The 144,179-nt window shown below is 34.2% G+C and overlaps 1 protein-coding gene and 1 pseudogene across 1 annotated transcript; both read left to right on the top strand.

Annotated features, from left to right (window-relative positions):
• The first annotated feature begins 19,153 nt into the window (after positions 1–19,153).
• LOC149563022 (coatomer subunit gamma-2 pseudogene) lies at positions 19,154–21,562 on the top strand (annotated as a pseudogene).
• Positions 21,563–49,901: 28,339 nt separating this feature from the next.
• On the top strand, positions 49,902–121,126 carry PP7 (serine/threonine phosphatase 7). The gene is made up of 5 exons (XM_089826458.1): positions 49,902–50,533; positions 75,707–76,204; positions 77,447–77,593; positions 119,395–119,502; positions 120,687–121,126. The coding sequence occupies exons 1-5, from the start codon at positions 49,982–49,984 to the stop codon at positions 120,759–120,761; spliced, it is 1,380 nt and encodes a 459-aa protein (XP_089682584.1). The 5' UTR covers positions 49,902–49,981; the 3' UTR covers positions 120,762–121,126.
• Positions 121,127–144,179: the final 23,053 nt, after the last annotated feature.

Below are 144,179 nucleotides of genomic sequence, written 5' to 3'. Positions count from 1 at the left end.
GGCTAATCCTTGTGCATATTGGTTTGAAGGTTACAACTTTAGGTTTTGAAAGATTTGAGCATATCTTCCAAACCACTTTGAGTTTGGATCCAAAAAAAATTGTACAGGTTTGGGATGCATCTAATATGTCTTAGTCAAATTATCAGATTGTTTTGAATTGATTTGTGTCAGTTATGATTTTTTCTTTATTTTCATAAAAAGTCATTTATGGTCATAATTCAGAAAAAAAATTAGAACAAATTATATTTTTGGAAATTTCTTTAAATTCTAAAGATGGTCTATTCTTTGTGTTTTGAATTTGGAAACCATATTAGGGCTTTATAACTTGATTTCTAAAAATTGGTTTTTTTCAACCAAATGAGTCCCTAGGACATAAATGAAGAGCTATGGCTGAATTTATTAGATTTTTGGAAATATATCTAGATTTTAAAATGGGTATCTTATTTACATTTTTGGTTTTGGGGCCGAAATCATAGCATACAAACTCAATCTTGTCAACTAGATCAAAAACACTAAGTAAAAAAGAGATCGTTTTGTGATTAGCTTGCACTTTGTTTGCATATGCTTGGTTGGAAAATAACTTAGATTTTTGAAGCAACTAACCACTTTGTGTTGGAGGTCTTAGTTGTTTATTATGCCCTAACCTTGGTTGTTTTTAGAGATTTTCTCATTTCATTGCTAAAAAGAATGCTTGTTAAAGATAAAAATTGCAAAAAGGGTTCCTTACACTCATTTGTAAAGCTGACCAAAGAAAATAAACAAACAAACCAAAAAGTGGTTTTTTTCTTTAGTTCTTTTTATGTGCGGAATCAGATTAGGTGTTTTTCATTTCTAGGCACATAATTACTTACTTTACTAAAGATTGTCACTTGGTAGGAGAGTATTCCCTTCACCATTGGGTGAATTAGAAATCTTGACCCATTTGATATGCCAAGGTGGATTAAGGGGTACATGAAGATTTCTTGGTGTGTTTGGGGGAATCAATTGGAATAGGAGACCATTCTCTTCACCCTTGAGGTGAATCAAAAATCTTGAACTCCAAACGTGGATCCATTTTGTTTGGTCTAGAATCCTTTAGCGGATTTTCTCTTGAGAGATCAAGAGGAATGACCCAAGTGGGGACAAGTGAACTTGGATATCCCTACCCACTATAAACTCAAGGCTACCAAGGACACAAAACCTTAATAGACATAGTTCTTTTCTTCATCTAATGAGATTACTTGTGGGATTGGGACCATGAGGAAATCGCTATATAAGAATGCTTAAGGTACTCTTGTGGTCGTGAGATCCATTACTTTTTGCAAGGTAAGGAGTCTCATATTGGGAGCAAGAGGAGTACTATGAATGGAAGCCCTTTCTAAACACCATAGGATTAGAATCTACCCTCTTTTACCACTCAACATCTTGGTGCAAGGATTGACACTAGTGGATTACCTGGATCACCCCAAGATTTTACACTCACCATTTGTGTCCCTTTGGTTGTGTCATTAGCATTTCCATGACAAAGCCAACATCTATCATGGGAGACCACTTTGTGTGAGGTGAGGGGGCATCAAGTGTGGGCTAAGTTTTTGAGTAATGACCGTGACCTTAGGTAGTTGTGCTTGATGTATCTTTGAATGTGCTAGACCTATGAAAATATTTTGAACATACACATGATGATAGTTCTAGGGATTTCTTTTGAGACTTCAAATATGCTTGTATCATGCACTGTTTCTTTTTCCCTTTCTTGATTTCTTGAAGACTACTCCATGTGTCACTATCTTGAAAAAAAATTTCTTTTGAACACTGAACTTGTTATGCTATCAATTATTGTCAAACTTTGTCAAACAAGTCAAAACATCAAGTGAAAACTTTTTTTTTTCTTGCTAAAGGGAGTCTCATCATTTGACTTTTCTTTTCTATGTCTCTAGTGTTTGAACATGCTTAAAGTAGCTCTTTGGTCTTAACACTCTTGGTATTTTCCATCTTCATGGTCTACGCTAGTATACTAAGAATTTCTTTTGCTAAAATGGCTACTGTGATCTCTTGACTACACTCTTGGATTAGAAAAAAAATTTCACTTGTCATCTCGCTTGCTCTATCTACTTGGCTATTTGGCTTCTTTCATAGTTCTTTACTTGAGTCACTAGTGTCGTAAGTTTCTTAGACACTCTACTTGACAAGTCATTCTCTCTAGCTCAACAAGTGAGCACTCTACCTCTCTAGTTTAGACATCAAGTTATCTTGTGTCTCCTTATTAGCTTTCTCTAGTCTCATTCATGCTTGATTTTAAATAGCTACCACTATGGTATTCAGATATTGTGCTACCAAACCTCAATAAAATCTAGATGATCATGATATCCTCCATGCTACTAAAGAGTTTCAAGATCTATACACTCAATACAAAGAACTAGAAGAGACAAATGGTCTTTCTTACCTTCATCTCTCTAAGCACATGATAGAAATGAAGTCTAAACTTGAGAGAAGGTTAGAGGAGAAGATTTCATTCTTAAATGAATCTCCCTTAATACCTTTACATACACATGGGCCATCTTCTTCAAGGTCTACATATTCTACTCCAAAACATTAATTATCTTCATCTACTGGATCTAAGGACCTCTTTAGAGAGCTATCAAGTAAAACCTCCTTGGATCATATGCCAAACTTTCATGACAAGCCTATCTTCGACCAATATGATGAAGAAATGGATGCATGCTATGCACTTGAGAAACAACAAAATGATCATGGAGATACTTTTGAGAGAGCTTTTACTCTATTGGAAGATTCTTATGATAATATCTTGCAAACACTTCTTGATAATGAATCCATCACATTACTAGATAACTCTAGACCTTATGAACCTAAAATCAAACCTCCATGGTGGAGAAATTATCATTATTATCACTGGCATAGAAATAAAGGTCATAAAACTAAAGATTTCATATAGTTAAAACATAAAATCTAAGATCTCGTTGACGATGGGATTGTTGATACCTCTAATGACTCATGTGGTGAGAATAATTCTCTTGAGAAAGATCATGTTGATGAACTTATGTCAAATGATGTTTTCCTTAACACCTTCACTTCTTGTGACACTCATGAACATACTAAAGTGGTAAAGCTTTCCAAAATGCCTCTAGCAAACAAAGAGCCTAATTCTTTCCACACCAACAATAGATATCCTCAAGGGATACCTCTAAAATAAATTCAAGCTAATCTTCACTTGGCTACAAATATTTTCTATGCTACTAAGACTAAAGACCCCTAATTTCATACGCTACTATGCCTACTTTTACAACTACTCCATTCTCTCTTCATACTCCCTTGTCCTTAGAAGTGGCTCCATGTCAAGAGGACTCTAAAAATATAAAGCTATAAATGTCAAGAAAGATCAAGATCAAGCATCATTTAAACTCCTTCAAGATGTCACTCCTCCATATCCTATGTCTTATCCACCTCCTAAATATGATGAAGATACCACTTCCTATATGTCAATTGAGCTTAGTGAAAATTGTGAGAAACCCACTATGCCTATGTTATCAAAAGAAACTTGTTAAGATCAAAGAATCTCCTCATGTTTTACTTCTCCATATCCACTTCAAAACTATGCTCAAGCTTCAAATGATACTATCAAAGGTGTTGCTCCTATCAAATCTACTCTTCAGTCTATTGATGGCCATGGTCACATTGCTCAGTCTAAATATGTTGATATCCCTACTCATTATTCATTTGAATCTATCCTTGGCCCTTATTCGTACAAGATAAAGTCTTCAAAATTTCCATCCATATTGGGACCTCATGTTCCTTCATCTTTTGTACTTTGCACTTCTAACTCTCCTATTGTACCTCAAGATCAACAAAGACATTCATCCTTGAAAAATATTCATCCACTCAACCATCTAAACCAGTCATATCAGCCTTATCCATCCATAAGTCCCAATTATTTTGGAAGCAATTTGGATGTTCAACGTGATAAATACAAGAATCGATTGAAAAATGAGGATCATTAAGTCCCATCTAACTAACATGTGAATGCTAATAAAAAGAAAAATTCAAGAGACCACAAGGATCCACTCTCCAAAGAGATAAATCAAAGGAAATATGGGTTCCTAAATCCATTATTGAAGAAATACGCTCTAAAACTTCCAAAGAAAAAGAAAATTTAAAAGCTATATGGATTCCCAAGTCTCTCTTGAAAGACTTGAATATTGAACATAAATAAAAGTTGACATTAAAGCTTCCAAAGGCCTCCACTCTATATTCTTCCAAACATCTTCATAAAAAGCTTCCAAAGCCTTCCATTCCATCTTCTTCCAGAATTGCTCTGCTATGTCATACATCTAAACCTCAAGCTATTTTATCCATCATTCCTCCATCATTCCAACATCCTTCAAGGTGTGTGTCAATGTTGATCTTGCCCAATATTTCAGCTACCCTCATGAAATCTTCTAAAGCTTACACTTACTTGCTATCCATGCTCAATTGGTTATTTCAAGACATGAACTCTTATCCTCCATATACTCTTCTTGCTATTATATCCCTTCCATCACCCTATCAACATATTTGAGAATACTTTTCTATGGTCTTGGCTTATCATGACTTATCCTTCCTATAGGAGCACTATCCAAATCGAAAAATCTTAAGCTCTTTCTAAAAAATAGAAGAAAAAAAAAGAAAAAAGGATAAAAAGAAAAAAGAAAATGTGCCTTGGTGAAAACCACTTCTTGTGACACCTTGGTAGAAAAAGTAAAGAGATTTTTTTTTTTTTTTATAGTGAAAACCACTTCTTGTGGTGCCTTGGATAAGTACCATGATGAAAACCTAGCAAACAAGTGTCATGTGTAATTCTTTCATCATCCATCTATTCCCTTTTTTCTCCCTCTTTGATCTTGACAATGTTGAGCTATCCTTGTGTATTGGCTATCTTATCCATGAGCTTCCCTATTGTTCTTACTCATTTACTCATAGCCTTCATATCTACCTTCATTCTTATTGCTTTATCTCATCACTATTCTATCTATTTGACCCCTTGGTCTTGATCACAATAAAGAAAAACATGGCTCTTAAGCCTCTTGACATGTCTACTCTCTTGGATTACATACTTTCATACTATCTCGCTTATTGTCTTCTACTACTTATGCCATATGCTATCTTTGTTCTTGGCTTCACTACTTATTCTACATGTTATCTTTCTCATTACTTCCATTTCTTATCCAAAACCTACTTCATATGCCTATTTTTATCTTTCCATGGCTTGGGTAATCTTGAGGAGTCGGTCCTTGAGGATCACTTTCACTTGCTTCATACTCCTTTATTATCCATCTCTGCTTATCCACCAGCTTGCTGCTCCATCATGTCCTACACCTTGCTTGACAATGGGATAAAATGATGTGATCTTTCTTGAAAACTAGTAATCTCTAAATCATTCTAAAAAATCCCAAAAAAACATATATTATGCTGAAAAAATGTTTTAAAAAATCAAAATACAAAAAATCCAAAAAAGAAATCCTTAAATTTTTTTATAGAAGTCCTAAAAAAAAATCTGCCAAGTGGTGAAAACATGGAAATGAGTGCTACTTGAGACCTTTGCACCTATATCTATCATTTCTACTTTGTACTCACTCGCTTCATTTTTCCTAGCTTGGAATTGACTCTTGTCTAGGTCTAGAGGGCACAACTATTTAGCTTATAAGGGTCTCTTTGTGCATTGGTACTTTCTTTGAAAACTAATGCAACACATTTTTCTCAACACCCCTTGGCATCGAGTGTTTCTCAAAAAATTTCAAATACCTACCTACAATCTAGGATGTTGTGATATTTCTCACTATTAGATATGAGTCTTGAAGAAATGGCCATGTGACTTACAAGCACACACTTAAACAATTAAAGTTGTTGAGACTTGCTGACTTATTTTCTTTCTATGTTGTCTATGAAAATTTATTTTTTGAGTGTTCCCTACCTAATTGTATCTCAAGGATGTCATGGACTAGAGGACTAGGGGCATGGGGTATGTTTTGTTTGTTTTATGCTTGTGGGTATACCTTGTCAATCTTAGGTGTCTTGAGCATCTTGCTTGTCTCACTTGACACTTAGGATCCACAATGTATCATCCTTGTCTATTTTTTTTGCAAGTGCATTCTTATGTCCATCTCGACATTTTATGTCTTGATACAAGCACAATATTGCAACATTAAAACTAGGAAATCTAACTATATAGTCATCTTGACCTATATGTCTTTCATGCATAGGTTGGATTCCCACATTTTTATCTGATACAAATCATATTCATATTCTCATAATTTATGCTAGTGATGATTGTATGATCTTTTGATGTCCCTAATAAGGCTCAATGATAAAAACTAGGACCTACTTATGTAACCCTTGAAATTACACCTTTACATACTAGTTTGCATTCTAGGGTTCAATCTAGCTTAGCTTTGCATTTTGCATGTTGAGATAGCTCTCTTCCTTATCTTTCATGGACGTGTCAACTAACTATTCTCATCCTTCTCTTGCCTCTTTTGGATCTTATCTTATCTCTTCTCTCCTATTTCTATCTTACCATCTTGACGTAGGTACGCTCTGATACCACTGACGAAGGGCCACACCACCCTTACCAACTCTCAACCAATAATGCAACAATATAAAGACAATTTTATTATACCTGAAAATCCAATAGCAATTACAATAACATGTTTGCAAGATCTCTCAGGATCCAATCCAAACCCAAGCTAGTTCAAATCCGCGCTCTGGTAGAAACCTCTGAGATCTCAACTTGTGCTCGCAAGCCACCAAGCAACCTCCTTGTTTCTAAACCGCAGCCACTAGCTCTTCTCCAACTTTATCCAAGATCCAAGTGTAAACTGCCTCACATTCGGCGCTCTGTCTACACACTCACAAATCCATCACAATCCTGCTGTAAACTTCCTCACATTCGGTGCTCTGTCCACAGACTCAGGAAAACTCACTCTTCACTTCCTCCTTCTCTCTCACACCTTGAAACTTTCCAAGCTTTCCAAGCTTCCACTACTCAACTTTCTCCTTCTTGAGCTTCTCCTTAAGCTTCTACTCCTCAAGCTCCCCCCTTGAGCTTCTACTCCTCAAGCTTCCCCTTGAGCTTGATTTAGAAATGCTCATATGCCTTGCTTAAATAGGCACTTACCACCCCATGCATGACTTATCCACAACCTTCTAGAATTCCTCCACAACCTTCTACAACTTCCACAACCTTTTAGAATTACAACTAAGCACCACCATGTGGCCCAATTAGAAAATTACATTTCTTTTATGGATCACAACAAATATTAAATGCAAGATTTAAGAAACTTTCCACAAGCTTCTAAGATGACACCTACACACCTCGATTAATGTAATGACAACTATTTTTTTTATTTTTCTATTTATGCCACTTATGCATAAATAAACACCTACACACCTCGAAAATAGAAATCCTCTTTTTCTTTCTTTTCTCCTTTTTCCCCTTTTTATTTTTTTTATTATTTTCCTCTAATTTTCGTCACTTTCTCTCTCCTCCACAATTTTTTTTTTATTTTTATTTTTTTTCCAATTTTTTTTTCAAATTTTTTTTTTTTTCCCCAATAATTTTCCCATGCAAGATGCCCCTGCATCACATCTCATTTATGCTTTTGACCTATCTTTTTTAATCTCGACATCCTAGATCCATTTTCAGGATTGAAAGCCAAATTTGGGTTCATCTTGCTAGTCAAAAATTATTCCTTCTTCTATGTAGTTGGTTGAACTATTAAGGCTTAATCTTTGAATATTGTTGGGGAAATCTTCATTTCTTCATCATTTCTAGTCTCTTCCACTCTTCGCTTTCATTTCTATTTCATCTTTCTTCTTTTTTTGACCTAATTCTTATGCTTTATCTTTATTGGTCAAACTTAGTCAAAATGGGGCATATCTTCATTGCTTGGTGGTCACTCTTTGGTCTTAATATCTTATTTTTCATCATGAGCTTTTATGTTTTTTGATTTGATCAAATCTAGCTTATTTCTGAATATCCTCTATCTCATTTCGATTTCAATCCCGAGGGGGCATGAATATTCTATCATTGTTGCAAATTTTGTTATGATACAACTATCTATTTTCTCTTGATTTATCTACTTTCTTTTCTTGGCATATCAATCTTAGGTACTGATATTATCTCTGCTCTCTCCAAATGTTCATTTATGGTACTAAATAGACTATGCATTCAAGATATGTTATCTCTCTGTGCTTCATTCTTCAGAGTCAGATCTCTCTATCATCTTGGCTTCTTCATTCGTTGACATAATGTGTTCCCAAACCGATCACACATTAGTTAAAGAGGGGAAAATGTAATCACCCAAAAATGGTCATCCAGACTATGAGCTCCCTTTCTAGAATTTTTTCATAATTTATCTAATGCTTATCCTTGATCAAATCTCCAAAAATCCATTTATTTGATTTTATCCTAAAGTTTGACCATTTTATCCTAAGTTCATATTTAATTAAAAGAACATGTCCCCCTTTTAATTAAATAAAATTCCCCACTCATCTCCTATCCTAAGTTGCACACACAAAAGTATTTCCCTTATTTAAAAATAAATCAAAAGACTTTTTGTCTCACATGGGGGACAAAAGTCAACTCTTCATCACGATTGGTGGAAATGCTTGTGCACATGGATCACTCTCACTTTTAGACTCTACCCTTGATCACATTCATCTTACCTCATGATATCTACTGTCCATTTCTCTTTAAAAGGGATATCTTTCTCTTCACTTCACAACTCCACTCTTTTACTAACATTATGGTGCAGGATTGAAGATCTCATACTTGTGGAGCTCCTCTTCTTCTATCTTCATTCTTCATGCTTCTCATTCATTCTAGTTTCTCTCCATGCTTATAGCTTAAATGATCTAGTCTAAATAGGGGTTATAATACTTATTTTATAGTTTATCTTGCATTCTACTTTCTCTCATTTATCTTTCATTTGCATTACATTCATTCTAGATTCTTGGATATTGGCACTCTTGCCTCTACTCTTTGAATATTTCATTCTATGGTGCACCTTGCAAGGGTTTTCATAGCTAGGTCCTCTTGAGAGCCACCATCTCATAGCTCTTGAATGCCATAGATAGGAAGCTATAAGTTGCCTCTTGAGATTCTCTCATTCATGGGTATTCTCAAGAGTAATGGTTTATAGAAGTGTGTTCGCATTTTTCACACACAAATATCACAACTCATGCTAACAACAATTTCCTAACATATTGAGAAATAGACTTTAAAATCATATTTATACCATATTGCATTTGACCAAGTAGGCTTACCTTCTCAATATTGTCCATCATAACATCCTTCACTTTATAAATCCAAGCCTTCACTTTTGCAAGCTTGTTGATCTCTTCTAGTTGATCCAAACAATATTGCATACATTCTTTAAATTTTGAACTACATAATTTGATACAATGTTATCCATAATTGATGACATAGTTAAAAGGGAAAATGTGCCTTTACTTCTATTATATATGCATTAATATCTATAAAATGTGGACTTGAAAAACACAATAAGAGGTTAAAATTTTAGTAAGAAACATGAAAAGGGAAATATACTTTAGTATATGCATAAATTCTTGTTTCCCTAGAACTTGCAAATTGTCACATAAATTTTTTATCTCCAAAATTAAGTAAAGAAAATGAAAATTCTCCATCAAAATATTTGTGTTTGTTAATCAAAGAACACAACAAATTTCCTCCAATTCGAAGAAAGCAATCAAAATAGGTTTGTCTGAATAAATGAACTACCTCATTATTTGTCAATGAATGTTCCTTGATGGATGGGCATGCTAGATACTCAAATAAAATAGAAGTAACTAAACCAAGAACTTCCAAAGGTTTGTATAACCACACAAAATCTGAAGCAAGGTTAGTCTTTTGTGTTATTGAAATTCTTTCATATCTACAATCAAAACGAAGGCAAGGATAACCACAATAATCTGAGAATTTGTGAACTTTGATGACACTATTCAAAACTTATGATGTGGTTGTAGGTGGTTGTGTTGATTCTAAATATCTCACCAAAAAATATAAAATCCAGTAATATAGAAAAATATCAAGTCCTACAAATAAAATCTAGTATATCACATTTTAACCTACCGAAGACAAGAAACTTACAATGCAAATTTAGAAGAAATGTAATATTTACCCTTCACGCTTTAGTTTTTGTTTAATTTCCTTGAGAACATCCACCACCTAACTAGATAAATAAATCGTTATAAGACATTATTGGAAAAATGAACAATGTTATTATGGGATATCCTCAAACCAAGGTGACAAAATTTTAATTGTCATTCTCATAATGGTGTCTAGAGAAAGAACACTTGTTGAAGAAAGGAGAGCATTTAAAAATTAATAAATTTACATTAAAGAGATAAAAAAAGTTTACCTTTGGAAGCTCCATAACTTGTTGGAAAAGGTGTTTAACATCAAGGAGATGTGGATCAATCTTAGTTGGGGCTTTATATCTTAAACTAACAATATATATTTCAGCAGATGTTGATCGACTAGAAACTGGTTTTTGTCACTTCTATTTTTTCAAACAACTACATTTAACATTTCAACTATTTAATAAATGAAATTATGACTTTCATTCAAAGCTGGAAATTAACTAGACATAATAGAAAAGTGAAATAAAACTAACATGATCATTAACCAATATTACATGCTTGAAATAATAAAGTATAAGATCTAAACACCTATCACATTTCATAACAAGTGACATCTTTTAAAAGAGCATAGATTTTGAACGAAAAATGCTTTTACTCTATTTTCAATGCCAAGTAACCTAGCACAAATTGAATAAGGTAACTTCTTTCACCCATCTTGTAGCTTATTAAAGTTCCTAGAAAGGACAAAACAATAAATACTAAAAACATAAAAGGAACTTAAGAAACAAGAATGTTTCTTTTCACTATTCTTGTATCAATGGTCATAAAAATCACAATCAACCTATAAAGTAATTATATAACTCAGTCTTGTTTCCTAGAAGAGATGAGGATGGGTCTTTTGCACATGCTAAAATGTTATTAATATATCAAAGACGTTTAAAAATATATTTTTTTAAAAGGCAAAGGAGGGTTTTTGGAAAAAATAACAAAGAATTGAATAAACACATTTCCAAAAAATAGTGGAAAAAAATAAACACATTTCTTAAAGAAGGTACAAAGTATCGATGGCAATTACCACATACAAAATTCAAAAATAAAAAATCTACTGAAACCACTTACCTTAAGATTCTACATAAATTGTGTCATGCTGCAATAATACCAACTATGACTTATGGGAGTATTTTATAGGCAAAGTATTGAAGAATAACCACAACAGGAAAATGATGAACCAGGATCAATCTCTCTACAGATGTTGCTTCAATCTTGTTTCCCCACTTTTAATAAGGACTCAAGTTTTTAATTTTTATTTTCAAACAAGGAAATCATGAAGGTTTTAAAATTTTGTTCTTGCACATGTTTTCTTGATCTCGTCGGTCAAACTGTTAAAAATTCCATTGTTTTGATAGAATATGCATTTTAAAACTGTCAAGTTTCCAATTTAAAAATGGTCAGTTTTTCATTCATTTTTTTATGCTCTTGGGATTTCAAAGGCTCTAGTTTGTTCCTAGATCCATCCAGCACTTTGAATTTCCAAAATCAGAGCTTTCATCCAAAAGTTGTGAGTTTCAAGGTTTTAATTATTTAAAATTTAAAAAGTTAAAAACTTTTAAAAATCTAAATTTTTAGAGTTAATAGTTCATGGTGAAGCTTTCTTTTAACCAAAAAGGTTAAGGGAAAAGGTTAAATCTTTAACTAAAACGTTAAGGCTCTAACCAAACAAGGTTAAGAAATTCAAAGATATTGAAATTCTAATTTTTCTATAAGTTTAAAAGTTAAGGATTTCAAAAATTCTAACCCAGATTTCAACTTCAAACAACTACCCTATGATAACTCATGACAAAATACCATTGAAAAATACATATGAAATGCACGGGATAAGTTTCATAAGAACTTTTCAAATCAAATAAAACATGAAGTGATAAGTAGGAGATAATTTCCACAGTAAGTCAAATTGTGATATTGCTATTAGGATTTAACTGTGTGATTTTGAGTCAAACTCATTGACCCATGTTTCATAAGTAGTAATTCAACATGAATCCATTCCTAATTAGAATAAATGGAACACTTAACACTCATTGGATCTAGGCGATGCTCACAAGGGTGAAGCACCGGGACTTCCCAAGAGGTCACCCATCCCAGTACTACTCCAGCCTAAGTGTGCTTAACTACATAGTTTCCTCCATGGTTAAACCCAAAGCTTGCAACCCCATTTTCAAAACCTTCATCAAGTGTTGTGCCTTATGAACCATTCATTAGAAATCCCCTTAAGCTCATCAATTGATAAGTAGGAGATAATTTCCACAGTAAGTTAAATTGTGGTATTGCTATCAAGATTTAATTGTGTGATTTTGAGTCAAACTCATTTGATCCATGTTTCATAAGTAGTGATTCAACATAAATTCATCTCTCATGAGAATAAATCTAGGTGATGCTCATAGGGGTGAAGCACTGGGACTTCCCAGGAGGTCACCCATCCCAGTACTACTCCATCCTGAGCACACTTAACTATAGAGTTTTCTCCATGGTTAAACCCAAAGCTCGCAACCCCATTTGCAAAACCTTCACGAAGTGTTGTGCCTTATGAACCATTCATTAGAAAGCCCCTTGAGTTCATCAATTGATAAGTAGGAGATAATTTCCATAGTAAGTCAAATTGTGATATTACTATCAGGATTTAACTGTGTGATTTTGAGTCAAACTCATTGACCCATGTTTCATAAGTAGTGACTCAACATGAATCCATCTTCCATGAGAATAAATGGAACACTTAGAACTCATTGATGAGCTTAAGGGGCTTTCTTATGAATGGTTCATAAGGCACAACACTTGGTGAAGGTTTTGAAAATGGGGTTGCAAGCTTTGGGTTTAGTCATGGAGGAAACTTTTTAGTTAAACACGCTCAGGCTGGAGTAGTACTGGGATGGGTAACCTCTCGATAAATCTTGGTGCTTCACCCCTGTGAGCATCACCTAGATCTAATGAGTGCTAAGTGTTCCATTTATTCTTATGAGAGATGGATTCATTTTGAATCACTTCTTATGAAACATGGGTCAATGAGTTTGACTCAAAAACACATAGTTAAATCCGGATAGCAATATCACAATTTGACTTCCTGTGGAAATTATCTCCTACTTATCAATTGATGGGCTTAAGGGGCTTTCTAATGAATGGTTCATAAGGCACAACACTTGGTGAAGGTTTTGAAAATGGGATTTCAAGCTTTGGGTTTAACCATGGAGGAACCTTTGTAGTTAAGCACACTCAGGCTAGAGTAGTACTAGAAGGGTGACCTCCTAGGAAGTCTCGACACTTCACCCCTGTGAGCATCACCTATAGCTAATGAGTGCTAAGTGTTCCATTTATTTTCATGAGAGATGGATTCATGTTGAATCACTACTTATGAAACATGGGTCAATGAGTTTGACTCAAAATTACACAGTTAAATCTTGATAGCAATATCACAAAACATGAAGTGTTGTTAAGTTCTCTCTCACAGCTCTAATTGAGTTTTAAAATTTTTAACTTCAAATGAACAATTCAAATACTCAAAAAACAGATAATGGAAGAAGCCATGAGAGTTAAAAGAATGGATAATTATTAAAATATGAGAGATTTCTTGATAATATAATGTGATAATTCAAAGCTACTACAATCTATGAGTTGTGATAGGTTAAACAAGCAGTATGAAGAGCTTCTCAAGCATCGATATCTATCACCAAAATCAAAGGTGCTCTACCAAATGTTTCAAAGTGTAAGTGCAAGTAGAGAACATGTTTTTTATGTTTTCTAGTTGAATTTAATGGTGTTCATACCATTCAAACATGTTAATTCAAATGAAGGGTTGGTAAAGATCTAGTATGGGCTGGAGTTTAACATAACGAAGATAAGCACTCACCCATATTTTACCATATGTATCAAACAATGAGGATGTAAATTTGGTTAATGCATTTGATATGGTTAAACTTCTTGGTTAAAAATATCATCAGTTATAACATATATGGGGACACACATGAGGAATGAGTTGTGAATGTTCAACATGAACATGAAGACATAGTGTAGATCACTTCAAGAACTCTACCTTGTAGAAGCAATAGTATGTTTTTGGTTAGATAAATAGGTTTTACAGGGATCCTAAAACCCAAGTTAAAATAATACAAAAGGCTGAAAATAAGCAATTAAAGCCTAGCCAAAGGACAACAACCAAACAAAAGGCCAGTGCTACAGATCACCAAGCAAAAGGTGACCATTGTGGCAACACAACAACACCAACACAAGTTTTGATTGGGCTCCTAAAACCCTAGAACCAATATTATGCTCATTGTATGTACCATAATCATTTAACAAATAATTTAAAAAAAAAAAAATCATTGATATGAAGTGTCAGAAAACAAGGCATGTGAACTATTTGACTAAATGCAGATATAATTTCTCCCATCCACAACATACTACCGATAGTCTAAGTGGGTTTAGTAGGCATAGTTATTCCACCTTATTTTGATCCGTGTTGCCCCAACTTCATCAATACATACAATGCGCTTGCATCAACATCTGCTATGTAATATGAGTTATTGAATGCTAAATAAAATAAGCACCAAATAAGTTACTAAAGATTTTATTAGTTACAATTATTTTTATTTCCATACATGTGTTGCTACAAAGATATGATTGAGTTTAACACATCTTGCATATGATCTTATAAAGGTTGTAAGAATATTGGGGGCACCAACTTAATCATGTCATTACCTCCATGATAAATATATGAACTCTATGTTGTTGAATCCTCCAAACTAGCATGTTATTAACAAATAAAGTGTGAATGATCACTACAGGCTTGGCATGACAATTGTTTAACTAAATGTCAAACACTAATACATATCTAAATCACATTGGAAGCTTGCAACATTCTAATTAGGTGGAAATAAAGAAAACCACTCTATGTTTGATGAAAACATCAAGTTATAATCGGTAATGGAACTATTAAAAATTATGCGGAGCCCGTGCATGTCATCCAATGATTAGCACACTCATAAGAGCATTTGACCAAACACTCACTCAAAGAGTTTAACAAAAGATGAAAACATGGTAGTGAGGAATTGGGTATAGGTGTCTCTTGAAATCCAGATGACAAGACCAAAAAGGTCTTATCATAAGTTTAACATGCATGTTGTAACAACTAGTTTTCCTAGGTCTTAATTAACAACTATCATACTCAAAGAAATACAGTTATTGCTTCATTTTCATAGGAAGATAGTTATATCAGTCATGTTCATGTGAATAAGATTTATGGTTAAAATCAGTTAGACAAAATTTCTTAACTAAGAACTTAATACACCCTCAAATGAATTTACTATAGAAATTGAAATCCACATACCATGGAATTTGAAATCGAAATCAAACTAGGGATGCTTTTGCAACCACTCAGGTTAGTCCACAAATACCACTATAACAATATCATATAACAACGACCATCCAAAACCGCTATATCAAAATAAAATGTCCATTACTATTAAATACCACTATATTAAATTAGGGCATCACATACCACTGTATCAATTATGACCTCAATTACCATTGGATCATTTACGGCTTCAGATACCACTGTATCACTTAGGGCTTCAATTACCACTAGATCATTTAGGGCATCAGATACCACTATATCAATTAGGGCTTCAGATACCACTGAATCAATTAGGTCTCACTCATGTCTTCTAGTTGGAACTCTTGCACGACTTAGTTGAAAACAAATTTGATCAAAGCTGGATACGACAATTGCAAGGTAGTGATATAAACTTAGAATATGCTTGAATCCCCTGCAAATTTGAATTGGAAAATATTCCTCTTTTGTTGTAGATGTTTCAATGCAGACTTCTCTAAGGTTTGAATCCTCACAACATAATTTCTATGACAGTTGGGAGCACAAACTAAAAGTCAATATAGTGAACTTTGACTCATGGGACTTTGTGGGCTAAAAAGTAAAAGATATTAGTGGGACAAGGAACACAGTAGATATTATAAAGCTAATGATAGAATGATAACAAAGGAATGAAGTAGTCTGAAGATGGTTGAGATGTGCAGAATACATTCAAGGTAAGAGACTCAACGTTAAGGCCATCGAGCATAAATAATAAAAATGCCAAACTTCATACATGAATTAAGTTAAGGGAAGGTCATGCCTTCTTGGCTTCCGTTGGTTATAAAAGATTATAGCCGATTCAAATTACAAATGTTTTAATTCAAATACCAAGTATTTAATCAATTTATAATGCCAAGTGCTAATCACTTAAAAAAAAAGAATATTAAAAAGAAAAGAATAGAGTCGGAAGATTATAATTTGAATATTATAATAATTCCAATATTATTATAATCTTATATTTATATATGTACATGTAAATATTAATGGGGTGACATCACTTTATTAAATTATTATAGTATAATGGTGCCATCTCATTTTTATATCTATATGTACATATATAGATATATCTATTATAATAATAAGGTGAAAAATCATATTAAATCCTTTGAGGTACATTTTATATTTTAACCCAATTATTTATGTTTCTCAAATTATTTATTTAAATAGCTCATACGGGTCCCATGGATGTATCTTGTTTCAAGTCGCTAGGTCCTCAACCCATCTACCTAGTGATGGTGATGCTCCTGTGCCTAATTCTTTTCTGACAATGCTTCCACCCCTTCAACGTGTTTCCTACAAGGAAATTCTCTGAAATTAAATCATGACAAGTTATAAATAATCATAATGGCTAACTACCTTTTCAATTCCATGAATTCATGATATCAACTAACGTGTTATCTTCACATGAAATTATAATGACTAACCATCTTATCATTTCACAAGATTATAACCAATTTAACTGTCAACTGACTTCATGTGAACCTCAACGACTATATTTCAAATTAGGTCAAAATTTGGGATGTAATACATGTAAACTATAAAGACACATTTGAAGAAAATGATACATGAGGATCATAAACATTACACATGAATGAATTGTTTGAGCATCATAGAGAAATATTAAGCACATATGTGAAGTAAATTTATTGTTAGTTAGATCAATCTATAGAAAGAGAGGAACATGGGGCTGGAATAATTAAATTCTCATGCAATTAACTAAATCCAATGAAGTTCATAAGGAAAAGATAATGAATGTGAAGTGTTTAGCAATTTGCTCCATTGAACATTTTCAAGCGGATTCAGAATACATGATATAATGGGAGTGTATGTGTGATGAGTAAAAAGGTGAAGACCTAGAAATGTCTTATGAACATTCATCAAAGAATAGTGAAGGAGGATTATAATTTACTTGGCATAATAGTGTATAAAGAATGATGAATCACAAATGAATGCTTTATGCTAACACCAATTTGAGGCAATGATACATCAAAATAAACAAATTCAAATTTTCATGTTGTGGTAATTTTTAGCTCCTATTATTTCCTAAATTTATCCCCCAAATAGGTGATAAAAAGTCAAATTCATGAAGTTAAATCCTCGAGGACATTTCAATTCTTAAATGCACAATTCCAAAAATAGCAGATGCAAAGTTGGGACACCTGGATATTGCATATTTTTTGAAAGTGATGAGTAAGAAAGATAGAACACCATTGGCTCAACGAACACTAGAAAGTGGATTAACAAACATGATATGTCATCCATTGGTAGTTTAATACCTAAAATTGGTTTTGGAATTCATGAAAGCATATAATCTGGGTACTGGAGAAGTCAACATGCCAAGAGGCAATGTTGTGGTGAGGATTAATCCTATTTCCATTTCTATCTCATTCAAGTAGCCAATCAATGATGAATTTACAAGCATCTTTAATGAAAATGCAGAAACCTATTTCGATCAAAACAAAAAGAAGTGCCTAAACACCATAGCCAAGAGTTGGTTAGATACACCAAATAATGACCAACTGTAATTGACAAAGATACTTTGCAGGAAACAACTCATTAAGGATATGTCAGATGTTGTAGTTCTCCTTAATAGGTTGATTGATAATGAAAGTGCCAAGTATTTTTTAGAGTTAAATGTTCTTGTACATCAACACAATTACCACTAGCAAACAAGTCATTGATTGGAGAGAAGTTATCAGCAAGAGCCTTCATAACCACTTGACTCAATTTGAGCTTAATCAAAGATTTCACATGTCCTCATACATCATGCATGCGATCGCAAACATGAAGGAATGACTCAGACTTAATCCTCAAGGGGGATATAATGAAACAACTTAAATAACAAGCTATTGTACCCAGTTGCAATTAAAACATATTTATGTAAATGATGTTTTCATGATACTTATAGTAGGGAATTACAAGGGGACATTGGGCTACAAATATCTTGAAGCAACTAATCTCATCCATAAATATGGAAGTTATTTTATCTAGTTTCCTCACTTCACTTATGTTTGAATTGGAACTTTTCAAGAATGTTCATCCACTCATCTTTCCTTGCTTGATTGAAGATAAGTTGGTACTCATAGAGGTTTGTAGGTAGATTGATCAAGCAAATAAAAAGTGCAAAAATAAGAGGGTGGATCTAATTCCTTTTCCTATTGGCTTAGTCTATTATAGCTGCAATTCTTCAACAAATGCACGGAATATTTGAAGGTCTATTGTGAAGCTGACTCTTTACTTTTATGAGGGATGGTTCCCATTTGAAATCTAGAGAGAAGATAATAAAGAAAAGCAAGGAGTAGATTTGATCTGCTATTATTAACAGGTGGAAAAAAAACATGGCACTCACTCAACCCCTTATTAATAAAAATAATGATAGAGGTTGCAGAAGTTGATTACTCTCCCTTTCTTGGCATTGAAAAGGGAGATATCCTATAGGAATCTAATATTTTCAATAATCCTCAATTAGATGCCATACATTGTTCACGTATCACTACCAAGATTTTGTATTTGATCAAATAGTGAGAGTCCTTTACAAAGGTTGAAGCTACTAATGTATTCTTTGATGTCACCAAGCTTTTCCAATCAAAGGATACTAGTTTGAGTAGAATGGTTTATTTGATCATCACGAAGCTTTCTACTTCTACTAACAAGGTTATTATTGTTACAAGTTCATTAATGAAAGACATCAATAGCAAAAAAAAATAGTACTGGGTAAATGCAAAATGAGTTTTGTACAAAATCGTTGATGATACTTTGTTGGGTCAAATTAAGAGATATCTAAAACAAGTCATTGTTGATAAAAATCATGTTGTTGCCAATACTGGTCTTGTTAGTGCAATTCATTTACATCACACCAATCCATATATTGTCAAGCATTGGAGTAACAAGGTACAAGAAGTAATTCAGTCCAACATTGCTCTTGTAAAATTTCATGCACTAGCCTTGCTTCATTCAACAAAATGGCTACTCAGCTATAAGAAAGCTTGTGACTAGTCTAACAAGAGGAACAATTCACTCACCTTTAGTTCAATGCCTCTTGATCTATTACACCTACTAGGTTATATAAGAACCAAATGTATATTCAAAAACAAGTAAACATTCATTCTATGATTTTTTTTAAGGATGCTTGCACCACAAAGTAGAAATGCACATATTTGAAGTTGCAAGGTATATAATAGAATTGAATGGGGTGATAAGTCGAGAGTTGATGCCAGCTATTACTATTTTACAACTACTTTTAAGCTCATCAAAGATAATTCTCTAGTTTTCAACTATTTGTACTTTAAATAAGGTGGTAATGACACATCCGTTGGCAAATACAGAGTACAAAATATATATGGAGAGTCTAATATTAGACCAAAACTGGTGCAAAGCCACTCTATATATTACTACACTATTAAAAATAGGAAATGAATAAAGTGTGGATCAGTTGATGAAAAAAATTACAAATTTCATATGTGATATAGCAGATGAGTTCAAGATTGTTGTTGTGGAAGCTATTGCATCTTTGTGCTTGAAATTCCCACAAAAATACCACACGTTAATAAATTTTTTTGAGTAATATACTCCAAGAAAAAGGGTTGAGTATAAGAAATATTTCATAGATTATATTCTATTCTTATAAGGGATATTCTAGAAGTAAAGGAAAGTGGCTTGTCTCATCTTTGTGAATTTATTGAAGATAGTAAATTCACCTTATCTTTCAAAACATATTCTTTATTTTCTTGGTCACAAAGGACCAAAGACTATAGACCCTAGCAAGTATATTTGTTATATATACAATAGAATTATTCTTGAAAACCCAACAATTAGTGCAAGTGTTGTGAGTGCATTAGCAAACTTTAGTGCATTGGTTGATTCTTTAAAGCCTCACATATTTGTACTATTGTGTTGATACCTCTTCGACAATGACAATGAGGTTTGGATTTGAGAAACCCTCTGCCTAAATGCTCTTGGTGGAGATGTTTCTTTCATGATCATCAGATAAGAGTGGAAAGGATGTTAAAGATTTCATTTTTGGTATCGTAGACTTCCCACTAGTTAATCTTGAAGCAAGTTTACATGCATATGAAGCTAGTCAAGAACCTTTTACCTTGGCTTCTATTCCAAAGGAGGTCAAATCATAGCCATTGGAAGAGAAGAAGGATTCTAGTACAAAAAAAAGTAGTAAAAAATGATGGATCTATTGCTGTTATATATGTTACACAAACATATGAAAGCCTACTGGCTTCCATTCCAAAGTTTGTAGCCTTTGGTAGAATTTTCAAGTCTTCAGCACTTATAGAACTCACTAAAACATAGATAGAGTATTAAGTGAATTTGTTAAGCATATTTATTCTAATCATTTGGTATTTCAATACAACTAGACAAACACTATACTGGGACAAATATTGGAAAATGTATGTGTAGAAGTGGATCCATCTGATCTTGGTGACTTTATAGAGGTAGTATCCAAACCCCTAAGGTCATTACCATATGATTCACCCAAGCATGTCTTTGTGGCTTTTAGAATAAAAGAAGGATCTCATCCTGCTAGAATGTTTTGCAGACTTGTTGAAAATTATAATGAAAGAGGTTGATTCATCCATTAGAGATGTAGAAGAAGAGGGAGTTGAAGATGAATACTAACTAGAAGACTTGGAGGTGAATCCAGTAGATTACAGGTTGAAGTTCAGGGGTTCCAATTTCAAAAATGTATGGGAATCATTAGGGGCAAACAATGAACATGTGGATGACTATTATCTTGGTGTGAGGAAAAGTTTAGTAGAAGTTGTAAAAGTTGTATTTGTGCTTCTTGGAATGCAACCATGTGAGGGAACTGATGTGGTGCAAAGCAATTCAAGGTCACATACTTATCTATTGGCTAGTAGATTCATTGGTGATGTCCAAATTCTTGTTAGATTATCTGTTGGTAATAATGGGCCTAATCAAGTTTCCATGAGGGTTGTAGTAAGGTCTGAGGAAAAATTTGTAGTAAGTTTCCATAGAGAAGAGAAGAGTTACAACAATCATTAGAGGCATTTCAATCATTCCATGAACAAAAAATGAGTATAATTTCTTCCACTCTTTATTTGAAGTTCTTAAATGTCAATAGTTTGATTTTTGTTAGGGGAGATCACCATGGAGGCTAGTTATTGTAGAACTTGTTAGAAATAATAGAGGATAGGTTGTCAAAGGCCATTTGTGTGATGATTATATTTTTCTATCTCAAGTTTCTATTTTAAATTTTCAATAGTGTGAAAGTTATAGTTCTTTTCACCTATATGTAGTTTAAGTAGAAAATTACAATCTTGTACCTTGCTCCTAAACATTTCTTTTGGCAATCTATAGTAGTTTGTAGTCAGTATTTACAGTTTCTTATATCAATTTTCAATTCAAATAGAATATTTTTTAAAATGGTATTTTTCATTCATATTCATATACTTTCCATCCTACACTCTAATGGAATCAACAATAACACTCTTCTCTTCATCAAGTATCTCACTTTCCTTCTTTAATTTTACTAGATTAACTTCTTTACTTTCAAGGCATTTGTGGAGCATATATGTTTCTTGTTCTTTAACCAATAATTCCTCTAAAATGGACTCCTATCTCCTATCTTTTTGTCTCTAGTCAATATGACATCAAGAAAATACTCTTTATTAGTCTTCTTTTTATCTTTTGAGAGATTCAAAATCTATCTAGCTGCCAATATCCCTTCTTTTAATGCTTCCAATTGATGCTTGTATTCTACAACCTTAATTATTTAGGCTAGAAGACTAGCTTGAATTATCTTGATTGTTCAATGTTGGTTCCTCAAATGTGCCTACAGATTGAACATTTTTTCTTGTTTTGTTGGCAAAGTTGTAGAGTAGATTAAAAATCTAGGTAGATTCTAGTTGGTTTTTTTGTTGAGGGTTTGGTAGTTGCCAAGTCTTTAAGGTGGTATTTTTTATGGATTTTCCTTGCATGAGAGTCTAATGAGAAATAGGATTAATATAATACATTTTTTGGGTGGGTGGATTTAGAAGCAACCACCTGAAGGAAATCAATATTACTAAAATTAGCAATAGTTGATTGACTTTAGTTGCATTATATGGATTTTCTTAAGAAATTCTATATCTCGGTTTGTTAATATTTTGGAATGATGCTTAGTTTGAGACTTCCAGTATAAATAATGGTTGAGGGCTTTTATCATGTTTATTTTTGTATGTATTTGTCAAATTTGAATACTATGGTTAGTTTTTGGATTTTTTCATCTATATATTAATAGATTATTAGGTCAAAATTATCTCCCTCCGACATATAAGAAATCAAAAAAAGTGTGATAATAGAATCAAGGTTGAATCAACAATAAGATCATTAAAGGAAAATGTTGGCCATATGGTAAATAACAGATCAAACTCGGAAAATATGAGGGTTCTAACAATGGAGTAAAGATAGTAGGCTTTTTCCATATGTGGATGGTAAGGAGGTATTCATTGAGAGGCATTGAGCATTCCATGAGTCTTATAAATATTGAGAGTATTTTAAATAATTGGTAATTGGAGGAAGTAATCCATTTCATATTTTTTATCGTGTTCACTGGCTAAGGCTATTCTTATGCCTAGATAGAGCTTTCACCAAATTAATCACAAATATGTATTCATCTTCCCAAAATAACATCAAAATTTCTTTACTTTCTTCTTACAAAATGAGGAGAGGCATGGGCCTTCTATAGTTTTCACATTTTAGATTAGTGGTCATGCTTGAATTTCTTCAAGTGTCAATATTTGTCTTATAGAAACCTCCTAGGAATAAAAATATTATGCTCCACCTACTCATGCTAAAACACATATGGTTGTAGGTATTCTCACTACAGAATAAAGGTGACATGAGTTACAAGGTGCCATGTCAAGATGAGGAGATAACTACTTCTTGACACTGGGATATGACCTTAATCCCCTAAACTTCCCATTTTCGTACATATTCATATGGGCTATGGTAGGCTAAAACAATCTCCACCACACCCAAAACTATCCCACTAACTATTTATAGCTTCCATTTGTTTTGATTTTGCATTTGAACATCAATATCAGCTAGACATTCAAAATGTTTTATTCTTTTAAATAGACCAGACTCCTTTGTTCATTAAAAAAAAGCCAAAACCTCCAAAGTAAACTATTGTCACCCATGAACCCACAACCTTCATCCTCACCTTTTAACCCTAAGGTGGATAACTCTGAAGGAATGGCATCTTTGGGTTAATTTTTAGGTATATGAATTATCATCAATTTAATCTATCAATTTTTGTTGATATTTTGATTGAGACAACGTTCAGAAGAGCCTAGAGTGAGCCTCAATACAATGGTTCTCTTATGGCGCCAAAATTGACTGCCTTATATTCATTCATTCAGTTTTCCAAGAGGAATCCAAGATGCCACCAATTTTAATATTTCATTATGATATCATCTACCCTTCTAGGCAATATCATATTTTTGAAGACAACATTGAATTGTGGAAGATATATCTTAGAAGGCCACCACCACTTTATCTACAAACCAAATCAAGCTCTATGGAAATCATGTTTTAAGTTATGTTCCTAGTTTCTTCACATAGCACACTAAAAAATTATATTTAGGTCTCTTCGGAGCTAACACATCAGATTAAAAAAATGTGTGCTTCACTTTTAAATAACCCAAGGTGGAGCCTCATTTAAGACCCTAGGTACTCTAGATAACATGTGTGCAATTTTAACATGTTAAAGTAGACAATATTATATCATGAAGATACATTGACAATCTCACAAGTTATTCATATTAAGTAATCATTCCAAATTAGAGATGACCTTCTTGAATTCGATAAAAAAGTAAAAGGTTCTTCTTGAACTTAGTTAAAAAAACCAATGAGGGAAGTACACAAGGAGATGAGTGCAGCTTGGAAAAGAGATGGCTATAAAGTCCAAAATTCAATACAAGTGAAGTATATGTTAAATTTCAAGTTTAAAAATAAAGCATAGATAATTGGTGTATTAGTAATTTGAAGTATCAAAAACTATTTATGTTTATGCATTTGTTTCAAGTGTTTTATGTATTGAGTTTTCTGGGCAGCCTCTTAGTTCTAAGGTGGGTGACTATGTTGATAATTTCCAAGTAAATATTAATGGAACCACTGACTGTTTGATTATTTTTCATGTTATTCCAAATAACTTTCCACAAATTGCAGCCTACATATATTAAGATATTTAACAAACCTCAATCAAATGGCTAAAGAGTCAAAAAAAATACGTGGCAAATTTAATGGAAAGGTCTTAAGATCGTGACATTTTTTTTAATTCTTTGGATTGATCATATCATGCACGAATGTGATTGATAGGTTAAGATCAAACAAATAAAAAAGAATGTACAAATTATTGAGCCAAAACATTTGAAATGTCTTATGTTAAATTTACTTGTCTATGATATTTTGTCTACAATAAATTGCCATAAACCTAAGTTCTCTATTGGTGTGGTGAAAAAAATTGAGATGAGGTGTTGTTGTACAATAACAACATATAAAAATCATTAATAGACACATATTTTATCTTTCACCCCAAAAAAAGAATTAAATTTAGGTACATATATACATGATCTGAATGACAAAAACATTTGAGACAAAAATCATTAACATATACATATTTTGTTAAGTTTAGTTATTCACATATATACATGTTTAATGTAGTTTTAAGGCCTAATTTAGGATTTTTAAAAAAATCAAAGGGAAGATTCATACATATTCTACACATTTGAAGAGAATTCTAATTTACCTTCACAACACATCAAAAAAAGAACACTATCCCCTCTTAGTAACATGTTTCCATCTAGCCAAGGTGGGATTCTCGGTGGATATATTGGAAATGAATGAAAAGCTTTGTTGGGTACTTATGAAGGTTATGGTAATGAAAAAAGTTGGGAACAATACAAAATTACTATTACTACTCATGAAACATAGGTTAACGAGTTTGAATTAAAAACTACCTAGTCAACTTTTGATAGCAATATCTCTAATTATCAAGTTTAAGAATTTCAAATAGTCCAAGGATCAAATCCCCAAGGAATTTTCCCAGATAAGTTATGTGAAGAGAGATATAAAGATTCCAATGAGCTTAGTTCTTCAAAGCTATTTGGAATGGGACCATTGAGATTGGTCATAAAAAGATTCAAGAAATTAACACCTTTCAAAATCCCAAATTGAAATGAATTTCCTATTTCAGTTGATTACTTGATTGATCAATGGATGTCATGGGATCAAATATATATATGGGCAGTATTTATGTATCCCTTTGGAATTCATGTCTAGTCCATCATGATACACAATGACCACTAGTTTATTTGTGATAAGATTATGATCTAGAATAGTTGGTCATATGTGACCCATGACGGATCCATCAAATGTTAAACTACCACAATTGACCCAATCATATTTCCTACTACACAATCATCTGTAGTATTTGATAGGAGGGATGTATCACTATAATAGAATGTCTAAATCCAAAAAAAAATATTTTCTACGTCTGAATAGATGGTCCGTTGTTTGATGGTGTAAAGATCTCTACTCAAAATTGTCAATTTTTGGGATGATTTCTAGTAGTAATCACATAATTTTTTATAGAAGAAAACTCTAGACAAAGTAGTAGGTAGTCTCCTTGTATTTATTTAGGTGAGTAAGCACCTTGAGTGAGCACCTCTTTGTAATTTCACTAGCACTGTATCATTACAAAAACAAAGTTTTGATCAAGAATCATTTAGGGAATTAAAAATTCAGGTCCAATCACTTTGAAAACAAAAACCCCCAATTTTCCTTCAAGAATAGAGGAACTAAACATATAATTTATATGGTTAAAAACACAATATGAATTCCCTCATAGGACATATCTATAACAAGAATGAAAAATGAAATTTAGAGCATAAAATACCTTTGTTACTAAGAAATGGTCAAACACCTTATGCGGTACGAAGTAAGCAAAATCCCTACAAATATAGAGCATAAGGCAGTCTGTAGATCATGGTGAACACCAATCTTCCATGATATAAAGGACCATAATAGGTCACATATCAACTCTATTGATAGTCGGGCATGAGAGCCAAGGCCATAGAAGGTCTGAGGCAAGCAATGCACAGAGGAAGCAACAAGGTGTGAAAAATATGTTGTAGCATCCATATCCCCAAGCGAGCATTGTTCCAAAGATGAGCATGTTTGACCGACACATTAGAAAGGGATTCCAACTTGGACTCTCAATTGACAATCCCATAGTAAATAGACTAATCAACTTATTATGATTTTATACACTAGTGATTGCACCAGGGTGGGGTGCAAGTGTATAGTCGATAGATTTGGGGGGTTGATTTGCGAAGATCAAGAAAAAACCCTTTGAAAATTTGGAGCTTACTCTATGGCCTCTAGTAAATCTATGAGGTAGTTGTGGTGGAAGTCCACTTTGATTGTATCATTCAACTCTTTTTTCATTGTTTCACAATTCTAAGTTGTCACTCCTATAATTTCCTTTCCATGGGTTAAATTAAAATCCACAAATTTCACATTCAATGGGATAAATCTACAAAGCTTAGTTTCAATGAAGAAGATCTAACCAATGTTTAATCAACTTTTACCATTTTCTAGGACAAAATTTTTAGGTTTATTATATCGATTCTTTACATACCCCACCAAGAGCTTGATGCTATTGGAACAATTTAAAGGATCATGGTTGAAAGAGAACCCAACATTTGTCAAAGGTGTCCAAACATATTTATGAAGCTTAAGCTGAAATCCTCCAGCGTTTTAGTATATTTGGTTAAATGTGAGATTCAAATTTCTAAAGAGGTTAAATTTAGGCCTTCGTTTGGTCCCATAAGGGATCCATCTTTCACTCTTGTGTGAAAACATGATCAATACCAAATCAAACTAGCAAAAAGCATATTTTTAGGATTGAATACAAGAGAAATATAAGTTGGGTATTCGAGAAGAGCTAATTATAATTCAACAAACATGTCAACATAGTAATCTTTGATTATGGAAGAAGAATTTTTCACAACAACATAGATGAGGGATAGTCCCCCAAAAAATGCTTATTTCTTTGTGAATTTGGGTAAATGCTTGCCCACTATCTTCATCATAGAAGAGGGATAGTACCCCCAAAAAATATAGCAAAAATTTTGCAAAACTCCATATCCATACACAATAGAAATTTTAATCAAATTAATGAATTTTTTACAGTCTATGACTTCATGATGATATCAAGATTTTATTTCTAGATTTGATTATAACATTTTGGATCGAACTCTGATTCCTATTTTCTAGCTATATGTCATCTTGATGGATCATAGAGTTTGATGTGAAACATTGATGATAAATATATATACATAATCAAACCCAAAAACTACTTTTACTTAATCAAAACATCTGTATTGTTGCCTACAAATGAAATCTTCGACAACTACCCATAGTGCACTCAACACTAGTCCCATTTTAGGCAAAAGCCTACAACACAATGGTAACTTGTGAGCCTCTCATGTGCGAGGTCTTGGGTTCAAATTTTCTTAACACATAAAAATAATTAATTACAATAAATTACAATAATTAATCTAGGCTTCGGTTGTTTACTAATAAAAAAAAAACACTAGCCCATTTTCAAAAAAAAATAATTTCTACCATAAAAATCCCCTGCAGCTGCCATTGTACAGTAAATTTAAGAGCACTTAAAATTGCCTTGAGATCTTCACTGCTATTTATAAATGGTTCATACCAGAACTGGTTGATTGGAAATCCAATAGAACTATTTTTAATGAAAATCAAAATAAGAGAAGATTATAAAACTTCCCTCATTTTTCCTAAGCTTACACTACAACAAAAGAATGTGCAAGTGGCTCATAAGGGGTAGCAACATAAGGCTATGTGGTGGATTTCCCCTAGGTACAATTTCCAAAGGGAACAAGGCATCTACTTGGAGGAAAAACTCCATGATAATAACCTAGTCTTGTGTGTAGATTAAGTTCATTTATTGTTAAACAATGCTTCACTTTGTCTCTGAATAAATTGAAGTAGACATCTGCATAGTTTGCAAAATCATCTATGCTCAAAGATCCAACTAGTTATATAAACATGTAACTTGCTCATTCATGGAGCTTGATCTCAAATATTGAAAAAAATCTTACATCGCCTAATCAACATACATTGAATCTAAAACATCTTATTATCTAAATTATATTTTATTATTACATTGTATGATGTTTGAATAGAGTTGAGCTATAATTCCCATAAAATTCCTCTTAATTATATTAAAGGGGTGAATTTTAATCATAGGTTAGGGTTTAGAAGGCCTCACACAATCTGATGCACTAACCAAACCCCATATTTAGTCTATAAAGTTATTGGAATGTCAAAGTGGTTGAGAGTCACTCATGGTTTAATACCTAAAATGTCTAGTACATTGCAACCAGGAAACTAAAACCATTATTAATGTTCATGAGTAATTGTAAGAGATAATGGAACTAAAGACTAATAATCCTGAATTTGTTTCTAAATTTAACTATTTAGATTGGTGCTAATATTCTGGATAAATTCCATGATCCATAATCGAGACAAGAAAGCAAGGGAAGAGAAGAAACATTTGTGCAGTCAAATCTAGAAAAATATCCAATGAACATTACAGACTAGAAAGCTTGTTATAGATGGGAAGAACACTCCAAGGGCTATCTTTGCACTTAGCTGGACACATAATATCACTATATTTGACATGTAACATATGAAAGAGGTTTGACAATGCATAATTAGTAAATATATAAATTCCAACTTTAACGACAATAGATTATTACAATTTATAGATTAGATTATGTATGAATTTTTTTATCATCAATGCTATAGATCATATTTTATGATTTATTATTTCACTGGTCCTTGAATTCTCTTCCTGTTAGTGAATCATAAAATCTGATATGATGGTAAAAATTCCTATATACAACTAATCTAAAAACATACTAGCAATGATTATAAACTTGTTGAAATGCTTCTCAAATGATTACAAAAAATAAATATACTCATAGAGTCCCGGTGTTAAGATAAGATGGTTATGTTTGCATGAAATGTTGATTGTACATCTGGCTTATTTTGATATAAGTACAAGTACTTATCGTTGTATGGATCATATCCATTCCTCACTTAATTTCTTTCCTATCACACAGAAACAAGCATATTATAAATTTTGTACATAAAGTTTGGACATACACATAAAGGTTTGTATTAAGCCCAACTAAAAACAACCCCAACATTGTTTGTTGTTTTCGGTCTTGTCAATTTCACAAAACAACTTCCTATTTAGTTTGACATGAATTAATATTTCAATTGATGTTTTGATTTTTATCAATATTTTTTAATATATTTTTGGAATTATTAAGATGGATTTGTTGGAAACAATTGATTAATTATGTATTGTCTTCCATGTTACAAAAAATGTCATATCATTACCAGTCAGTGTATGTCGAGCTCACTTAGGCATTGAAGACAGTTCCCTATGTTTACTAAGCATTCCAGAGTTTTCCTAGTTCAAAAGACGATGTCTACCGAGTTCACTCGGGTGACAAAGGAAAGTTTACATAAGTTGAGTGTTAACTAAGCTCATTCGGCTAATGAAGGAAATGTTGGATGGAACCAGCGTTAATCAAGCTCACTCAATTACCAAAGGAACTTTGTAAATATACAGTGTTAACCGAGTTCACTTGGTTAACATAGGAAAATTGCTTTGTGTTAGTATCTATCGAGTAGGGTTAGTGAATGAAGGATTTTCTTGTTTTGGCATATTGAGTTCAGTTGAATTGTTTGTTGATTCTAGCCGACTAAGGAGATGAATATTAATTATTCTAAGTTATATTCAAGCTAACTTGATAATGTGTGAGATATAAATATAAGGTCAAGTTGAAGATTGAATGTGTGGAACAAAATTGAAGATTTGATGATGCTTAGAGAAAGTGAATTAGAAGGATAAGTAATATATCCTTGTTGAATGCAAAGATACATTTGATCAAGATGGATTAAGTATACAAACTAGAATTAAGATTTGTAATCAAAAATTTAGTTGCATCAAGAAATCGGGTCATCTCATTGTTACTCTCTAACCATTGTAGTAGTGATCTAAATCTCTTAATAGAGTTGGCTTAACAACTATTTGTAAATCCTCTAACAAGGTGGCATTTATATTGAAGTATCTAAAGACCTCTAACAAGACCACTCCTAATAGGGTGATTAAATCCTCTAAAAGTGTGTTTTGTAACCTTTAACAGGGTTGGCTCCTAATAGGGCTCACTTTAGAAGAGTGAAAATTACTAACTAGTTGCAATTGGTGATTTTTCCCAAATTGGGTTTCCACGTTAAATCTTGGTATCACTTATGTTCATGTTTTTTCTTTAATGTGTATGCAAATAAGTTCAAGTAAGATCAATCACAAATAATATCTTAAGATTTTCATGATAAGCATTTACCGAGTTATTTCAGTGTTTACCAAGTTACAACATTTGTTAGCGTAAATCGAGTGCCTACATATTTGCTGAGTTACAACATGGTTCACTTTAATCAAAATTTTGATTTGTGTTGACATCTAAGGGATTTAGGATTTATTTTATGGTAACTAATTCACCCCTCCCCTCTCAGTTACTCCTCTTATATTTCCAACAATTGGTATCAAAGCTTTTGGTGCTTGCAGAGAAGGTTTCAAGGACCTAAGCTAAAGTTAAGGATGTCTTACAGAAGAGAGATTCCCAAGTTGAACTGAGACAATTTTACAACATGATAAGGACTTATGAGGTTAAATTTGGAAACTATCAGTGATTCAGGTTGTAAATATCTTGATAATGAATACATGACTCCTACTAGAACATAATCAGTTGAAGATATTGTTGAAAAGAAAAATCATAACATCATGATGATTTCTGCTCTTAATTATGTTGAATTTGATGAAATCAAAAGTTGCACTAAAACTTTTGATATGTGGATCAAACTGAAAGCCATCAATGGAGGAGATTATAATGTAAGAAGAGTTAAAGCCGAAAGTCTCAGAGGACAATTTGATCAAATGAAGATGAGAGAAGACAAAAACATTGCAAAATATGTTGAACAAATTAAAGCAAGTGTGAGAAAAATCAAAGCATCTAGAGGAGACATCGATGACAAAACAATTGTAAGCAAGGTACTTAGAACCCTTCTTCCTAACTATGCAATTAGAGTGTCTTTTATTCAAGAAAAATGAGATGTGATCCAAATAGCAATATAAATTTGGATGCTCTAATTGGAAGATTGACAACCTTTGAGTTGGATAACTATGATAACTATGTCCCTAGTTCCAAAGGTATCGAGTTTGCATTTGAAGCCAAGCTTTCACTCAAGAAAAAAGGGTAAGAAATCAAAAGCCAATCAATCAAAAAGTGAAGAAGAGGACAAAAGTTCAGATAGCGATCTTGAAGTTGTTGATGCCCTAATTGCAAGGAAATATTCCAAAGGAAAAGGAAAGTACAAAGGTAAGATTCCTCTAATCTACTTTTCTTGTGAAGAAGTTGGTCACATTGCTACAAGGTCCCAAATAGAGAAGACAAAGATGAAAAGAAAAGCAATAAGTTCAAAGGCAAGAAGGAATTCAAGAACTACAAGAACTAGAAGGACAAAGGTAAGAAATATTGTTTTATGGCTTAAGATTCTGATAACAGTGAAGATGAAATGGTATAGATTACTGTAAAAGATGAATCCGATGACAAATGAGATAAAATGACACTTATCTCTCATGTTAGAAAAAATGATACATGGATTATTGATAGTGATTGCTCACATCATATTACTAGAGACAAAACAAAGTTTGAACACATGGAACATTATGATGGTGGTGGTGTGAGACTTGGAAACAATGAACCTTGTTGCATAAATTGAAAAGGGTGTATCTCATTAACTAATGAACTTAGATGTGACAATGCTTCTTAGGTTGAAGGACTAAAGCATAATCTACTAAGTATGGCATAGTTGAATAACATGGGATTCAAGGTAGAATTCACGAATGGGAAGGCCAAACTGCTAGATGGAAAAGGTAATCTAGTTGGGTCTAGCAAACAAACGAAAGGTAATCTATTCTATCTAGATCTTAGTGAAAGTTCATGTTTTATTGCTTAAATAGAAGAAATTTGGTTATGGCACAAAAGATTATGTCATGTAAACTTTGATAATATGGCCAAGATAAGAAAAAAAAAAAAAAAGAGTAAGAGGTATTCCTAGCTTGAGGAACCCTAATATGGGTCTATGCAAAAAATGTCAAATCGGTAAGATGGGAAAAAATAGTTTCAAAAGAAAGAACTATCATTCTGAAGAAGTCTTAGATCTTGTACACATAGACTTATGTGGACCTATTAGAATAGAAAGTTATAGTGGAGATAAATTCTTCATTATTTTTGTTCATGATTATTCTAGAATGATGATTATAATGTATCTAAAATAAAAATTTGAAGCTTTTCGAAAATTCAAGTGGTATCTAGCAAGAGTAGGAAAAGAAACTAGAAAGAAGCTAAAATGTTTGAGATCAGACAGAGATGGTGAATTCATTTACAATGAGTTCAATGAATTTTGCATTGAAAAAGAAATTAAGAGATAGGTATCAGCCCTTGGTACACCTCAATAGAATGGTATAGCTGAAAGAGGGAACATACCCATCATGGATTGTGCAAGAATATTGATGATAGAACAATCAAATATTGGAAGGAAGCAATTAGTACTACAGTACATACCTTAAACTGAGTACAATTGAAGAAAGACTCAAATCAAACTCCTTATGAACTATGGTATGGCTACAAATCTAATGTAAGTTACTTGAAAGTATTTGGTAGAAAATGTTATATCTTGAAAGAATCCAAGAAAAGTAAATTTGATATTAAAGGTGATGAAGGCATATTCCTAAGATACTCCTCCAGAAGTAAAGTATACAAATGTTTGAATTTTTCTACTCATAAAATCATAGAAAATGCACATGTGAGAATTGATGAGTTTGCAGAAAAGAGTGAAGAGGAAAGTAGCAAAGAACCTAAGGATTATAGAAGGTTTCTGTATTATGAACCTGATACATTGCCAAATCTATCTATAAGTTAGAAAGCTTCACCTCTCAAGTCCCCAGAATCTCCAAAAGCTACCAAGTTGCATCCAGTGCAACCCGAGTCATAGTCTGAAAGACCTGAGTCACAATAAGAAGCTATCGAGATATTTCTAGAGCAATCTGAGTCTGATGGACCTGAGTCATAGATAGTAGGACCTGAGATTAATATAGAAGATCATGAAGAGGTCAATGGAATAGAATCCAAATCTAAAGAACTTGTGTTAGCAAGATATATCAAGACGTGTCATGCACCTGATCAAATCATTGTAAACAAGTCAGATGGAACAATGACAAGAAACAAATTGAAAGGTACATGTTTGCTTGTTGAATTTGAACCTAGAAATGTTAAAGATGCTTTGGAAAATGAAAGTTGGATTGAAGCCATGGATGAAGAGATAGAACCAAATATAGAAGAAAAAGACTTGGACTCTTGTTCCTAGACCCAAGGATAAAAATTTAATTGGCACAAAGTGGGTATTTAGAAATAATCTAAATGAAGATGGAGAAGTTTCAAGAAACAAAGCAAGGTTAGTATGTAAAGGTTATTCTCAAGAAATAGGTATTGATTATGGTGAAACTTTTGCTCATGTTGCAAGATTGGAAGGTGTTAGAACTTTACTAGCATATGTAGCATAAAAAGGGTTTAAAGTTTATCAAATGGATGTAAAATCTACATTTTTGAATGGAATTTTTGATGAAGAAGTCTACATAGAGCAACCTAAAAGTTTTGTAGATCCTAGCAAAAGAGATATGGTCAACAAATTACAAAAAGCATTATATGGTCTCAAGAAAGCTCCCAGAGCTTGGTATGAAAGACTTCATAACTACTTGATAAAGATTGGTTTTCAAAGAACAAAAGATAACAACATCATGTATATCAAAGAGGGTCTAGACAAGAAGATTGTGTTGGTAGAAATATTTGTGAATGACACTTTATTTACAGGAAATGATGACTTGTACAAGACATTTTCAGAAGAAATGAGTAAAGAATTTGAGATGCCTATGTTTGGAGAGATAAAATTTTTTTTTTTGGATTGTAGATTCAATAGAAGAAAGATGGTATCTACATTACTTAATCTAAATATATCAAGAAGATACTAAAGAAGTTTGGAATGGAAGATTCAAGACCAGTTGGAAGATCCTATGTCTACTAGTCATAAGCTTTCCAAAAATGATTCCAAGGAGGTAGATTAGACCACATACAGATCAATGATTGGAAAATTGTAGTATGTAGTGCACACAAGGCCTTCTATTGCATTAATAGTTGGTATAGTGGCAAGATTCTCAGCAAGTCCCAAAGAAAATCACATGATGACAATCAAGAGAATCATGAGATCTATGAAAGGTACTGAAGACTATGGATTATGGTACAGAAAAGGAGGCAATTTGGATTTGAAAGTATTCACCAATGGTGGAGCATTCTATCTTGGTAAAAGACTAGTGTCTTGGACAAGCAAGAAACAAAATTGTATTTCTCAGTCCATAGCAGAGGCAAAATATGTGGTAGCAACAGTTAATTGGTCAAATATTGTTTTGTTCAAGCAACGGTTGGTAGGTATGAAGATAGAAATCAAAGATTTAGTGGTTATCTTCTATGATAACACTAGTGCAATTAATTTATCAAAGAATATTGTGATGCATACCAAAACAAAATGCATTGCGATAAAATATCATTTTTTGAGAGAATTGGTACAAGATAAAGAGGTAAGATTAGAATATGTAAATACTAAAGAGCAAATTGTAGATATATTAACTAAGCCATTACCTAAGGATGCATTTATGTATCTAAGAGGTAAGTTAAGGCCATTCCACTATTTGAAGCTCACTAAATGAAGTTTAGTGATGCATCAACCAAAGCATGTTGAAGATCAGTCAGTTGATGCAATATTGACAAAGGCACATTGCAAATGAATCAATACATGAGGTAAATTGATATTCACTAAATATTGTCTTTGGCATGATATGTCAAAGAGGGAGAATTTTACTGTCATATCTCATAGAATTTTTTTTCTACAGATAAAGAGAATGAAATGTCAAAGAGGGAGAATGAACTTGGTCTGATATCAAAAATTGAGTTTTGCTATCAGAAGAAGATGTTGAAGACATAGTTTTGCTGATAGAGGGAGAAACTAAAGGTAGAGGGAGTCCACACTGATAGAGGGAGTTCTCATGGATGAGAATTAAAATGAAACTAAGGATATGTTCCTTACTTTATTCTTGCTCTAAAATTTTATTGCATTATGACATGTTGTGTTACCATCAATGCCAAAGAGGGAGATTGTTGGAAAAAATTGATTAATTATGTATTGTTTTTGATGTTATACAAAATTTCATATCCTTGCCAGTCAGTGTATGCTGAGCTCACTTAGGCATTGAAGATAGTTTCATGTGTCTGCCGAGCATTTCAAAGTTTTCCTAGTTCAAAAGACAATGTCTACCAAGTTCACTTGGGCGACAAAGGAAAGTTTACAAAAGTTGAGTGTTAACCAAGCACACTCGGTTACCAAATGAACTTTGTGAATATGCAGTGTTAAGCAAGCTCACTTGGTTAACATAGGAAAATCACTTTGTGTTAGTATCTACCAAGCAAGGTTAGATAACGAAGGATTTTCTTGTTTTGGCATATTGAGTTTAGTTGAATTGTTTGTTGGTTCTAGCTAACTAAGGAGATGAATATTAATTATTCTAAGTTATATTCAAGCCAACTTGACAATGTGTAAGATATAAATATAAAGTCAAGTTGAGGATTGAATGTGTGGAACAAAGTTGAAGATTTGATGATGCTTAGATAAAGCGAATTAGAAGGATAAGTAGTATATCCTTGTTGAGATGCAAAGATACATTCGATAAGGAAGGATCAAGTATACAAGCTAGAATTGAGATCTATAATAAAAGATGCAGTTACATCAAGAAATTAGGTCATCTCATTGTTATCTCTAACCATTGTAGCAGTGATCTAAATCTCTTAATAGAGTTGGCTTAACAACTATTTGTAAATCCTCTAACAAGGTGACATTTCTATTAAAGTGTCTAAAGACCTCTAACGAGGCCACTCCTAACAGGGTGATTAAATCCTCTAATAGAGTCACACCTAACAGTATTTTTTGTAACCTTTAACAAGGTTGGCTCCTAACAAGGCTCACTTCATAAGAGTAAAAATCAATAACTAGTTGCAATTGGTGGTTTTTCCCGAATTGGGTTTCCATGTTAAATCTTGGTGTCACTTATGTTCGTGTTATTTCTTTTATGTGTATGCAACTAAGTTCAAGTAAGATCAATCACATATAATATCTTAAAATTTCATGATAAGTATTTTCCAAGTTATTTCAGTGTCTACCGAGTTACAACATTTGTCAGTGTAAATCGAGTGCCTGTATATTTGCCAAGTTACAATAGAGTTCAATTTAATTAGAGTTTTGATTTGTATTGACATCTAAGAGATCTGGGATTTATTTTGTGGTAACTAATTCACCCCTCCCCTCTCTGTTACTCCTCTTATATTTCCAACAGGATCCTGATAACAAACATCAATGAAAAATATATATACCAAAAGAAATTATTAGATTCCCATAAACTATATGGTTGATTGTTCCTAAGCTACAAGGTAATTTACAATATAATAAGAGAGGGGCTTTCTAGAGTTGTATGGGAGAAGATATTACAAGTGGATTCCATTGTAACAGATTTATCTGAACAAGAATGAGAATGTGGTTAAATCTTGTGTGGAAACGATGAGGGTTACTAGCACACATGAGAATATATATGTCTATATTTTGGATGATTCCAATTTATTCAACAATATTATTTTCATACCTATTGCACAAAAGGAAAACTGGAGCTTTTGTTGAATAATTGCAATATCTATCCAGTGCTTCATAAGTTTGATAAGAGATTAATGCATGCATCCACACATGGTCATCCATTCCTTGGTTGCCTGTCTCAACATTTTTTATACCATTCCCAATTTGAATATAGCCACAAAAAAACACATGTTAGTGGAAGCAAATTAAGAACTCCTGATATTACAGGGGATTAAATAGAACTGGAGGAAAATCTCCCTTTGCTTGGGTGAAGAGGAATAAAAATGGGAAAAGCATCAATTGTAAAAAAAGTGGTAATTATTTTCACATTACCATGATTCCTTTGAGGTTTATAAACTAATTAGTGGATTTTCTTGTGGTTAATGATTGTGTCTGCCAGTTCAGGTATAAGTTACCATCAAGGAAGAACAATGTTGCTCCTAAGAAAATAGAAGTGACATAGCTAGAGGTTATTCGAGTAGCAGGAACATCAAAAGTTCCTTTTTGTTTGGTAGGAGGGACTCATAATTATTGACCACTCCAAGACACCCAGTCTAGTTTGATGGAACTAAGAATGATGGGCTTAATCTCACCCCATAGCGAGCTACTCTCCATCATGTTGCAATCTATAAATAGTAAATAAAAGTAGTAATCTGTGAGAGTCTTCATGGAAATGTATAAATATTTTGAAGGCCAAGAAGAAATACATGTAGATATATACATCCTTAATTGATAGAAAAAATTAATCTCATGGGTAGTTATGGTTTTGATAACAACTTGTGTGTAAAATTAGTTATAGTTGTTCAATAAATTCAAGTTTTAAGTGGTAAAGTCAAATACATTTGACATTAATATCAAGATGATGGTAACACTATGGAAGCTTGTAACATAATATTTTCAAAGAACTTTGGAACAACATTATTTGGCCCATTTACTACAAAGATATTCTTCAGGCTAATGGATTCTTAAAAAAACAAATTGCCTTGAAGTCAATGCGACTCCATTATATCAAAAATATATATATATATAGTTTTCAGCAAGAAAGAATGCAGTAAATGATCTAAATTTGAAAAGAGTAGTTGCATTTTCATGCTTCCTTCCATAAAAGTTATGCCATAAATCAAGAATGAATTTCAACCATTCAGAAGTAACCAATTCTCTTGAACTATTATTTACCTAATGAGATCTATAGAATACAACTCAAATTTTCTTTGACAATAGACTCTCATTTTTCTTGTCAATGAAAGAATGAGACTAGTAGGTTTATGATTGAAACAAAGTCAAAATTTAATAATTGCCCTTAGATCTAGATCAAAAGTGATCCAATTTCCATCCAAGTTTTCAACTTCCTAAAAGGAGGAATATTTCTGTTGATGAAAGGAGATACCAATGCATATATCTATATTTTTCAGCCTCAACAATTTAGATTATAGGATATGTAGTCAGTAACAAAGTGAAACTAAAAGAGAATTCTCCCATCATATAAGGGTGGAAGGTAGAGTATGAAACACATGAAAATAGTATCTTCTTTATTAATGTGATTGTTGCTTTTGGTTTCATTTGTTATTTTTACTATCCCTTTGTTTATAACTTTTTCCTTGGTCAACTTGTAATGCTTGGCCTTCCCTTGATCCCTATGTTGCTGACCCCCATTCTCCCCTTACCTAGTTAGATATGCAACTAGACCATCTTTCTTTCTCCTTGCAGTCTTTCATCCCGATGATGAATCATAGAGTTTGATCCAAAACATTGATGTAAATATTATATACATAATCAATTCCAAAAGAATTAGCATGAAAATAATATCTCATAAGAAGGTCCAGGGAAAAAAGAAAAAGAAAAAAAGAAAAGTATTTCAAGATTTGTATTTCATTAGATTCAAAATCAATTTGTAAATAAGCCTCTAAATATACTTCAAGAAAACATAACACTTCTTGAAAGACCAACAAAAAAAAGTCAAATATAGTTGAGAGTCCTAGGAAAGAGAGAAAAACATAAACTCTTATCATTTTACACTCAATCGGTAGAGTTTCTCGGGCCATCTTTTTTTGTGCATTTCTATTGACTTCTTTCAAAGAATTGACTGTCCTCTAACAAAAAATGGTTTTGTGCAATCAGACTCTCAATCCACCAAACATGTATTTGGCTTTATAATTTTGTCCAATCATATTTAGGTTGCTTGGTTGTGATTACTTCCCTGACCATCACCTATAATTGATTGAGATTTGGTCTATAGGCTCCTGCAAGACACTTAGGCCTAGAAACAATTATCTAGTTGTGAAAAATCAGACCATGTGTCAATATTATTGTTACTTGAGTTTAATATACAAGTATCTAATTCTATCTAGTTGTATTTAGAGCTCTTAATAAGATAGAAAAGTTGAAATAAGAAACCTATTACTAAAGACTCTGAATATCCAAGTTATGTCTTGCTCAATTTTCTAGTTTCATGTTGAATTTTGTAATTGAGATTTATTATCACTAGGGTGAGAATTAATTAGATCCACAATATGATTTTGAACAAATTTATAAGAAACTGTTGAAAAATATGCTTCATATTCTTAGTTGCACAATGTTAGATAAATGCTATGGGAAAAGGTTGCAAAGCAACTACCAGAAACACATAATGATGTTGAAATTTGGTTCTTCTCACTCAAAATAGAAAGATGACTCTTAGATTGATGCACCAAACTATTGCATGCAAAGAAGCCAACCAAAAATCCATATCAACTTTTCTCAATTGTTAGCCAACATGTTTTCAAACTTACTATACCTTTGAAGACCATTTATTTTCTATAAAAGATCATATAAAAATGAGGTGTGGAAAAACTTTGACAAAAGTTTAGTACCAGATTAATGAACCACAAACAAGATAACTAAAATGAGAGATTTGTACAGTGATCAAATCATTTTTTTTACATTATAGTAGAAGTTTATGAAACATACTAATGCATGTTTTCAAACAATGCTCCTAGTAACATACCTCAAAAACTATGAGAATGGTGACAAAGCCATCGAAAAGAGGCAAAATGTTATCAATGTAGTCGTCAAAAGTAGCATCTAGCTTGGAAAGAATCCACTCATAATAGTAGTTGTCCCAAAAGTTGTAACACCAAGAAGTGTTGCACTAATATAGCCCCACAAAGTTTTGAGTATTGAGTTTTGTGTACTCAAATTGGAGATCTAATTTTGATTTTGGTTGCACCAAGCACACCTAAACATAAGAATAATTATCATTGTGGTTTTAAATGTTAGGATTAAGGAATTACTTATCAACTTCAACACAATATTCAAACTACATCCTCTTTTATAAATCTAAAAATTAAAAGAACTAAAACTAAGTTCTTAAGCTCAATACAAATTCTTTACAGCTAAATGCATCTCTACAATAGAGTGTGTTCAAGCAACCAGTGCCATATGACCACTTTACCAAGAAAGAAGAGGACTCCTCAGTTGTAACTAGATAACAAGACAATTAACCCAAAAAGCAAGGGTAATAGCATCGTAACTTGATTGTGTTTAGGTCGGATCTAGGGCAATGGGGGCACTAAAAATGAGCATCCCTGTAAACAATCTTCTACAATGGAAACACAGGGTCATTGAGCTTCATAATGGCCACATTGGAACAAATTTCCATACTTGGAATACCTTTTAACACAATCTAAATGCCCAAAATAGGATTCATCATGCTAATACAAGCCATTTTCAATATTTTTTTAAACCCTCTTTGCACATAACACAACTCTAAGGCCTAAATAAATGAATTGGGAGGAAGGTCAAATGAACTTTTTGTTTAATGGCATCATGTAAATATGATGTAGCTTCGAGCACTTCTTGTTGAGTTACCATCATCGTGAAGATGAGATGACCACAAACATGGCGATGGTCATCCAGGCAGCGTGTGGGTGGGCTTGAAATACATACTCTTATCTGAAGATAAAATACTCATTATCTGTGTAGCATACTCAACAACCACCCCAACTCTTGCATGCCCACACCAATTATTCTATCGTTTCTATGAAGAACGTCCCCTTCACCCATGGCTTCCGACTGCACTACCATCAATTTCACAGGCAAAGGAAAAAGATGGGGAATGAAGGAGGCAAAAAGACATTGAATGTCAAAGATTGGCTAATAATTTGTAATATCTAATTAATTTTAAAGTATACTTAAATAAGAAATATATATTATAAATTTAATAAATGGGTAATATACAAAATTTAATCTAAGAAGATATTTTGTAATATTTTATATTGTTTTATAAATTTTATTTTAAGTTTTTAAATTAATTTTTTAAATAATTTTAAAAAAAATTTAATGAATATGAAAATTGGATCTCTATTTTGGAAACAAAATGTTCTTGTACAATTATTTAGACTTGAGAATTTCATTTGGCTATAGCATAATTCACATAAATTTATAATTGTGTGCATGCAATCTTGCTAAATAATATAAACTATAACACATTAAAAAAAGTCATAGTTTATTTATTCTAGAAACACTTTATTATATTTTATGAAACCTTAAAAAAGAGAACATTTATCAAATTTTCAAAACAATTGTTTTTAAGATGTTGCCAATAGGAAGAAGAGTAATTATAATAAAATTTGATGGACATAAGGGATGCTTGAATGTGATTAGTCATTTTCTTACATAGAATAATGAGATTGGGCCAATTTAATTTATTAGATCTAAGGGAAAAGATACCAATAATAAATAAAGTTCACTTTATCCCTAAAGGAACAATATTGAATGGAAAATGTTATTATTCTTTGGACCATGATAGTAAATCTATGTTGAGATATTGATTGGATATAGATCTTAAATATTATAGGTCCTTAAATGAATTAATGACTTGTGAAGATAGGGCACTTAATGAACATACATTAGGAACCTTATTGATGGAAGTTTGAGTTATTTGTGATTATCCTTGAAAGGTTTATTGAGATAAGGATTCATATAGTGAGTGTAAAGTGTGAGTGTTGTTAAAAAATTAGGTCATAATGATTTTGTTTAAAGATTGTAAAACCACGATTAGTATGAGATATAGATGGTACAAGTGTCATGAATGAGTTATGAAAAATAAAATTAACCTAATCCATTAAAAAATAAACCTTAGAGAAAGTAAAAATGACTAATTATCCTCTCACTTATGTAGTCATTTATTTGGTAGTTTATGAAGTTGTTTGTGTTTAAGTGATTAATTATCCAATCACTTATTTAGTCATTTATTTGGTAGTTTATTTACTCATTTCTATTTGTTTGATCTTGTGATTTTACCCAGTGACCAAATTAATCACGTATTTAGTCACATATACCTATAAATTGTAAAAAAATAGTGAAATGTGATCAGTTTTAGTCACATGACTAAAATTTTTAGTGGTGTGACTAAATTTTTTAGTCACATAGTCACGTATTTGCCAAAATGTACTAGTGCACTATGATGGAAAGTGAAATTGTGAGAATTGACGAGTTTTCAAATAAGAATGATGAAGAGAGAAAGAAGGAACCTGAGGATTATAACAAGTTTGTTATGTCTACAAAGAAGGTCCTCGCACTATACCCATGCATGGAACCAAGTCATTACAATGATACACTAAGAAACAATAGAGAGCTATCGAGTGTCATCCCGCATTACCCAAGTTACAGACAAAACAACCTGAGTATAATGATGAACCCCAATTGAGAAATGATAATATTGGAAATCAAAAGTTAAACCTATCCTAGCAAAGTATGTGAGAAAAAAATCATTGGAAATAATAGTGTTGGAGTTATGACTAGAAGTAAGTTGAAGGATATATACCTATTTGATTACTGAGTTTGAGCCAAGAATTGTAAAAGTTACACTTGATAATGAAGATTAGATCAATTTTATGAATGCATAAATAGATCAGATTGAGAAGAACAATACATGGACCTTGGTGTCAAGACCTGTTGAGAAGAATGTAATTGGAACAAAGTGGATTTTTAGAAACAAACTAAATGAGAATGGAGAAGTTGTAAGGAACAATGACATATTAGCTTTTAAAGGTTATGCCCAAGAAAAAGGAATTCATTATGGTGAGACCTTTGCACTTGTAGCTAGACTAGAAGGGGTCATAATTCTATTGGCATATGCAACTTACAAGAAAATTCGAGGTATATCAAATGGATGTTAAGTTTGTATTTTTTTTAATGGAATACTAGAAGAAGAGGTATACATTAAAAAACAAGAAGGGTTTGTAGAGACAAATCAAAAGTATCTAGTATACAAGTTGAACAAAGCACTACATGGACTGAAGAAAATACCAAGAGCATGGTATGAAAGGTTGCATTCATATTTGATAAATATTGGATTTGTTAGAACTAGTGAGAACAATAATTTGCACTTGAAGAGTGAAGTTGAAGACAATGTACTTATCGCTAAAATATTTATGGATGATATTATTTTCTATGGTTATGATTTGCTGTGCAAATCATTTGTTGATCAAATAGGTAAAGAGTTTGAGATGTATATGTTTGGTGAGATCAAGTTTCTCACTGGTTTGCAAGTTCATCAAACAAAAGGAGGCATATATATAACAAAATCTAAGTACATTAAAGCGATCTTGAAAACATTTTCCATGGATGCACCAGTCGGTACACATGTGGTGACTGGATATAAATTATCTAAAGTTGATACTACTGCTGAAGTGAATGAGATACAATACATATCAATGATTGGGAAATTACAGTATGTTGTGCATAGTAGAACTGATATTGCACATGTAGTTGGTATTGTTGCAAGGTTTTCCTCTAATCCAAGGGAAACACATATGATTTTTGTCAAAATGATATTGAGATACTTGAAAGAAACAAAAAAATATGGATTATAGTACAAACAAGAAGGTGATTTTGAACTTAGAGTATACATTGATGTTGATTGGGCTGGAAATGTTGATGACAGAAAAAGTACTAGCGATGGAGTTTTCTTTAGGAGAAAGATTGATCACATGCTTAACCAAGAAACAAAGCTGCATATCACAATCTATAGCTAAAACTACACATATTTTTGCTGCAATTAATTATTTAAATATTGTCTAGATTAAGCAATTATTGGAAGGAATGCAAGAAGAAATTACTAAGCTTGTCACTATTTGTTGTGATAATACACGTGCAATAAATATATCTAAGAATCCCATGATGCATGCAAAAAAGAAGCATATATCTATCAATTATCATTATTTGAGGGAGCAAGTACAACATAAGAAAGTAAGGGTAGAATATGTGTAGTCTAAGGAGAAAATTGCAGACACATTCACAAAGATACTACCTAAGGATGCTTTTGAGTATCTATGAGGTAAGTTAGGGGTCCTTCCCCTATCCAAGATTCACTAAGAAAGGATGCATGTTGCATCAATTCATGGATGAACAAATATATCTTTCTGGAGTTGATGCAAGAGTCCACTCTTTAGGGACTATTTCCTGAAGTTATGAAAAGTGAATGTGATAAAACTAATGTAATATGTACATACAAGGTATAAGGTATTATTATAAGGTTTTATAAGTTTCACATTGGAACTTATAGTTACCTTTGGCATTGTTGTCAAAGGGGGAGAGAATCAATGAGGGAAAGAATCAATAAGTGAAAAAATGTAATGAGCCAGTTAGGGAGAGAATCTGTATGGAGGAAAGAAGTTGATATGAAGTGATGTTGTTGAATAGAAAGTTAAGTACACACAAAGGGGGATAATTTGTCAAAAAGGACACTGAGCTGGAAGTGTTGAATTTATTGCAGAGAACCTGAATAAAGTCAAAGAGTTGAAGAGTTGTGTTGTTGTCAATGCATACATTTGATTATCTTACGATGTAATGTTTGTAATGTAGAATCTCATGTTTACATGTTGCCATCAATACTAGAGGAGGATATTGTTAGCCCCAACTGATAATGTTGATTAATGTATATGTAAGAGTTATATAAGTTTTTATATGTTGTCATTGATGTCAAGCCTTAAGTTAGTTAGATATTATGCCAATCCACTAGAGTGTCCTATCATTTGATTAATGAAGAGGGTTTGAAGAAAGCATGATGTTATAAGTATTGGTAAGTGTATGATATTCAACAGACACTTGAATGAGTTAGACTCTGATAGTATAATGTTCGTTTGATTTCTTTACATGATCTTAAGCAAGATGTACATGCAAGACAATTTGGTTGATGAATGAAAGAATACAATAGTAATCAAGCTACTATAGTTTTCATGAGCATCTAAGGAAGAAGTGTTTAAGTCTAGTGTTAACCTAGTCATTTTAGTGTTAACTGGGTCATGTATTGACTGAGCAAGTTATATTGTTCACCAAGCATGAACATGAAGAATAATTTTGTAAAAGATTAATCTAAGGTCAACATTTGGTGAAAATTAAGAATGTTAAAGAAGTCTAAAAGATAAGGACAGAGTTAGTTAGGAGATCAATGACTTGAATACTTCAAAGGAGATGTAATGGAGAATATTTAACAATCTGAAATGGAGCACAAAGTTCAGGAAGCAAGTCTATTTTCTAAGTGAAAAATTCAATGAATCCGAGATCTATGATTATAATTAAGTGACAAAATATGGAAAGGAAAAAGTTATCTATTTAAAAGGATGAACAAGATGTTTCTTGTTTCTGAAAATTGGTGATTGTTTCTGATGAAAATTAAATTGGAAAAAGAAGACAAAAGGTGAATTGAGCAGAACAATATTGAGAAGATCAAGTAGATAAAGTGCTAAGTGAACGTGTGAGTGTTTGAATCAACTAGAACGAGATATGAAGGAATCTGAGATAGAGTGAAGTAGAGATCTGAACAAGCAAGGTAGTGCTAAAACTTAACATATCACTTGATTGTTACTTTCTTGCCATTGTAGCAAAAAAATCTCTTAGCAAAGTGGACCTAACAAGTCTTTGAAATCCTATATGACAACAATCAATAGTAATGTTTGTAAGTCCTTTTGAGCAGGCCACTCTTTAGAATCAAGGAGTGATAAGCTCTATATGATATTTGGTGAAAATCCTCTAACAAGGTCACACCAAAAATGTACATGTAACCTTTAACAAAGTTGGCTTCTAATTGACCTTACTTCATAAGAGTGAAATTATTTGGGTTGCCAGTTCCTAAGTGGTTTTTCCCTTTATAGAGTTTCCACGTTAAATACTTGTGTCAAATGTGTGATTGCTTATTGTGTTGCAAGTTTATTTCATATTAATTATTTTATGCTGCAACTCGGCATAAGTTGGATGATCACTTTGATACTCGATATATTAAGAAAAAGTGAGATAAAAATTTGAAGTAAAGTTGTTATACGTTTGTATTACGATGTTTTGATGTGTTTACTGAGTTATTGATTTGAAAGTTTTTAAAGTTGAAGTTGGTACATAATTGTTTTAAGGTCTGTAGGATAACTGGTTATAACTGATTCACCCCCATGCCCCCTTGTTATCTAACATTCTCATGGATTGTGAAAATTTCTACTGACTCTTAATGCCTAGTTTTACTATAATTCCAACATGTTACTATTACGACGGGTCTTAAATTATCCTTGGATTTGTCCTTCTTTTTATCCCTATTAGGTATTTTCTTCTTGGATTGTCCTCATGCATTGAAGACTTGGGAACTAACATTGGTGATGTTTCTCCACGTTTTTACAAAACAAGAATATAGATAAAATTATCCATCTTTAATTGTGTACATCCACATTACATAAACAATTAGATTTTCTAAATAATTGGCAAGTAACAAATTAAAAAAAATATAGTTATCTTCATCTTTTGTAGAAACATCCTTTGACAAAAGTTGACTTAAAGTTAAATGAAAAGTATTAAGATGTCCAATAATATAACTTCCATCCTTTATCTTTAATAAATACCAATTTATTTTGAGATATAACCTATTAGATAAACTTTTAGTTTGGTGGATTTAATCTATCTTCCTCCATAACTTGCATGTGATGTGTTCTATAGAGATATTTAGGAAGATAAATTCTATGAGACACAAACAAATGGTTCCCCATGCCTTTTTTTCTAACTTCTTCCATTCTTCATGCATCATGGTAGAGGTAATTGGTTTCTTTCTTCCAAAATGAGGAACCACCAATTTCTCTTTGTTCCGAAAGATCTTCTTTTAACTTCTACATCCTGTAACTAGTGCTACTAAGCTCCTCAATAACCTAATGAGATGTAGATTAGGCCATGATATAAATGCTTTTATAAATCTTGAAAAATATATCCTACAAAGCAAAAGCTCCGATGTTAATAAAACATCTTCAACACTTTTAAGATAAAGGTGTCTCTTTTTGAACAAAATTGTTAGCTCTAATACCAAATATTTATTAATAAGATGAAAAAGGCTATAAAGATTGCTTAAACTTAGTGTTTGCAAGTATGAAACTTAGGGATTAACCCTTGAGAAATTTGGTTTCAAATTCAAAGGAAGAAAGAAAGAACCATAAAACTCAGTATCATCACTCAGGACACTAGAATTACAGAGACTTGTAAGAGGGAAAATTCTCAAAATAAGAAGCAAAAATCCACATGGAGAAATCCCATACCTCCCTTACTAGAATCATGACATGTATCCCAAAATAACCACTTACAAATGGTCTTACAATTGTCATAAGATATCACACTAATTTGGGCACCTATACAATATTATAATATAAATATTGTCATAGATACTCTTATTCTATATGTCTCACAAACGCTTTTATGCCATCTATCATAATTGTCATAGATGATCTTAAAACATCACAGATGCATCTAATCAACTCAAATTAGAAGATTCCAAAGACAATTCTAGCTATTTTGATCTCTTTCTAAAGTTAAGATGGTGAATATAATGTTGTCTTTGTTTAAATATTGTTGCTAAAATAATTTATCTTTTATGAGCTAATTGAGGGGAACAAGTAATATAGGAAATTACAAGGTTGATTTACTCATAACAACCATAATTTGTAAGAGAATGGGGCCACATTCAATCTCAAGTAAGAATTTAACTTTGAGAATTCTTGAGGGGAAAATGAAAAAACCAAGCCCCTGTTTTATGGAGTTGAGGGCAAGTGGGTTGATGTAAAGTTGGAGAGGTTAATGAGGAGTTTGACTTCCTAATCTTTTTGAAACTTAGACATAGACTGAATGGATGAAAAAATAATTATTTTCAAAGAACTCATGATGGGAAGTAGAAGTACCTACTTAGGGTTATGGGTACACAAAATCTGAGGATGGAACAAGAGACGAGGAATTTGTTAGGTACAAGAGTGAGAAACAAATGAATTTATGCCAGAGTTAGAATGAGGAACAATGATAGGGGAGAGGACCCAATGATTCAATGCTTTAACTTGTGCTTCTAAAAATCCTATGTGAAAATTCCAAAATACTCCTAATTTTCAACAACATCTTACTTGACAAGTCCCCTACATATAACTTTAGTTCTAGGGATGCCACATCAACATGCTTTAAGCAAAGTGTCCAAAATGACCAACAAAAAGTGTGACCAATACTTGTAGTCTTAGTCAAGTTTTATTGATGTGCCAACACATGATTTGTTGCTTTTTAGACTTAAGGAATACATTTCATTCAATTACGAGTAGTCATCATCAACACAAACAACTTTAAAGTCACACAACTCTTGGTAAACAAAATTAGGTGTTAAACTGACAAGTGTTATGACAACTATTGGACCATGCTCAACTACTATGTCCTCCCCCCTAAAGAAAGTGAATGAGCAATAAAGTGAGTGAATGGGCGATGATGAATAGCAAATTAAATTCAAATTTGTGCACGAGAAAGTTGATACGATGAGGGAGGGAATGGTTGGAAGAGGAAGTACACAGGCGATTGGGATGGAGAAGAAGGGGAAGCAATTATGCAACCAATTATTTAGCAAGTTAGAACTTGTTAAATTATAGAAGGGAGGAGGATAATCTAGTGTACAACTAACTACACAATTGAATCTTGATAGCACAATTACAATTTGAAGCTAACTACTCAGATGAATCTTGATAGTACAATCACAATTTAAAACTAACTACACAATTGAATCTTAAGAGCACAGTAACGATTTGAATAGATGAAAACAATATATACCACTCGCCAAATAATAACTTACTAAATAGTGTGTTGCATAGAATAAAAGGAGATATCATATAAGAAGGGGTAAAATAGGTAAAGTAATGATGCATGAGGGAGGCCATCATTAAAAGAGGCATTAAGAGTAACCACAATAATTAATAATAATAATAATACTAATAATAATAATTACTTGAACTAAGACAAACTTCTTTTACACTCTACTCCATGTAGCTTTAGCATGGATTAATGATAAGCATCTAGGCCCACATGAATTTGTCATAAATGGTTGCGATTCTGTTGGCTAACTAAACGATGAGGACGATTACGAAGTTTTATGACACCGGAATAAATTTGGGCCATCGCTTCTAAATTCCTGTGGAGTCCACCATATAATTAAAAAACCGAAAGCAAACAAGGTCGTGAAAAAAACCCACCATTTCCCAACACAAATTCCACCGTAAGATGACCTGCTTGCGCATAAACTACAAAGATAAACAGAAGAAACGAAAAGGTCGTCTAATAGCCTTATGCTGCTCCTGCTGCTCCACCATGGCTTCCTCCTCCTCTTTCTCGAACACCAACTACAGCAATATTGAAGAAGATGACGAAGAAAAGCCTCCTCCGCCACCTGGTCTAATTCCTCTACAATGGCCCTCTAATGGCGCGTTAAGCTTGGAATGGGTAGAGTTGTTAGGCGCTACTTTCGACTGGTCTTCCAAATACGTTGCTCCATCGAAGCTGCCGTCAATACTGCCGGTGAATTTCATCGACAGTTTAATAGGGGCGGCGTCGAAGATTCTGCACAGGGAGCCCAACTGCCTTCAGATCGATGTGCCTGAACAAGATTGCAGCGTTGTTGTAGTGGGCGACGTGCACGGCCAATTGCATGATGTATTGTTTCTGCTGCAGGACGCAGGGCCTCCATCCGATAGTCGCTTTTTTGTTTTCAATGGAGATTATGTCGACAGAGGTGCCTGGGGACTCGAGACTTATTTGTTATTGCTTGCTTGGAAGGTATATAATCCTTTGGCCTTTTTCCTATATATGAAGCTTGGATTCATTTTTGTTTGTTTGGAAAATTTCTATATTCTTCTTGTGCGCATTGAAATTGGGCTCCCTGAGTTGGATCCTGAATTTTGCCTAGTTTAAATGATTTTAAGGAAAATTGCATTTGTTTTTTTTTGATTGGAGATTTTGTTAACAAGTTTAACAGGAATGGAAGCTGGGCTCTCAGAGTGGAGCCTTTGTTTTACTCAATTTAGATGTTTTAAGGACATTTGCGTATATATAATATTTTGATTGTTCAATTTCCTTTCGTTGTGTTTTCTGCTTTAGTTGTAGTTACTTTGTCGTTTCAAGGATAAATTATCCTTGCTCTTAACCTTTGCATTGAAATGGTTAATGCATTTAGAACGTCTTAAGGAATGATTCACCACTGAGTCCGTGTAAATCTACATTTGATATTTTTAGTTGAAATATTGGGTTGCATTGCCATATGGAGAGTATGTCTAGTTCTGACTCTGATGGCCCTATTCAGGGATCATATTAGGTTTCAACTAAGCGAAATTCAACACATTTGCAGAAATGGAAAAACTAAAGCAATCAAAATTCAATTAAAATACCAAAAGAATTGATTAAACTAATCCAAATACTCCAAATTGTGCCCTCCATGTTGCGAAGCACGTTTTTCTCTCATGGGTGCTGCAAAGTATCGTTTGAGATCATATAATGAGGGTGTGAGGGGGTAGTTTTGCAGCTCTTATGCTACTTTCTTCCTTTATTTTTGTCGTTCGATATTACCAAATTGAGCCGGATGGAATCATTTAGATCGACTTTTCTTCAGGCTTGACAAGTCTCACAAGTGTGATTATAGTCACTTTCAACACAAACTATATGTTGGGGATTTGAATCTCGATTCCATGATGAAACTCCAATTATTTACCTCTTACACTATAAAAGTTTGCATTTTTTTTTTTGAGGTTTGAATTAGATGTTTTTATTGGATGAATGCCACTAACATTGTGATTTGTGAGTATGCTTGAAATTAGGAAAACTGTAACAAACTAATAATTCTGTTTTTGGAATTATGGAAAATTGTAAGCAATCATTCAGTTTAAAAGTTCAGTAAACTTGGGAAACATTATCGGTATTGGATTCTCGGTGTAGATTAAAAATGATTGACAGAAAATAAATGCCAGTTTTAAAGAAATTGAAATGAATCTTGTTGCCTCGGTTCCTATACCTGGCAAAATTTTCAATTTTTTCGTAATGTCAAATGAAGTGTTTCATCCAATCTGATTCATGATGTGTCTATATACATCTCCCTTAGGTCCCATCCAGTCGTACTGCGAAAATTTCATCTTCTTGAGCCAAAACAAGTTACACATGTGTCAAACTTCAAGTTTTAAAGAGTCGTTAATTTATTTCATTTTTAATGATTTTATGATCTTGATGCCATCGACTCATCTCTAGAGCCAAATTAGAAGGTTAAAAGTCAAGAGGTTAATTAACCTCCAAAAAAATTAGTTATTCTGAGCGTACATGCTAAAATGCCCAAATTAATAGACACCTATGAATGGAGAAGAATGAAAAGAAAAAATTTATGACCGCAGGTACTGTGGCAGATGTGTGAATAGAACATTGTTTGTTTAAAAGAATGCCATTGAGGCAGTGAAAATGGTAGTGAGACAGGAGACACAACACGTAATCACTTTGGATGTGGGAATGACGTTTTTGAGCTTTTCTTTGAATTGCATAGGATGGGTTCAAGAACTGAACCAAGATACTTTTTCCTCCATTTTCAATGCATATTCTGGCTGGTTTTTTTCATGGAAGCCAAACAGGAACATGTTTTCATGGATTGCAGATTTTATAAAGAATGCACACACATGGGTTTAAGAAGGACGTCATCGAATTGTTTGAAGAAATGACAACTCCAGAAATGGTTGTTAGCATGAATGCTGATGGTATTCCTTTGGGGGAGTATCCTAAGCATTGGAGAGGATTGACATGTTGCATTCATGACTGTGTTTGTCATTGATGTCAACATAGCAGTAAGTCTGCAAAGACTGGCAGAGTAGCAGAGATAGATCATACTTGTACAGACAGAGTTTTGATGTACAAGCGAAGCGCATTTAAGGACATGTTGTACCTTGTGTCCTGATGACAAGGTTAAATGTGCAGAGTCTAAGTGGACAATGTACGAAAGTTATAAGTGATTTACGGAGAGCAGTACAAAGACATAGTGCATGGAAAGCAGTTTCTAATGATCCTATTATATCTTCTAGCAAAGATATAATCTGGTGATGCGTGGTCAGCCAGTGATTGAAGACAATCTGATGGTGACGTTAGCAAGTGCGCAAGCCCTATTATCGCACGTGTGAAGTTTTGTATATACTAATGAGCCGACAGTGCTATTGTAATTGCGAATCAATTAATTATCTTATTATAATTAATTGGGAAAGCCTCAAGGCCGACTCAAGGAATTATTTGAAGATAGGGTATAAAGAAAAGATGTTTTCCTTGTTTGTAAATTGTGATTTGGAATATATACTCTATGTGAAGTGCGAAAAGGAGCGTTTGGTGAATGCAAGTAAGCGATCCAAGGGATTATTGGATGCAAGATTTGTCATCTGGTTACAAGATCAGAAGGAGCGAAGTTCTGGTTGATAGGACAAAGAAAGAGGAAGGAAGTACAATTCAATTCTATTATTCTGCAAGGAATAATACAAAGATCATTTGGACAGTGGGTCCATTTGACTTCCACAACTCTTAATAGGGTTGGCATAACTCCTAATAGGGTTGGAATGTTCTAATAGGGATTTAGAGTCTCCTAATAGGGACTGATATGTATTGAATGTTGTTATAGGCTCCTAATAGGGTCTACCCTCTAACAAGGAATATTTATATTAGTGCATCATCTTTTGGGTACCATCCCCACTGGGGTTTTCCCTCTGGTCAAGGGTTTCCCTAGTTAACATATTTGGTGTTATTGTGCATGAGTATCTTGTTGTGGTTTCTGATTCTATTGTTTATATGGTTAAGTTTGATTAAGGTTGATAATTGTGATAATAGTTGGATAATTGATTCACCCCACCCCTCTCAGTTATATTGGTGGACTATATATTCTAACAATGGTATTGTAGAATGCCATGATTATAATATATGCTCCCAAAGTACATAAATCGAGGAAGGTGTAGAAACAAAAATGACAATCTTGCAACAATGATTGTTCTCCATATGAAAAACGTCTGGGCACATGTGCAATGGATAGGAGGATTGTTAACATGGTTTCAAGTGGGGTTCAGAAGCATCTAATAAGGTGCTAGTAGAAATTTTTGGTGCAAATTCAATAAACTTTGCTGAGCATCCTCCTTGTCTACGTCACAACGAGAGCTTCAGAATGGAGTATCAATAGTCATTGAATTATATCAAAAAAGGGATATTGTCAGATATTACAATGAAGGAAGCTATGTGTCATTATCCATAACTACAACACATAGTATTTGAAACATGATATATTGGCAGTGCTCGTCACATGTTTGACAAAATGCCTTATTGTGATCCGCTTGTTTCCCTATACATACAGATTGATGGGGAATCACTTTAGTAAACTTTCAAGTAAATGCTCTTCTTGTAAAATATCAAAATTGATCTACCATATTCTCTATCACATTGACACGGAGTTTTGATAATTGCACATTGGCTCAAATTGAAACATATTGAGAATTATTGAAGTCTTTGACATAATGTTTCAAACAAATTAAAATTCATGGAATGTAAATCACAAAGTACTCATGCATCGGTAGGTGTAAAGGAAAACACTATCACCATTTCCATCTCTTTGTTTGCGTATGCCAAAGCTGGAGCTTTGGAATTAGGTTGTTCTTTCAATCAGATCATAAGGAGTATGTTGCTAGTTGTTTGACATAATGTCTTTGAAGGCACCCTGAGTATTTGACAGAAAGCCGTTGCGCTTTATGGAGGAAGGTCCCACAAATAAAGCGAATTGATGCTTGATGGAATCACTTCACAAAATTCCAAGAGGATGAAAGATCATTGGGGTGATTTAGAATGCTTGGCGCGCCCATTGTCAATATAGTCGCTGGAGAGTCATGCTTGTCATCATGGTTGGTTGCAAGGCCATGCTTCTCTAATTATCACTCTTGATCTTGATTATGGCATCACAACAATATCATGGAAATCCAACCTTGATTGCAAACGAGAGGTTTGCAATATTGATTGATAGTAAGACACATGAATTGTTTCACAGATATCCAAGTTGCATGTGAACGTAGAGGGAGTGTTCGAGGTGCTCATGGAGGATTTTAGGTGCATACAAATATAGTGTTAGCTGCTCTCATGGAACTCTTTCCACCTGTGACAAGTCGTGATCACCAAACTCTAGAATAGAAATCCAATAGAGTATATGGAATCCTTCAGAGTGAATGTACACATCTTAAATGGTGAGACATTTGAGTGCATCTCAGTATGAAAAATAAGCGAACTATTCATAGAACAAAGGGCCACCATCAAGACTTAGAATTGGGTTCAAGGATTCTACCATGAAGAGCTTTGTGTGCTCTTTATAGCTTGGTATGAGTTGGAGCCATTAGTTCGTGGTCACAAGCTAGCAGTTGGAATGGTGCATGGCTTCCTTCAACACATGAGACAATAGAAATTGTGTATAGTATATAGGGTCATCAAAGTAGTAGTATGTGTCGGATGGTGCTGTTCAAAAAGAAGAAAGGAGGCTATCATAAAATGTACATAGACTCATTGATATAGGGTTTAGAAGCATTATAAATGGTTAGCCAGAACACTTCAAAGCAATACTATCTTATCTGATGACAAACACCAAATCATGAACAAAGTAAATAAGTGCAAATCATGAAAGTACACAAAGGTTTGTATCTTGGTCAACCGAATCTATGGAAGCTTCCTTGAAGAAGGGATTGATTTGGTTGCAGCATGTACGTGTAGAACAATAGATTCACAAAGGACTTTTGGAAGCATCATAAACCATTTCAAATACTTTTTGGTAATCTACAATGGGGAGGTGTCGATGATTGGTCTTTATGTTGATAGTGGTTCCTCGAGGACATGCCAAATTTAACATTGATATGCCATTTAAAATCATCGGTGAATACAGAAGTGTGTTTTATGCATGCATGTGTGGATAACAATCAACCATTCTATTAGAACCTTTTTAGATAGATACATCTATGCTCCAGCCTTGAGGCTCGGTGGGAATATCCATCAAAATATGAGGATATCTGGAGAACACACATAAGTTATAATAGGACAGTGAATTGTTCAACTAAGTGGATGGAACATAAAAATCTCCTAATTGTTCAAATCGAATCCCTCAAAATGTTAGTGTAGTTTTTTATTTTTCTTATATTGCTAGGTTTTTCCTACACTTTTAATAATCTCGCTTAGGTTAATAAAGCATGTCTTATTAGGTGAATGGTTGTGAGGTGTCACCTTCCTACATGTGAGCATCCATTAGCTATCTTGGGAAGATACTTTGCTATCTTTAGTCCGATAGATGGTTGCTCCTCATTGGTTGGTGTTGCCACCTCTTCCCTCTTCCTAGCCTATATAAGCATGCTACCTGGCTTGTATTTGCATCTCTTGTTTTGGGCATCCTCTTAATGCTATTTTGCTTCTAGCATTTTCATTACTCTCTTGGAGACTAACTCTGTGTTGCTATTTTGATTTTGTATCATTTGCATTCATAGTTTAGATATTTATTCTTTGCACTAGTTTTCTGGGTTATTAATCTTTTCAGATTTTAACATGGTATCAGAGCTTTTCTACGTGCAAGAGTAGATTTTAGTTTCCTTATTTGAAAGATTTAGGGGGGGCTAATAAATCTTATTGTAAGTTTTTGAAAAACCTAGTATGGTCTTCTCTCGCATTTTTGGATGATCTTGAGAATCAAAAAAGTTTGACAAAAATATTTTTAATTTGAGTGATTGCAGCGTTTCTGGTTATACTGACAACATTTCTGGTTGTTCCAACGCGTCTAGCAGGCTTGAGAAAGTCAGATTTGGCTTTCATTTCACCGAGATCAGAGATCGTCATACAAGTTGCAAAATTGAGGTTTCAATCTCAAATCTGACAACCAACTTGCATATTTGATGTTTTCAATCAATATTGCAAGTTTCAGCATGCCATTTATTGACTTAGGTAGCTAATTCAATCTTTTCATGATGTCTTTTGGTTGCTGGGGTTGTTTTTTGGTTATTGGGGCCATTTTTTGTTGTTAAAGGCGTCTGATTTACACTACAACTACATCTTCTATACATCAACAAGAAAAATGCTTTCTGGGTTTTGTACGTAGCCCCAAAAAACCATCTGGGTATCTTTTAGTTTTTGCATGCAATCTATATATTTTGCAAAATTGAGTGCGGAAAGCTACAGCCGTACCCCTCTCCATTTGCAGTCGCAGATTTGAACGCAGTTTTCAAATGCCTCGTTCTTGCTCATACAGACTCCAATTTCGATGATTCTTGTTATGACCTAGCCTATTTTTTTTGCTCTATCCACTAGTGGAGTTGTTTTTGATTTTCATGCATAAATTTTTTAGAAATTGCAGATTCTTGGCCGTAACTGTGCACAGTTCTCGTTTTAGAAACTTCGGAGGATCATAACTTTCTCATACGACCTCGTATCGAGGCAATTCTTTTTTTAAAAATGCATGATTTTTCGAGTAGATCACAGTGGTGCTATTTGTTTCCTTGATTATTGTGCCTAAGTTTCACTTTCAGCATATGCTCTTCATGAGGGTTTGTAATGCATTGAAATCAAGACCACTAAGTATTTCTTTCTAGTGGTAGTTGTAAATGCACTAAAATAAAGTGCCAAATCATATTTCTTTTGGGGGGGGGGTTCTTTGATTGAGTAAAAGGGGGGGGGGGGGGCATTGTCGTGGCTGGGTTCTCTTCTTTTTAGCATTTCTTCATCATGGACCAAACAAATATGCCCATCCTAACTCCATACAATTACTTTGAGTGGAAATCACGCATGACAATTCACTTAAGGAAAGCTAGATTAAATATGATAACTATGGGACTTGAAACTGAACTTGATAAAGATGAAGATAAGCCTAAGTGGTTTAACAAATGTGATGAGGCATATGGAACATTGTGTTTGTCTGTTTCTCCTGACTTGCTATTTCACATTGAGTCTTTGGATACACCAAATGAAATATGGACAAAGCTAGAAACACTATTTGGCACACAAGATTCAATGAGGGGTCATATGTTGGAAAATGAATTAATTAGTTTAAGTTCAGGCAATTTCAACACAATCCAAGATTTTTTCACCAAATTGAAATCACTAAGGCTGCAGTTAAAACAATGTGGAATTGAAAAGAAAGATGAACAACTAATTCTTAATATTTTCTCTAAGCTAAGTTCAAAATATTTTGTGTTTGTCTCTACCTTCTATACTACTAAGGGTGCACTTGGTACTCAATTCACCATGCCATCTCTAGATGATTTTGCTGTCAATCTCACTCGACAACAGGACAAGCTAATCCAGATGGGCACTCTTAAGTCCTCTAAGTCACATGCCTTAGCTGCCAACCAAGGCACAAAAGAACAAAAAGGACAAAGTAGTAAGTAAGGATGAGAAACAAAATAATAGTGAGGAAAAGAAGGATCAGATACCAATTGCTTCAAAAGCAACTATTAATACCTCATCCTCTAAGGGCGATAAGCCTAAGAAAGAAAAGATTAAATGTGCCTATTGTAAAAGACCCGGTCATGATGAACATAAATGTTTGAAGAAACAAATTGATCACTTGACATACATTCTTGGGAAGAATAATATTAGTGTTCCTGAGTCTATCAAACAAAGTTCTAATGAAGGGTCTAACAAGGCAAAAGAAAACAACAAGGGGAAAGGAAAGGGCAAGGCTCTTGTTGCAGTTGCTTCCTCACCATCCACTTAGGTTCTTTATTCGGGTGCTTCGCACCACATGGCTTCATCTAAGGAAGAACTTGCATCCTTGGAGCCATGTACTATGCCTTCTATTTTGATGGTTGATGACACCCCTGTTGAGGTGTGTGGGAGAGGGTCTGTTGATGTGGGGGATGGCACATTCCATGATGTTCTTTGTGTACCCTCATTATCAACTAATCTCCTATCAATATACCAGATCACTCACACAAGTTCAGGCAAGCGGGTTGAGTTCACTCTTGATTCAGTGGAGATACGTGAGTTGCATAGTGATTCTGTAGTTGCAGTTGGGAGAGCAGATCATCAGTCACGACTCTATCTGTTTGCTCACTTTGTTTCTGATCCTCCTTCATCTGTTTTGCTCACTCACTCTAATGATGTGAGTAAATTATGGCATGAGCAGTTTGGCCATCTTAACTTCCGCTATTTGCATCAGCTCAACCGGTAGAGCATGGTCACAGGGTTGCCTTCAGTTCAATTCTCAGGAGGTGTTTGCCAAGGTTGCATTCTTGGTAAGCATCCTAAGGAAAAGTTTGACAAAAGTAAGGCATGGAGAGCTTCACAGATACTAGAGTTAGTTCATAGTGATTTGGTTGGTCCATTTCAACATCCTTCTTTCAGCAGGGCCCGATATGTCATCACATTCATTGACGACCTTTCTCAATATACATGGGTGTACTTTCTCAAACAGAAGTTAGAGGTATTTGATCATTTTCAAGACTTCAAAATTTTTGTAGAAAAGCAATCTGGGAAAGCCATCAAGGTTTTGCACACAGACAATGGTGGTGAGTATGTCAACCATCGGTTTGAAAGATTTTGCACTTCAGAGGGGATTGATTTACAACATTCAGTTCCATACAATCCTTAGCAAAATGGTGTTGCAGAATGGAAGAATAGATCCTTGAAGGAAATGGCAAATTGTATGATTCACTCTAGATCTCTTGCACCACAGTATTGGGCAGAAGCCATTAACTGTGCTTGTTATATCCACAATCGTGTTCCTCACCGAGCCTTGAAGGGAGTTACTCCTTTTGAAGCTTGGAGCGGTCGAAAACCATCAGTTAAGCACTTTCGAGTTCTTGGCTCCCCTGCATGGGCCCACATTCCTATAGAGAAACGTAAGGCCTTGGATCCGCAAAGCAGACCTTGCATATTTGTAGGTTATCCTGATGGTGTGAAGGGTTATCGGTTGCTCCACCCTACTACACATGAGTTATTCATTGAGAGGAGTGTTCAGTTTGAGGAGGGATCTTCAAGCTCGCTTTCTATCACTTCTCCAACTCCTACCTTGACATTAGAGTCACTTGGAATACATGATAGATCTTCTGATGAGTCAGATTCACCTGAACAGTCTTCTATCTCTACTTTTGATGTAGAAAGTGATTTAGAGAACTCACCTCCTTTCTCTCCTAGTCATCATTCAGAGGTTAATGATTCCCCTCCAGATTCTCCATCTTCCTATCCACTTTGGGCTAGACAGACCTTGTAGTCTGCAGGTGATTGGGTTGGGGATCCATCAGACACCAGGCAAACTCGTTCACAATTCTAGGATGCTCCACATGTCTTCATTGCTACTGCCTCAGATCCACAGTCCTTTCATGAGGCTTCTAGTATTCCTGAGTGGGATACAACTATGCAAGAAGAGTATAGTTCCTTGATGAGGAACCACACTTGGGATCTTGTCCCTCTTCCTAAAGGAAAAAAACTTGTTCGATGTAAGTGGATCTATCAGACAAAATTTGCAGCAGATGGGTCAGTTGACAAACACAAGGCTCGCTTGGTCACCAAAGGATTCTCCCAGGTTCCTGGGATTGACTACTCTGAGACTTTTGCGCTAGTTGCCCGAATGAATTCCATTCGAATTGTTCTTGCCATTACTGCAGCTGATCGTTGGGAAGTACATCAGATGGATGTGAAGAGTGCTTTTCTTCATGGTGACTTTAATGAGGAGATCTACATGGAGCATCCACAGGGCTTCCTTTAGGATTCTTCACTTGTGTGCCGTCTTCAGAAGTCTCTCTATGGCCTCAAACAGGCTCCTCGGGCCTGGTATGCCAAGATGGACTCCTTCCTTCTATTAGTTGGGTTCACTCAGTGCCATTCTGATCCTAATGTCTACATTTTGCAATAGGGTGATTCACTTCTATTTTTGGTTTTGTATGTTGATGACTTGCTGATCACAGGAAGTTCTTCACCCACCATTAAGGCTGTCAAAGTGGCCCATTAGGACAGTTTTTTGATGACTGACTTGGGCTTGTTGCATTACTTTCTCGGGATTGAGATCCTTCAGTCTCCTTTTGGGATCACCATCACAAATCCAAGTATGCTCTAGATTTACTCTCGAGGTTTCATATGGCTGACTGTAAGCCTGCTCCGACTCCCTTCCTTTCTAGAGTCAAACTTGAGGCTCAATGTTCTTCTCCACTTGTTGATGGCACTTTGTACCGCCAACTTGTTGGGAGTCTCATTTATCTGACTCGTACGAGACCTGACATCTCCTATGCTGTAGGCATGGTCTCTCGATTCATGAAGGAGCCCCATGAGCTGCACAGGAAAGCAACCAAGTGGATCCTTCACTACATTCAGGGTTCTCATAGTTGTGGGATTCACTACGCAGCAGGTATTGAGCTTGATTTGGTGGGCTACACAGATTCAGATTGGGCAGGTGATTTTGAGGATCGCAAGTCTACTTCAGGGTATAGCTTCTCGCTTGGGTCAGGTCTTGTTTGTTGGTCGAGCAAAAAGCAGTCTGCTATTGCTCTATCTTCTACTGAGGCTGAGTATCGGGGGTTTGTAAATGCCGCCACTGAGGCCATTTGGCTTCAACATCTTCTCACTGAGTTTGGTATCCAGATTAGATGGCCATCAGTCATATTTTGTGACAACCAGAGTGCCATTCAGATCTCACAGAATCCGGTTCATCATCAGCGGACCAAATACATAGAGGTCCACATGCACTACATCCGAGAGCTCATCCATGGTCATGTCATTGACCTTCGCTATTGTCCGACTTCCGAGCAAGTTGCTGATATCTTCACCAAACCCTTCATTGAGAGCAAGTTCCTTCATTTGCGAGCTTTGCTAAGGGTGCGGGATGCTTCATCTTTTGGAGGGGCCTCTTCCTCTCACTTGGAGTCCTGACTTTTTTTTTGTGGGGTCTCTTTTCTCTCTTTTGGGAAATCTTATGTACATGGGTACGTCATTAGGCTTGACTTGCCGGGACCCATTTCTACATCCACCTAAGCTTCACTTATGGGGGGGTGTTAGTGTAGTTTTTTATTTTTCCTATATTGCTAGGTTTTTCCTACACTTTTAATAATCTCGCTTAGGTTAATAAAGCATGTCTTATTAGGTGAATGGTTGTGAGGAGTCACCTTCCTACATGTGAGCATCCATTAGCTATCTTGGGAAGATACTTTGCTATCTTTAGTTCGATAGATGGTTGCTCCTCATTGGTTGGTGTTGCCACCTCCTCCCTCTTCCTAGCCTATATAAGCATGCTACCTGGCTTGTATTTGCATCTCTTGTTTTGGGCATCCTCTTAATGCTATTTTGCTTCTAGCATTTGCATTACTCTCTTGGAGACTAACTCTGTGTTGCTATTTTGATTTTGTATCATTTGCATTCATAGTTTAGATATTTATTCTTTGCACTAGTTTTTTGGGTTATTAATCTTTTCAGATTTTAACACAAAAAGGTTTGTCTTCAAAAATGATAATGGTGAACAAGGTGCTTATCATATGTGTGGTTAAAGTGCACATGATTCAAGGTCAAATTGCTCATCACGAAGTGATCGATGAATTCAAAGAATCCCACATTCTTATGTCAACAAGATTATTTATTTGATGGTCTTTTTCTACAAATTTATAGGCTTCAAGTTATGTTTTTGTAAAGTCACTTTTGGTTAGAGCTTATGGATTTGACCATTTTTTTCGCAAAATTGTGAGGTTAATTAACCTCTCCCAAAACATGTAAAAGGGAGTTAGTTAATAACCTAGAGAGGAGTTAGTTATTTGAAAAAGGCTATAAATACAAGGCTATTTGTAATGTAAAAGGGGTGGGGGACTTTTGGTAAAGGGGAAACTTTGCTGAAATACAGAGGAACTTTCAATAAATTGTGTTTTCATATTATGTGTAAAGGTTTTTGGGTTGATACTTTCTTAGAAATAATAAAGAATGCATTTGTTCGTATGTTCAAATGTCTTTTTGAATTATGATTGCTAATTTATCGTTTGTTAAATAAGTAGCTCCTTCATACATTTGTATGGATTATCGATGCAAAGAAAACATTCATCCTTTGGCATCTTGATGTGAGTGCGATGGGATAGTTTATCTTTTTGTATGTTAGGATCTACCATTCATTCTTTGTCATCATGGCATTTGTGCTCAAAATCCCCTTTCAGATTGTTATCTTTTAGGAATCACATTTGGTGTTTGTATATCATTTTGGTTTCTGATGTTCATCTTATTTAGTTTCATGTTCTGTTCTTGTGTTTTTTCAGTTGAAAAGTACACAAAGATAAATACACCCATCATATGAGGGAGCTGCCCCTCTCAATCGCAGAGGAAGTTTCCAAGTTGATAGTGATCAGTTATAGTGTCTTCAACTGTTGGCATAGTTGTCACTGTTCATAGGGCGAACATGGCCGATTTCAAAGATAGTTTCACAGTGACAAATCTGTTTGCCAACAAATCTTCACTAACAACCATGAATTGCATTATTTGAAATTTCTAGCTGAAGGTTGATTAATTAGACTAAACAATATCTCACCTATTAGTAGAATAAACTGCATATTTTCTTTTAGAGCTAAGTTGCTGATTATGGCAATTTTTTTCCCCTGGGTATGGGTATGGTGTTTGTACACACAGAGTAATGTCCCCTTTGTGAAATAGATTTAATTATTGATAATAGTAAAATATAAATATAAATAAATATAAATAAATGGATAAATAATATTAAAATATACAAAATATACTTATAATCTAATTAGTTTAGTGGAAGGTCAAGAGAAACATAATGAAGAGTTATGACTCCCTCAACATAAGATATAAAAAGGAGAGTTCCTTTGAAAGGGGATGTGGAGGAAGGAAGAAAGAGGAAAACGTATGAATTAAAGAAGAATTATAGAAAGAAGAAAGAAATCTGAAGAAAATAAGGAAGTGACTCTTTTAAAGGGCAGCAATGATGAAAGGTTGCGATTCTTTCAAAAGGTTGCAATTATGAAGGGTTGCGACTCTTCAATAATTATGAAGGGTTGTGACTCTTCAAAAGGGTTTTAATTATGAAGGGTTGTGACTCTTTCAAAGAGAGACAGTTATGAAGGGTTGTGACTCTTGTCGAAAGGGAGAAATGATGAAGTCTGACCTCTCCCTCACATTAGAATATATTAAGGGGAAGAAGGATCAAATGAAATGGATAAAGGAGTAGAGAACTAGAGCAGATTCAGAGCAAAAGTATAAGGAGGGGTCTGAAATAAGAATTGAGAAGGAAAGAAGAAATAAGATATGTAGATGTAGTAGAAGAGGATATACAGATCTTAAATGGTATATGTGCAGATTTGAAAAGCAGTTAAGGCAGTTTTGAAAAGTGAGAGGTAGGTGAAGACTAAATAAGAATTGAAAGGGGCATCAGCTGTTGTCAAAAAGATGTTGTGACCATCTAATAAGGGCATTAACAAATGAAAGGACATGACTCTCTACACTCAAAGGAGATATAAAAGGGAAGAGCTTCAATAAAGAGTGTTGAATTACACAAGAACACAATAGCTTTCAACAGATCAAATTCTGTGTACTATGGAGAGAATAACCAGTAATCAGATCCGAACTTAGGGAGTTAATACTATTCTATTTTGGGTAATGCAGAAATGATTATTAAATTATCTATGTGATTTTATATTTCTTCTTGGCCTGTTGTAAATAAACATTAAGATATGAATTTAATCTGATAAATTTCAACCAGAAGGAAATAGGACAGAGTTTACAATTAAGGGAGAACCACTAAGGGCATCCTATTGCAGTGGCTGTTAAGGGAACAACTATGAGACCACCTTACTACATTGTGACTAAGGGAGAAACACTAAGGGCACCCTATTGCAATGACAGTTAAAGGAAAACGATTACAAGAGCTTGCTACTGAATCATGATTAAGGAAGAACCATTAAGGGCTCAACTGCAGTGACAATTAAGGGAGAGTAACTATTAGGGCACCCTATTGCTCTATGATTGATGGATAACCACTAAGGTAAAGTACCTTTCCAACTCCTATGTTGGGAGACTATTGGTGAATCATGATTAACTCTAATTATAGAAGGAGGAGCTTATGGAGATATAATTGTGATCATATGGCACCCTACTAGGTTTCCTTTATCTACATCTATTATAATTAGAATTCACATATAATTAAAGTGCTGCATAGTAATGCAGTTATAATCTCTTTACTCTAATCCTTGATTTATTTAGAATAATGTTTCCATTATTGAATATGTGTGTGTTTGTGTATGTTGGCTTTGTGTTCGTGTGTTGAATGCAAGATTCATGTTATATATCACATAGTTAAAGACAACATTTATTTGGTAAGCCCTAACCCTAATTGTGACTTAGGGCAACTTCTACAACAAATTAGGAAGGGAACATTACAGACATACAGATACACACACACACACATATGTTAAAACCTATTTTGGTACTTTTGCTTGGATATGATCCTCGGGTATTCTTTAGTGCTTTGGTTCATGGTGGTTCCTTCATGAAAGAACCCACAATGAATTAAAGCACCTAACTTTACCTGAACTATATTTGTACCTAAATTCTTTTTAATTTAACATCTCTTTATACCTCCATGTTATTAAAATGGCTTTGAATTTTAAAAATAGCATCTCTCTCACTCTCTCCCATCTCTCAATACCTCCGTGTTATTAAAAATGGCTTTAAATTTTAAGTTTTCTTTTTATACTTTTGGTCATTCTTTCTTCCCCAAAATATTTTGTTATGATATATGTCTGTAAATTTTGTTTAAAATTATTAGTGCATGACTTAGAATAACAAATAATCAATTAATGTGTTAATGTTTATATATTAGATTTTAGTTATAATTTTATAAATTATGTGTCAGTTATTAGCTAGAAGGAAGAAAGGCATTTAAAACCATAAAGTGCAATAATGTTAATGTTGAAGATGGATGATTGAATTTGTGGTGTTACAACCTTGTGCTCTTTGCTTTTCTATTTTTCATATGGTATTTTTGCCTTGATTCTTGCACATTCAAATTTTAAACTTGTGTTATATCTAATGTCCAGCTTTCCAAGAGTCTTTAAGATGATTGTTTGTGGTTTTGTTCTAAAGCTTTTATTTCTTTAATCAATTTGTAGGTTGTTTAATGTGTGCCCCATCATCACTAGACCAAGTTCATTTTGAACATCCTAGTCCAAATTGTCATCCCACATTCACAATGTTATATTTATTCCTAGGGGATAGATCGTGAATTTATGTGCGTGTGCTTTGATTTAATCCTCTACATCGGCAAAAACATGAAAACGTCTATATCTTTAAAATTATAAAAAATTCAAGGGAAATTGTTTTGTGAGCATGTTTGTGGTACTATTTAGAGTGTTGTGACCAATTTTCATGAAAACCCTTTTCACCATTTCTAAGATTTTAATGCTTACATTTGCATGAACCTATATTCGGAAAACATTAAAGTTTCATACTAAAAGTCTTGTTATGAATAAATTTATATGGGTTGTTATCACCTCATCCTCCTTGACATCTAGTTATAATTGAAATGAAAAATACCTTGCTAGTCAAAAACAATGCTCGTTTTCAAAAATGCAATTGGCAAGTGTATAATCACATTATACAACCTTTGCTAATATTTTCCCAAGGGCACACACACCAATGGGGATTCTAGAACAGGTTATCAACTATCATCAAAGCATGTTGGCAAGGGGTTTTGCTTAGATAATTTTATTGGAAATGTTCTGGTAAATAGGTATGTGAAGTGTGGAATCAAAGACAATGTATCTGAAGTCTTTGACATAATTCGTCAAAGAAATGTCATCTCAAGGAATGGTTGCAATGTGTGCAGTAAATGCATACGGTGAGAATGCTTTGAAACTTCAAAGAAAATGCAATTGACGAGAATACATTCAAATTTAATCACCTTTGGGATTTTCCCCCCATCCCATGACAAATAAGAGAGCTTCAGAATAAGTTAAAACATCCATTAAAGTTTAATAATTTTGGAGTTGCAATTGCCTAGATAGAGATGCATACAAAGCTCATAGACAATGCAATTGAATCGTTTGATAGTTTGCATCAAATAGATATATTATCATAGAATGCAATTTCGCAAAATCTACACAATATCGGTTTGTTGATCAAACTCTAAACTTTGAAGCAGTTGTAATTGACAACCTTGTTGTATGGCTGATTCTTGTGACTTTCACCAAGTCACCAATGTTCGTTTGAGCCACGAGCTTAGGGATAGATTGCCTCAAAGAGATATCACCTTAAGGAATCAAATGACTATAGGACTTTGAACCAAAATGAATTTGATGAAAAGTCTTTTGATAATAGGGTAAATTATTGCTTTATGGTAGTCTGTTTGGACATCCAACAACTCACAAAAGAAATTTCCCGAATGTTGTAATTGTAATAACCATAGCTGGCATGCATGCAAAATGTGCTCTTATTGCATGTATAATAATTGTAGGTTACATACAAAATAGATTTGTTGAAAATGCTTGAGAGACCTTTGCGCAAATGCATTGGGTAGGTATAAAGCCAAATTCTACAATTATTGCCAGTACCCTTCCATACTTAAATGAGGGGCTTGGAACGATGCATGGACATCCATGAACACATATTGGTTAGGAAGCATAGTGAAGGCATCATAAATTGTTTGCCACATTGTTTCAAAGCTTATCATCTCACAAGTGCAATGATTACAAGCTATGGAGAGTCTAAAGATTATGTGATTAGAACACTTAATTTACGTCCTTGGTAGCTAAATACATGTAAAAATGGAAGTATGCACAACAGAACAGATGAATTGTTTCACAAAATGCCTCATGGAGACCACAACATAATGATTATAGGAATATATATTAAAGAGATTTGTTTTTAGAAGCTTTAAAGATATTATAAGAAATATAATTAACATGCACACAAAGAAACTCCCCCACGCTTAAAATTTCGAATGCTGCAAATGGATTGGAATGTTCATCAAAGATTATTGACAATAATAATGCCAGTAGGATATGTTCGTAAAGGTTTGTGATGCAAGAGTGTAATGGACACCCTAGAAACAACTCTGATACCACTATAATGGCCACCTAGGAATACCCAAAGCTGAACCAAGGCTGAACTTATATTAATTCTAAAAATGCTGCAATCAAGTACAAAGAGATGTATTCCAAAGGCCAAACCCTAAGGGAATGACGTCTAGAATGTTAAAACAGAGAATGAACGTCCTCTATTGCCCAAAAAGGAGTGTGATTCACAAATCCAAGCTCTTATCAAATGCAAGTTATAATCATTCGATACAATAATCCCATAATCAGCAATGAGACTTTTAGCCCTATTTATCCTTTTCTTCATCCTTCTGGAAGGAACTAAAACATTAATTAATTGCAAGAGCTAGAAGCTTCCTCCTTCCAATAATTAATGCGTACCCTAGAAATTCCTCCCTGGCAATAATTAATTAAATCACGAGAGGCTTCTGTCCTTCCAATAATTAATACATACCCTAGAAGCTATTAATACAAAGTCACCTTTTAATTTTAATTGAATGACTTTATAAGAAATTAATTTAATTTCTTCTTATCCTCCACTTAGACTTTGGAGAACGTGAGAGCTAAAAGATGGGATCATTACAAATCCACCCTCGTTGAAATTGCTTGTCCTCAAGCAATTAAGTAACATAATGAACTCCAACCTCCACCTGGATCCCAATTGAAGTAATGTGTGATATCCATATGGAAGTTAAACCAACTGCAAACCCGCATAATCAGGACCAACCCCTATGGCCTAGCAGTCAAAACTTGTGCTGATGAAGTCAGAATATCACCATAAGGAAACTCTATAGAAGATCTATGAAACATCTTCTTCCCTGTATCCATCCATATAATATACATTGGACTGGAATGCATAGTATCACCATCATACATTGAAAAAGATGTAGCTGCAGGTGAACCATATGTACTCATGCTAACTGTATCAACAATAGGTGTTGCCGCATTGAAATATATGGACATAGGAACATCACTAACCGTTGCAACAGAAAATTGAACTGGATCTGTAGTTGATGAAAACTCATAATCATCAACATGTGTGGCTTCATTAGAAAATACATCAACCACTGCATTTATACCATTAAACTCCTTATTGGATGGTTCAACTGACACAGAAGTGGCTGCTGATATGGTAGTATCCTCATGTTCTCCTAATCCCACTATTACTACAGCACCAGCTCTCGACAAAGCTTCATATGTGGTCTCCTGACTTTGCGCACATGTTTCTACTGATTCCGCTGAAACACCCATATCACCAACATCATAACTGGCTGGCTCTATACGTGTCTCGATCCCACCTGAGGAATCAACTACCTTCTGCTCTGGAGCAACATACAAATCGTCAATGTTGATGCCCATCTGTCTAGCCATAAGCTGCAACATCATATCCATTCGCCTGTTATGCTCCTGTAATGAACTCAGTAACCTAAGCATTTCATTTTCCTGATGCATTTTGTCTAACACTTTTCTCTCTATCTGGCTATCCCAAATTCCCTATAAGAACTCCACAGGATGGCAGGACTTATAGCTCCGATACCACTGTAATGGGCACCTACCGGTTATAACTTCATGAAACACTTTGCAAGCAAGCTCTGATACCACTGTAATGGAAACCCTAGAAACAACTTTGATACCACTATAATGGCCACCCAGGAATGCCCAAAGCTGAACCAAGGTTGAAATTATATTAATGCTGAGAATGCTGCAATTAATTACAAAGAGATGTATTCCAAAGGCCAAACCCTAAGGGAATGATGTTTGGAATGTTAAAACAGAGAATGAACGTCCTCTATTGCCAAAAGAAGGTAGTGTGATTCACACATCTAAGCTCTTATCAAATGCAAGTCATCATCATTCGATGATCAGCAATGAGACTTTCAGCCCTATTTATCCTTTTCTTCATCCTTCTGGAAGGAACTAAACATTAATTAATTGCAAGAGCTAGAAGCTTCCTCCTTCCAATAATTAATGCATACCCTAGAAATTCCTCCCTGGCAATAATTAATTAAATCATGAGAAGCTTCCGTCCTTCCAATAATTAATACATACCCTAGAAGTTATTAATACAAAGTCACCTTTTAATTTTAATTGAATGACTTTAATTTTTCTTATCCTCCACTTAGACTTTGGAGAGCGTGAAGCTAAAAGATGGGATCATTACAAGGAGCATCCTAGGTGAAGGGCAATCTTGCGTCACCCAAAAAATATTTTTGATTTGCATTTCAATAATGGCTATCTCAATGCGGAATTACTTTTTTTGGAGGCTTACTATTTTTAGTAAGTTGGTTGTTTAGACTTAGAATGCTTCAATTTCCTCCATGAAGGCTCATTTTAGATTTTAGGTTGCCAGTAAAGTTTCATTGCAATATCAAGTCTATTTGTGAAGTTATTGATTTTTTTTGGCATTGGATAGGGTGTAAAAATGTTGAACTCAGTTTTGAAGGCTTAAAAAGGGGTCAAACCTCTGGTAACTGGAGCTTGCACAAGGTAGGCATTGTTGAGCGCTTTGTGGCATATCCAAAATTGGGTCATAATATTCAATTGGAGCATAAGGCGATGAGTTATGGTCTTTGGAAGTCGCTCCATCTGAAATGAGCAAAAGTGAAATTCCATCAAAACTTCTTTTGAGTTCTGAAAGCTGTTGGAGCCTACTCAAATGTAATAAAGTATGAAAAATAATAATAATTTAGGATTGGTTAACCTTAGGGTCTAGGGTTAATTTTCTAGAACCTTCTTGTCTGGTGGAAAATTGGCTATATAAAGAAGGCCTGTAGGGTTGTCTAGGACAGTTTTGGATAGATATATGGTGGCTTTGGTCTATAGAATATTGTAAGGAAAATGCCCAAGTGGCTTTGCATGTTCTATTTTTGAATAGCGTAGTTCCATTTTATTGGAGATAATAAGAAGCCCAATTTTTCCCGTTCTTGCAAATTGCTGCTATTTCTTTATTCTGTTGTGTGTGTTTGTGTTAATAAGGGGAGTACCCTTCATGAGTTTGATTGAATGTGCAATCAAAGATTTTGTGCTATTGTTATTGATAAACTGTAAAACCAAGCCTTTGCTAGTAATCATTATGCATATACTAACTTGGGAGTTGGTTTTCAAAAGAGTATGGATGTTTGTCAAAGCATTATAAAGGAAGATTTCTGTGAATTGCTATAGGTACAGATGCTAAGTTAGATATATGTGAAAATGTGAAACTACCAAAAGGGTTTTTATGAATACTTCAATATCATCTCTGTTACATCCCAATTTTGGCTCCATTTGAAATGTTCATATAGCCGTTGAGGTTTCATGTGAAGTTAATTGATAGGTAAAATTAGTTACGATCATGTGAAATGGTAAGATGGTTAATCATTATAATTTTATAAGAAGTTGGCATGCTAGTTAACCGTTATGATGATATTTTAGTGTTATCTTGGAAAGTTGGTTATTTATCATGAATTCATGGGAAGTGAAATGGTGGTTAGCCGTTATGATAGTTTATGATTAATAACTTGTTATGGTAATTGTTATTGATTTCTTGCAGGAGCATGTCAAGGGGAGGAAGCATTGTCAGAAATGAATTGGGCACAGGGGCACCACCATCACTAGGCAAATAGGTACGAGTCTTGAACCACCATGGCTAAGGGTAAACAACTAGGCAAACAAGAGTGTACGTTGGACAATACCATGAGCTATGTGGTCAATTTTTATAACAAGAGAAATATTAAACATTTAATATCATGAAAAGAACTATTACCTCTCTCTTATTTTGAGACCAAGCAAGTGATCAACATAACAAATTCACACACACATACATATATAAATATATAATGTCGCCATGATACTCTAATGATATATATATATATATATATATATATATATATATAACTGTGTGAGCGTATATAGAGAGAATATAATGTTAGAAATAAATTATACATAATCTCTAAATCGCACACATATATAGATATATGTATATATAGGAACAATTATAGATATTTATGTTTATATATATAAATGGCTTTTTGTTTTTAAACCATGGAAATATAATCTTATAATTCTACATCAATGAGCGGTGGCCACCTCCATAACGACACCCATCTTTTAAACTTTTCAAATTTGCGAAACCATTCTGTAACTGATGTTCCTTGAAACCAAGCTTTGTGAAACTATAAATCACCCGCGGCTGCAGATGGTCCAAGCGATAACACAATCAACTTTATAATGAGCGACATCTTCGAAACAAGAGTTTAGTATTTTGCTTTCTATCTTTCTCTTTATTGGCGTATTCGATTGAGTATCAAGCTACATGGCTGAAGGCGTAGCTTAAGGATCTATTTCTGTAAGCAAATTGATATTGTCTACAGGTCATGGATCATTCACGTTTGTTTCTTTTCCCATACCATTTTTCTTTTCAATGCAAATAAGTATCTATTGCTATTAGGTAGCGGATAGTCATGTTGTAGTCTACAATACAAATAAATTGCAATGATGGTTCAACATAGTAATGACTCTGATATGTACAAAGCTCTATTGCCTTGATTATATCCTCTCTGCATTACTGATTTCATAACCATAGGGACGAAACATAGTCCTCTTAAACATGTTCATTGATGTATTATGCATGAAGTATGCTATGAATCAAATCTGATTCCATTTCTATGATATTCTGACTTATTCACTAGTATTTGTTATATAACAGCTGTGGTAACAGCTAGAAGGGTATTCACAGGAACCCAAATGATAAAGATCTCATTATTATAGCAGTCTCTTGGGATGCACCCAAGGCTAGTGAAGCTGTGTGAATGGGTGAAGAGGAGAGTAATCTTGCAAGGGAAAAACAAACTATGATCATATTCTTAATTGCATGAACATCTTAAAAAGAAATTGTTAAAATCCAAGTCAGCTCATGATTGTCCAAGTATACTCAGTTGTCAAGTTGAGGGGTGGATTTAAGTACCAGGATGCTCAGTGACTGGACAAGGTGTTCTATGTCTACTTTTGGGTAGGGAGGGCCTTTCTTGGATGAGATTGTGTGGGGATAATTAAGGGTTTGCGGTTCAGAGGTTAAGCCCTTGACAATTTTTCCCCTCTCCACCAGATGCCAAGTCATGCACAAGGCAGAGATAAGTTATGCATTCAACATCTATTGGTAATAGGTATCTTACTTTTTATGATATGTGAAATTACAAGTTATAGATATGATAGATCGATTTATATTGTTGAATCAGTTAATCCCTTCAATGAAATCAATTTTCTTGTCAATGTAAATGATAAGTAGTAAAATTAGTTGATTTTCCAGTTGAACATGAAATATATCTGGTGGTTGTCATTTCTGTCTTTCCTTTATGCGAATAATGAATATGAACATATCTTGAAACCATATGTTATTGCCATAGTTAGAAACATAAAGAAAAGGGATGATACAGTGGTATTTGATGCCCTAAATAGTATGTCTTTACGATATAGTTGTATAACTATTCATGCCCTAAGTGGTATATGTGGATTAACTTGGGTTTTGCAAATGTTGCTCTCGGTGGATTCCGATTTTGGAATTTAGGGTATGCAAAACTTAAATTCTTTATTTAGACTTAATGATGATGCTATCAATTGTTAGTTGCAAGAATTCAGATAAACTGATTGTAACCATTAATCTCATGCACATGAACATAACTGTTATAACCGCCTTCTAATAGATATGAAGTAGTACTGTATTTTTTTGGTATGCTAGTTGTTAGTTAAGACCCGGGAAAAGGGGTTGTTACAATCTCTCAAAGCATATACGATATCTTGTAAGAATTTGTTAGAGAGATAAATTTCATCAAGTGACAAAGATAAGGATTTAGACATTTCTATTGATACTATGATGGTTCATTTTAAGAACAATTTAGTTGGTTTGAGTGAGCTTTCTTGAACATGACAATCATTGAACATAAAGTTTCAACTTTAGCACTTCAAGGGTGGAGGACCAATTACTACCAAAAGAACATGTTAAGAGTTGGGCTTTCTCTTCTATGCAAATTTGAATGAAAATCAAATCATGTACAATCATGAATGTAAATGTCAAGGGATGTATGAGAAGAGGTAGTGTCAATTGAGGTGCCTTTTTATTACATTCCACTTAATTAATGCTTACAAAGGGAAAGAGAAATACATTATGAGAACATAGAGAATACCAATTTCAAGATGCTTGCTTATGGAAGAAGTGCCACCTCATATAGAAAAATAGGTTAATTGGAAGTGATTTAGAGGTCATTGGGAAAATTAAATATAATGATGGTATGGAGTCTGGACCACTATAGGCTTTCTCGTAAGCAATTTTATGATGAATGTGAAAGATGTAGATTAGACTCTGTTTTTTCTTTTTAACAAAGAAATCTAATTTGTAATGGGCACAATTTACTAATGACAAAACCATGTGGACATCTATCCTTGTAGATTGATGAGGCTTTGATTGAAGGGAATTTGATTATGAACAACTTATCCTTATACACCATCTTTTGTTTGCCTAAATGCGATGTGCATCGATTAATGCTATGCAATAAACTTTAGACAAGTTTAGAAAATACTTAATGTCAGAATGACTTAAGATAACACAAGAAAAGATGGAAAACTACCTAAATGAAGTCAATATTGTGGTCTTTGTTCAAGATTATAAGTTCCTAGTCAACTTTTTGTAAAAGTGATTTTTTTCACATATTTATATTCTAGTTAGAAAATAAGCAATTTGAGAGAGATTTCTAACTTAAATAGAGCTTATTTTATTTTTCCAAGAAGTACAAAATTAGCTACTAGGTAGTTAGTTACATGCCGTTATCAAGAAAATGTCACATAAGTACGAGGCTATTTGCAATGTAAAAGGGAACCCTATGAAGTGGAAACTCTTAAGATTTCTTTAGAGAAGCTTTTGGAGAATCTTGATGTTCACACTTTGTACGTAAGGGTTATTGAACTTGTATATTTTCAAAAGGATAATGGAGAATGCATTTGGTTCACACGTTTGAATTTGTTACCTAGTTATCATTACTGATTTCTCGTGTGTTAAGTTGGCAATCCTTTACATATTTGTGTAATTCATTGGTTCTTGATTCAAAGACGTATGTAATTGATAATGCACAATCATACACTGGTATCTTGGTTTGAAAGTGATAATACTTCTTGATATAGAATGAAGTTAATTTTGAAAACTTCGTCTGAAAGAGGACTCCATTCACTTTGTCTCCAGGATTATCTCAATCACAGTTTAATGATGTGAATGGTGCTGAATCCTTTATAGCAAAGTTTTATTTTAAGTTGTTGAATTGTTCATAATTTTTTATATACAATTTTAGGATTGTTCTTAAAATGTCAGAATGTTTCATTATCCATAGGTTGGGAGTTCTCTGGACTAGTATACATTCCTGCCTGCAGATTGTATGGTTCCATAGTGTAGTATCTCATCGACTTTGCTACTTTGGCTTCTGAATCTTCTTGCAGCTTGGAGGAACATGCTTGAAATGGATGACAGTCTTAACTCTATTTATAATGACTATTATATATATATATATATATATAAATAAAAATAAATAAATACATAAATAAATAAATAAATAAATATATATATATATATATACATATATAACATTGAGGAGCATTCATGAAACGGACTGACACTTTTCATAATCCTGGTGTTGCATCAATGTAAATTTAATAGGGATGATGTTTTTGTTTGACATTGGTGTGACTCCACACAAATTATACCCAGAATGAATTTGTTATTGAACAGAATAGATACATTCTGGGTCTCTGTTTCTAATTTGCAATTGTCTGTATCAGCAGGTTCTAGATTATGTACGTTCTATGTGAATGGTATTTGATTTATACATTAGTTGTGGAAATATTGATTTTGTATCTTCCATTAATGTTTTCCCTTTTTTGATGTTTGCTAGCAAATTTGGTGCTGCAGGTTTTTCTACCTCACAGAGTATTTCTCCTCCGTGGGAATCATGAATCAAAATTTTGCACCTCTGTCTATGGTTTTGAACAGGAAGTGATGGCCAAATATGGAGATCAGGGCAGACATATTTATCGTAAATGTTTAGGCTGCTTTGAAGGACTTCCTTTGGCATCTATCATTGCTGGTTGTGTTTACACTGCACATGGAGGACTTTTTCGCAATGTGGAGTTGCCACCTTCATTAAAAAGATCAAAGGGAAAGAAGGGACGCAAGTTTGTCTCAGGCCCAGATTCCAAAGTGTTAAAGCTTGGTTCTCTAGATGAATTAGCCAAAGCTCGGCGGGTAGTTCTTGATCCACCTTGGGAGGGTTTGAACTTGATTCCTGGTGATGTGCTTTGGTCGGATCCTTCAACGCATCCAGGTCTTTCTCCAAACACAGAACGGGGGATTGGGTTATTATGGGGTCCAGATTGCACAGAACAATTTTTAGACAAGAACCGTTTAAAGGTAAGATTACAGTGGGGCCTTTCTCAGTTATGGATATGCAAACTAACTTTTTGAGTGTTTGAGCCTTTCTGTCCACCCATAGTTCACCTTTATTTTATCACCTTCTTTTTGTTCTTGAATTTGACTGTACACTTCCATAGAAAGTGATAGCGATGACAGATATACTGAGAGTTGTGATTATTTGTTGTTTTTCATTTTGATTTTATCTAATACTTGGATGTGGCTTAGCTAGGCAGGCTTAACATCCTTGGATACAAGGCTTAATGTCTATATATGGAACAAAAATGCTCATTTTTTTGAATTATTCAAGGAATTGACTTTGAGACATAATCAACAAGGGACATGGGATATGTATTGGTGAAGGGGAACCTATTTGATATAGGGTACGTAATTATATGATTAATGGCTTAGCTATGCTACAATTGAATAAGCCAACAGCTGTAACTACAGAGTACAGTGATGGGGTGCCTCCTGAGCTAAGATTCCCGGTGATTAACTTGAGCTATAGATGGTACACATAACCTTTCTTTTTAAAAAATGGGTTATGATCCAACATTGCAGGCAAAAATTTTCATTTCAAAGTTCAAATCTGTATTAAAATAGTGAGGTTAACAAGCATAAGGAGTTGTAATGGCTAGATTGGCACTTTCAAATCTAAGTAGAATTATTTATTAAGTACATCGTTTCACTCTATACAGACTCAAATTATACTCAAGAGTAACTTGATAGAATAATATAATTGGTCTTTAAGACCAACAATATAATTTATTCCCTATCCTTTAATGGTGGAAAGGGATGGGAAACTCTCAGACAGACAATCTATTGTCTCAAGGCTGCCATAGATAATTGTTATAGAGTGGATATAGAAGGGTGGTGATTTCTTCTGCTTCATATATATATGCATTCTTTTAAGTACACAGTATTTGTAGTCTTGATTGGGGCAAAAATAATTTTCTTTATGAATATAAGTAAATGTCAAATATTAAGGGGCTTACAATTTTTTTCCCTTTTTTTTATTAACATGTACACTTGATTATATAGATGGACTCAATGTTATGTAGGCTTCCATGTTTGATCTAGGTTTCAGTTCTCCTCAGCATGGATAAATCTTGAGCCTGAAGTATGAATCATGCTCTTGTGAAATCAACTAGTCTTGTGTTTGCTTGTAGTGTTATGGCTTAGCATCATGATGCTACCTGTAATATAATTTTGAAATGTTGCAGTTTCTTTGTGGAGATGCAGTTGATTGTCAGGTCACACGAAGGACCTGATGCAAGGGAGAAACGAGCTGGATTAGGAAGAATGAATAAAGGGTACACCATTGACCATGTTGTGGAATCAGGGAAGCTTATCACTCTTTTTAGTGCTCCAGATTATCCGCAATTTCAGGTTGGTGCAAAGAAGAGTGACTTTTTGTAGTGATATATCTGTAGTTGCATAATTTTTTATTTACTTGCTTTCTTTTTATCATGCTACTTATTCTACATTAAAGTCTTTTGTGTGCACTGTTCATGGTACACAGGATTTAATCTACTATACACCGTGAAGTGCTTTTTGTATTAGTTTGCCTCCCTCCAAAATATCTACACTTTCCTTTCAATATTTGAGTTGAATAATGTCCATTAAGATGAACAGCACATTCAAAAATAGTGAGAGAACAAAAAGCTAGTATATTAATATCTGCTATATGCCAAACTAATAAGTAATTTTCAAATAGCTTGTCAGAAGAGTCTTCTGGGACCATAAAAAATGGATCATGTACGCAGATTCATAAATTAAAATTATTTTAAATAAATAAGAGCAAGGAAACATGGTAGGACACACAAACATCACACTCAACAAGAGTAAAGGGACAACAAAAACCAAGCATATTGAAATTTGTTATTTGCTCAAAGATAGCTTGTAAGAATGAAGAAGAGTCTTTTGTGACCATAAAAATTGGAGCTTGTACAGATTCATAATTAATTTGAAATAAATAAACAGCAAGGAAACATGGAAGTGCACATTCATGACTTAATTTTCCCCATATTTTCTGCAATGTTTTCTTCCTCCTGTTTTAAGATTTTACTTTTTCTCCTTCACAATTTCCAGAATTGGAAGTTGAGGCAACTTATGTGGTACAGCTTTCTGAATAGACATTAGTACATAAGATTTCTTAGGATGCTATTGCACATGCAGGACCCAACAAATTGAACTTAGGAGGTCAACACAATGGATGTTTATAGGTGTGCCTTTTTAAGATTGAAGGGCTAATTCCAGCGAGAAACATAAAACATACACAATTCCAATATTTTTTTCTGCAAAAACAAATCAAACATTGGGAAAAGCAAGAATGGAATGGTATATATATCAAAATTTGTAATTACTTACACAGATCATAGTGTTAATGTTGTAGCTTCAGTCGGATTGAATTGACTTAGAGATAATCCTTTTATGGTTATTGGTTAATCATCAATTAGACAAACTTTCATATATATATATATATATATATATATATATATATATATATATTGTCTAATTGGTTATTAACTTATAAATCACCATGCAGACATGTCTCATGTCTCCTCTACTCGTATTTTTTTCCTTTTTTAAATGTGCACTTGGAACACATAGAAATAATGAAAGGTGTTATTACATTTGCAGAGATCCTTTCCCTCAACATGGTATCAGAGCCAAAATGCGAATATAATTAAGTAATCAAAGACATGGATTATAAAATCTGCATGAGCCATCTATTACTTCCTATGGTGGAGTTGTTATTAATGTTTCATTCTAACATTACCGCTGATAATTTCTGAAGCTTGAAAAATATTAGTGTCGTCAACAATCACAAACTATCATATTTTCAACAGCTGCCCAAGGTCTTTGAACACAGAAACCACCATTGCTGGCCGCATGGGTATAGCTGGAGCTGTGGAAACTAGGGTTGCTCAATAGAAGCAGTAATTTTTCAGGCATATTATACCTTGGACCACCAAAAAATGGAAGGAAGCATCAATGCAAACAACCTTCGGTTCACAAAGAATCTTCCGGATCATAGAGCAATATAGCAATTGACGATAATTGGGAGCAATGTTGTCACAATGTGAATGTGAGTTGTAGTTTGTAATGCTTCTAATATAGATCCATATCACCTTTCTCCTTATTGTAAAGTATAATATAGGCACTTGAATGTAGAAGCTAAAGTTTTATGTCATTGAGCTTGTATGATGGAAGTCACTGCTTGAAGGAGAAGAGATAGTTGTAGGGGATTGGATGATGGAGTATTTGATGACAACATAACTTTCCAATGCTCCACTAAAAGAAATACTACACTAGTATTCATTCATGGACATCCCAATGTTGGGACTCCCTCTCAACAAAGAGTCCCTCTTAACAAGGGCAACATTCTCACAACTTTGATTATCACAATAAAACACAGTTGGCTCCAATGATTGGCTAAACAATGAGCTTTTGAGGTCACATTCTTGATCTTTCTGATCCTTGGCAAGGGACTTGGCACTCTCCCTCTGCCACTCAGGTTCTCTTTGAATCTTATTGATCCCAAAGAAGTCCTCCCTCTTCAGCTCTTCAAGCTTTCCTCTTTATGCTTATGCAATAAAAATTTTCCAGTCTCAACTTCATGTCCATCGCATTATCTCTTTGATGGGTAGCCTTGAATTCTCAGAATTTAACTCCCTCAGAATGTCATTTCTTTATCTTTGAAGAAACTGAATGCAAAGATTGCCTTGAATTCACAATTCCCTATGAGATTGCATGAGTTAACTACATAAAATTCATGTTCAATATTCAAAGGTATAATCTTAAAAATACTTATCTCTTTATTGTCAATCAATTCAGCAAAGCACTTTCAGATTTTGATTGTCAAATCCCTTACAGTTCAACAGACTTGACTGCTACAATGACAAGCATCCATATCTTGTCCAAGATTGTCTGCAGAAAAAACATGGACCACAACATGCTTTCTTCGAACTAGTGTGGGCCCAAAATGATAATCACTGCGAGCTCAAATCATGCTGCAGTGGAGAATTGTCAAACATATGGGAATCGCAAGAGACCATGAGACTGATGTCTTTTGCTCTGTTACAATACTTTCAGCCTCTCCGCCTTTGTTTTTTATCCAGAAACGAGCAAATTTTTTCCACTTCATCCATCCTCCTTTAGTTGCAGAGACTTTGCTGTAGATGAACCTTGGAAAGAAGTAGTATATAGCTGAAACAAAAAATTAATCATTATTCAGTAATTCAGAGTGACAGACCCACATTCCCCAAGCTCTTAATACTATCCAGCCAAATCTTCAACACAGGCCTGTTAATTTGCATGGACCAAGTGTATATATTATTGCAGTTTGTAGACAATCCTTCAGTTGTCTTCAAGCTACTGCAATACTGACACTGATATGTAAACACTAAAGTCCTACAAGATGTTCCAGAACTCAGATGTAAGGGAAGCCAATCCCAAGCGATGAGCAATAGCTTATGCACAACTTGGAGTTAGTGTGAATTACAACTAAACAACTAGACTATGCACAAGAAAGTGGGAGCAATGACCAGGAAAAGTCTATGCTCTTAAAAAAATCCCCTATCCACAACTTGATTATATGGACATGATTTTGAGACTGCAATGGCACACATGCTGGCAACAGTAAAAAATAACATGACCTTTCAATAGCTGACGATAAGGAGACTACAAAGAAGAATATAATTGTTCTACAGAATGATCATGCTCACTTGTAAAACATAAACTCTAGTAATTATGGTATCAACATATTCTTTTACAAAAATTCCTCATCGATACAGATGACAGGGAACCAAATGCCACAACAAGCACACTAGAAAGATCAGAGTATGTGCGTTGGTGCAACCATAGCAGGTACGCAGAAAGAAAGACCCTATACAAGTAAATACACAGGTATCCATGCAACAAGAGACACATTTCAAACTAAACAATGAAGATATGAACCACTCTCTTGAGAAATAACTACTACTGTCACTCTGATCCTAACGTTGCTTAAACCCATTCTGATACCATGTTAATGTTTTAAGCCAGGAGTCATGTTAACAGATGAACAAAGAGACATGGAAAATTTATCTTGGGAAAACCCTCCAACTTGAGGGGGAAAACCCGACCATACAATAAAATCACTTTTTATTGATTAATCAGAAGTCTGAAATACAATTGCCCAAACCCAAGGCTCAGATTGAAGTAATATTCAGAACCACAAGATTCAAATTATTGATTACATATGAACTCCTCCTGAAGAATATATAAAATTGCCTTGACCCTTCATTGTCTCATCATTACAAATTGAAGGCCCCTTCGCTGTCTTGACTCTTCGATATCCATGCACGGTCTCTTCATTAGCCAATGTTGAAGACTCTTCATGATCTTCAAAAGGCACGGCTCTTCATATGAAAGACCTTTCATAAAGAAATACTCTTTGCAACCTCAACATATTAAAGGATTAGATAATGCATCAGAGAATTACATAGCAAATATCTCAAATATAATGCTGGTGCAATCACAAGTATGCAGATATCCCCTGTAGGCTGCAACTATCAAACTTTAACAGAAATGTTATTCATACTATGAAAGAACCACAACTTTAAGAAACAAACATTACCATGCTGACATTAGGGAAATTTGGCAACACCCCATCAATCAATCCTTACAAGCTGTCCTTCAGCAGTCATAGGTACCACTATAGACTCCATTTCTAGAAAGTGCCATCTTCTCCAATCTTGGCATTACATGAACTGTTACACTCTCAAGTTCATTGAATTTAATACCACTGATTATTTTTGCTCACTGTAGTGCTATTATAATTTCTTACCTTAAATTTTATCATCAAACTTCTAAAATGCCTTTGTGGCAAGACAATACAATGTGCTTGACTACCAAATTGATGTCCTTATGGAATGCATCCAACACCTGAACATGCTCTGTTAAAGCTTTTTCCTTTACGGGTGTAATGTCCACCTCCTTCTGAACTTGGCCATAGGTTTATGTAGCCACAATGACACATCTTGTTTAGGCATTATATGCAGATGTTGAAGGCGCTCCCTAAGTTCTAATTCATACACTTCCATCCCAAGATGCTCGGACAAATAGTTAACAATATTTCTTAGGTAGTTCCATGGTAGAGTGGGTCCCTAGAGTTTCCCCCGCTCCCATGAACCCACAAATACCTATAGCACCTGGAGCACAACCCAGAGCACAAGGGGTGTAAAATAACAATCAAATGGTAGATCAAAATTTTGGCATTGCCATACTTTATGGTATGTAGCATCTCCAACAAAACACCTCTTACCTGACAATTATGAAGGATATCAATGAATGACTCAAGAAGTCCCTTCTACTTATGTATTTATTAGTAGACAAGCTTCATAATAATTATCACTATCAATCTTCACAATATTAGCTATTAACTCAGGGAGGGTTATCTTGCAGAAAAAAGATTGAATAGATTATTACATTATCCCAGTCTTTGACATCTTTGCTTTCTACTGAAGAAAATTATGTTCGCTGAATATCCCGAGTTGCCAAATGTTTGGTTAAACGAAGTTTATCTCTAAAGCAGTATGCCCATTATTACTATCAAACATTTCTTTCAATTTAAGGATTTACTCTAAAATGGTGCTGAGCTGGCAATTGGGCCAATATTGCTTACTCATGGCTTGCACCTTTATTTTGTGAGCTCCCTTCAATCTCTTTAATCCAAAGGTCTACCAGATGTACTGCTTCTTTTCCTGTAAAAAGGGCCTCCAGTTCAATTTCATTGTTCATCTTCTTAACTAAATGTTTTGAGCCTGCAAGCTCAAAATCACTTTTTGCATCTCTTATAACATTACTAATCGCTATTGTCCAAGGGTTGAATTTTGGAAAGACTATCAAATTCAATTTTAATAACTGATAGAATATGTCACTTTTTATTTCTAATATTCTAATTTCTTATAAGCTATCATCCTGTGAATGAGAAATTGGCATCTGTGTTCTTCACGTTCTTGATGAAGGGTGCTCCCCTTACTAACCCAACCACACACAATACAACATAGAAATAATCAGGGAATTGCAAGAACCGAGCAATTGCAAGAATGGAAACACTTGTTTCCTATTATCTTCAATGAAATGACATTACAATATTCAGAAAGTAACATGCTATTGTATGTAATTTGGAACTGCAATTGCGACACAAACACTTCAATAAGTCATTATATGCATGGTTAGATTCAACCAATAAATCAGATAGGGAAACATAAATAATCAAACAAGATGACCTATTGCCTCCTATTCAATATGAGTGTAATTGCTCTCAAATCTTTCAAGCAATCAGTGAGTATAGATGCTATTGAAATGAAGGATTTGAATGCAAATTAAGCTATTTTTTGTATTTTCTATGCAAGATATGATGAGTTAAGCTAGATGAGATAACAATAATGCAAGCTAAGCTACGAAGGAAACATGATTGCTATTCTAAAATGATATGCAAGATTATTCTAAATGATCACAATATTTTAAAAGTAAATCAACATGGTAACTTTACTCTTCAATTGCATATGAGAAATAAAGAGAGGAGCCCTAGATTTATAGAAAACCCAGGTAAAATGAATGGTCCAGATTAATTGAGATGAATGATCCAGATTAATTCAAAGCCGAGTTAAAGTTGAGATAAAAGCATGCACTTTGAGTTGGTCAGATCTCTAAAAAGGTGAAATATGAGTTAACCAATTGTTTTTAAAGTGATTTAAGAGATAACAAAGATAAGAAATTGATCTAATATGTAAAGCTCAGCTAATATTTTTATCTCCTTTTATAATTATGCATTTTTTAATCAACTTTCTTTTCTAATTTATGCATAGCTAACTGCCTTTTTCCCTTTTTTGATTTATTAAATTACACAACTCAACTTTATAACTCAAACTATGATTTATCTTGTGTTTGTAAATTTTGAGAATAATTGCGAGGATAATTAATTGTCTTTTTCAATTATTACCTTTTTCTCAAATTTTGATTATTAATTCAATTTAATCAAATCAATTTCTTTTTATGTGTAAATGAAAAATGAGTTCAATTTAATTAATGTAATAGTACATTAAATTAAATTAATTGATTTAGATTATTTAATTGTCAATTTGATGTTGATGTTTAAGAATTAACAGATTTTGATGATTATGCAAACGTTGATGAATTATGCAATTTCGATGATCAGATCAGATTAATGATAGAAATTGATTGCCTTTTAGTTAGGAGTTTTGTGGTTTTGATCATTATTTCAGATTTCACCAATTTTAGGTGATTATAGCTACTCCCACATGGGTGTCTTCATTAGAGTCATCTGCAAGGCAGACCACATATGCAATATAAGAATTGCCCTGGTAGCCCCCTATTTGTCTTCTTTATATTGGGAAGTGTAACTGCCCTAGAATGTTTTGGAAATTGTAACGCCCCCTTTTGAGGTCGACCATCTCTATAGTATTTTTGCCTATATTGGAATATGTCAAGAATATGCTCCCAAATGGGATCCGATAGTCATTGGAGTATTTGGAGTATTTGAAGGGATCTCTGGATGCCATATCTTTTGAACCATGTACTCGATTGGGTATTATAACCACTTTCAAAAGCCTCTTGAAAAGCTCTATAGCAGTAGAGCCTTGGTTTGCCACCTGAGCAAAGTTTCACCCCCATTTTGGAGCCTCTAAGGCACTGAAAATTAAGTTCAAAGTTTTTGTACCGCCCCACAGAAACAAAAAAAATTCAGTATCTTTGAAACCGGACTTTATCTTGCCACAAAACTTTACTGGCAGACTTATATATCCAAAATGATTCTCCAAGGAAGCACTTGGAATAATCCGTGTTCAAATGAAGAATTTACTAAAAATAGTAAATTTGCCAAGAATAGTAACCTTGTCCATAGATAGCCCTTATTGAAGAACTAGACAACATTTTTGGGTGTTGCAAGATTGATTTTACACCCTGGATGATCTTGTGGTATCTTCACAATGAGAATATAAATCTATTAAGGGTTCCATTCAATTTGAGACTTTGAAAGACATATTGGTTGATGACCTATGAAACAATATGGTGAAAAGTCATTTTTCTATCAAGGTGATGACTCTGATATTGAAGCACCTATATATACCCCTGCTGTCAGGGTTGTACTATTGCACACAATAGAGGTCTATAACAGATACCAACCAAATTTTACTGTAAAAAAAGTCTGGGGAACATCACAGGAAGAATACTGAACACAGTTAATCAAGTCTAAACCAACTAAAAGATTTGAAATGTGAGCATTGTGATGTCTTCAATCATAGAAATATAATATACAGTTTATACAGTAGTCATAGTCTAATATGAGATCAGCGAAGAGTTTGAGCTCATGTCTTAAATAACTGCATCACCCATAGAATCTGGGAGTTAGCAAGGATGATATAAACCCAGGCCGGAAGGGGACAATGTTGACATTTAGTGTAACTTACGTTGTTGAAAATCTATATACAAGGGAAAGAATTATATATATGTTTATAAAAATTGATTATATTATTATAAAAGACACACTAGGCAAACTCTAAAGGAAATGGGTAACTTCAGAATATGAACTGCCTTATGTTAAAGGATACTATAACTAACTATAATTTGAATCTTGGTTATTAGATATTGAGAAACATGTGGAATTATGTGATTTCAAGGTTATCTTCATTACTGCTGTTTAATTACAACCATTGCATAGAGAAGCCAATTTTTCATGTTTACTAGTCTAAATGGTTCATCTACACATATTCAATTACAGTAGTTTATGTATGGTTGGGTAGGAGGATGTAGTGATAGCACCATTAGAAATAGCTATGCCTTCAGATCTACAATTTATCAGGGCCACAACTGTCTTTAGTCGAGGTCTTTTCAATATCAATGGATAACTCTCTTCAAGGGTATGTGATTGAAATACATGAAACTCTACAGGATATTCTCAAGTTTGAATCATGTCCGGAACATTTTCTAAGATCCCTTTTGGAATGGCAGTAAATTGCACTGCCATATAAAGAATAGTAGTTTTAAGTTGCAGGTTTGTTAAATATATCATCTCCATGAAATCTAAAGTTATAACGTTAAAAGTAGCTCTCAGATCCACAATTGTGTTTGGGATTTTGACTTCAGGAATGGATTTTGTTTGGGTATTTCTTTGATTGCTTGTAAGTTGTTGTAACAATGGAACTTTGACGTTCAACTGTTTCACCTTATGTATTACGTGAGTTTCATTTAAAGAAATATATTGCGGAGGGCATTTTGACGAGAGTTTCATTTAAAGAAATAGTAAATACACTAATATTGTATACCAATCACTGTCAGACTTGATCATTCAATTTTTGTTGAATGATTGATTGATTGAATTAATTCCTTAGATTGTATGATTGAGGTATGGTGAATGATGGTTAAGAGATTGTTGATTAGATGATTGATGAGTGATGGCGTGATGATCGTTGGTTTGATATATTGGTGAATGATGATTGAATGTATGTTGATTTGATTGCTGAAGTGTTTGTTTTCTTGATCCCAATGTGAAGTGATGATTGACGTGGATTTGATGACTATTAATTTGATCTTATTAGGGACTAACGATTGATGGATGAAGGATTTGTTTGGATGGATTCATAAGTCCTGAATGCTTGGAATGAATTCTTCTTTATACTTTATTGGTGAATGGATCACCACTTTTCATTGTTTCCTTTGACAATAATGCATTATTTCCCAAATTGATCTTCCAATGTGAGATAGTCATACCACTTCATTAGGTATACCCTTTGTAATGGTCACAAACTTTCACCATTACCACCCTATGAAAGAGTGGCAACTTTTTCACATTTTGGCCCTTTGAGAGGGTAACGACCTTTCATAATTAGCACTCTTTGAAAGAGTCACAACATAGTGCCATTGTTGCCCTTTCAGACAGCTGCAACCTTTCGTAATTACCACTCGTGACAGAATCACAATCCTTCATCATTTCTGCCCTTTGAGGGTCACAACCTTTCATAATTGCCACTCTTTGAAGAGTTGCCCCTTCATCATTTCTGCCCTTTGAGGGTCACAACCTTTCATAATTGCCACTCTTTGAAGAGTCGCCCCTTCATCATTTCTGCCTTTGGAGAGAGTCACAACCTTCATTTTCTTCCCATTCCTTTCTTCTTCCATTGATCCTAACTCCTCTTTACCTTTCTTTCTTCCTTCCTCTTCCGCTCCCTTTTAAATGAATTGACTCCCTTTCAATCTCATGTTTGAGGGAGTCATAACTATTCATTGCCTACATCATGACCTTTCATTATACTTGATTAATTGTAATTATATTATATTATTTAATATATAATTATTTTATTATGTTATTTTATTTTATTTATTTAATTTTTTTTTTATTAAATCCTTTTTCAGAAAGGGGAAATTACATATCATCTCACTCACTTTGAAGGTAAATCATTTACAGGGCAATTTGTTTTCTTGAAAAAACTAGACAATTTAGAAATAACACGATTTTGTTGAGAAAATTCCTCGTCCAAAGGTTTTGCACCAATTTCAATGCCATTAGATGGCCTTGTGTATAGTTTGATAGTACTCTTTGACTTTGACTTATCTTTCTTTAAAACTTTGACTTGATAGGGCTTGGTAGAAACCACCATTGCAACAATTTTCCACAAACCTTCATATTGTGACCTATTAATTATACAATTTCCACTAGAATGAAAATGATAAAAGGCTGACCATTTCACATGATGTCAGATTTAATTGCTAGGGTACAATATGAAGGCTAGCAATAGATTGTTTTGATGATGCATTCCACCAAGTGTTATCATCTCAAGGCTTTATAGAAAGAAAAGTTAAAGTCAAAGACTACTACTAGATCGTGCACAAGGCCATCTAGTGGCATCAATGTTGGTTTAGAACCTTTAGATGAGGGATTTTCTCAGAAACTTGTGTTATATCTAAATTGTTTGATTCTTTTAGGAAACCTAACTGTCTTGTGAATGATATAGTTTCACCCTATACCACCTTTGGAGTTCATCAATATTCAAAGAACGTGAGATGAATCGTAATTCCCCCTTTCTAGAATAGGATTAAATAAAAATAATAATAATTTTAGGCTTTGTGAATCAGGCACAAATTTGCAATAGGTGTGTGCAAAGTTTTACCATGCTATAATTAATTGAAATCATAAATGAATGCGTAGGAGGCCTTAGGTTTGATAAAGTGCATTCCATAATAGTAGATTGAGAAATCAATTCAGAGTTAGCAAAACATAATATTAAATACTTAAAATTCTTAATTTAAAACCATAACCCTAAACCAAAAAAATTTGAAGTGTTGGTTCAAAGTTCAAACTTTAATATACTGTCCACGTAATACCAATAGTCCAATAATAATACAAATCACCTAAAGTCAATAAAGATGAATATTCTGAAGGAACAAATGTTATAAAATTTTCTCTAATACACGAGATAATACACTGTAATTACATTATGATTGATCTACTCATCGATCCAATAGATGAGAAAGATACCAATGAACCCTAAAGGGTCGATACATCATATGAAACATAAATTGATACTTCACATTATCTCCCCTCCTTTAGTTATCATAGTGCTCAAGGACAAGAATGAGGTCCAAATGCTTTATTTGCCCAACCATAGAGTAATTAGCTCCTTAGAGGTGTTAGCTCTTTTTGTGCTCAACCTGAAAGATTGAGCAATTGAACTTCCATGAAGAACCTAGCAAACTAGAACTTGTAGGTCAAATGGAATTTGGTGTAGCACTGTGTCCTACCTAACATTTTATATACAATAATGTAGCATCTACACAATGATATGGAAATGAGTAATAACCATAAAAATTTTCTGGCATCAAATGAATGCAAACAATTGCTTTGGCCAAAACATGATTTAGCTAGTTTTCTTGTCAAATAGGTTAAAATCACAATACCTATCTTTCCTTGTTACACTATATTCCACGCCCGTCCATCATAAAGGACATACAAGTAGAAGATAACATAAAACATAACCCACCAAATGTTCTTTGTGGCAAAAAGAATATCCCCTCCTAATAGCATTAAAAGAAAAGATGATTAGAGTTCAAATGACATCACCTTTGTACACAATTTTCAAATGACATTCAATATGTAATCCAAGAGTAAGAATCCCATTAAAATTTCATATCTTACAATAGTATTCTATTTGAGAATAAGAACAAAACTTTTAAAAGGGAACTATAGAATATATCTATTGATTAACACATTAAAATGACTCACCTCAATAATTGACCCTATCCAAAGTTTAATTACACTCATTTAATTAGACCTCCCTAATTAAAAGTGTTTGATATATAACAATTTATTGACTCCTCGTTTATCCAAACTTAATAAAATGGATCCCTCTTTTGATATATATCTATATATACTAATAATAATGAGATTTTAAGTGAAGCATTATCAACTAAGCAAATAAGAATATTCCAATCTAAATTTAAAATCTTTGAAATATGATACATATTAAATGAGTAATTGTTATCTTTATTAATTTTCCTTATTAAATAATTATCACCCTACTTTATTATATAGTGGATGATATAAATTTTAATTAATCAATTAAATTCTCAAAAGCCCAAAAGAAACTTCAAGAGCAAATGACTTGAACTCTCCACCTCTTAACCCTAAGGCTCATGTACTGACTAGCTAAGGTACCCACCTAGCTAGCATGTTACGTGAAAGTGTAATATTTTATTTAACCCATAATATTTATTTAATTTCTTACAGAAGCAAGAAATCAGATTGTGTTGTGCAAGAATGGCTACTAGTTGTAGTCAATGCTCAATGAGAGGGCAAGCAACTGATAAATTTAAAATTGTAGGATCTCCTTTATGTATACATGCCAGAATAGTATCATAGGTTTTAGGAGGTGGGTCATATATTTGGAAGTGTAATGTATTTGATAGCAAAACACCATTCAATAGCTCATATTCTCGAGTGAAACTTCATTTTATGGGTTCTTCTGGTAAAGGAATGGGAATGTGCACAAACTAAAAAGGAAAAGGAGGGGATGTCTAATGCACAAATACCACGATATATAAAAGAACAAGAAGAGGTTGATAAATTGGTTAAAAGATCAAAACATGCAAACAAAAAAATGCAAATACCTTTAGAACTAGTTGTATGCTCCAAACATCCATTCTTGCAAGTCCCTATATTGAAAGAGGAAGACGTAGAAATTACTGCTTGCAAAAGAGGTGCATTGGACACAATATTTAAAATGAAGGAGAGCTTGCTGATCAAGCCATTGCATATTGCCTCTATACTAATGGTCTCCCTTTCAACTTGATGAGATCACCATATTGGAAGGAGATGGTGACAACCATAAAAAAACCATCAACTGATTACATAGGTCTCAGGTATGAAAATGTGTGTACCACCCTGTTGCAAAAAGAGAGGATTTTTATAGAGAGATCTCCTCAACCAATTATAAATTCTTGGAAAACATAGGGTTTTTCTATTGTTTCTAATGGAGCAAAAGATACAAGAAATCATCCATTGATTAATGTCATTGCAGCCCCCCAAAGGAGCAATGGTTTTGAGGTTAGTTGATTGTGAAGGGGAAGTGGAAGATCCACAACTCATTTCTTGAATTCTCATTGAGGCCATACAGATGGTGGGTTGTGAGAATGTGGTCCAACTGATTACAAACAATGCAAAAAATTGTAGGGGTGCAAGTGTTTTGATTGAGGGCCGGTATAACCATATTTCTTGGACACCATGCTGTTAAGAATAGAAGATATTGCTAGTACTTGGGAGTATTACAAAGATGTATTGATGATAGGTTTTGTCATTGATGTCAACGTATATTCTTTGGTTCATGATACACCGAGATTTTGTATATTGTAGGCTATTTATTAGTTCAACATAGACAATAGTTGACAAATTTGGATATCTGAGCTTACATTTGTAAAGGAGAATGAATGTAGATATCATGTCTATGATATACATCTCTTGCTATTCATCTTGATGATGAATCAAAATAGTTGATGCTAAAAAAACACACACAATTGAATCTAGAAACTTATGATAACAATTATGATGGATTGTGAAAATTTGATATCTTTGATCATGTCTATGTTTGCTGTACTTCTATGTTTGCTGTACTTTATATGATAATTTGGATAAGTTATAGTTTGTTTTGTGAAGACTGGTAGCATACTAGTATGTAGGAAGATACGAAAGAACCAGCTGCAATATTTTTGCTATATCTTAATGGCGACAAGAATTATTGATGGCGAGCATGGGAGATGGGAGGAGATTGTTCATGCACGTATATTCGGATTTGTGAGTCATTAGGCTTATTCTGGAAAGGTCTATTACGATAATAGATAGCTTTTTTTATTAGTTAATGGTTATCTATTTGTAATCTATTGTAAATATTAATTTGCTTCTAATATTAGTTAGTCTATAGTTATCTGTTAGCTTGCTTTAGCTTTGCTTTTGCTAGAAAAGAATGTTTCTATTCTTTATGATTGTTTCCTAAGGAAACATTGTTTAATTCTTTTGTATATATAGACCTCTCGGTCTCTGTTAGTATTAAGCAAGTATTTTACCAATTACTTCGTAATAAGGTCACTAGTGTGTAACATGTAATGCATTAATATTAAGCAAGTATTTTACCAATTACTTCGTAATATGGTCTCAGAGCCTATTCTTTGAATTTTTTCGAAAAATATTATAATTTCTTATTTGAAATTATCATAGCAATATTTTTCAAAATTATTTTGTGATATCTGCTTCTTACGACCATTTTTCTGCAACTGCCGTCTGTTTTCTTTGCACATTTCTGCCATTTTTTGTGGGTTTTTTGCAGCACAACCATTTTTGTTTAAAACCCTAATTTTCTATATCAGATCAATTTTTTTAAGAGATTCTTAGGGTGTTTCTCGAGATCTCAACTGGTTTTTTGGGGTGCCTCAATTTTTGAGCTAGTAGGTCCAAAAATTGACAACATATTCTTTTTGGATTTTTCGAGGTCTCTTTTGGGTACACCGTCAAATTTTCTTGGTGTTCCATTTTTTGTCTCGAAGTATGTGCCTTCATAGAATTTTATGCGTTTTCATTGAAAAACGTGCTATAGCATCTTTGACTAATATTATGCTTGAGAACAGTTCAAAATTCAATGGCGGAATTATGACACTTGGAAGCAGTGAATAATAGCAACTTTTGAATATTGAAATACAGATAAAATTGTTATTGGTGTTACAAAACGACTGAATGCCCTTGGTATTAATCAAGATGCATTGATTTGAATAATCGGGAGGCGGTGATGCTTTCCAAATTATTCGTAGCTGATGATCAACTCTCTCAGATTCCATCTAGCAAGACAACTACCAAGATATGGGCACATCTCAAGAATCTTTATGAGACTTCTGACAAAAGAAGATCTTTCTTTTTGAAGAACACTCTGTTTTCTATTATCATGGATGAGTGAGCATCTCTCCAGGCTCACCTGAATAGGATTAAGGTAATCCGTAATCAATTGTTTGCCATTGGTCACAAGATGGAGGGACGAGGACATTGAGGTCATCACTCTTAAGAGTTTACCCAAGTCTTGTGAGCATTTTATCGACACTCTCAACATCACTTCTTCTGGTGTTGGTCTGCAATTTATAGATCTCTGCACACTCCTGTTTCAGCAAGATCGATGGAAACAACAGTTTGGTAGTAGTTCCAGCTCCACCTTCACAGAGCAAACCTTTGCTGCTAAATCCTTTTAGCAGGATAAAGGCTAGTCTCAACAGTTTTCTCACCAGAAATCCTCTGCTCCAGATTCAAAAGGCTCTCAAAGGAAGAACATTCAATGCAACTATTGCCACAAGTTTGGTAACATGAAGGTTGAATGTTGGAAACACTTCGCCGCCCAATCTAAGCAGTTAGGTTCGCAGCCCAAAGAAAACAGTGTAGAGCACACTGAGTAGACAAAATCTGCCTTTTACACCTTCATGGCTAAAAGATCAACAACTCATTTGAAGTCGTCTGCCTAGTAAATTGATTTGGGTGTTTCTCATCATTTCACCCACTATTGAGACTGGTTCATTGACTACCAGCCTTACTCAGATTCTGTTATTTTTGGTGGCAAAGAAGAGTACACCGTTGTTGGCAAAGGAAACATTCAGATTCAATTTGCTGGGAGGAATCTCATTTTCCTCAATCTGTACTACGTTCTAGGGATGGAACTAAATCTACTCTTAGTTAGTCAGTTACTGTGACATTCTCCACAGTTGGATGTCATCTTTAGTTCACATCAGTGTACCATCATTGATAGGGTGACTCAATCTATTGTTGCAATGAGTCTTAAGAATCATGGTCTTTTCCGACTTACTAATTCTGGTGATTCTTGGGACTTAGCTATGGCTGCTCAACCGTATTTTGTTAGCACACTTTGACATCAGTAGTATGGGCACTTAAATGTGCATTATCTCTCTTAGCTTGCTCAGGAAGGGCTTGTCCCCGGTTTGCTAGAGATTCTGACTCAACAACTTGGAGTTTGTGATGCATGCCAGGCTAGGAAGCAACATCGCACACCTTTCACTAGTGACAATTCATGGTGAGCTTCTCTAGTACTTCAGCTTGTCCATGCCAACATCTGTGGCTCTATGGCCACTCCCGTTCTTAGGTTGAGGTATTTTTTGTTGTTCGTTGCCGATTTCAGTAGAAAACTGTGTGTATATCTTCTTAAAAAGAAATAAAATTCATTTCCTGTCTTTCAGAAGTTTAAACCTTTAGTTGAAAAAGAGTCTAGGAAATCTATTATTTCTCTTATATTAGACAATGGGGGGAATTTTGTTCTAATGAATTCTCTACCTTCTTGGATACTCATGGCATCAAATGCTAGTTAACCATGCCTTACACACCACAACAAAACAATGTAGTTGAACATCAGAATAGAACAATTATCAAGATGGCTCGCTCCATGCTCGAACACAAATATGTTTCGAAGAAGTTTTGGGCAGAAACAATTAACATTGAAGTTTATCTTTTGAATCAGTCACCCATAGTGGTGGTCAAAGGTAAGATTCTGGAAGAGGCCTGGTTAGGTCGCAAGCCCAGAATTAGTCGCTTGAAAGTTTTTGGTTCCTTTGCTTTTGTTTGGATCCCTCATGCGTCTTGCACTAAGTTGGATTCCAAGAGTCAAAAACTCATGCTTGTTGGATAGAATAGTGTTCACAAAGCTTGCCGCTTGATTGACATTGAGACATCTCGTCTCCTGTTCAATCGTGATGTAGTCTTTGATGAGCAACGAAAACCATTTATCTCTGTTTTTCCTGTTCCTAACCCAATAGACCAACCTATGAAGGCTTATGATTTGGGAGTTAGGCTTCCATTAGGTCTGCCTGATGGGAGGGCTCCAGTAGCTCCTGCGACTCCAGTTATATGAGTGATCTTTGTTTAGACACCTCCAACTTCTCCTGCAGGATCACCCATATTTGTAGATGCTTCACGTGAGTTTGATCCAGATTCTTCAAATGAGGAACTTGATCATAGAGCATCTCTTGATACTAATGTTGTTCATTCTCATTTCTGGCCTAAGTGGTGGGCTAAGACACTTGTTGATCTTCCTGATGATGAGCTCATTGATGGGAGAACTGCTTGGAAAAAGAGCAAACCTATAGAGTCTGTTAACTTTGCTCTCATGACCAACATTCATAGTGTGTTTGAACCTCAAAGATATTCCAAAGCTAAAGGAATTCCAGAGTGGGAACAAGCCATGATATCTGAACACCAGAGCCTGCTAAAGAATAACACCTGGGTCCTTTCTAATCTTCCACCAGGAAAGAAATTTGTTGGTAAACAAATTGGTTCTTTTTTAATTTAACTCTCAAATGCCCAAATCTGAAAGAATGACCCGATACCAACAGTTGGATAATCTATCATGAGGTTGATAAATTTCCTCTGAATTGAAAGGTACAGCTCCCTTATAAATGATATTCAGTGAATTTGTTTGTTTCTAAACTAACTGGGGTACGTTCTTAACCCGAGAATGGAAGAGGAAAACCAAGCCAGCCCTAGACAGAACTAACTCAGGCAGATTTTAGTTCCTAAACCTAGCCAATGCCAAGAACCCACAATTCCTATGACTTCTTGATACTGGTAATGCAATATGGATGTAGATTATGTGAATGCAATGAAGAAATGAAGATTTAATATTTAGATTTTTGCAATAGGAATACATGCAAATACTTTGATCTACAACACATTCATTATTTGACACAAGATGCAAGATAATGTCCAAAATGAAATACAACAATGCTCTGATTGAATATATTCAGAAAATAATAACCAAATTCTCTGACTTGAAGCAAAACTCTTCTTTGTTTTGAACACAACAAATACAATGCTTTGATTTTTATTTGCCTACAACTCTGACCAAATCTTTTACAGAAATCAAAACATAAAACCCCTAAATGCATGAAGTGAAATACATAATATAAACTAATGTCTCCCCTCTACACCAGCAATACCTACTCTTGCAGAAAAGAAGAACCTTTTGCAAATGAAAACGTTTTACAATAAATACATTCTTTAGCAATCGTTTGGTTTCTTTCGGTGACTTTTCAGTTCTGTAACCGACTCTTGTCTCGTTGACTTCTCATCTTTTTCCTTTTGAAAATTGATATGCTTATTAACTTTTAAAGTTAATAATGATATACATTAACACATTTAAATTATATTTTAACAATTGACATTTAAATATGTTAAATCAATATCAAAATCTTTCCTTTGTTGGGTGGACAGCAAAATAAATATTGGTGCCAGGTAAAAATGGTTCATGTTTTGTGGGTCATATCTTTTTATTCCACTGTTGGATTGAGCTCATTTTTGGATATGTTTTTCCAAACTTAGTTTTCTGCATTTTGACCAAAGCGATCGGAAAAATAATCACCGAGTCAAAAGATATGAGCTACTGAATGCTGGTCTATATGATTGTTGCAAAATCAGAATTGATAAAATAAAGTTTCCAGCCACTCTTCCTTCAATGCTTTGTAACCCACATGTCTTCAATCTGCCAATATGTTCTTCCATGCTTACCATGTTGATTCTCTACTGAATTTTGAAAGTAATTCTCCGGAATGCTTGCAACGGAAAATCTCGAATCGAGGTCGAAAAGCATACCAAGTTCTTAGTTTTCCACTTCTTTGTTGTAGGTGAAATTTGCACATTCTGGTAACAGCTACACTTTGTAAATAATTAACAAGTAATACTTCTTCGTTGCTATCGTGTCATTGGTTATATAACACTCAATTTCATTCTTGGTAAAAATCTGATTTTTGTCTTCTACCTTTTGTGAAAAACTCCAAAGTGCCTGCGAAAGGCGTAGTAGAAAATGAATTTTCCACTTCATATTTAATATCACGTTGATGTCCAAATCTTCAAGCAATAAATCATTGTGAGATTATCATTCTTTTTTTAATCAATTAAGAGCTCTTTTCCATCTCTCTCTTGTGGTGGTGCTTGGTGGAAATTCCATTTTTGAGTTCGGAAAGCGCACCCAATCTTCAATTTTCCACCTCCATGTAGTGGGCACAATTTTGATGTAGATTGATTCATAAATTACTTTTTTGAAGTGATCTTGATACTAGACCCCATATATTGTTATTTTGGATTGAGATTTGCCTTTTCTCTCCTCATGTGGAAAACTGAACTTTGACTACGAAAGGCGTAGCAGAAAATGAGTTTTCCACTACGCTTTTCCCTTTGGTGGAAAATGAAACATTTGCTTCTCCAATGGAAAATCTGAAAATGACTACGAAAGGCATAGCAGAAAATGAGTTTTCCACTACGCATTTTTCCTTTGGTGGAAAATCCCGATTCGACTACTCCATTGTGGAAAATTCAAGAAGTGCTTCTTCATAGCGGAAAAATGAACTTTGACTTCAAAAATTGTAGCGGAAAATGAATTATCCGTTTCTTTAAAACGTTGTCGGATTTTCACCATTTTGCTTCCAAATCTGCATATCTGGACTTAGAAACAATTCAATCCTTCATAGAAACTTTCTTAGAATCAAGGAATATATTAGTGGAAATTTATCATGGGTGGCGACTTAAAAGTTTTAAAAATTGGGGTACTTTTAGTGCACCTACAGCTGGCTCTGAATGGGGATTATGTGCTGCAAAGTGCATAGAGAATCCAATATCTCTAGCAAAAGACAAGTGCCTATCCATTGGGCTACAAAGTCTAAGCACAAATAGGACTATCAAAGAATTGCTTGCCGGGAGGGCAGACTGGAGCAAGGCAAAATAAAAATTGAGAAAGCGGGAAACACTAAGCTAAGTACACCAAAACTATGGAAACATAGCTTATTTACAAACACAGGTGAGAAGACCTCACCAAAGGAAACGAGGAGAGAAATGGACTCATACATGACCATTAACTGGAAGGGAGAAGTATGAACCTTTTCGCAAAAGAAAATTGTGCTCCAGCAAGTTAAACCAAAAACATTCCCTCTTGGAAATTTCATCATAATCAAAAGTGAATCCGGAGGCACGCTGAAAATATGTGGCCCAGAAATCTCTTCCAAACAACCATGCTTCATCATATATTTCTGATTCTTCCATGTCTTCCTGCGTATTACTTCTTGCACCATCAATCATTTTTTGTGAGGAAGAAAAGTATAAAGATTTTGAATCTGGTACAGGAACATACTCACCTTCATCTCTTTCTACAACATCATTTTTAATAGAGATTTCAGCATCCGAAACAAGATTGACAAAGTCAGGATACTCAAATGGTTTTGAAAATGATATTCCATCATATGCACATTTATCACAGTCAATTTGAATAGAACTTTCAGATTTCAAATCAAAGCTGAAATAAAATGATTCTTCATCGCACATAGGGTCAATATGGACTAAAGTGACTTCATCCTTTCTAGTAGCTATCAAGTCTGAAAACTCTGTTATCCAAATTCATAACTCCAATACCTGAATCAACTGTAGAGGAAGGTTCACCTTGGGCAGGCATGAAGATTTGATAAACGTCCAATTCATGGCAAAGAAAAATATAATCGAGCTCTTCATCCTCTTTATGATGATGCACCACTTCATTAGCCATCAAAGGTATTTGTCTGAAATCTGTCCTTGCAACCACTTCTTCAACCACATCTTTAGACTTAAAATGATATTCGTCAAAACATGTTTCAGCCTTTTCATCAATACACAATTCATCAAGAATACTCAACTTGGCATCTTCTACAAAAGAAAATGATTCTAACATTGCCAATTGAACATCATCCTTTCTATTATCTTCTTCAAACTTATAAGTCTCATATTCTACTTGTGTGCAAACCAAAGGCCGACTTTCATAAAGAATGCTATGCAAAATATAATCTTCATCATTCTCTTCAAATCTGAAACTTTCAACAATAGGAAGAAAAGAGGGTACGCACATATTTTCTTTTTCTTTTTCATATTCACTTACCATTTTATTACCATCTTCAAGAATCTCCATGTTCATCAAAGTGGGCACATCCGGAAACTGGTATATTTCTTGCTCTCCAAGAACCAAGCAATTTGTAGATAAAGATTCTTTTTTTTTTTATTGGTTTTTCTCTAGACAAATTCGCTGAAATGAATTTTCCTTTTCTTTGATCTTGGACATTAAAATATCTTTGGATCACACACTTTAACAGTAGAGCAGATTGGTGATCTTATGAGGGATTCAATCCTTTTCTTTCAGCTTCAGTAATACTTTGTTTAAATGTAGTCCAAAGGAATTGTAAGTTGGGATCACTCTCAGCATTTATTTCTTCAAATGTGGGTTTCCTTTTGATTTGCTTTCTTGGTTGAACTTCTTGCTCACTCAAGACTGAAAAATTATAGGAAACAAAATCAGGTGGGAGTTCTAAAACCACTTCATCATCCACCTTTAATTCATTGCTTAGCTACAATACCCCCTTTCCTCACAATGCTGCAATAACTTCTTTTTTACCTCTAGCTCTTTCATCTTGTGATATCTGGAACGAACACTTCTCCATAAAAGAATTGGTGCATGATCTTCTTCAATGCTCAAATTCATTTTTTTCCCGTGAGTAATGCTCTCTCTAAAAGCATCAAATAAATCACACAATACTAGATCATGTGTTTGATGAAGTTCAATCAAAGAAGGATCTAGCCTTCTTCCTTTCACAACTTTAATGGGCATGGTCTTTTAATAACAGAGTCGCCAATCTCCTGCAAGTAGAGATAATAATAATTTTGAAAATGAAAACGCAGAACTCCTCAACCAAAAATTATGAGAATCAATAACAGAGTCGCCAATCTCTAGATAGCAGAGATAATAATAAAACTGAGGAAAAAATCTTCGACACTAATCTTCTTTTCCGCTTTCCTAGCAGAGTTGCCAAAAATCTGTTGGTAAATTGATTGGTTCTTTTTTAATTTAACTCTCAAATGCCCAAATCTGAAAGAACAACCCAATACCAATAGTTGGATAATCTATCATGAGGTTGATAGATTTCCTCTGAATTGAAAGGTACAGTTCCCTTATCAATGATATTCAATTAATTTGTTTGTTCCTAAACTAATTGGGGTACGCTCTTAACCCGAGAACAAAAGAGGAAAACCAAGCCAGCCCTAGACATAACTAACTCAGGCAGATTTTAGTTCCTAAACCTAGCCAATGCCAAGAACCCACAATTCCTATGACTTCTTGATATTGGTAATGCAATATGGATGCAGATTATGTGAATGCAATGAAGAAATGAAGATTTAATATTTAGATTTCTGCAATAGGAATACATGCAAATACTCTGATCTACAACACATTTATTATTTGACACAAGATGCACGAGAATGTCCAAAATGAAATACAACAATGCTCTTATTGAATATATTCAGAAAATAATACCCAAATTCTTTGATTTGAAGCAGACTTTGTTAATGATAAAAGTCAACTTCTGGATATGTGTTCAGTTTGGGATTCGTGCCGTCAGATGGACCAGTAAGAAGCAACAGGTAGTTGCTGTCTCCTTTACAGAGTCCAAATGCAGAGGGACAGTCAAGGCGGGTTGTGAAGTTGTTTGGCTTCGTCGGATGCTTGGGGATATGCAGATGTCACCATCAAGACCGACCACTTGGTTTGTTGAAAATGAGGGTGTTATCAATTTAGCATGGAATTCAGTCCCCATGAATGAATCAAGCACGTGGATGTTCATTGTCACTACATACAATAGTTGATTGAAGACGGGACAATAGCATTGCAATATGTCCCTTTAACGAATCAGACTACGAACACTCTCACCAAGCCTCTTGGTCCTGATAAGTTTCTCAAATTCATAGGATAGCTTGGTGTTGTGGATAGATTAACCATTAAGGGAGGGTATTACAATAATAGATAGCTTCTATTATTAGTTAATAGTTATCTATTTGTAATCTATTGTAAATATTAGAATGTTTCTAATATTAGTTAGTTTGTAGTGTTATCTGTTGGCTTTCTTTAGCTAGAATAGAATATTTCTATTCTTTACGATCGTTTCTTAAGGAAACATCGTTCAATTCTTTTGTATATATAGACCTCTTGGTCTCTATTAATATTAAGCAAGTATTTTACCAATTACTTCGTAATAAGGTCACTGGTGTGTAATGTGTAATGCATTTTACTGGCAGTAGACTGTGTTGTATCGTGTGAATTATTATTGGCAAATATATATTCTTATTATAACGTGTGCGACACTTATGTAATGTTTGTATGGATGCTTATGAAGGTGTGTATGCCTTAACAATCGTCCTACATAATTGATTGTACATTGGGGGAAGCTCTTACATGCCGACCTAATTAATTATTTGTAAAGGGTATAAAGGAAAGATATTTTCCTTGTTTGGGATGTATGTATGGTATGCACTGTAATGAAATAATGCGAGCCTTAATGCTAGATCCTTAGAGCAAAGTAGAGATGCTAATTGGATGTTAGTGGACTTAAAATGAACTGTTTTGGCAAGCAAGTTGCAGACTAGTGAGTCCATGCTCATTGGATATGTTATTATGAAAGATCTGTCTTTCACTTTTGTTAGAGCATTTGGATAGTGGGTCTACTTGTTCTTAGCAACCATTAATAGTTTTAGAACTTTCTAGCAAGGGTTCAAGGTCTCCTAACAATGATCTGCCCTTTAACTAGGGTTGTTCTACTAAATGAACTATATTTGACTTTGAATAGGGTAACATCCTTTGACAAGTAACTTATATATTAGTACACTATCTTGTGGGTACCATCCCCACTAGGGTTTTCATCATTGTTCTAATTGTTGGTGATTATATTTGCTCACAATTGATTCACCCCCCACCTCGCTCAGTTGTGTGTGGGCTTTACTTCTTCACACATGCATTGTACACTCCCTCAATGATGCAGAAGCATCTTGGGTTCTTTGGCAACTTTGCATTAACCAAAAATATTTCTAGTTTTCTATACTAGTTTGCTATCCGTCATTGCTATCTGTGTTATCTCTTTCCGCATAATAAGTTGCTTGATGTGGACCTATCGTGGATCATTCCTCTATGTTTGCGGAACTACATTTCATCTTGCTAAAAAGTTATCCTTCTCTTTGCTCGTAGCATGTTAATTTCCTAGTGTGTCGAGTAACGTGTGGTTATTTGTTTATGTGAGGTTTTGTGATTTCAAGGCTTTTCACGGCCTTGGCGATATCTTCTTGTATCGCAGGTGGACCTATCTTTATTCCCGTGGATGTTAGTTTGCTTAATCTTGTGGTCACTGATTTCCCTTTGGGGCAAGACCTATATTTTTGTATAATTGTATTTGTCAGGCCGACTTGTGGTCTTGATGGCTATATATTTGAGATCTAGCATTAGAGTAAGTAGTGATCAAGATAGTAGAAGAAAGATCACATGCTTTTGGCTTTGTAAGCGCGAGCTTTTAAGCTCATTGTTTGTAATTTGATTGTATATGGCTGCAACTAGGTAGGCCTTACGCCTGACACATTGTAAGAAGATTGTCTCAGCATATTGGCATTGGAATTAGTATAAATAGTTGTTTCTTCCATAATTGTGTTGCCTTCTATGTATAACTCTAGCAGGGTAGTTGGTGAATGTTTCCCTTGAGTCATTTTACCCATCCTACCTTGCCTCAGGTGGTATCAGAGAGAAGGTTTCTTTCCTTGTGGATTCTTTGGATGGGTAACCCTGATTGGATTGGTTGTAGGGTGACAGACTTGGTTTCTGACCTATAACTTGCAGAGGGTTACGATTCTTGCAAGAACTATTGTCAAAATGGTTCGAGGTAGAGGAAATGTAGATAATGCTATTATGGACACTTTGAGACATATTGCAGCTAGGCTTGAAGCTATTGAGACAACCCAGAGAAGAGGAGTACACCTAGAGGATGTTAGTGATGAAGATGTAGTTGCACCTAATCCTGTTCTTGAAGTGGAACAAGATGAGGAGAAACTTTTGAGAGTTTTGACTAGATAAAATTCTAGACCTCCTTTTTAATCTTTCTAGCTATTATAGCAAGTTTGATTAGGATGATTTGCCATATTGGATCTTTGAGATGGAAAAGTATTTTGATTATGAAAGTAATCTTGACGATAGGATAGTGAGGATACAACTACTAAAGTGAGAGGACATGCTTCTCTTTGGTGGGAACACTTGCAGATTGATAGACAAAGAAGAGGAAAGGAAAAGATCAAGACTTGGGTGAAAATGGTTGGAAAGTTGAAGAAATTTTTTTTCCCTGCTGATTATCAAGTTAATTTGTTAAGGAGAGTGAAAAATTTGAGACAAATAGACATGGTTGTGAATGACTACACTGAGGAATTTTACAAGTTGGACATCAGATTTGGACATGATGATGAGGTTGAAAGGTTTGCTAGATCTCTTAATGGATTGATAACTTCAATTCAAGATGAAATTAGTTTTGTAAAGACAGAGAGTGTGGAAGAAGCATATTTGTATGCCTTGAGAGCTGAAGAGATATTGACAAAGAAACAAGAACATAGACAAAGGACAAGAGGTGGAAGATTTCAGCAAAGCAGAGGCAGATCTTATGGAGAAAATAGCAGATCGGACAGTACATCTCATGATAAAGGCAAATTAGAATGGAAAGGAGATAATGTTTGCAGAGGAAGAGATAACTACACTAGAGGTAGTTCTTCTCGTTACCGTAGATTTAAGGTAATGACAAAAGAGAAGATAGATATTGGTTTACGAGCACTTGTTTTAAATGCAGTGAAGGACATAGAGCCTTTGAATGCACCTTTTGTAGTAAGAAGACAGGTAGCAGCTAGTAGCATATATGCTTTGATTCAAGAAGAAGCTATTGATCACCCTGATGAATCTGAAAATGGGAATGAACAATTAATTGAAGAATCTGTTATGAGGAAAAGTCTTTTCAAAACCAGATGTAAGATTGAAGGTAAATGTTGGAAAGTGATCATTAATAGTGGTAGTTTAGATAATTTGGCATTAGAGGAGTTGGTATCTAAGTTGCAGTTACAGAGATTGAAACATCCTAATTCTTATCACATTGCATGGATCAAGGATGAGCAAATGTTGCTGGCAAGTGAACAATGCCTTGAGAATTTAAGATTGAAAATTACTATGATGAAGTCTTTTGTGATATCATGCCTATGGATTGTTGCCATATTCTTTTAGGAAGACCTTGGCAGTATGATAGACAAGCTTTACGTGATGGTGGATTGAATCAATATACTATTTGTGCTAATGGAAAGAAGCAAGTATTGTTGCTTTTGATAGAGAAACCTGAAGAGAATCATTGTACTACAGTTAGTTTGTTTGGTTTAAGGAAATCAATTTGTTAAGGACATGAAGAAATAGAATGTATGCTTTGCATCGATCCCTAGGAAAACTGAGAAACAAGATGAACTTGAGCATGCACTTGAGGTTAGATCTTTGTTGACAGAATTTCAAGATATCATTTAAGATAATGTACTTCATGGTTTACCTTCTGTGAGAAGTATTAGTCCTATATGGATTTAATAGCTGAAGCTAGTTTTCCTAATAAAGCACCACATAATTTTGCACTTACAGAGTATGAAAAAATGAATAGACAAGTGCAAGAATTGCTTGAGAAGGTTTGATCAGAGAAAGTTTAAGTCCTTGTGCAAACTTGCTATATTGACACATAAGAAGAATGGAGAATGGAGAATGTGCACTGATTCTTGAGCAATAAGCAAAATAATTGTGAAGTGTATATTTTCTTTGCTTACAATGAATGACATTATGGATCGTTTGAGTGGAGCAAAGTATTTTAACAAAATTGATTTGAAAAGTGGTTATCACCAGATTAGAATTCAACAGAGGATGAATGGAAGACTGCTTTTAAAACTAATGAGGGTTTGTATGGGTGGTTGGTTATGCCTTTTGGTTTAATTAATGCACCTAGTACTTTCATGAGATTGGTGAATGCGATATTGAAGAAATTCTTAGGCAAGTTTGTGACTGTGTATCTTGATTACATACTAATCTATAGTAAGACTAAAGAGGAACACCTAATACATTCAAACAAATGTTACAGAGATTGAAAGGAGAAAAGTTGTTGATAAACCTAAAGAAATATACTTTTATGAAGGAATAGATTGTATACCTTGGTTTGTGATCTCTGTGTATGGACTTAAGATGGATCCTAAAAAGGTATAAGCTATACTTGAGTGGCCTACACCTGAGATTGTTGGAGAAGTTAGATCATTTCATAGATTGACAAAGTTTCTATAGGAAGTTTATCAGAAATTTCAGTTTAGTATGTAATGCTATGACAGAAACAACAAGACATGATAAAAAGGAATTTAGATGGACACATGGAGCAAACAAAAGCTTTAAAATATTGAAACAAAAGTTACTAGAGTTACCTTTGCTTGCTTTACCTAATTTTATTGAAGTTTTTCAAGTTCACTCTAATGCTAGTGTATATGTAATTGGATCTGTTTTGAATCAAGAAGGTACGCTTGTAGCTTTCTATTATGAGAAGTTGAATGATGCTAAGAAGAGATATTCTATCTATGATTGAGAATTTTATGCAATTGTTCAAGCTTAAAAGAAATTGAGACATTACTTGATGCCAAAGGAATTTGTGTTGTACACTAATCATAAAGCTTTACAGTATTTGGGAAGTTAAAATAAGTTGAATCAAAGACATATGAAGATGGTTGAGTAGAAGCATAGTGACAGTCAAATAAAGTAGTAGATGCTTCGAGTACAAGAAGCTTGTTGCTAGAGATAAGGGTTGAAGTACTTGGGTTTGATGATTTAAAGAACTTGTATGAAACCGATACTAATTTTGTAGAAACTTGAAAGGATTGTAAGAATCATAACAGATGGGCAAAACAAATGAGTTGATTATTTCATTCAGGAATTGAGTTGTGTATACTAAGAGGATCTATGAGAGCAAATATCATTAAGGAGAAACATAGTGGTGGACTTGCAGGACATTTTGGGATTGATAAAATGATGAAGTTGATTTCTGAGAGATACTTTTGGCCACAATTGTATAAGGATGTTAAGAAGATGGTAAAGAGTTGCATAATTTATCAAGTTGCTAAGGGAACTAGTGAAAATGTGGTTATGTGTACACCTTTACCCGTTCTTTGCAAACCTTGTGAAGATATCAATATGGACTTTGTTCTTGGATTACCTAGAACTTAGAGAGGTAATTATTCTATATTTGTGTTACTTGACATATTTTCAAAAATGACATATTTCATACCTTGTAAGAATACATTAGACGGAGTACATGACAAAACTATTTTTTAGAGAAATTGTGAGATTAGATGGATTACCAAAGACAATTGTTTTAGACAGAGATACTAAGTTTACTGGTTACTTTTGGAGGACACTTTGGAAGAAGTTGGATACTGAGTTTAAGTTTAGTTCTACATTTCATTTACAAACAGATAGACAAACTAAGTTGTGAATAGAAGTTTGGGCAACTTGTTGAGATGTTTGATTGGAGTCAAACCAACTAATTGGAACTTGATTTTGGCACAACCAAAGTTTACATATAATTGTTCAGCGAACAAAAGTACTAAGAAGACTCCTTTTGAGATTGTGAATGGTATGCATCCTAGAGGTACTACTGAATTGAGGAACTTGAATACTGAAATAATGAATAGTGCTGAAGTAGAGGAATTTGTGGACTTTATGAAGAATTTGTATGAGGAAGTAAAAAGTAATTTGGATAACAGTAATCAAGAATATAAGGAGAGAGTAGATAAAAAGAGAAGACATATAATTTTTGAGATTGGAGATGAAGTGATGGTACATCTAAAGAGGAATATATTTCCAGTTGGGACATATAGTAAGCTGAAGATGAGGAAATTTGGGCCTTGTAAGATCTTGAAGAAGTGTGATGGTGGAAATGCTTTTGAAGTGGAATTACTTGAGGACATGGACATTTCATCAATTTTTCATAGTTCAAACATTTATGAGTATTTTGAACTTGATGAAGATGCGGCTGATAATCCTGATTATCCTAAGAAGAAGACAAAAGGAATTGAACGAGTTTTGGATACTAGAGTGAGCAAGAGCACCAAAGGAAAATACTACAAAGAATATCTAGTTTAGTGGTAGAATAAACCAATTGAAGACATTTCTTGTATATCTCAAGTTGAGATGGATCTTAGTGATTCTTCTCAGCACATCAGAGCCTCTTGATGCATACATTAGTCCTTATTTACCCTAGGTGTCTGTTGCTGGAGCATCTTGGTTTATTTGGCAATCTTGCATAAACCAAAAATATTTCCAATTTTTTGTACCAGTCTGCTATTCGTGGGGCAGCCCTTGCTGTCTGTGTTACCTCATTCCGCACAGTAAGTTGCCCGATGTGGACCTATCGTGGATTATTCCTCTATGTTTGCCGAACAACATTTCATCTCGTTGAAGAGTTATCCTCTTTGCTCGTAGCGTGTTCACTTCCTAGCATGTCAAGTAACATGTGGTCATTTGCTTCTGCGAGGTTTTTGTGATTTCAAGACTTTTTGTGACCTTGGGGATATCTTCTTGAGTCGTGTGTGGACCTATCTTTGTTCCCGAAGATGTTAGTTTGCTTAATTGTGTGGTCGTTGATTTCCCTTTGGGCAGGACCTATATTTTTGTATTAATTGTATCTGTTAGGCTGACTTGTGGTCTTGATGGCCATATATTTGAAATCTAGGATTATAGTAAGTAGCGATCAAGACAATAGAAGAGAGATCACATACTTTTGGCTCTGTAAGCCTGAATTTCTAAGCTTGTTCTTTGTAATTTGATTGTATATGGCTGTAACCAGGTATGCCTTATGCTTGACACATTATAAGAAGATTGTCTCAACATTGGAATCAATATAAATAGAGGTTTCTTCCATAATTGTGTTAGCTTCCATGTATAACACTAGTAGTGTGGTTGGTGAAGGTTTCCCTAGGGTCATTCTACCTATCCTATCTTGTGTTAGGTGGTATTGGAGTGAATCCTTTCTTGTGGAGTCTTGGGATGGGGAATCTTGATTGGATTGGTTGTAGGGTGGAAGACTTGGGTTTTGACCTATGACCTATAGAGGGTTACGATTCTTGCAGGAACTATTGTCAAAATGGTTTGAGGTAGAGGAAATGTAGATAATGATATCGACATGTTGAGACAAATTGCAGCTAGGCTTGAAGCTGTTGATGTTGAGAGAACCTAGAGAAGAGTATACTTGGATGATGTTAGTGATGAATAAGAAGTAGTTCCACCTAATCCTGAGCCTACAGTGGAACAAGAAGAGTAGAGACTTTGAGAGCTTTGACTAGAGCAAATTCCAAACCTTCCTTTGAAATTCTAGCTATTGTGGAAAGCTTGATACAAATGCTATTGTGGAAAGCATATATGCATTGGAATTTTTATAAACAGTTGTTTCTTCCATAATTGTGCTGGCTTGTGTGTGTAAGTCTAGCAGGTTGCTTGGTGAATGCTTCCCTTGATTTATTTTACCCATCCTACCTTGCGTCTCTCAACTTGGTAATGCAACAACACTCAAATAGATTGGGTGAAACAAATATACCAAGAAGGGAGGATATACACATGTTTGTGAGGAACCATCAAATTTCACAATCGAAATTAAAATCATTTTTCAAATTGGAGTTGTTGAAGGTGAATTGTAATTACTAAATTTGATTATTTATTAAATTTTAATAAATTTTATGTTATGTTCCATTATCAAATTGTACATAACTTTGCTTAATATCTGTTAACATATTGTTATTAACTTGCTTATGTTGCTGAAACCTGAATTGCATCTCATACTATTGTTATGAGACGACTTGTCAAGGTGCATGGGGCATTGAGCCAATTGGTTATTTCCAACCAATTGGGTGTGTGGAAGGCTTCACATTTAGAGAAGGCTGAAAAGGTCAAGACATTAGTCTTGGATGATAGTTGGTGGACTTGTGTGCAATTTGTATTGTATTTCACCAAGCCTATCATGGCTACAGTTCGGTTTGTTGATACAGATAAACTTGTTTGGGGATGTCTATGATGGCATGTACACAATGGTAGAGAAGGTAAAAATTTCCATACAAACACATGAGAATGACCCCATGTAATGTGAAGCCTTATGCAATAAGGTGGAAACAATCATTCATCATTGTTGGGAAAATATGATCACCCAATTGTGCACCTCCTTTCATATGCCCTATCTTCGAGGTACTATAGCGTGGAAATAGTTGCTATGTAAGATAGAGTAGCACCATATGCAAATGCAGCTGCTCATGGGTGCTACAAAGCTTTTGAAAGATTGCCAAGATGAAAAAATGCACAAAAATGTTATAAATGCTTTGATACCAACTTGGTAGTGCACAAAGCCCCTTGCAAGAATTCATGACATGATTTAACAACCTCTTGTGTCCTCTATAAGTCTAGTGGTTGTATTGAGCATTGACATGTTGATCTTTTGGTGCAATGACAACCACTACTTCTAACAAGTGGTATTAGAGCGTGGTCACATGTTTGAAGGCAGGTAGGCCCAATGAGTAATACTAGGAGGGGGACTTGGAAGTGCGCTAGCGTCCCTTGCGGGGATTTGCAACATGGTTTAACATCCTCCCGTGTCTTTTATAAGTCTAGTGGTTGTATTAGGCATTGACATGTTGATATTTTGGTGCAACGACAACTGCTACTTCTAACAAGTTGTTAGAATGTTGTTGGGATTGTTGCAAGAGATTGCATTATATATTCTAGCATTAATGTTTTGTCATTGATGTCAACATATTTCTTTTCTTGACAATGTTGACGGTTTAGTTTGTGGTGAGATTAGATTGGTATATTTTCTATATTGATAATCAGATGGTGTGTAGTTGCAGATGGATTCAAGGATGCCTGTAGATGATCATTGTTGGATCACAAAGGTTGATGTTATAATTTGAGTGAGATATGGTGGATCGAAAACTAGTTATTTTTGTAATGATAGTGTTGTAGTATTTGGATTGGTGCAGATTATTAATGCAATGTTTCTTACTACTAATTTGGTGGTATGCTTACAATTTGCATGTGTCCTTCGTTGGAGTAGTTCATGACTTAGATGTGCGAGCTATTTTTCTTTAATGACAAAGATTGCTAAGTAATGTTCATAATGAACAATATAGAGTTGTTTGTGGATTCTAAGACAAAGACGCTGTTGTGCTATTTCATGATGTTTGCTATTGTTTCTTAATGGTGTCATTCTTGTTGTTGGATCACATTGGGCTTTGTAATCTGACTCAAGATTTTATGAAGTGCGTTGATGCATTCTTGGCCAACTTGGTTAGTTGGCGTGTTGCATTGGATTGCGAGCATGATCTATGGATCATGGTGTGCTGAAATTTATTTGTTTGGGTAATAGCTATGTCCTAATCGACATATCTTGGATTGCATTGGTTATTGTAATTTATTGTTTTGATCAAGTTCTTAATCTTGGCCGACCTAGTTTATGTTGGTGTGTTGTATGAAAGGATGAAATCATTTTGTAATTGGAAGTGATGGATGATGTGATGGGTGTATGAGAAACAAAGGTGTGGGAACATGTTATATTTGTGATCGAGAGCAGAGGTATGAATGGAATCTACTGAGATAGAGAGTTGATGTACTTCATTGGAGTTGTATTGACATATCAAAGATGTTATCAATCCATTCATAATTCAATGGATTGTTGTCTACAATGAATTTTTGTCCATTCTAGGGTTGTTTCCTTTGATGTAATCTCAAGGTTGTTGCCCTCTTGTATCTTTGAGTAGTGAGCTCTAGGCAACGAGCTTGACTGCATGTGCATTCTTATTGTATGTTTAACAAGGCTTGTGTGCTAGTACATTATCTAGTGGGTTTGATCCCTACTGTGACTTTTCTCCTAACAAGGTTTCCACGTAAAAAAATCTGGTGCTATGTGTTATGGCATTGTTTTCTATGCCTTAATGCTTATCTATGTTGCTACGTTGGTGATTGGTTTATGGATACCAACTGATTCATTCCCCCTTGCCCCCAACAATTGTGGGTGTTGGCTTGTTATTCCTAATAGTAGCACCATATGCGGATGAAGAAGTTGCTAATGGATGCTACAAAACTTTTGAAAGACTCTTCCAAGATGAAGTAATGCACAAAAAGGTTAGGACAAAATATGACTTATTTGCCTTGGGAGTCAAACTTAGTCCAAATACTGTAAGGGACCAAAACGATATGGGAGATATCATATGGTGGTACCTCTATGGTCAACCATTTAAGCATCTCTAACCTCTTGCAATCGAGGTCCTCCCACAAGTAAGTCTTTTTTGTTTTTTGTTTACTAGTATTCTACAATTTAGTGCTTAACATTCTTTGATTTGTTTTTCATTTTTATGTTTAATTTTGTGAAGACTGCCCAGGTTGCAAGTTCTTCTTTTGTTGTATGGAATTGGAGTACATACTCCTTTATCCATGTAGTGAAGCATAGCTGGCTAGGCTCAAGAAAGATGAAAGACTTGGTTTACATTCATACTAACTTGCATTTTTTGTCACATAAGGAGGATCACTACTTGGAAGGGGCAATTTAGCCCATCAATGTGACAACTTGGACTCATTGCAATGATGATGATAACATTATGACACATGGTGCATTCCTCAACTACTCATATCCACAAGTGACCTCTTATGTGATTACTCATCAAAGTCATTTGATTCATGGGATTGATGCTACATAAAAAGCATTTGCATCTTAGTCTCAACGCGCTTGTAGCTTCTTTAGGCCAACCAACTATTGGTTGGATAAATTCCTTGTCCCCCCATCTATCAATCTATATCTATGTATGGACAGGATGCATGCAGAGGTCCCCTAAGATCATGACACATAATGAATCTAGTACAAGTGGAACTACTTTGGGTTCAAATAATCTTGAACTTGCAAGATGAGGATTTTTCTTTGAGAATCCTTATGATTCTCAGTAGTGAATCTTGAATCTTAAATGATGAACATAGAATCATGGACTAAAATTTGGTATTGTGATTGTAATGATTTTCTGATTTGCATTGGAATCATGAACATAGATGTTTATGATATGGCTTATTATTTATTTCAATTTAATATTTGTGAACTATCAATTGACATTTAATATTTATCTTGATCAATGATAGAGTATCATACTATCACATGATTTAATTTTGCATTTCTTTGCATATATAAAAATCTAAACTGGTATTGTGATTGTAATAATTTTCTGATTTGCATTGCAATCATCAACATAGATGTATATGATATGGCTTATTATTTATTTCAATTTAATATTTGTGAACTATCAATTGACATTTAATATTTATCTTGATCAATGATAGAGTATCATACTATCACATGATTTAATTTTGCATTTCTAATTCGTGCACCCAAATCTTGCACCCACATCCAAATTGACAACTTAGCCTGGGTTTCATCCTTGCCTTCTAACCTGTCCACAACTTCCACAATTTTTTTTCATCAGCTTGGGTTAGTATCAAATTCCATAATCTATAATCAAACTTCATCATTAATCCGTCCCATTCCATATCCAACCATTTATGACACATAATTACACTGCATAGTAGACATATGCCAAAGTTACAATTATAACATAATATCCTTTAAACAAGATAATTAAACATCTAATCACCCTTAAACATTATAATCCAATAACTAACATCAATCAAAGTAACTATCCAGTCAAACACAATTAGTCAAACACTGGAAGGGGCAATTTAGCCCATCAATGTGACAACTTGGACTCATTGCAATGATGATGATAACATTATGACACATGGTGCATTCCTCAACTACTCATATCCACAAGTGACCTCTTATGTGATTACTCATCAAAGTCATTTGATTCATGGGATTGATGCTACATAAAAAGCATTTGCATCTTAGTCTCAACGCGCTTGTAGCTTCTTTAGGCCAACCAACTATTGGTTGGATAAATTCCCTGTCCCCCCATCTATCAATCTATATCTATGTATGGACAGGATGCATGCAGAGGTCCCCTAAGATCATGACACATAATGAATCTAGTACAAGTGGAACTACTTTGGGTTCAAATAATCTTGAACTTGCAAGATGAGGATTTTTCTTTGAGAATCCTTATGATTCTCAGTAGTGAATCTTGAATCTTAAATGATGAACATAGAATCATGGACTAAAATTTGGTATTGTGATTGTAATGATTTTCTGATTTGCATTGGAATCATGAACATAGATGTATATGATATGGCTTATTATTTATTTCAATTTAATATTTGTGAATTATCAATTGACATTTAATATTTATCTTGATCAATGATAGAGTATCATACTATCACATGATTTAATTTTGCATTTCTTTGCATATATAAAAATCTAAACTGGTATTGTGATTGTAATAATTTTCTGATTTGCATTGGAATCATGAACATAGATGTATATGATATGGCTTATTATTTATTTCAATTTAATATTTGTGAACTATCAATTGACATTTAATAGTTATCTTGATCAATGATAGAGTATCATACTATCACATGATTTAATTTTGCATTTCTAATTCGTGCACCCAAATCTTGCACCCACATCCAAATTGACAACTTAGCCTGGGTTTCATCCTTGCCTTCTAACCTGTCCACAACTTCCACAATTTTTTTTCATCAGTTTGGGTTAGTATCAAATTCCATAATCTATAATCAAACTTCATCATTAATCCGTCCCATTCCATATCCAACCATTTATGACACATAATTACACTGCATAGTAGACATATGCCAAAGTTACAATAATAACATAATATCCTTTAAACAAGATAATTAAACATCTAATCACCCTTAAACATTATAATCCAATAACTAACATCAATCAAAGTAACTATCCAGTCAAACACAATTAGTAAAAATCCAGTCTAATATCTTCGGAAAATACGAACACAAAGTTGAGATGTAACTCTGACCCTGAACTTAAAAATGAAAGGCTAGGAGTAGTAACTTAGGAGAGTTTATAATTTCAATTAAAAGCAGTATAGGATAAAGACTTGGGCTTGGTTGAAAATGGGTCACATAGGTTCATGTTTCATTGGAAAACTTAAAAGTTTAAATAAAAACAAAAACTGTAAACCCTAAAATTAGTGCTGAAGTGTAATGTTTTTGTTATTGCTAAACTTACACCCTAGCTATTGGCAGCGACTATGCAGCCACGAAAAATGTCAACTATGCGAAGGGAGACAGTTTTATTTTTTCAAAAGTTGTCAAAAGCAATATAAAGAAAATGTTTTTTTTGGCTGGATAGCCACTACCCTAGCTATTAGGGTTCAAATTTGAACTTCCAACCTTTTAATTTTAAGGCCAACAACCTAGAAAAGTAATAAGTTTAAACTTGGGGTCCTAACGAGCCTTTTGCATGGCAACTTAAAGATCAGAAAAATTTAGGAAACTAGAACCAATGATCCTTGAGGTGTGCCCAATCTTTTGGATGATTACAATCCTTAAAAACCATGATTATCTATTCACCTGTGTTCTGAAATAATTTGATTCTGTACTGAAAAGATGGAAAAATAAAGTGTCATGACAAAGTCAGTTTTATAGGTAATGATGGGTTGGTCTTTTCAAAGACCTGAGGAAGAGCATGGTTATGTAACTATACATAATCACTAATATATAGATCTAGACAGTAGCTAATATACTCAATTCTGTTTATATATATATATATATAGCGCTTTGATGAGAAATATCCAAGATTTTTCAGTACATAGAATCATAGGTATTATTTTATTAAGCATAAAAAAACTGCTCTCTTGATTTTCTCTCTCTATGGTTGTTTCATATGCTATGATGGGTTGATTTGAGATGGTAATGCAATATTTTCTTGGAGTTTCAATTTGTCAAAACTGAATGAAATGCTAAAATAGATGAGGTGTAGAAAAATAAATATATGTCATGAAATAAAGCAAATCAAACCACTGGATTATTAGGAAAATTGCATCATGGAATGCATACATCAATGATTTGGTAGGTTTATTATGGGTTGTTATATAGGTTTTTGTATTTATGGTACAGATGTGTTGAGTTGTTAAAACAACTCGAGATATTTGGGATAGTTGTTTTGGAAGTTTCTTATACTGTAGGAAAATAAATTCATATATAAGTGTGGTGCAGATGTTCGAAAATTAAGTAACACATATATCACATTTTTAATTATTGCAGCTTCTGTCTTTCTCAGCCCATATTTCTAATATGGTATCAGAGCAGGACTGGGTGAACTGAGTGTAATTCCCTCACGAGAAGACCCAGGAAGATGCTAGTATTGTGTATTATTTAGTTGTTAAGAGTATCATTTCCAAAATCAGTTGATGCCATCTGGGTCAGACTCTGCATTTTGTGAAAACCAAAGGTGAGGTCCTGTCCGTGGAGAGTGTCGAATTTGTTAAGAGTTTGAAGAAAAAATTGAAGAATGGAGTTGTGCAATTACAAAAAAGGCTGTAAATAGAAAGGTGATGCATTACATCTATTTGTTCGCAGTGGTAGTTTCTAATCTTAGGTATTTTTTGAAGCTGTGGAACACAATTGTTGCTCAAAATGTGGATTCAGTGGAGCAAAAATATCGTTGCGCCCATTTTGTTTCCTTGTCAAAACTATTATGGCTATGTTTTTGTTGAGTGTTATATAATTTCTATATCTGGTGGGCAGTAGTGTGCAAAATAATGGTTTATTTGATGTCCTGTGGCATCAAGGCAGCCAAAAGCTCTGTGACGAGCAATTTGATGGAAGTTCCAAAAAAGAATCCAAATGATTCTCGAGAGTCTCGGAATGGGAAAATACTGTAAATCAGACTTCTATCATGAGAAGACTATCTTCTGCTTGAATCTGTACAATGTATCATCTGAATCATCTTCTGATTGTGTAGGTCTTCCAGCCCACACAGATGGGAACAGTATCACCTTACAACACTAGTATGCAGCCAGTTTTCAATTTTTCAACCCTGCAACGCTTGTGGTCACTTATTTTTCAATCCATGGTGTGTGTGAGGATGGAATTGATAAGATGCACCAAATTATTCATGACAATAGGTGTCAAGTTAATGATATTACTTCTTATAGTAGCTTGAAACTATATTAGAAATAAAATCTACGTTGATTATCTTTGAGTTGAGTTGGTCATTTTAGATAGTTTGTAGAGTCTTTATATAATGTTAGCTTTTAATGGACTGAAATTTTATAATGGCATATTGTTATTGTTCATATCATAGTTCAAAATCTCGTTCCGAAAAAAAGTTCTCAGCAAATATCGGAGATAAATAGGTAACTTCTCGAGAAAACATCGGGATTTTAAAAATGACTTAAATTAATTAGAAATGCTTTTGTCTTGCAAAATTCAATAAGAAGATGCATATGATGAGTCAGTAGTAAATGTTTAAACAAACCAAGATGTGATATGTAACAAAATTGCATCCTTGTGGAATGCTGATGGCTGACAGCCATAGTCAGAGACTTTGAACATTGAAGCAAACTAAAATACCAAATTGTCTTTGTAAAAAGATAAGCTAATACAGATGTCAAGTACAATATGAAACTAGTTTGCATCTTCTTCTTCCCCTTCCCCTTCCCAATAGCTCTAGTAAAAACTAGTCCACTTCAAATCCACTTGCAATCGATCTACAAGGCTGCCAAATACTCTCCACCAAAACCCTTCTCTTCTCCTCCAAACACTCAAAATTGCGAAATAAATAATGATTGGGCAAGTTGATGGGTGTCCCAGGTTTACTGTTGGCACCCTTGAGAAGTAGTTAAGCAAGTTTGCGATATATCGCAAAGAAGTGGCCAACTTCTTGCCGAGAATTTAAGGTCTTCTTGGTATCAATTTCTCGAGAGAAAACCTTTTCTTGTTTTGCAAAAGTTCTCGCGAGAAGCAAAGATATCTGCCACTTCTTGGAGAGATTTTAATTTATGGTTCATATGGTCAAATTTTCACATGTCATTAGTTGTGTCAAGATGTAGAAGTGACAAGAAAAATATGAGATAAAATATGGAATTCTCTTAATTTTATCTGGAGGCATTATCACTTGTAGACAACATCTGTCTCATAGTTGGAAAAATCTCACTCCGCAAAAACACGCCACCCCCAAAACCCCACCCATTCCCAAAAGAAAAGGGGAAAGATTCGGTCAGTTTTTTAAGAAAACTTGGGAATCTAAAAACAACTTAAATTTAATTAAAGTACTTTTTTTTACAAAATTCAACAAGAAGATGCATCCAATGAGTTAATTAACAAGGACACAAGAAACAAGCAGAGTTTATATATATATATATATATATATATATATATATATATATATATATATATATATATATATATATATATATATATATGCGAAGTGGGTACAAAATTGGATTCTCATGCAGAATGTTGATGGTGAGAAGCAAACTAGTAAATAGTTTCTATTAAACTAGAAGTAAATACATCATTGTAATTAGTTTATATAGAACTAGAAGTGAATACATCACAGTAAATAGTTTCTTAAAAACTAGAAGTAAATACATCATAGAAAAATAGTCCGAGCATGAGTTTGAGCAATTCTGGCCTGCTGGAAAGTAACGCTTGTCTTGGGTGTGAGCAAGTGGTTTAGTTTACCAGGATTCAGGAATATAGAATTGAAACCAAGTGATTTGTGAGAAAATGAGTTAGAATCATTAGAAAATCATTATTCCGGTTTCAATTTGACTTCAAATAGCACTGTTGAAGGCATGCTGAATCTTGAAATTTGGCTAAGCCTGGAATTTTTTGAATACCTCTAACATCTAGAATCTGCATTTAATTCCTATGAAGCTGAAACCTATCTCAAACATCCTGACATTGTTTATACAAATATACCTAAGAGTATGAGAAAAAAACTTATACTTAAATGTCATATTTGTATAATTCCTCCTGCTCCTGAGCTGCAAAAATGACTGAACAATGCTCTAAATGGAAATTGGTATAAAAAATGACATTTTTGGGCATTTGACCTCTGATTTCACTGCATGGGTGTGCTTTCTAAAAACTCAGCTAGTTTTGCCCCTGCCGGCTTGTGAGCAGAAAAACTCGACGAATTTTCCATACTATGATCTGTCTTATGGGGGGAATCTAAAACAGAGCCTCAAGGTCAAATTTGATATTTAATTAGCAAGCTTACTATACAACGGAGGCACAAGAGGCTGGAGGACATTCAGCGACCTCTCATTAGTCACTAACGATGGGGCTGTAAAATTGGATTAGTGAGAAAACTATTTATGCCAAAATGACTAATGTCAAGATCAGTTTCTAGGTGGCAGCGGGAACTGTATTAAATCATTTGTGATTAGAGTGGCCTTGATATATAATGGTGACTGCATACATGACAATGAGGGCTTGGTGTTCAAGCTTTTTATGTTGTGGTTGTATGTGTATGCCCCCACTCACATTTCTTGGTGGTTTTTTAATGAATTTGTTTGTCTCCATTCATGATATGGAGTTTGTCCCCAGTCACAGGAGTTGGTGGTTATGATTGCATGATTGAGAGCAGATGTGTGTCCTCGTTCGTAATCTTGATTTTGGATAGATGTGTTTGTACCTAACCTAAACTGATATAAGAGCTTCGATAGATATGTTAGTCCTTATCCTTGGTTCCTTGGGTAGATGTTTTTGTCCCTATCCTTGAATGAAAATATGGTGAGGCTAGTCCCACTATTGTTTGCCATGAGTACATGTGTATGTCTCTACTCATACCTATGACAAACAATTGACTGTGGTGATTGAGTGTTCTTGGACCACTATCCCTATTTGGATAACTCCATTTGGAGAATGATGCAATATGGGGGGTGTCAGGAATATGGCATCATGGGTTGCATACATTAAATAATTTGGTAGGTTTGTTATAGGTTGCTATGTAAGTTACTGTTTTAGTGGTACGAATGTGTTAAGTTGTTAAAACAACTCTAGATATTTGAGAAAGTTGTTTTGTGAGTTTCCTATAATGTAGGACATTAAATTTGTGTATATGATTAAAAATTAAGATGCACGTATATCTTGTTTAAATAATTGCAGCTTCTGTCTTTCTCTGGTCATATTTCTAATAAGGATAAGAACATATCCTGAGTGCTAAGAAATGGTTCAATAATATTATTATAGTAAAAGGTTCTCTGAAGCTATATGTACTCTCACAAGCCTTATCATCAATTGTGTGCATTCTGCACAGGTTCAGTTGACATTATTTGTGAGCCATTGGATTTTACAGACTTCAGATTCAATCTAAATCTTTTTAATTTGTTATAAAGTCTTACACTTTATTTATGGTCCAAGGAATGAGTTTCATCCACAATAAACTTTGCTTTTACCATAGAAACAGATATAGGGAAGATAATTCCACTGAAGTTTAGCAGCTCGACAGTGGGATAAGCTAAGGGTGCTATTTTAGGTTATTTCTGTTCTTTTTTAATCTTCTATGTATTCATTCATTTACTAGCTATGTTTTCTCATAACGATAAATTTTGAGGTTGGTTGTAGGGAATAGTTAAAACTAACGAGAGTAAAAATGATGTTAAAGATAATTATTTTCTGCATTTAGTGATCATTCAAATAGGAAATTTTGAAATGGACTGTATATTTCTAAATTCACAAATGGTAACTAACTTTTTGGTCCAGTTAATTTGATTAAAATGGATATGTTTTTCTTAACCTGGAATAATTGGTTCTGATGCACAGGCAAGCACAGAGCGCTATAATAATCGAGGTGCATACATTGTACTGGAGCCACCTGATTTTGCAACTCCAACTTTTCACACATTTGAAGCTGTAATGCCCAGGCCAAAGGTTGGGGTCCAAGTTCCAACCATTACCTTTTTGCACAATTTATCACTTTTGCTCACCAATTGAGTTTTCTGGAGTCCTAATTTTAGTTTTGTTTATTGACATATGTTTTTTTCAGCTGTCAGTAGAATCTCAAATTGAAATGTTTATCTCATAGTGGATTGACCTTTTATGCAAACAACAATCTGGGTTACCCTTTATTGATTTTTCTGATGGAGGCCCAGTTACCTCTGAGGGAAGAGTTAATGAATGTTTCCTATGTATTTTAGTTCTCTAATGGCAAATCCTGGGAAAAACGGGTTTGTTTCAAGGAGATTTAAGAAAAAACGAGCTTCTCACTGGCACATTTTATCTTATCTGTACAGTTGGAAGCATCTTGTTGAGTGTATGATGGACTATCCTGCTTGTCAATTATTGGAAATTACTCACCTCAGCAGTCGGTGCATAAAATTTTTTTGGTTTTCTGGAGTCCTAATTTTATTTTTGTTTATTGACATATGTTTTTTTCAGCTGTCAGTAGAATCTCAAATTGAAATGTTTATCTCATAGTGGATTGACCTTTTATGCAAACAACAATCTGGGTTACCCTTTATTGATTTTTCTGATGGAGGCCCAGTTACCTCTGAGGGAAGAGTTAATGAATGTTTCCTATGTATTTTAGTTCTCTAATGGCAAATCCTGGGAAAAACGGGTTTGTTTCAAGGAGATTTAAGAAAAAACGAGCTTCTCACTGGCACATTTTATCTTATCTGTACAGTTGGAAGCATCTTGTTGAGTGTATGATGGACTATCCTGCTTGTCAATTATTGGAAATTACTCACCTCAGCAGTCGGTGCATAAATTTTTTTTGGTACTTTCTCTGAGAGCTAGATCCCATCTCGTTGAAATTTGGTCCCCAGTGACAAAATTCTGAAATGTAAATTTCAGTGGGTACGGTGAAAAATGCATGTTGCATTTGCATTGTCGATAGTAAGGAAGATACAAAATCTTGTTTACATACATTAAATCAGTCTGCTGTGTTTATTGTGACTTATGGTTACATACATTGTTAGTGAATTATTACTGTGTTTAATGTGACTTATGTTTAATCTTGTTTACATACATTAATTCACTAACAATGTGTTTGAGATTATTTATGCATTCATGGCAAAACAGTGTCTTATGGTTGACTTTATTGATCTGTGCAGGTTAATGCTTATTATGATTATGAGAATGCTATCGATTCGGATGAAGAGCTGGATTTGGGTTCGATTTCAGCATAATGGGAAATTTGGATTCTTGTATTTGCAGTATACCTTTGTCGGAGTCAATGTATTTTACTAGATAGCTAGTGTACATGCTTTTCAAGTTTGCTGTTTCTAGCAGATTGTATCATTTATTTATCAGATTCTTGTTGTAAGGTTGCAAAATAACAGTAAGTCAATTTCTTCAAAGAAGATGTTGACTGATGAAACAAAAGGTTGGAACAACCAGTATCAAAATTTGGGGGTTTATTTATTGGTCGAGGCTAATATCAGCAAGTTGTCTCTATCACTTGGCAATCTCCTAAACTATACCCATCGATGAGGGATGATCGTTATATTTTCTATTTAAGCAAATATTTATCTTAATCAAGTTTTTCCTCTTACACACAGTCTGTCAGACAGGATTAAGGGTTCCGTAATGAATAATCTATCCATGTGAGCTCTTGAATGCTTATGTCTAAGAATAATTTTATAACTTGAGTCTGAACAAAAAATTGCCTAAAATTACTAACTTAAGTGGTGGGCCTTCCTAAATCTTCAATGCTTTTACGCTTTATAAATATATTGCTCTATAGTTTACGTTGACTGGCTATTTTGTTCGGTAAATTTAAGAAGGCAAAAAAATCCATCCTATTTCAAATGTCAGTTATCTAATTCAGGCCGTCCCAAACTGTACCGTCAAAAACATTAGCCTGCTTTCTTAGAAGTGAGCAATTCTTCACGTTTAGATTTGGCATTTTTTCACGTTTCTGGTAAAACACGATTCATTGATGAAATAATTTTCAACGCAAGTATGATAAGGATTTTGTACCGTTCACCCCATGCAACGCCAGGCCAAATTCATTTTAGTCGTTTGCATGTTTGATATGAAAATAATTACCAAATACAACCATGGACAAAACTTATTAAAATGCAATTAATATATATAATTTCTGAAGCAAATGCATCACAAAATGCAATAAATACACAATCTTCATTTCACAACTCGTGGAAGAGATATTTTGGTAAGTACAAATGACAAAGATGAGGTGTGAGGGTGGCTTGCATTTCCATGCAACACGGTAGGCATTGTGGAAGGACTAGGAGAATGAATGAATGTGAATTCGATTTTAATGATGTCCATGAGATCACAGCAGTCTATGGGACCAGTAGAACACGGTAAACAGATTTCATATTTCTTTCAATTTCCAATCTTTTGATATAGATCTTAATCAAGAAGTCCGTCGTTTGCTTGATCCTGTTAACCTCAAACAAACAATGCGTGTTGGTAGCCTTTTATATGAAATTATAGTATATTCGGATGTTGTCGTTAAGCTGTGCACTCGGAGAGAAAATGCCATTATGTTTCAATAGCTCCTATCTAACAAAACACGCATATCCTCTCCTCTCAAACCTCCTTGGACCTCTTCCATCTGCCTGCCTCGCATTTGAGGTGATGGGATCCGGTCCTCAACTAAGCCAATAACAACCTTGCCTTCCCTTTAATAGCAGCCCCAAGATATGCTTTCTCACCGTGATCCCCTATTTGGTTGAATTCTTTAATGTAATAAGCCTATTTTCTGCCAATGTTATTATTCCACATGACACTTTGGAACTTTTTCCTAACAAACCTGTTTTATGCCCACATTATCATTCGGACACTCATGCACCTTGATGTTCCATTTATCCATCCATTTAATGTTTTGCTTCATCCATGTTTTCTTTCTACGGTTAAGAGCTTCTTCTTTCACAGTTTTCGGCCATTGATGATCATGCATGTTTTCTGTCCTTTTTAAATAGCTAATTAACGATGAAGCCTCTAAGGGAAAAGTGCTGGCATGAGATAAAAGGACCTAGAGATGAGGTGTGAGTGTGGCTTGCATTCCCATGCAACGTGCTACACATTGTGGGCGAATGACTAGGAGATAAAAGGACTTAAAGTGAAACCTAAAGGGCACCTTGGAAAGCCAAGGTCTGAAAGGATTAAAGGAATACACTCAAAGCAAAGTGATAAAACAACATTAGCATCATTTAACTCTATTATAATCTAGTGGTCATCTTATGGTTTTTCACCTACTTTGCCTTCCAAGAAAGAAAGAGTATGACATAAGAGAATCATTTCATGGCATTCTTTATAAATTTGAGATTTTATTAGATTGAACGAGGGAGATCAAGTAACAATTCTAATTCAATTTATATGAAAGTATTTATAATCAATATATTTTCCAACCAAGGCAATGTATTCCTTGCAGTATCTTACAATGAAAAGCATACATCCAAAAGAAAAAAACCAAATTAACTATCATGGGCAGGATGAGAAGCATACACTAAAAAATAAAATACAAATTTAACTATTAGGAATAGCATGAGAAGTATGATAACACAGTCCTAGCTTGATTCCTTTCTTAACTAGAAAGATGCTTCATCAATGTATGATCATGAGTTGTGCATATAAAGTTCACTTATATGCAATTAAATTGAAGTGCATACATAAAAAATCACTTGTTTACAATGATACTATAACAAGAAGAGGGGAAACAAGCATCTCATTCTAATCAATAACCTCATAGTAGTTCAAATGATTATATTACCTATTAAGAATATTGAGGTTTTCATCCAATTACATTGAATCTCACACAAAAAATTGAAGGGTGCATCACGTCTTTTAAGAAGATTCATTCAACCAACATTATAAATGAAAACATAAACTTATATTATCCATATTGGAGTCTTAAAGAGAAAGGGTGCAATGGCATTAATACATCCATAATTGTATTATATCAATCTATACTACAATATAGAGGATGCTAATCTATACATCTTTTAATATTTTATAAAAATAAATCACTACAATGAAAATCATTTGACCACCACGTTACAGGGAGGCTACAAAAGGCAGTCCATAATTGGCATCAAATTTAAGTTTTTTTCCAAAACTTCTTTCATCATAGGTTTTACAATTAACCTTAGAACTCTTCCAAAATGAAAATTACATTTTTCCTATAGAATTATGAGTGCATTTTTTCATACAAAATACAAATGAAACTCCATATCACAAGATTCATGTAATGGTCACAACTAAACTACCTGTTCTTCACAAAGGAAAAAGAGGAAGATACAATTGTACTTTATGACAAACCTTAGGAGCTTGCCATCTGTAGAGTCTCCTCCCATTAAAAAATAAACATGTTCAATACAAGACAAGTCAAGGCATACAATGGTTTATCACAAGCTGATCATCTTGACACTAAACACACATTTCTCTTTACATAATTTGGTTCACAAACCCATAACAATTTTCTTTAATTAACCGTACATTACATTGTATGAAGTTAATCAAACTTATATCCAAGTGACAAAATCATGAAGAAAATATAAAAAGGAATAGATAAACCACATCATAGGAGCATACATCCCACTTCAAACTAGATAAGATTAAAGAGACAAAAGCATTCTTTTCTATAATGAAGATCATTTAAAAATGTTGGAAAAGTTGCAAATCTTACACAATCATTTTCTCTGTCTTTGGGATGCCACACTTTAGGCAAGTTCACTATTTTCATAGGGGAATGTTATATGTAAGATTGCAAATGCATTTTATGTATTTGATACATTGGATAAAATGGATTTAAAAGTTGTGGGGTTATAATTTAGACAATACAAGGTTTATTGTGTTAAGAGGAGGAATTTATTTAATGGTTGGAGTCTATTATAAAAAAATATTTAGTATTGTAAACAATAACTAATCCTTGGATCATATATTGCATGTCAAATCATAGGGAGCAATATTAGTTCCTTTGAGAACATCTCACATGGTCATGGTGGCATAATCTCACAACCTTCATGGAGATGACAATGTATGCATTAGAGTACATTGAATATTGGTGTTTGGGTCATTAAATAATGGTGGCAAAGGTCATTAAGAAGCTTGTAGTTTGTTTCTTTGCTTGTTGCTCTCTTATTAGAAAAATGCTTGAAGTAGAGGTTATTTATATCTTGACATATATTTTTGTTAGGGTTAGTGTGCTTTAAAGACAAAATAATAATATTTTAACATGAGAACAGGTTCCCTCCCGTCTGTGATGAATGTAGTGTGGACTACAATAGTTAAGGGGCTTGCTTGTGATGGAAGAGTAATATATGCACGGAGAATAAGACAATATAATCATTATGTTACCAAATTCTACTTTGCTTATCTGAAACCAATCCAGTATGAAATAAAAAACTGTGACCATTGACTGGTGATAAGAAATGGATAGGTGACATTTGATATCTTGTATAGGATATAATTACTGTCACAAGGATCGACAATGATCAATCACATATTAATTGTTGTTGATATCAATAGCGTAGTATCTCCAACTATCCTGAAGTATGCTAGGAAAGATGTCTGCAAATATGATGATGTCGCTGTGGATCAATGCAATGACAATGCGAAAATTGCCAGTCAATGGATGTGGGTACTGTTTCCAAGTGCTGCTTATCAACATCTCTCCTATGCATAGAAGGAATATAACAAGAGCAAGCTGCAGAAATGCAAGGGGGAATATGAGTGAAGAGGTCCAAGGAAGTCATATCTGTCTTTGGAACTTATAACTCAGATTGATGTTTCCTTGACCTTGAATAGAGACGTACCTATTGATACTCATAAGAATAATTGATGCTAGTGAACTATATTTCAGATAGCCAGAAAGTTGGAGATAATTTCATCATTGTCTTATTAGCTCTATCATGAACAGAGAATAGAGTATGAGAAGTAGATTTGTATATTAATTGATGCCCTCTAACATATTCATCTCACGATAAAGTGGATGCATAGGTGGTTGAAGAGGGGGGACTTGGTTTGTGTGGCAATGATGATTGCTTGGCCTGAGGAATGTTGAGGCTGACCTGAGAGAATTGTCGAAAGTTGAGATTGCATTGGCAAAGTTTGTGAAGCAAAATGAATAGGTAGATGTATCAACAAATTCTGACCCTGATGTGGTTTCTGCAATAGTTGTGATGTTGGTTGACGTGCCATGTGAGGAGCTTATTATGAATCAAAATGATTTTTTTCTCTAAAAGAGAATAAAGCGGGATTATTCAGGACTTGAGCACAACGTCGCCTCTAGGTTGTGGAAGCCTCAGTATTGCATGTGTTTTCGGATTTAATTCATCCACTTATATGTTGGCATTCTTCATAAATAAAATGTGTTGATAGTGGAAATTGGAAAGGATGTACTTAAAATTGATATTGAGAAAGCAAGATCGATTGCATGTAGCGACTGTGTTGCATCTGATGAACCTATCAAATTCAGTGTTGAGGGTTCAGTAACATTATGAAGTTTATTCAGTGTTGAGGGTTTAGTAACATTATGAAGTTTTGGAAGATGCTTATGAAGTTTTTCTGATAGCGTGCCTAAATGAAATTCAAACACTTAGGCTTACATGATTGGAAGGTATGCTCAACATGATTGCATCAAGGGGGAGGATATATTCCTTCCTCAAAATGGATGAATATGAGGAAGACATAGCTTCAACGGTAGTAGGATCATAAAATTATGATTAGTTTCAAAGAGGAGGATATGAAAATTAGTGGGAGCTTGAGCAACATTGGGAGAATGCCAAATCCTTTTTGCTGACTATTAACAAGCTTCTGTGATAGTATAGGCCATGTATTTCTTTGTTTGATCAAATTAAAAGCAATGAAAATGATGATCTCATTGAGAGGGAATATCCATTCAGAGGGAGTTTGATATTTCATCAAAAGTGACCTTGGATGTAGAAGTCATGAGGTTGATACATGTACTTGAAGCTTTAAAGAAAGAAGAAGAAAAAGGAATCACATTATCTTGAATTTCAGGTGTTGCCAAGCCTAAGGATAAATCCATAGCGTAATACATTCACACATATTATTTTGAACCAAGGTATGCTTTCATGACAAAGGAAGTAGATAGAAGATATGCTTCAATCAAACTTTTGATGATCATGGTTGTATTGATTCAGAGGGATTAGACCACATATCGAGATGGATTCTATAATAATAAAAAACTATAGCAGTTAAAGGACTATGATTCATGGGATAAAGTTTCATGTATGTAAGTTGGAAGACCTTATGCTATCAAGTTACCTATTGAACTACATGACTTGCTACCAAGAGGTCATAAAAGTTGATAGTAGACTTAGAGGGAGTTTTGACACTTTATTAGTAACCTTGACAGGGAGGTCAAAAGGTTAATTTTTTTTATGAAGAAGAATTTCCAAGTACAATCCTTGTATTACATTCTTGTATATGAGAGATGAGTTTGAGGTGAAAACCTTATTCTCTAAAATGTTTCGTGATGGATGTCATGACAACAACACATGACAATATCCATGGTGACTTCATGTGAACTTTTGATGTCATGCGTGTATGAGCCTTCCCCCTATATACATCACGAGGAAGTGATGAATTCCAAATGATTATCACTTGTATTTGTAGAAGTTATTGGAAGACGCCGATCTTACAATAACTTAAATCATGATACACATTTTATGTAAATGTTGAAATAGATTATGAAAGGGTTCATCTTGTAAATCAACAACTAAATGTTGGATGTCATTAATTGATGGTCTATAAGTTGTTTGTATAGATATATGTTAGGTATTTGGTGAATATCTTTCCTTGATATTTTGATAGGCCATTACTGTATTGAGTACTTGGTGAATATCAATTATTGATGTTCTAATAGGCCATTACTCAGAGTCATTGGTGAATATTATGTGTTGATATTTTGATAGACGAATAATCACATGATGTCATATAATGGAAGTCTTTTGATCAAAGATTTCCTTGATATGTCATTCCCAAATATTGCCAATGGTGTAATATTTGCCTATATGTTTTATCCTCCCTAACTAAGAGGGAGTGTTAGTGTAGCTTCAGTGAGATAAAATGCACTAAAGATATTTAATATATATGCAAATATACTAAATACATTGTATATATATGAGATATATACTTAATTAATTTAATACACACACTCACACACCCATTTGTGTGTGTGTGTATCTCTTTATCATGACAATAAGCCAATGTTATTGATAACTAATGAGAGTTAAAGATGTACATGCCTCCACAGAGACATGCCTCTTAAAACCATATACATATGCTTTGAGAAGGTAACTTGAAATACACATAAAAATCATATAAGTTCTATTACAAGTTACAACAAAGACAAAATCATCCCACTTTAACAATTTTAAATGAAGTAGTCTAAACACTTGAAAACTTGAGGTTTTTGTACATAAAATCACTAGGAGTATAAAGTGGATTATGTGGCTATCATTTGTTCTTAGACCAATCTCATAAGGAAAATAATGATGACTACTCATGGTTCCTTGGTTGAGAGTGTGAATCTCCTTGGTTCCCTTAGTTGAGGGTATTGATTTCTTTATTTGTTGAAAATGCATTACTTTGAATGTTTTGTAGGCTCAAGTTTCCTAAGGTATTTAACAATTCTCAATTATGTAGTTCTTCTCTCCTTTATTCTAGGTCTTATATATATATATATATATATATATATATATAGAGAGAGAGAGAGAGAGAGAGAGAGAGAGAGAGAGAGAGAGAGAGAGATGCAAACTTTTTAGAATTAGTTTTATTTATTTGTACTCAATCCTACTTATGGTGAACATTTCTATAATAAAGGTTGATATATTCTGCTGATGCATACTAGAAATTGAGAATCTAATAGGATTTTTAGTCGTTACAACTAAACAAACAAACTCTCAACATCATAAGAGCTGAGAGAAGATTTAATAGTGGAATGAAATAAATCACACAAAGAAACACCTTTTGAATATTCTTTTTTAGAGTAAATTTTATTTGAAAATAAATAGAACTACATGTGAAACCACATCATACATGCGTAAAAATTCCAAAATATACTAGATTAAATCTAGAAACTTTCGTAAGTTTGGTCTTGTACCATCAAATCAACATGAAAAGTCAAAAGTACTCTTTTTTGCTTGTATCCAATTCTCATGTATGCTTTGATAACTTTCTAGTATTCTTCTTTGATCTCCTAGTTTCAACCTTCATTTTCTTCATACTTCTGATCATTTGGGCATAGCTTTTTTTCATGAAAAATTCATGAATTTATTTCTCACCATACTTGGGCATGAGATTTCCTATATTCCCTCACTTTCTTCTCATGAAAAGATATTTTCAAATTTTTACTAATAACTAGCTTAAAACTGCCCAATCAATCCAACACAATCCACTTCTATGCACCTAGGTCCCTCTCTGACTCAAACTAGTAGTTGTCAAAAAGAGTAAACAAGAGTTATATACAGAAATTAATATCCCTCCCTAGTTTGGAATATTTTTTTATGCACAATATTACAACTTGCAAACATATAGCTCTATTCTTGCATCATTAACCTCTTGAAAATAAATAGGTAAACTTTATAGTTGGGACAAAATCACAACAAAATTATTAAATAAATAATATATTTTCTTTTAGCTGCAAAGGAATGTTTTTGCTCCCGAATTCTCTTATGTCAAACACCCTGGGTAAGAAGAAATGTTTCTCTTGATCGTGGAATGCAAAAACTAAATAAATTCGTTAAGTTCTCTTTCATTATTTTTAGTTGTTATAACTGCCACTTGTCATTCTGTTATGAATGATGATATATTTTGAAATATAGTTTTAAATTGGCTATAGAAAAATAGATAGTTAAATTGGAAATGAAAAAAGTGCTAGCATAGAGGAACATCAAACAAACAACACAAAAAGACATCATAGGGACCAACTAGATGGAAGTTATTATGTAAATTTTTTGGAGATCTTAAATTATCTATGTTGTAAATTGTTACTCTAAATAGGGAAAACACATACTAAGGCTCTCCATGAAAATAGCATAAGGTGGCTTTGGTATTTGAATAGACTACTTTTTGCACTTGCTTAAAAATTATGAAAAGGAGATGGTAGATTCATATTGCAAAGGTAGATTCATACTGTAAGGAAAAATTAAAAAATGCAACAAATATCTAATAGTGTTTGATAAGTTTTGATATAGATTCTTACGTTATAGGCCAGTTAGCAAGGCTTAATTACCCTTGAGCTTGAACAATTAACTTCAACAGTACAAGGTAATGTTTATTTGACTGACTTCATCCATCATTCTTCCTTTTCCACTTGCCATTTTTTCTTCTTCACCTGACTTTGCACCTTTCTATCTACCAATTCCTTCAACTTTCCTCTTAATTTTCACCCTCATAATTTTTTCTCTACTATACTATGATTAATCCACACTTTATCTATTTATCTTCATAACCCTTTTCCCCTTCAATTTCTCCCTTTTTAGGTCAACAAAATGATTAAAATCTCATTGCAACTCATCTAGCAACTAATTTTTTGGTGTACTTAACCACTCCTTTCTCTCCATATTCTTCTCCAATTTTATTTAAATAATAATTATCTTCAAAATTATCATTGGTAGATCCTATTTATTTATTCCCCCTTCACCCCTTTCATTTCTAAAATTGCCCATGCATTCTTCTTCACATTGTCATGTTGAATATTGAATTGTGTCCATGTCCTCATTAAGACCAAAGTTTATTGCAACTTCACTATTCTTCATCTCTGCATCTTCATTCTATTATTTTACAATAATATAATTATTTGTACTCATTTTCCCATGCAAAATTTCATCAAATTATTATGCAATCAAGTTAACATCAAACTCATTTTTCCAATTATCATAAAATTATTTCTTAATTGTATTTTATTGCTTCTTGCCACCCCAACTTTTCCTTAATAAATCATGACTTCCACATGATTCGTACCTTCATCTTCTACCTTTTCTTTTCCCTCTCTAGTTCTTGGAATCAAGACAACATTTGATTAATAAAAGTTTTCAAAATTACCACCGTCTATTGTGATCAACTTCTCCCCTCTCTTTCTCTATTCTCTTATTCTAATTCTCTAGTCTTCTTTCTTTATTTACTACATTGTTGTGGGCCACTCTCACCTTTTTTCTTCCCACAACATCCCATAATAGGATTGTAGCGATGCATTTTTTCATATGTCTTCTCATTATCCTCTTTACTCGATCTCTCTATTTCATCAGGGATATCTAGCCCTTCTTCTCATTTTGGATAGTGTTCCAGCTTCTCATCATACCTTTCAACTATATACCTTTAGCCGCCATAGCCATTTCATGTTATCTTTGTTCATGTATTCTTTATCCTCTTCTTTTCCTTTTCTTTGTCCATTCTCTATCATACCCAATGTAGCCTTGATCTTCTTTAGTTATTTTATAAGATATATTGTAAACCTCTTCCCTTTCCATTCCTCTCAAAGTAAAATCCTATAAGTCTTCTAATGACCTTATATTTTAGTCTTGTAGAAAGACATCGTTAGAGACTCACAAGTCCCTTTTGTATTACAAGTCCTTGCAACAACCTCTATTTCTAGGTATAAGACCCCTTTGGTATAAATTCTCCAAATTTCCACAACATGCTATCCTCTACTAAAAAAGAAATCTTTAAGGTACACCTCTAGAAACCTCATCTACCCATTGTCTTCTAGTCAAGGAAGTTGGAAATATGATAGATATGCTATGCATGATGGAAGATTGAATCAATATACTCTTTGGATGAATGGAATAAAGCAAGTATTGTTGCCTTTGATTGAAAGTCCAAATGAAGTTAATTGTACTACTATTTGAGTTTGTGTGGTCAGTGGGAAACAATTTGAAAGGGGGCTGAAGAAGAACCAAGTGTGTTTTGCTATAATCCCTAAGGGACCAATTTGTGGTAGTAGTGACTAAGTGCCAACAAAAGCTAACAATGTTAGCTGAGTGGTAGCAAAAATTGAAAGGTTGCTAAATGAGTATAAGGAGATTATTGATAAAAATATACTTTCTGCTCATGGTCATTATCCAAATAATTCCACTCTATTTTGCATGACATCTTTATGTTGAGGTTTGCTTAGGTAGGGTGGTGAACTACACTGATTTACTATTGCATTAAGGACAGGGGTGTGGTAGGCTAGTGGACAGGTAGTCAGGTCATCCACCAAAGACATAATAGATGGATTGTTAGAGATTGGGCACCTTCTATTTCCCCTATATTAGGTCCATCAACTGATGAGACCATGCGTAGTACCCAATTGTGAGGAGTGATTGAAGGAGTTGGAGAGATTGCCACAACTGTTAGATCTATTTTGAGTGATGAGGTTGGCCAGTATTTGATGTATTATTGGTGTTATAGATCATAATCTAGTGCTTCATGGTGTAGGGGCACACTCAAATGCATCTTCATCAAGGAAATAATGTGTCAAAACTTCTCCTTTTGATTCATGTAATATGTCCTAAATGTAAGACCAAGGGACACATGATACACTTATAAATCTTGCCATCTAACTTGGGTCAAGGGATAGTTTGTGTCAGTACTAGGAGGAATAGATGTTAGGAGGTCTTAAATATTTTTTTAAACATCTTCTAAGTCCTCTAGAATGCAAGAAATAAAAACAACTTGCTACTTGACAACTTATTGCTAAAATTTGTCAAAAGTTGTCAAAGTTGCTAATGATCAACTTTTGTATTTTTAGTTGTATTTGTACAAAATCATTCCAAACCACCTTTTGGTTGGTGGAATTATTAGGAAATGTAGAAATAGGATGGAAAACATGTCCTATGATAGATTGGAATTGAGATTGTATAGAGGAAACATTGAATCAATAGAAAATTAATTTTTTTGGTGTAGTTCTGCTATTTCTAGGAATTGTATAGAATTGTATGATCTGACACCATTGGATGGATCACATGGTTAGATAGAGGACATAGTCACCTTTCAATTTCATCTAGTTTTAGGCTTTGAAGTGGAGGAAGAAGCCTATTAAAGGGATTTTTGTGCTGACTAACTTGTTACAAGCCCGTACCTAGGGTTTTATATTCTTTTGCTCATATCCTGCAAAGTAACTATAGGAAAAATATGATTCCTGGTTATTTATAAGAAATGGGAGTGTAATTTAAATTTTTTGTGGTTTTAGGATGTGTCAATGCTGACTACTAGAGTTATCGATAAAACCATAGGACATACATCTACATGTGACTGTCCTATTTTATGCAAATGAAATTATAGGTCAAGTTGTGGGTGGAATCTGATGATGAAATCAAAGACTTAGGCATATTTCATGGTCCTTGACATGATCCAAGTGTTGGTGGTTATTGGGAGGAAATAGAAATGGTACTTGCTTTGTAAATGAGCCCTAATTAAGCCTAATTCCTACTAGGTGATTTAGAGGAAAAGGGGTGTTAGGGGATTGGTCAAGTACTCATCTTTTGGAACACATTGAGGATAGTTGAAAGTGTCATATTGAACTAGTAGTTGGGCTTAAGATGCTCCTTGGGAGCCAATTAAACCAAGTTGTTGGTCACATTTCTTTGTATCCCTCTTTAAGGAATGTAAGTTTCCTTGTATGCCACAAATTTGGGAGTTGGGTTGTGAAGTATAAAATTGTTTAGTTTTAATTGTTTGAGTATGAGGGAACCTAGACTCTACCCTAATAATCAAGTGTAACCTTGAATACCCATTATTCCTAGATTGAGTCTAAGTAGCCTAGGAGAAGGCTAGTTTGTGGGTGTGGACTACCTTGTGGAGTCCCAACCTATCTTGGAAATAAGATATTTGGAAATTTTGTTAATCAAAGCATAAAAAAGGTGTGAAAGAGTTGATATCTTGGGGCTCTACACCACTTCATCTCTAGGAGACTTGTACAGTGCAGTAGACATCCCTTCACTAACTAGCTTAGAGGGTCTCACAAGAGTGTTGGTATGAGATACTATGACTAGTCTTGCCAAGGATCTATTATATTCATATAGATTCATATCAGATCATCTTGGCATACCCATATCAGATGTTTGACATGTGTCCATGGTAGTATTGGGACACATCCTCAATTACATTACTCTCAACAATCAGGTAATGATCATGGTGGTAGTACACATCATGATCCACCTACTGATCACTCTTTTACTACAGAGGGAGTTATACATACTAGTACATACCCTTCAGCTAGTGTAGGGCATGGTCAGAGTTCAGATGTGGGCCTTGATGATGTTGATTTTAGCTTGTCGACCACATGATGGATGGACTTGTTGACACATAATGATTATACTTCTATGCCATCTCATCTTGTCACTCCAATTGGCTCATCATTATTAGGATGTGTGCCACTCACTAGTCATGTTAGCGTAGATGTAGAGATGGAGCTAGATGAGGCCCAACAAAATTTGGATATATTGGTGGACACGATCGATGCTAGGCAGTTTGAGTATTATCAGATGCCAACATCTACATAGGTAAATCTATAGGTTTTTTTGTTCATGTTAAAATTTCAATGTTTGAAACTAATAATTTTTGCATGTATACATATTGTGTCTTTGTAATTATACATATTTTAATTTGATTTTTTGCACATATATGTATGTATTGTAGGGGGACATGCCTCTTTTTACTCCATCTTTGATGCCACATCATGTATGTCATTGAGACTCATTCAATGATGTCAATAGTGGACATGTGAGTTTTAAATGTTTTGAATTAGACACATGTACACATGTACATGCATATGTATATATAAATTGCATGCAATTTGTAAATTTAGAAAATATTTAATTTAATATGAAATTATGTACATTGATATCACTTTCTCTTGAATATACATAGGGGTCAACACATCCTATTGAGCATCTTGGTAGTCAGTCTTTAGACCACGCTATGAGAAGATGTTACGATGATAGTCCTGCACCTAACGATCTATAGTTTTATTATTATTATAGATTATTTGATATAGAATTTCATCTAGAGAAACATTCATAGCTTCTAGATAGATACCTAGATGTATACATGCACACTAGTTATATTCGATATTGTCTTCTAAGATCTAGATTACACATGTTTTTATTATTTGTTCGATGATTGATACATATATTGTAGACTCGTGAACAATGTTCAACACATGTTTTTATGTTTAGGTTCATATACATGTTTGAAGATTGACCTACATATATACATTCTCTAGACATTTCTTTTACATGTTAGATTATGTTCTATTATGTTGGATTATGTTAGATTATGTTCTTTTACATGTTGGATTTTATTGGTTTATGAATTGTTGTATACATATGTGGTTAATTTTGTTCTATGGAAGTGATATTTAGATATGATTAAATTCCTAATTAGTTACATAGTTCCTAATTTCTATAAGTAGTTACAAATCACAATTTAAACTTGACAATTTAAATGAAAGAGTAAAAGTTCAAAATAATTAGTTACAAGTCATAATCAAGTTAAATGAAAGAGTAATAGTAATGCATGTGATATTTAGATATGATTAAAGTCTTAATTAGTTGCATATAATTTTCTAAGTTCTATAATTAGTTAGAAATCACAATATAAACTTGACAAGTTAAATGAGAGAGTAATAGTAATATATAATTAGCTACAAGTCCTAATTTCATGCCCTTAACACAAGTGTTTGAATTTATTCCCCTCAAGGAACATGTCCTAATTAGTTGCATATAAGTTCCTAATTTCTATAATTAGTTACAAACCACAATTTAAATTTGACAAGTTAAATGAAAGAGTAAAAGTAATATATAATTAGTTATAAGTCCTAATTTCATCCCCTTAAGAAAATTGTTCAAATTTCTTCCCCTCAAGGAATATGTCCTAATTAGTGGCATATAAGTTCCTAATTCTTACAATTAGTTACAAATAAGAATTTAAACTTGACAAGTTAAATTAAAGAGTAAAAGTAATATATAATTAGTTCAACCAAATTTAAAATTGAAAATGATCAAGTTCAACCAAATTTCAAATTTCAAATAGTTCAACCAAGTTTCAAAATGTTCAAATTGTTTCTATCTCTTATCAAGTGGATCAACTTGTTGTTGGATAACATTTAATATTTTTCTGTGATCATCAATATCGAGCCTTCACTTATGTATTCCAGGTGTTTTGTTTGGATGAAGAGTTAGACCAGTGACAATAACATGGTTACTATACTGATATACCTTATTGTTAGGTTGATAATTAATGAAATGAATCCCATTCTTAAGTACTATTTTTTGCTTCAAATATGTTCCCTGTGCAACAACAAAACTTGAGTACACATTTAAAAAATATCACATAGATTAATTAACTATTGAATATATGCGTGCGCGCGCGCACACACACACACACACATCAATAAAATAAGTCAATAAATTTGAATTCAAAAAAAACATAGATGTACATACATGATTCAACTATATACTAACTTGTGGGAAACATAATTCCATCACTTATTTCAGTCTTTGTTAGCTTCTCTCTTTGTATGGTGCAATGTAATAAATAATAGCTAACAACCTCTGCATTTTTAGATTCTCCCATGACTGCAAAAACATTGCCTACATGGGTAAGTGCACCAAGTTGTGGTGCCAAAAGTGGGGTATAAGTGGCCACCTTTTTTCTAAAATCAACAATTTCTGAACTTCAACAAGAATTTGAAGATAGTTACTCTCAAAATTTTAAGATATGACAAAAACAAAAATAGTAGTCCTTTGAATCTAGTTTCTAAACTACTATTTTTTTCATCATAATGATTTAGTTTTAGGTCCTCAAAAAAGGGGGCCACAGAAAGTGGTACCATTTTTTCAGAAAAAAACATAACATAGTGCAAAGTGTGCCCCCCCTAAAACTTTAACTTTTTTATTGAAATTCTTTAATCGCTCTAGTCAAAAGTTATCTAACACAGTGTAGTTCATCCCATATTTTTTGGTTAATTTTATAATATGTATTTTTTTTATGAATTTCGTAATTGGACACATCCCAATAACATGAAATATATGTGTGCTCCCCCTAGAAATGATTGAAAATTGATCTAAAATCAAAACCTTATTTTAAAGTGTGTAGAATGGAGTCTAGTTTCTAAAGAACCAAGTTGTTGTGAAATTCGATGAACGAGCTAAAATCTAGACTCCAATTAGTACATGTTGGTTTTTGAGAAAAAAATTGACATACATTTGAAAGAAATTATAGTTGAAAGGCTTTTAAATAGTTCAAATTTGAAATAAATTATATGGTTATATAGCTAACACAGAGATCTACAATATCATGTAACCTTATCGACACTCAACCACAAGGAAACTTGAAGGATAACACACAATAAAAATCAATCATTTTTTGTATGCTTGCTAGAAAACACGTCTCAGACCAGTTTAGAGACTCCAAACCTTTGGGTTGGATCTCCAAGGCAAATCCAACCCTTAGGCTTCATAGAATACAAAGCTTTAAATAGTGCATGTGCACTATAGCATACATGCTTTATTTAAATCATTTTAAAATTTAGGCATACATAATGTGCACACACTATAGTGCGTACATGCTATAGTGCGCGCACACACACACACACACTAGTGCATATGCGCTATAGTGCACGCGCGCACACACACACACACACACACACACACACACACACACTAGCGGGAGAGACATAGGGAGGGAGAGGGAGAGGGAGCAAGTATGGGATGGGAGATAAAGAGATAGAGAGATTGATAGGGAGTAGGGGATGGGGGTTCAAAGAGTACATGGGATGGGATGCAAAGAAAGAAAGAGAGAGGGAAACAAAGTAAGGGATGAGAGAGAGAGGTTGGGTATGGAGAGAGGGATGGAGAAATAGAGAGAGAGGGGGATGGAGAGGGAGGGAGGGATGGAGGGAGAGGGAGGGAGGGAGGGTGAGAGAGAGAGTGAGAGTAGGGGATAGGGGATAGGGAGGAGAGAGAGATAGAGAGAGAGAGAGTAGGGGATGAGGGTTCAAAGAGTACATTGGATGGGATGGAGAGAAAGAGATAGAGAGAGAGAGGGGCAAGGAGAGAGGGATGGAGAGAGACAGAGGAAGGGAGAGGGAGGGAGGGAGGGAGGGAGAGAGAGTGGTAGAGATTGATAGGGAGTAGGGGATGGGGGTTCAAAGAGTACATTGGATGGGATGCATAAAAATATAGAGAGGGTCACAAAGAAGGGGAGGGAGGGAGGGAGGAAGAGAGGGAGAGAGAGAGAGAGAGAGAGAGAGAGAGAGAGAGAGAGAGAGAGAGAGTAGGGGATGGGGATTCAAAGAGTACATGAGATGTGATGCATATAAAGAGAGGGACACAAAGTAGGGGATGGGAGAGGGTGGGAGAGGGATATATATATATATATATATATATATATATATATATATATATATATATATATATATATATAGAGAGAGAGAGAGAGAGAGAGAGAGAGAGAGAGAGAGAGAGATTGATAGGGATAGGGAATGGGTGTTGAAAGAGTACATTGGATGGGATGCATAGAGAGAGAGAGGATGGGGGAGGGAGAGAGATAGAGAGGGAGGGAGAGGGAGGGAGGGAGGACGAGACAGAGAGAGAGGGATGGAGGGAGAGAGAGTGAGAAGGGGATAGGAGAGAGAGAGAGATTGATAGGGAGTAGGGGATGGGAGTTCAAAGAGTACATTGGATGAGATGCATAGAAAGATAGAGAGCAACATAGAGTAGAGGATGTGGAATATATATATATATATATATATATATATATAGAGAGAGAGAGAGAGAGAGAGAGAGAGAGAGAGAGAGAGAGAGAGAGTAGGGGATGAGGTAAAGAGTATGGGATAGGATAAAAAGAAAGAGAGAGGGGATGGGGTAGGGAGAGAGGGAGAGAGGGAGGGAGAGAGTGAGAGAGAAAGAGGATGAGGTTGAGAGAGAGGGGGAGAGAGAGTAGGGGTTATTTTTAATGTGATTTTCAATAGTGCGTATGCGTTATAGTATGAATGTGCTATGTAGAATCTCATAGCATGTATACACTATAGTGCACACACACTATGGCTTGGGCTCCACAAGCCTAAGCCTAAGCCATAGTGCATGTGCGCTATGGCTTGCACACACTATAGTGCGTGCACACTATTGGAGATTTTGAAAAAAGAAAAAAGGTGTCATCTTTTTGGCACCACAGCTTGGTGCACTCGCCCACACAAAGTATATGTATATAAATTCCATGTGTCATGTACATGAGTATATATATTAAATAAATTAACCAAAATTATGAAACAAATACACTCACACATATACATACATACCAACTTTGATCAATCCTAAAATATGGTCATAATCACCAGAAATCCATGGAATATCATCATAGCTTTCATCCTCAAACTTATTCATATTGATAACATCTAGTGGCACCAAAGTCCATTCACCCACATATCCACATTCTTTATTAATGCAACCATCATAGTTTTCATCAATGCAATCAAGACAAAAACATGAGTATTCTTGTGTACAATGACCATACGTTACTATCTATACTCATAACTAAATGCAAAGATCATTCCTTCTCTACCCTCTTGCATGCATGCATTGATCTTCTATCGACACCTAAATGTAAGGTCCATACATACATCTAAAAATTGAGTTTTAAACATTTTTGTACATAATTTAGCTATCACCTAATGCATTAAATTTAAATTTGATTCAATTATAATATTCAAATTAATTTATACTTGATACCTCCCAAAACACTCTGAATGGTATGACTTGATCCGCTTGTGATGATGTGTTATCTGTATTTGCTAGCACCATAAAATGTATTTTGCACCACTCAACCATATCATGAGCTTTATTAATGTGATATCCTTTATAGTCCATTTGATATTTCCTTAAAGCAAGTTTGATACAAGCTCCTACACCATCATGCTCACCCTTTCCATGTCTACTCTCAAAAAAATTCCAAATGTGTGGTATATTAAGGTATCGATAATATCTACATAACGCATAAAATGGTCTAGCTGATTTACATAATAGGATGGTCTCGATGAAATCTACATAATGCTATAATAGGATGGTCTCCTTGAAGAGGAGCTTCAACAAGCTGGTTTGAAATTACTTGTCCCTTAATGGCCTTGCGATCCTTATAGAAAATGTCAAATTCACTTAAAATCAAGACCCATTTTGCAGCTCGACTAGTGAGGGAAGCTTTTGATAGCAAATATTTGAGTGGATCTATCTTGGCAATGAGATGTGTAGTGTGATTAATCATATAATGGTGTACTTTCTATGTGCAAAAGACTACCGCCAAACAAGCTCGCTCAATAGTAGTGTAGTTCAACTCATAGCCAATTAATGTTCAACTGAGATAGCATATGGCTTTCTCATTACCTTTGTCATCTAGTTGTGCCAAAAGAGAACCTAAGGCAAATAAAGTGGAAGAAATGTATAGAATCAATGGTCATCCTACAATTGGAGGGACTAGAATTGGTGGATTGGCCACATAGAATCAATGGTCATCCTATAATTGGAGGGACTAGAATTGGTGGATTGGCCAAGTATACCTTAACTTGTTCAAATGCTTTCTGACATAGACAATCCCATTGAAACTTAGTGTCTTTTCGAAGAAAATGTTGAAGTGGATGGACCTTATCTACTAACTGGGATACAAATCATCTGATGGATTGTAACCTTCCCTAAAAATTGCAAAGTTGTTTCAATATAGTAGGTGGAGGCATTTCCATGATGGCTTTTACTTTGGCAGGATCTACCTCAATGCCTCTTCTTGATACTATGTAGCCTAACAACTTGCCTGATTTGACCCCAAAAAGATACTTCTTTGGATTTAGGCGCACTTCATATTTTCCCAACCTTTCAAAAATGGTGGTGAACATATCAATGTGGGAATCACGTGTCTTAGATTTTCCTAGAAGGTCATCAACATGACATGTAAAAGATCATGAAAAATTGTGGTCATTGCTCATTGATAGGTGGTACTGGCATTTTTCAAGCCAAAAGGTATGAGTTGGTAACAAAAGGTGCCCCATGGGGTAGTAAATACCATTTTATGTTGATATTCTTCTACAATTTTGATCTAATTGTAACCAGAGAAACCATCCATTAAAGACAACATTTCATGTCTGGCAGTCAAATCCACTATGATGTCTATATTAGGAAGTGGAAAATCATCCGTAGGACATGCAAGATTTAAATCTTCAAAATATGAACAAATGTAGATAATCCCCAAACGCTTTCCCTATAGGAACAATGTTGGAAACCCACTCAGGATAATCAATAGGTCGGATGATTTTTTCTTCTAGCATTTTCTATAGTTTTTCTTTGACCAAAAGTGCTACCTTAGGATGCATCTTGCACAACTTTTGTTTCAAAGGTTTAATCTTTGGATCTACTGCTAAGTGATGTACAACCAAATTTGTGTCTAAACTAGGCATGTCTTTGTATGTCCATGCAAAATTGATTTTGCCTTTTTGTAGGAAATCAGTCATCACTTTTTGTTCTTTGGGACTTAAGGTAGCAGCAATGTAGGTGATTTTTGGATTATCTACCGTGCCAAAATTAATTGGAATTGTGTCCTCATTCAATATAGATGAATTTTTTGGTGGTAAAGATCTGAATGACAAGTCAACCTCTCCCTCTTCTGGCACCTCGAGAAGGTTTTCACTAGGAGATGCATCCTTTATTTTATCTTTTCCTTCATCCAAAAGTGCTCCAAAAGAGTTTTCACTAGAGGATGTTTCTTCTATTTTTCAATGTTCTTTTTCTTTTTCATTTTTGTGACTAAGAGAGTTGACTTGGCTACCCAAGTAGGCTTCCTCATTTTATTGGATATCACGTTCATAATCTTGGAGATTCTTAAGGCAATAAAGTTTCATTGCCTCATCAGAGTTACAAATGTCAAGAGCTGGTGGTATGTCTTGAAGGTCCTAGTTTATCATGTCAAGGTTCGTGAGAGGTAGGTTTGTTGATGAATGGTCAGCTATGGTAATGAAATAGACATAGTTATCTAGGTCATCCTCAATGTATTAGAAGGGTACTTTGAAGAATTCCTCCTCTTTAGTCTCAGAATTAGGTTCAACCGTACAATAGTTATCAACAAAGGATACCTTGAGTTTAATGGAGCCCAAAACACATCCTTTAGGATAGTTATTAGCCTCAAGGGGTTGTTTGATTCCATCTTCTTTAGGTCCAAGGCCTGTACCACGATATCCCATGTTTTCAATGATAGGAGGAGCCTTAACATACTTATCTTTAGGGAATTCCACCAGCTCATCTTTTCCATCAAAATATAGCAATATAAGATATTAGATTCCATGTTCTCATCACTAAGTGAACCCCAATGTTCAAAGGTTGCTTTATTAATATGCATACTATCCTTATTTGTAGAAGGTGGTATTTGGGAAGGTTTTCCAAAGGATCGGGGGGAGAGTGGTAGTTGTCCAACACACAAGGCATCTTCAAACCTATAATCTCCCATTCCTTGGTCAACAAAAGTAACCTTCTTCACCGTAGTATTGACCTTAATATCTTCAACCTTCTCTTTTCCTTTACGAGAACTAGAATCAATATTGGATAACTCTGGCATTGTTGTAGAAGGTGATTCTGTTATTGTGAGAGATCTAGGTATAACCCTAGCAAACTCATTGACTCGACAAAAAATTGTTGGGGCACTTTCCAATCTCTTAAAAAAATAAAAAAGTAAAGGATCACATGGAATTGTGACCTCTCTTCCTTGGTGAGGAAATTTCAACCACTAATGATATGTAGATGGGACAACTTTTAGTGTATATATCTAGGGTCGACCAAGAAAGATGTTATATGGTAAGTCCAAATCTAGGACATGACACTCAATATTTATTATAGCTGGCCCAATCTTTAGTGGTAGCATGATAACACCTTTTGATTCTCTTTATCTTTCATCATATGCTTTAATTTTGATCCTTTTATTGATATCTAGGAGGTCATCTGGAAGCCCCAAGAAATGGATCATCTTCAATGTACAAAGGTTAAAACTAGATCCATTATCTATAAGGACTCATTTTATTTTGTGTCATTATATAAGGACTTCAATGTGAAGTGAGAAATTGTGGTGTTGATTAGGACCTTGGAAATATTTGTCTGTGAAGATAAGGTGTTGTTGTGTGGCAAGATTTCCAATCATGGTGGTGAATTGGGATGCATTAATGTTTTTAAGCACACAAGACTCTAAAAGAGTAGTCTCCAAAATCTCTTTGTAGATGGGTGAGGTGGTGAGAAGCTCTAGAATGGATATCTATGTAGGAGTCTTCCCTAACTAGGATAATACATCATAGTGAGAAGTGATTCTTTGTGAAGTGGATGGCATAGTAGGCGTATGTGGTATTGAAGGATTAGTAGGATTTGGAGTGGAAACTTGCAAAGTAATTCTTCCTCATCAAGTGGTTGCATCAAAATCAGCTGCTTGTAGGAAAAGGGTATTCACATGAGAGTCTACCTCTTCAATGTGATCACACATGGAGTCAAAACCACATATATCATTTGTTTCTGTTTTACCACACAAGGAGTCAAATCCTGATATGTGGTTAGTACAATATTCATAGTATAATGCATTGGATGTGGAAGCTCAATTTATATTGTTCATATTGTTGTTTGCATTTTTGTTATTGTCATTATTGTGGTCAAGAAATGGCTTTTGAAATATCTTTAGTTTAGCATTTTTATAGGGTGGTCCCCTTTCTACCTCAATTTCTCCACCATCAACAAGATTTTGAATGAAGACCTTGAGTTTCATACACTTGTTTGTGTCATGTACTTTGATGAGATGATATTTGCAATATTCATTTTCCCTATACCATTTTGATTTGGGTTGATTTTCATCAAATGGCCGTGTGTTGGGAAACACCATCAAATTGTGATCCACTAGTTTTTCAATATGACATCCAAGGGTTCATGAAAGTTAGTGAACTTCCTATTCTGATAATAGTCACAGTTGTAATTTTTGTTGGTATTATTTTTTTTGCAAGGAAAAAATTACATTTGATTACGAGATTGTTGGTTGTTCTAATTGTTGTTTTGATTATGATTGTCATGGTTTGAATTGTTGTTGTTTTAGTTACAATAGTTGATATTGTTTCCACCTTGGAGGTTTTGCACACTTTTGACATCAGTGACACATTGTGAGTAACACCTTTGTTTTTGGACCAAAATTTGGGTTTTCTATTGTTGTTTGTATCATTGTTCGGGGATGAAGAGCTATAATGTTTAATGGCACCCTTGTCTAGGAGTCCATTTTCAATGTTCTTTCCTTTCTTGACTAATGTGGCTAAGTCTTTAGGACTAGCCATCTTCATGTGGAAAGACATCTCTAATATCAAATTTTTGATAAATATATCCACAAGGTGGGAATCCTCAATTTTTAATGGCATGTGATTAGCAAGGTGCCTCCACCATTGTAGAAAGTTGGCAAATGTTTCACCATTTTGTTGTTTTATGTTGCACAAATCACTCAATGAGGCATGATGTTCAATATTGTAAGAGTATTGTGCTCTGAATTTCCTTGTCAAATCATTGAAGGAAGTAATGGAACCCTTGGGTAAGTTCATTAGCCACTCAAGTGCGGGGCCTCCAAGACTTCATGTGAAG

This window comes from Cupressus sempervirens, chromosome 4 (genome assembly GCF_028749045.1).
Source record: "Cupressus sempervirens isolate cs-2001-9-10 chromosome 4, ASM2874904v1, whole genome shotgun sequence".
Taxonomy (NCBI): domain Eukaryota; kingdom Viridiplantae; phylum Streptophyta; class Pinopsida; order Cupressales; family Cupressaceae; genus Cupressus; species Cupressus sempervirens.
This window is presented reverse-complemented; position numbering and strand designations above follow the sequence as displayed.

Coding starts and splice junctions, on each gene's coding strand:
- PP7 (XM_089826458.1), top strand. CDS start 49,982: ATGACCTGCTTGCGCATAAACTACAAAGATAAACAGAAGAAACGAAAA. Junction 50,534..75,706: donor TGTTATTGCTTGCTTGGAAG/GTATATAATCCT, acceptor TTGGTGCTGCAG/GTTTTTCTACCTCACAGAGT. Junction 76,205..77,446: donor TAGACAAGAACCGTTTAAAG/GTAAGATTACAG, acceptor GTGGAGATGCAG/TTGATTGTCAGGTCACACGA.